This window comes from Halichoeres trimaculatus, unplaced genomic scaffold, assembly GCF_033239565.1.
Source record: "Halichoeres trimaculatus isolate MK-OKI-2021-1 unplaced genomic scaffold, fHalTri1.1 fHalTri1_scaffold_23, whole genome shotgun sequence".
Classification (NCBI taxonomy): domain Eukaryota; kingdom Metazoa; phylum Chordata; class Actinopteri; order Labriformes; family Labridae; genus Halichoeres; species Halichoeres trimaculatus.
The window spans coordinates 2,447,411-2,569,306 of record NW_027437201.1 but is presented as its reverse complement, the minus strand read 5'-3'; the positions used below and the strand labels follow the sequence as shown (position 1 = coordinate 2,569,306).

Here is a 121,896-nt window from a genome sequence, read left to right as displayed (position 1 = left end):
GTATTGTGATGATAAGCCCCCCCTCTCTGTGTGTCCTGTACTGCCCCATCTTCTGGCCCCTCTCCGCAATCTGTGCCTCCGCCACCTTTGGCACGAGCCCGCCCACGTGCACCTGTGCCAACCTGGCATCCCGGACCAAGACGCTCCGCTTGGCTCAGTTCAATTGACTCGTTTAGGCAATTGCACCCTGACTCTGATCTTTATGGCGGGTCTCTTCTTCATCCCGGCCCTTTGTGGCTCGCAGCAGTCTTATCTGCTGTAAGGATCTCCTCTTCTCCAGCACAGTGATACATCTGAAGGGGTTAATTATTCCCCTAATTGTTTATAACAGTCAGTAAATTACTTCCTCTTTGGATTATTTGTAATCATAAGATTTTCCTTATCTTTCAATATCATGATCCTATGCGTAATCCTCTGACAATCCAATATCTCCTGAATGATATCATTCTAAAATTAATCGTTAAAGGATTGTGATAATTATTTCTCGTAAGGGGATTGTTTCCCTAAACCTTCTATATGAGATTAACCCCGTTTCTCCCAGAGATGGAGGCTTACAGAAGCTTTTTTTTCCAATCCAGTGTGCGTTTTTTGTGCCATTCACTCCTTATTCCATTTTCTCTTTCAGCTCGGTGACAGATGGCGAGTCCCTCTCCCCCGGGGCGAAGCCAGTCTCTGTGAATGCGGCCGCATGTCAATCACCGGCTCTCATGTGATGGCTCTTGCCAATGACGTGCCAGCCATATGGGCCTGGCATCAGAGCTGGTATGTAACCCACCCAGTCCTGCCTCTGAGGTGCCACATGCACGGATCCCCTCTGCGCGTTTAGGGGGCTCAGCGTAGCAGCAGAAGAAGAAAAGGAAGAAGGAGAAGAAGAGAGGGAGAGGGAGAGCAGGGTGGTAGGAGGAGAGAGAAAGAGAGGGAGGTGTGTGAGAGCAGATTCAGAGATTGTCTCCTCCTGCAAAAGCATCCGCGCATGCAGGGCGTGTGGATGTGATGCCCACCCGGGGAGAGATGGTGTAAACAAACCCGCTTTGCCCCGTCACTGAGCTCAACCACGGAGGTAGGTTCAACATTTTACCACCAATACTTCATCATCAGATATCGATCAGTGTTTTTTTTTTTAATCTAGATGTTGATGCCTTGGGAATAAAGGCAGAGCCTGATCAAAACCAGGGACGTTTTCTCTCAGATTACGCGTCTTTTTATGTTTGAAGCGCCGCGATCGGACAGAATAAAAACCTTTATTTGGCTGTTTTTTGTCGATCGATTTGTGGAACACACTGGTCGTTTAGTTGATGATATGGTTTGTGATTTAAGGTTTTGTTTGGACAGAGCTGAAACAGACAGAAGGGTTACTCTCTAATTTTTATCATCATGTGCTTTAATATTGATTATTTGTCCAATGAGAGTGTGCTGCACAGTAAATTACTGGGACATTGTATGATAAATAAAGCCAAGAACGTGTGTGTGTGTGTGTGTGTGTGTGTGTGTGTGTGTGTGTGTGTGTGTGTGTGTGTGTGTGTGTGTGTGTGTGTGTGTGTGTGTGTGTGTGTGTGTGTGTGTGTGTGTGTGTGTGTGTGTGTCGGAGCACGGTGGGGGATGAATTCTCCGTAGACACACACAGGCTAATTGACAAGGTATTGGTTGGCATTAATTACATTGTGCTCACAAGATTAGAAAAAAAAAAAAATCACCGTCCTTGGACTCCACCTGCACAGCTGATCTCAGAATGTTCTGGAAAAATCTGAGGGGATGTTACAGATTTTGTTTTATCACATTATTACACTTTAAGCCTTCATGATCAGTCTGTGTGATGCCGTGGATGTAAAAGAAAATACGATTCAACGAGGAAGCTTTGGGTTTAAATAACGTGTTTAACTCGCCCCCTGACTGTTTCGTGGTGTAAAAATGACTTAAAGTGTGTTTTAGGTTAATCAAAGTCCTAAAATGTATTAACATCAGAGATTTTGAAGGTCAGTTTCTAAAGTTAACGCCATGTCCTAATCTCTGACGTACTTTGTTTGTTTGTGTCTAAAGTGACTGAAGCTTAAAAATGTCAGCGTTTACTCAGGGGCCTGCGAGGTCTCTCGAGGTGTCAGAAACAAGCTTAATGAGTCAGCAGAGGCTCTTTCTTTATTTGTTCTCATGTTACTTTAAAAAAAGTAGCAAAACAGGTTAAATCAGCATTTTAAGTTACAGAAAGCTAAATATAGAAAATTCAAAGAACAGCTCTTTAGAAATAAAACATAATTAATAAATTAATAAGGTGTTCTGTAAATACATGTCACAATCAGATCTCCATGTTAAATGTGATCCGGATCCTGATGTCCGGTCTATCTGTCTGGTTGTGCTGGAATTCCTCCAGGTCAGTAATTTATAGGACAGAGGACAGACCCGCAGCCTTAATGCGTCCCTGGAGGACGCGTTCAGCGCCGAGAGACCGAGGCTCACATGAAGGCCGAGGGTTCAACCTGTGGTCTGTTGCGTTATGAAAATAAAAAGAATTTTGTGATTAAAAAAAAAAAAAAACTCTTTTTTTTTTTTTTTTGTAAATCTTTCTTCCAGCAAAGTCAAAATGTGCAACGATATCCACTGACATCATACACATTACACACCCTCTTTAATAGATTTATACGTCTTAAAGGCCTCACGTTCCCATGAGGTTAGACTTCACTTTAAATTCACGTTAGAATTGAAGCACTAGTTGTGGTTTTAAATAAAAACTAAGATGGAAAATGTATTAACCGTATTTCCCATCAACACTTAAGAGCAGTAGCATTTTTGGCTGCTCCCTGCACACTGCTCACACTGAATCCGCTTCATTGCATTGAAGATAAACGAAACCTTGCTCGTGAAAGAAAAGCTAAATTGATCTTTAAAAAAAGGGAAAATTTTAGATAAATATAAGTCCATTAATAATTAAATAACTGAGAATTCCCGACTGTTGCAGTTTTGTTTATTAGGGGGACACTCTCCACTCCACGCTCTAACAGCGCACCTGTGGGAACCTGAACAGCAGCAGCAGGGCGGAAAACAGTCTCTCTAAACCTCCGCCTGTCTCTGTCTCTTGCAGGTTGCTTGCCACAATGTTAAGCCGTCTGTTCAGCGAGGTGCTGCCGGACGTCCAGAGACTCGCAGCAGACTGGGTGGACACTGAGAGCGAGGACTGCAAGGCCAAGGACGACGATCACGAGCGCTGTCACCTCGCGGAGGACGACCTGGACGAGCCGCAGGAAGGCAGCAGCCGCGCCGAGTCTGAGATGGCCGGCGACGACGATGATGACGACGAGGGGGAGGAAGAGGAGTGCGAGGATGAGAACGGCGGGGACAAGCCCAAGAAGCGCGGGCCGAAGAAGCGCAAGATGACGGCGGCGCGCGTGGAGCGCTCCAAGGTGCGCAGGATGAAGGCAAACGCGAGGGAGCGCACGCGCATGCACGACTTGAATTCAGCGCTGGACAACCTGCGCAAAGTGGTGCCGTGCTATTCCAAAACGCAAAAACTCTCCAAGATAGAGACTCTGAGGCTGGCCAAGAATTACATCCTGGCGCTTGGGGAGATTTTACGCAACGGGAAACGTCCAGATGTGGTGGCCTACGTGCAGATGTTGTGTAAAGGCTTGTCTCAGCCCACTACCAACCTGGTGGCAGGGTGTCTGCAGCTCAACACCAGGAACTTCCTGACTGAGCCGTGCTCAGAGGGAGCCCGCTTCCACATGCCCAGCTCCCCCTTCTCCGTCCATCCCTACTCGTACCGCTGCTCCCGCCTCTCCAGCCCGCACTACCAGCCCGGATCCGGTGCGATTAACCTGCGGAGCCATTCCTACGGACCTGGGTACGAGGCCGTGTACCCCACGGGCGGGACGTCTCCTGACTATAGCAGCCCGGACTACGAAGGCCAGCACAGCCCGCCTGTCTGCCTGAATGGCGGACTGTCCGGGAGGCAGCAGGAGTCCTCTGACACGGAAAGGAACTATCATTACTCTATGCATTACTCCGGACTGACCACGTCCCGGCCCGGCCACAGCATCCCGTTTGGGCCCTCGGGCGCGCGCAGCGGAGGTGCGCACTCCGAAAACATTCCACCTTTCCACGACGTGCACTTGCACCACGACAGGGCGCCCCCGTATGAGGACCTTAATGCTTTTTTCCACAACTGAGCCCTTACAATCAGACGTGACAAAGACAATCCTCCCATGTGTTATATTGTTTGGGAAACAGAAGAAGGATGAGGCAGAAAGAGTCCCCTGATCCCTTCTGTATTCTACTGATGTCATCCCTATACTGTTGTACTTCTGTCAACGTGTGTCCAGTTATCTCCTGTATGCAGAATGAGTGCTACTGACATAAACCATGTACAGGCCGAAACATGTTACGACACAAAGAGCAGAAATAAAAAGTGTTTTATAATTGTCTGAAATGATTGGAGAAATTCTTGTGAGCAGCAGAGGGACATTCACTCTGGGACTGTGTGAGACACAGTGGAATAAAAAGACTGATCTGAAAATTAAAGCAAGCTAACATGGATTACTTCAACCTGCATGTAAATTATGATTAGCTACTCCTTTTTCTCATTTATTTGAGTCACATAAAGGGTTTATATCTGGTCTCAATCAGCCTGGACATGTGTGGATTAATTTTGTATCACTTATTTTAAAGATTTCAAAGAATTAAGGAGCTTTGTTTCAATATGAAACACAAAAATTCTATGTGAAATCAAAATTCATGGATGAAACACACAAGAAGTCTTCTCATCTTATTTTTTTGAGGCATAAATTATTGTTTCCACAACCTCTATTCTTGAGACACAGCAAAACACATAGATAACCAACAACTCTTTAAGCTCCAGCCTGTTGTGCAGTTTTGTAAAGTAAAATCTGTCTTAATTTCACCCACACATTGTGTATATCAGCAATAGGATGATGCATCATAATTCCTGTAGAATAAACACAACTTTCAAAATAAAGTGCACACCTTTTTGTTTAAATCTCACACCCCTGCATGGAAATTAATGCAGAATTTAGCATTCATGTGTTTTTTATTGAGGTTAACCTGTGACTAAAAACTGCACCTGATCAAATATGACTTCTAGTGTCAGACAAGTGTGCAAGTGAATAAAACACCTGCATAAAAATAAAAATGGGCACATTTCCAGACCTTGTTAGATATTCTAATTTCTTGTTTTAAAGATTTGTGCACAGGAGTGTGTCAGGAGGGAAATGTGTGTGTGTTCATACACTCAAAAAACAAGTCCTATGAAGTAAAAATCCACCAGCGGAGAAACTAGAATGATTTCTGCAAACAAAGAGACTCTGTTTAAAAGCACTTCAACACTTTTTGATATTTTTACCTCTAGTGTTGTTTTTCCTCTCACTGTGCTCTTTGTCTCAAAGCCTTTAGACACATTGAACCGTGTAATGTCACTGATGAGTTAGTGGAATGAAAAAGGCCTCAAACAATCAGAGAAAACAGTCGACACATTGAACACAGAGTTAGATTTGAAATCAAAGGGCTCTATTTGTGTTCCTGCACAGTGAGTGTAGTCAGGGCCCGATCATAGCTGCACAGTTTGATTCAGACTGAGCTTGTCTGATTTCACAGGGGACTGTGGGTAAAACCTCCTTTACAAGTTAAAACACCTTTTCATACAAGAAATAACAATTCATCAGCACAAATTAAAAATGAACACATAAGGGTTCTAAAAAATATTTATAAAACCATAAAAAATAACTTTAGACAGGGATAGTGCAATACAAAAGGACATGCTTTCATTTTGACGAATATAACCATATTTATGTGAGCTTTTCCAGGCTACATGAGTCCACTGTTAGTTCCTGAAACAGTGGAAGCAGGCTCCATGTTTGGACCTCCGCCCTGGGTCCCATATGTTACTGAGGACGTCCAGGGGAAATCAGCACCGGGCACTGCGGGGTGCAAACCATCACATCCAGCACTGACCTGGGGAGGGCAAAAAAGGACCAGAGGACATGTGAGCAAATTGTGTGGCAAGGTGTCACCTCACACAAATATCAAATTATCTCAGCGCTATGTTGTTACGTGAATTTGATGCTGCCAAAAAATAAAATAAAGGCCCGTGTTACTGAAGAGCTGCAGGTGTTACACAGGTTACTGCTGCCTGTAGGTTTGAAAGGAGGAAATACACACATGATGCAGTGGACACACACATGATAAGTGCATACACTCACACACACACACACACACACACACACACACAAAACCCTATCTCATTTGAGATTAAACAAATGAACCAAATGGTTCCTACTGCATCCAAAAATAAATTAGGAGAGAGCAAAGCAGACAGCCTGCATGGTGTTGTAATTGGATAGGCTGCAAATTTGGTGATCATCAAGGGCAAAAAAGCAAATAGCTGATTTTTAAAAACTAGATTTTTTTTTTTTAACATTTCCACCAAAGCAAGAATCTTTTTTTTATATATATATTTATATATAATTCAAACATGGGGATACATGTCATGTTTTTCTTTTTTTCTTTCTTTCTTTCTTTCTTTCTTTCTTTCTTTCTTTCTTTTTAAATAAGAGCTTTGATTTTCTTTATATTGCCAAGGCAGAAAACCTTCACAAGTTAAATATGCATTGGTTATTGTGTTATCATACAGTTTAGTGTTTTTTAGTCAGTGTGTAAGCAATTACATTTCTTTTTCTATTCACAGAAATAGTTTCCTCGAAATAAAGTTTAAAAAAATATTCAGAAGAAATTAAAATTTATTTAGCACCCAGTTAGTCTCATAAAAAGTGTGTTTTAAATTATGGATAACTGGTATTCATCTTTCCAGCCATGTAGGCTGTCTTACAGCATCAAGATTTAACAACACTTTGTTGTTGTAGATTTTTGTTTGTTTGTATCTTTGTTTAAACCGTTTTAACAAGTGTCAATCGTGTCATATTTTATCGATTGAGTAGTTTCAATAATCAATGAAACGCATTTGATTGGATAAACACAGCGGAGGAATCCCTGTCACGCGGACACTTGTGTGAGTGGATGACCGCGTTAGAGCCCATTCATTTTAAGTATATAAACATTTAATAATTTCAGACAGAACTGGGTGAATAAATATTAATGTCATACTGAATCTGCTGTGGGTTACTGTTTGAGTACCTCCATGCGCTCATGTTGGTCTGTTAAAGTTCCATGTCCCGGTGAAAGACCAGGTCTCCGAGGTGAAGGTGAAAGCCGCATTTCTGATCTGATTTTCGGCTCTAACCTCTCAGAGAGTCGGTGGACTTTTCAAATTTAGGAGGGGCGGCGACTGGCAGAGGGGGTTTCATGGCGCAGCTCGTGCCAAGTCGCTAAATGTCTGAGCACCAGTAAAGCCAGAGACCAGCGAAAGCCCACCACCATCAACCGAGCCCGGTGCCAGCTGCGCCACGTGGCAGCCAGGCGGCCCCTGCCAAAGTGGCCCTTGTGGGAGGGACCCAGTATTTCTTTCCTAATTCACTCAGCATCTGTTCATTATTCTCCACCGTTAAAGGAGGCTGAGTGTCCGCACGCGGCGCCGGACAAAAAGAGACCTCTCTTTTATTTCCGGTCACGCACTTCTGCACGAGACTGCGGAGAGAAACAGGAGTTGGTTTTTGCGGGCTTTATGAAAATCTGAAATAAGCTTTAAATACCTTCAACTTATGAGCTTCCGGTGCTATGATTTATACAAACAAATTTAATTAATTTTATCCTGAGACCCAAATTATTGATGTGAAACTATTGTTTTATTCTGTTCAATTTTATCTTATTTTATTTTACTTAATTTTATTTTATTTAATTGAATATTAATATTGTAACATAAATTAAACGCTGTGAAATAATATTTGAAAAAAAAAGCACTTTTTTTTTGTAACTACAAACCGCCTGAATAAGTAGATAATTTAAAATGCGTCATTTATTCTTCATTTCGAGAGGTTTCGCCTTTAAACCGGTCAGTTCAGAGACTTTGATTAAACACACCTGTCACCTTTCACATGGGCTGATGTCATCATCATGTAATTGTAACGGTCACTCTAATATCTGTGACAAATGAGTTACCACGTGACGTAACTAGCCCATAAAATCGATTAATTGGGATCGTATTCAAGCGTAATTGTTCGACTGAGTGTTTATAAAGTACCATGCAATTACTGTAATGAAATAATCCCGTGCAGGGCTCGGGGTGAGTGCTTTGAAAACCGCCTGACATGATCTGCTTCAGCTGCAGCACGGCACAAAGCAGGCCCAGGCCTACTGTACTCCAATGTCCATCTGGAGAGTTTTTGCTGCCATTTATCAGATTAGGTGCACATTTATGGAATTAATTAATTTGGGATTAATCTCGAAAATATATTTCAGGGGAATAATCTGTCATAGTTATGGTAGAGAGCGGGTTAGTCCAGGGGTGGAGGTTGGAAGAGGTGGGAATTAAAGGCTGTGTGATGGAACATCAGGGCAACATTTTATTATATAAGTACTGAAGCCGTTGCAGTGTGTGAATGTGTACAAAGATGGGGGAAAGTTGGTGTGAGCTCAAAACGGTCTTTTTTTTGTCACACACACCCCTGAAGGCACCACAATAAAAAGCATCACTAGGACCTGCTTCCCCAGCTCTGGGTGTCACTCCTCCTCACTGGGCTTTGGGTGTCACTGCACCATGCCCACCCACCTATATCCTGCCTGCCTGCCTGCATCCTCCCACCGCCACCACCATCACCACCACCCTGAGCGCCACGCCCAGCTCTGTGAACACAGATTCAAAGCTGGGATGAGGTGAAATTCCACTGCATCTGTGGAACAATGGTGGCGTGTGTGTGTGCGTGTGTGTGTGTGTGTGTGTGTGTGTGTGTGTGTGTGTGTGCGTGTTAAAGTGTGTGAATGCATCCTCCCAGAATGCCCTGCGTGCGACAAACAGTCTTTGTGTGTTACAAGTAATAAAAACATGCAGAAGGTGTGAAAGTATCAGACCTCGCTGTGTTTTCGATGATTAAAAAAAAAACAGAGGAAAAAAAAAACTTTGTCGCCTTACAGACTAAATTTGGGGTATAAAAGCCCACATGGACATGAATGAGAATTTGTCATGTTTGATGTGTGTTTGCCCCAAATGTGTGTGTATGTGCTGTGTTCAGCTTGGGCATAGAGGTTGTTGTCACTCTGCACAGATGGTGGGAGTGTTATTTATTTATTTATTTATTTTTAGGGGAAGGGGGTGAGGAGGGGAGGAAGAGGAAAAGGGAAAGAGGAGGAGGAGGGTTGCATCTCTGATGCTGCCATGCCACGGTCACGCGGGCAGCAGTAATTGGCCTCCATATTGAGGGGTTTTGCGGTGCTGCGGGGTGGGCAAACTCCCAGCTGGACCTGTCAGATGGTATTCAATCCAGCTCATTGCCCTCGCTCCTCTGCTCCTCTTTCTCCCCTCTTTCCCTCTGTCTGCTATCCTTCTCTGGCATCCTCACTTCTTTTTGTTCCCCCTTCCTCTTCTTGCCCTTTAATCCCCTCCCACCCCTACCCCACACCTCAATCTTCACCATCTTCATCCCACTCACAAACTTACACCGTGTTCGTTTTTTTCCTGCACAGCACTTTCCAGTCCCAGCCTATCACTTTTTTCTCCCTCTCACCTTTTCTCCTCTTCTCCTCACTTTTTTTCTTCTGCAGTTTTTCTCACTAATGGCACATGGTCACTTCTAGCTAACAACTTCTTAAAGAACATCACACCCTCCTCGCTGAGCTCCTCCATCGCTGGTTACCCACACGCACACACACACACACACACTGAGTCCAGCTCCCACCTATGAATTACTCGCTGTCTGTGCATGTCTATCAATTTACTCCAAGTTTGCCTGACTTCAACAAAAACAATCTGGAAATGTTTAAAAGTTTGAAATAGCACGACCTAAAGCTGACACAGGTCAAAGGTCAAGTGAAACAGCTTTATCACTCTTCTAAATTAACATAATTTAAATTTATGCATAAAGATATAAGACGTCTTCAGGTTGTAATGTGAGAGATGGATTAACATTGAAGGACAGGACAAATGTGAGTAAGTTTTGAGCGTGGACATTTCTGTGTCGCTGCCATCACACAGTTTCTGATGAAACAGTGTGAAATAGTTGCCGCACGCTGTAGGTGTTAGGTTTATATGAACAGTAGCTCCTCCAGGCTTGAAGCCAAGCTTTAAATGTGGCTTTATCAGCGTGTTCTGTATAGATTGTAGAATATGCAGTTTTAATCTCAATGAGCTTTAAAGTGAGTCATTCACGTGAAAGATGCAGATTTGACAGGAGATCTGACGAAGACTATTTCTGTAACTCAAGCAGAGCTGAAGTAGCCACCTTTCCCCCCCTAAGCTCATCATAAACATTTCACAGAGAGGGATATGATTTCTATAAAGCCAAAGGTGTAAATTATAGCAGCGAATGAAGGGAGCGACAGGAATAATCTTGAGCGACGTGACTAATTCTGATGTACACTATACACACTGTAAAAAATAAATCCTAGTTTTATGGTCAAACCTAAAGATTGGCTGTCTGCACTCCATGGCGCAGACCGGATGTCTGCGCACCATAGCACAGACCATGCATCCAGTAATTTTTACAGAGTGTTTTTAATGTTATTAACAAGATGTGTTGATGGGCTATGCCATGTTGGTTGCTTTCAAAAAAAAAAAAAAAAATCAGTCCAATAAAGATTACACAACCGGTCTGTATGGTGCAATGCAACACATCAATGTACAGCAGAGTCTTATATACACTGCTTTCCTCCTCACTAACGATGACAAAACACCTTTGCAACAAAAAGTATTTTTCTGTAAAATAATATTTTTCTGCAGAACTCTTTGCATTGTCAGTACATTGAAGGTGTTTGATCGTAAAGGTTTATGAAAAATCTGTTAAAAGATAGTATTTTTCTGCAGAACTTGCAATGACACTTCCTGTAAATAACATATTTGCACTTTATTTGAATCAGGACAATTTACTTTGGTTTAAAGGTTTTTGTTTGGCAGCCAGTCATTTACACTTTATTTTTTAGTGTAATTCTCTAACATTACATATTACTGTAAATCTGCAGACATTTATCTTAAGCTTTATACACAAAGTTTACACATTATGAATTTGTTATTGGACATGACGGAAAAGTATTTTAACAGGAAATTACTGTAGATTGATTTGAATAATTCATAAAATAAAAAAATTATACCATAAAATCACAGAGATCAACCTGAAAGGAATCTGATTTGATTGTGTTTTGACTGAGTCTATATGTTATTTTACAGTATAATGGACATTTATAAACTATGAAATACTGTATTTTAATTAATTTTGACTGTGAAAACCAGTCCTGTATTTTTACAGTTATTTCACATTGTTCTGTGTTACAGTGTTTGACTGTCATTTTACAGTCTGGGAACTTTGCTGCCAGTTCTTTTGACTTTCTCACAGTGTAGATAAGAACAAAAAACATCCACAATTTTCATCATGTAGCTAATGTTTGTATTCTCTCCCCTGCCTCTAGTGTTGTTTCAGATTTAATGACATATATAGATGTTCCACTGCTGCTGTCACTTAAATATAGATGTTTCAAATGTGGGTGAAAAAAAAGATGTTTGAAAACCGTTTTCTCAAAGGGAACTGACGAAGACAAAATGAGATGAGAGGTAGCGTTAAGTGCTTTAAAGGACAGTTCCTACAAAATTTTGCATTTTTAGAAAATTGTACTTTTAGTACAGAAACAATTTGAAGATATATACTAAAGTGCAACTGTCCCATACCTTAAGGCCTGTACAGTAAATACACAGGGAGACAGGTATCTACCAGGTGTTCAGATGGGATTTAAAGTTCAGTGGAATAGACCCAGGCTGTCCACTGTCCATATGTCTCTTTAATTTCACACTCGCACAATGTAGACAGCCCCAGATGTACACCACGCTGCACAGAAAAAATAAAGTAATAGCAAGTTTAAGTAAAAGAGACAGATGTAAAAAGTAACAAGGAGCACCACCTCCAGAAACCAAAACCGAAAGTAAAACCCCTGTCCAGACCACACATCTGTAGAGCTGTTAGTGATTTAAAAAAAAAGATAAATCTAAATAGCTACATGGCATTTTGTGTGTTTTTTAACAAAATTTAGTGAGAATTTGAAATGAAAGCCAAAAAAATGCTTCCATAGTGTGCGTATCATACATCCCTGCCATCCTGCTGAGGCTCTTTCTGCTGCTTTGAGGAATCAGCAGTGTGGGGTTGTAATGGACTAATGAACAGCTGTCACTGAATTTAAACACTCACTCACACATACACAGACGACCACAGTGTCCCTCACACACACACACACACACACACACACATGTGCAGATGCTCACAACACACACACACACACACACACACACACACACACACACACACACACACACACACACACACACACACACACACACACACACACACGTGTCTTTAGTCGCTGGCCTGGACTTCGCAGCTTCCCACAGGTTTTTGACTTTGTGTGGGTCTGACCTCGAAGTGTGCGTTTGACCGTGTGTATATTTGTGCATATGCTGAGCCTGTTTTCCCAGTTTGTGTCGTCTTTGATCAAACAGGGGCAGCAGAATCAGAGAAAATAGTGCCTTTAGATCCTGCACACGTTTATCATTTTTACACTGACATTACAGGCTGTTTTTTTTCTCTGGCTGGCAGGTTATTTTCTATTTCCATCAGTTTTTATTTCTGAATTCACAAATATTAAAAAATAAAATCTTCAGGCACTCTCTATAATACGGACACATTTTCCACTTATTTTTTTTAAGACTTGGTTACGTGTTTTAAATTCTTGACCACTGCAGCTGGTCTTGTCTCGTATAAATGAGCAGTTTAACAAAAGAGCACAACACAGTGAAAAAGTTGTTTTTTTGTTGTTGTTTTTTTTTTAAATAAAGAACTCATATGACTTATATAATACGTCTGACCCACTCTTCACCCTGCTATGGAGCTTCTATTGTAGCAAAATTATTTGTGTGTGTATAGATGCATTCGCACATGTGTTGTCTGATTTGCAAATATAAATTCTTGAATGGCTGAAAAGTCTTACTTTGTTTTCTACAAGACCTCAAAAATCACACAAAGCATCAGTTACAGCTGAGGCAGGCCTGCCTATTGGCTGTCTGTGTACACCTGAATTTTAAAACTGTCCTGCCATGTGAGTGATCTGCAAATGTGTAGAAAAATCTGTTGGTGAGAGAAGGGTTAGTTTGCCCTGAGCTCAGTCACTTTGCATCCTACACCCTCTTTGGCTCTTTTAGATTATTGTGGCTCGTAGCAATTTTGCTGGTGTGGAGCAGCGAAGAGGAGAGTCCATCACCTGGTGTATGTTAAAAGCTTCTGTTTTTGATTTTGGGTTAACATTGTCTATTTTTGTAGAGAAACAACCATAAAAATGTCTACTTGTGCAAAAAAAACAAAAAAAAACAAACAAACAAAAAAAGACGTGTGAAATGATAACGAAAGTTTAAGCAGCAAGGGTGGCGCAGCATTCCAGAAAAACTCCACTCCAGAGGCCGTTTTCAAAGGTTTGTGATTTAGTTCGGCTAAAAAGCTGTGGAAATGAGATGCTAAGACACAAGGCTTTTGTGTTTCATCCTAAAACTGTTGTTGTGTAAACAGCCCCTTAAAAAGTAAAATGGGAGTGCAGATGGCCAAGTGGTTTAGGTCTCGCCCCTAGACTGTATATAGAGTGGACAGCGTGGCTCCACCATTTATCATTATATGTATGGTTTTGAAGCCAAAATACCCTCGTCACAGGCGCCACCATTGTAGCAGCTTGCATCCAGAGTTTGCGCAGCAGAGACTGTGAGGGATTCTGGGAGAATCTGAGTGGAGCTGGGTGACAAAAATAATATTTTTTTTTCTCTATCGAGAGTCTAATCACTTCCTGACTCTACCTCTCGACATATTTTACAATCCCTGAAAAAAAGTACATGAGAACAGCATCTGGCAATCATTATTAAACGTTATGTAAAACCTTGTTTTTAACCCTGTATAACTACTGAAAACAAAACTTTTCAGAGAAAACAAGGACCTGAATACAAGGCAGCCAAATGATATTTTCAAATCACCACAGCAATCGGACGTGAGAAACTTTTCTACGAGGTGTATTTATTTTTTAAAGTTTGACCACAGCCCATCTGGAATGGCTGAAAAGCCGGATTTTTTAACCTATAATGCAGCCAGTCACCAGGGGGAGCAGTTTTTGTGGAGACCTCACTTCGAGCTGAGCAAGCGGACGTCCATTTTTTTTTTTTACAGTCTATGGTCGCACTCCAAAAGTTTCGTCCTTGTGCAGGTTGCCTGGGTTTGACCCCAGCCTGTGGCTTCTTTCCCGCATGTTGCTCCCTACTCTCGCCCCCTTTCCTACTCTAACCACTGTCCTCTACTATCGCATTAAAGGCATTAAAAAGAGCCGAAATATTATATCTTAAAAAAGGGAAAGAAATGCAGTGGCATCAGTATTTCTCATCATGGTGGAAGCAGAAAATGCTGTGGCAACTTAAATACGGTGTGCCAAAACAGACAAAACACCATGTGACTCTAAAACAACTCATGGGTCTGGATATTAATCACAAAAGAATGAATGTATTAGTGCTAACGGCCCAATGGTATTACTTTTGAACATGTTTAAATGAAGTGTCTAAAATATTATTTGTTATATCATGGTCAGGATTGCGTAACCCTTCGTTTAGATTCAGGGCAAACTATTAAATCATTGATGAACACAGTTTTGTTAAGAACACTTCGTCAGTCAGAGCTTCATGACAGCAGCTCTACATCATGTTTACAGCTAACATTTAACAAGCATGTTCCTGTAATTAGTTTTTGGTTTGTAGCTCAATTATGGCTCACTTGTGTTTGGAAGTGAAGACTGTATCATACCCTTTACTCATCTTCAAACATTCCCCCTGGATAACTCTCCTCTTCCTGTACATCCCCCTCTCTGCCTTCTGCTCACCCTCACTCCTCTCTGATTTCTGTCTCCGGCTCCCTCGACCCCTCTTCTTTGGACGCTAAGAAGAAGTAAACAAAATGGAGAGCGCGTCCCAGTGGCTGCCTTGAGATGAGGCATTGACATATCAGCCTACGCCTGCTTTCTCAGATTAAGAGAGATTATCAGAAGAGGAGTGAAGAGAGGAGCTCTCACTTCACGTCACCACATGGGGTAAAGGAGGGAAGGGGGGGGTCATTGACTGAATTAAAGACAGAGTGGAGGGTCGCAGAGAGACATGTTGGTATGGAACACATGTTCATGCATATGCAAACACGGACGCTTATAGGAACTCAGCTGAAGCTCAGGAATGGTCCCACTTCTGAAAGCAATGTACAAACTTCTGTTGGTTCAAAATACGGTTTATCCAGATGTTCCTCCAAAGATTTCTTTGTGGTTGTTGCTGCCAAAAATGTTCATTTTCAGGGGACGCTTCTGAGGAAATGTGTAATGTTTGAGTAGACATCATCGATTCGTGACTGGACCAGTGAAGAAGAAGCTGATTGGACAAGTGGAAGTGATGACAGAAGAGACATCGCTCAGGCAGTTTCTTTGTTTGAAATACTCATTTTTCACTCTCAGTGTATATCAGAGGTAAAGTATCTCTGCAACCATTCCCAAATAATTTTTCAATAAGTGAAAATTGAAGCGAAGAAAAAAAGGTGCAGGTTTGGTCAAAATTGTGTAAACTGGCAGAATACATTTCTATTTTCTGGATGAAAGGGCCTCATGTTGGATGTTTCACGTGGGGGAAAATTGTCAAAAGTGTTGTATGTCACAAGTATATGTTTATATGAAACAAACAAAAGAAAGAAAGAGAAAAAAGAAAACCAAAGCACAGAGAGGTGTGCTACAGCTTTTTTTTCCAAATCAGAGAAACTCTGATTTCTTTTGAGGGCACATCAGTTATTTTTTTCTTTTTTGGTCAACTTTTTATTTTATTTTATTTTTCCCTGTCAACAGGTACAATAATAAAGATACACTTGTATAATTTAAAGGTGTATGATAATCATGAAAACAAACTATAGAAATAAATAATAAATAATAAATGAGATCAATCATCCAGAGTAGGAAAAGATAAAAAGGGAGTAAAAGAAAAGAAGAAAAAAATAGAAGGTGTGTTTGTATTCTTTTTAAATACACAAAAAATCATGAGACAAACAGGAAAAATTCCATCATCCCATCCAGTGACGATCCAAAATGTGTAAATCAAGACAAAAGACACCATAAGAGTGTTACACGGATACTTCCATGCGAAATAGTTGAAACTCAAGGTAGAAAAGCTTTTGCTGAGGCTCCATAAAAATGTTGAGTAGTAGATAAAGCAGATAGAATAGAATAGAATAGAATAGAATAGAATAGAATAGAATAGAATAGAAATTGCTTTATTAGTCACTGATGGGAAATTCAGTCATAGCAGCAATACAAGAAAGTATAATATTATAATACAATATAATAATAATAATAATAATAATATTATTGTTATTATAAAATAATAAGTGTGAACTTGAAGAAAAATCTCCATCAGAGACGACAGCTTGACCAAATGTTCCACTCCACCTACACAGGCCGACCTTCTTCACCTGTTTCTTATCTGCTCTTAGCAGGTGAAATCCTTCAAATGTGGCGTTTGTGTGATGTTAGCTCCGTTAGCCAAATCTTTAGGAATAGCATGATGCTACTTGGCCCTCCAGTGCTGGGTTAGCACCGCTAGCTTATCCATCTTGTTGAAAATAGATCTTACATTCCACAATAACCATGGATGGAAGGACAGGTCAATGTCATTTCTTTTTAACTCACACAGGAGTACCAGCATGACGTCCTGACCTCCTTCTCCTCAGCTTGTAGGGAACACCAGCCCCAGCACCAGTTAGCAGGGACATGCTACAGGCTGCTAATAGCTGATCTGATATGTTAACAATATGACCATGGTTCCACATAGGATCTCCGGACACACACAGGAACAAAAAGAGTAAAAACATCACAGCAGATGAAGCAAGTTTGGAGTCAATGACCAACAAATGAGCCATACAAAATAATGACAGGCTTCAAATGCAAAGGTGATGAAAAAAGAGAAGAAAAACAATAGAAACAAGGATCAAGGAAGGGGGAGCTGCTGCAACTGGCAGCCACGAGGGCAGCCCCTAGCCTATAAGGGTGATTTAAAAAACAACAACAACAACAACAACAACAACAAATCTAGAAATTATTATAATTTTGACTGAAGCAATGAAGGAGTCAGTCAGTTGTAAATGAGGAGCATAGTCCCCAGAAAGGTTTTTGGCTTTTTTTTTTCTTCATGTGGCTTTTGGAAAGGACAGGACAGTGAATAGAGCAGGTAACAGGGTGAGAGTGAGGAGTGACAAGCAGTGAAGGACTGCAGGGTGGATGCAAACTAAGGCTACCTGCTCCAGAGTGACCCTCATGGGGCCCATGACCTAAATGCTCAACCATTCTGGTGTATGGGAGAATTTAACCAGTTTACACACACACACACACACACACACACACACACACACACACACACACATATATATATATATATATATATATATATATATATATATATATATATATATATATATATATATATATATATATATATATATATATATGTGTATATATATTGTGTATATTGTGTATATGTGTATATATATATATATATATATATATATATATATATATATATATATATATATATATATTTATATAGAATCACAAATACTTTACCAATCCCTGAGGGGAAATTTCTTAAAGCAATTATTAGGGTCCTTGCCCTAAGGTAGAGGACACTATTGTAATGCATTATTCTTCATTATCATTGCTTATTAGCATTTGTCACAATAAAAAAAATCCTATCTGTGTCCTTGGTTTGGCTACACACAGGACACCAACCTCCAAAGTAAAGAGTTTCTATTTGATCCAAAAAGCCATTCCCAACCAAGCTACCTGGACCCTTTCTTCTCTTAGGCCCTGTTTACACGACAGCAACTTCACTACAAAATGCAAAAAACTCACAAAATCTGCATTTACATGGGACTGGAAATACTGTAGTAAACATGCCAGGCCTGTAGTCGGCGCTATAACTATCTTTTGGGAGATCTCCACTGAAGTAGAGTTGAGCCGATCATCTGGTGTGTTGGTGAATGCTAAGAGCAGATTTGGAGCAACTGATGCACATTTTGTTAATGACAGTCAGAAGATTCAGCAGATTCAGCAGCACAAGCACAACACGGTAGTCTATGACAATCGTAACAATGGTACTGTTGGACTGTTGTATGACGATGCATGAAGCTGAGCATAACTGAAAGTTCTGGCTTGGTCTTGAAGCAGCAGTGGTGGCTGCAGCGTATCAGAAAAAATCCACTCTGGGGGCCGTTTCCAAAAGTTTGCATTTTAGGTCGGCTAAAACGCCGTATCCATGTGAACGAGAGGCTTAAACGCAACAATACTTTTGTGTTTCATCCTAAAAACGTTGTTGTGTAGAGGGACCCTCAGAAGTGACATGCACTGCTGACAAATGCAGGCATTGTTATTTCTCATTATGGTGGAGGCAGAAAATGCTGTGGTGACTTGACTCCTAAAAGCGTTGTCGTGCAAACAGCCCCTTTTGTTCCTGTTAAAACTACGGACAACCAGAAGTAAACACTCGTATTACAGTGAAGGTCAGTCTAATGTCTGGAAGAACAACAGATAATACTAGTTGGAATCACGAGCGTACCCACACATAAAAACATATGACAGATTTAACTGTTTCAGTCTTATGACGTGATCATCACAGCACATCCTGGCTCTCAAAAACACCATGGCACCTTGAAAAATCTCCTATGGTGACAAACACTGTTTGTGAAAAAATGCATGGTGGACAAGTGGATGGTTGTCAAGCTAATTATTGCTAGCTGCTACCTCTAATTATCATATGTGCTAGAGGGCACGTACAAACACGTGTTGTGCCAAAAGCCAACAGTTTGGTCTGCCATTTCTGACGTCCTCCTTACTTTATTTCTTTACTGCTTCTTTTACCTCGATGTCTGCTTTTTATGCTTCCATATTCTTTAACTTGATAATCTATTGGCTATTGATTAGTTCCACATGATACCCGCACAAAACAGGATATCTGATGGTAGATACAGAACATGTCCAATATTTAGGATTCCGTGGAAAAATCTGTCAAGGTCGTCTCTCAAAACATCAAAACAGTGGACGGCTTCTGTCAAAAAACCTCCCCAAAATCCACCTGTTTAAGGCAGCTTATAAAGCCTGACTGTCAGATGTTTCTGATGAAGACAAAATGGATATCTTGTGAAACTATTTAGACACCAGTGGCTTTGAGTATCACCACCTTACTATACCTAATCAAATTTTAAGACCTGCCAAAAAATCCACAAATTTACACTTTGCACTGTTGGATCTTAAAAAAGGTTTTAAGTAGTTTCAAAAAGGAAAAATGAGAAATAGCAGTGAGACAAGAACAAATTTGAGTAAGCAATTTATTGCAGATAACAGTTAAAGTGAAATAATCTGTTCATCAGCTGATCAAAAGTTTCAGAGCTCAGTCTTTAAAAGATAAAATCTGCTCTGAAATGTGGATCAGTGTCATTTCCTGTCAGGTCTTCTCACTGTTATGACCTCCTGATGATAAGGGCTAAAAGTCTTTCTCTCTTTGAACGTGGTCTGATTGTTGAGCTGCATCAGCAAGACCTCTCATACCACGCCATCACTGCTGAGGTTGGACGCAGTAAGACAGACATTTTGGATTTCTTCAAAGATCCTGAGGGTTAGGGAACAAAAAATCCAGAGGTAGACCCAAAACCAGTTCACCAGAGCTGAGATGAGATCCAAATGAAGGCGGTTACTGGAGCCGACTACAGCCCAACAACCATCAGACGCCATCTGAGAGAGAAGAGCTTCAAGAAGAAAACACGTCTTCAAAGGCCTCGTCTCCTTCAACACCACAAACTCTCCGTTTGGACTTTTTCAGAGAGCAGCAAACATGGGACACTGAAAGGTGAAGAAAGTTTGATTCTCTGAGGAGAAAAACCTGAACCTTGACGTCCTGATGGCTTCAACGTTATTGACATGACCAGGAGATCCCACTGGAGATGTTTCCACGGCGGCACAGTGGAGGGGCACCATCATGATCTGGGGCTTTTTCCTTCAATGGACCAATGGAGCTTCACGTTGGTCAGGGGCGTCAAACGGCGGCTGGCTCTGTGGAGATGTTGCAGGGGGCCTCCTTCATGACTGAGGGCCCTGGTCTGTGTGGGAATGACTGGGTTTTTCAACAGGACAACGCTGCAGGTCACAATGGGCGCCTGACAAAGGACTTCTTCCAGAGGAATCAGCTCACTCTTTGGACCATCCTGATGTTCCCCTGATCTAAATCACTCTGACAACATTTGGGGATGGATGGAGAGGGACGTTTACAGAAATGGACATCAGGTCCAGACAGAGGATGATCCTCCATGAAGACATCTTCACCACTTGGAGCAACGTTCATACAGCCTCCTGGAAACACTCACAACAAGTACAGTGGAGCTCCTCATTTCTGAGTCTTTTTCTGAAACTTTTATTTCTATTTAAGGGGTTTTAGAGCTGTTTTTTTTTTAATATTTGAACTTTGGTCTTAAACTTTTGATCAGCTGATGAACAGCCTTGTTGTTTATGATAAATTGCTGACTCAAATTTTTATTTCTCTTCCTTTTGCGTTTTGAAACTCTACTTAATGCCTCCCTAAGCTCCAACAACACAAACTGTTTATTTGTTCAAGTATTCAACTGGTCTTAAAATATTACATTTAACCGTGGACGTATGCCATGAACCACTTAAAAAACCTTGAACACAAAAAGGTTGATCCTCCAGGCCAGGACCCGTAATTTCTCCAGAATAATTAAGTGTATTTTGGTGACTTTACCGGATCTTTATCGCTGATGTATTCCTGCGCAGTGTATTATAATTTATTGTGGGTTTGCATGGATAAATGAATGTTGTTCCTGTTTCATGTAGAGGACTCGATGCAGCAGCAGCAGCAGGGCTGTAAATGTTGGATTGACTTAAAATGAAGTACAGCGCCAAATTTTCTTTGTAATGAAGGAAAATGTCATGCAGTGTAATTCTGAGGCTCATTGATGTGTTTTTAATGGTTTTTGGGGAACAATGGATTTTTATGGCACACAAGACAAAGCTATATCAGGCTTTTTACGCTGTACTTATTAGACAAATCAATTTTTAGGCGGTTTTATTGATGAAAAAAGGGACATTTCACTAGTCTTATCCTCAAACTTGGCAAAGACTGAGCTGAACACTAACAGCCGTGTTCCAACAGTGACGTGGTTTGAAAAATGAGAACCAGCCGGCAAATAGGCGTCCGTCACAGCCTCACATCAGAGCGAATGAGGAAGTGCATCAGTATCCACCACCAGGATGAATAAATCAACACTTTCCCCTGAATTAATCTCTCTCAAGTTGGAATTTTATTACAGATGAGCTTGGACATCTCCATGGAAACACGAATTCCACCGCCATTCCCAAGTGGATTCACAACCAGGACTGACAGTGTGACATGCTGTGCATGCTGCGTACACGGTACACCTGCACAGACATATAAAGAGCCACACACACACACACACACACACACACACACACACACTAATTCCCACCTTTCACCAAACCATACATGATGTTCAGTCATTTTTCATGCTTGAAAACAAAACATCTCCTCTCCAGCTCTGTCTAAATAAGAGCCACAATGGCTGACAGAACAAGTTTTGCACATCCTCAGGTACACACACACAAACACACACTTCCAGAAAACACAAAGAAACAGTCCACTTTGAGTCGGCTGTTTTCTTGGTCTTTCCAGTTGGCGGCAGCCAGACGCGGCAGAGTTGGCACAGCCAGAGTCGAAGTGCCAGGGGGAATGGAGCGCCACATGGCACGTTCATGGCAGGGCCAGCTGGGGGGGAGGGAGACAGTGAGGGTTTGTGTGTCTGCATGTGTGTGTGTATTTATAAATGTGTGTGTGTGTGTGTGTGTGTGTGTGTGTGTGTGTGTGTTGGGATGGGGGGGTGTGTGATTCTGCATCTTAAATTCCACAACATCTGTTCAATAGGCAGCACCATATATACCGCTGAAGCTGGTGTGTTTACAGGCAGCCAGTGTAATTGGGGGTTGGTGCGTGCACTTATGTGCATGTGTGTGAGCATGTGTGCCGTCTGTGCTTGCATAGGTGTTGTGGAAGATGAGGTGGTGGGGGGGGCAGGCTAACTGAACAACTGGGTTATGAGTAATTTAAGCATCTCTTGCAGACAGTCTTCTACCAGAGAGTCATGATTGCACGTAGCATGGAGGGCAAAGGCTTCTCACCTCACTTGATGAGAAACTCGAGTCTGACTGCAGCTCTTCCTTCACTTCACACATGCAGGCACACACATGGAGACGCAGGCACACTCGTGCAAACACGCGATCGCACACACTCGTACAGCCAGTTCCCCCTCCTCGTCATCCCTGCTGGCACTTTGGGGAAAAAAGTACCCCCCTCCCACACCCATTTATCTGCCCCCACTCCCACCTCCCCCCCACCCGTGGCAGCCGACGTCCCTCGCAGCGTGGCGTACCATCTGTTGCCCCCCCTACCCATCCACCCCACCCAAACCTCCTCCGCCTTCATGCTCTATCCTTCCCATACGACACCTCTCTAGGCCGGCTCTCGGCACCATCAAACAGGGGTTTAAGGTTCACAAACACACCCAAGACACTTTTATTTTAAATCACACACTTTAAACTTTAGGTTTCACACGCAAACAGTCCACTTATACATCCGTACAGGAGGGGAGATAGCTAACAGCATGCATACTGCATAAGTACTCCATTCAACAACATAAACCTACACAAACGTGACGCTACGCGCTAACTGCAGATGAAGTCGTACAGCAGGAGAGGAGCGCAGAGGGTCGACTGATTGCTCCCATGAATGTTTAATCTGCTCGGCTCTGAAAGGAATGAAGTCTGTAAAAGCTCCTCCAACACCTCCAGGCTAAAAGTGAGGCCTTGCCAAAAGCCTAATTAAATGTTTTTTAAAGCTTCCCCCTTGGAGAGGACACAGAGTAGTTTCAACCCCACGAGTCAGCGAGAGGTCGGTTAATATGGACTCCAAGTATCTAACAGACTTCATCAGGGCAAGGTGAGCTGGTTCTGCTTACCTGTCAGAGCCAAATGGGTTTAGTCCGTCTGGAAGGTCCTTTAGAAAACACTGAAAAAAGATCAGCAGAATAATATTTTTAAAAGAGAGGTACCAAATTAATTATTTCTGTATTTGTTCGCAGAAAGTAAAACACCCCAAATTTTACTCAGACTCGGCAAATGATGCAACCTTCTATAGAACAAGAAAAATTTAAAAAACACAAAAATAGGCAGGGGACCTAATCACATGAGCCCTCTACTATAACTTTTAAAATAGTAGATTAGAAAGAACATAACAAGCAAAAGTGTATTTATACCTTAAAAAAAATACATGGGTTATACCAGTTTATAAATGTGATCTGTTATTTTACAGTTTAACCCCCAAAGTCCATGTCTGAATATTATGTCCTGCTACAGTCATAAAGACATGGACTATAAGCACTAAGTGCCAAAGAAAACTCAAGTTCCCTGGAAAGAGGCTGGCACCATTGTTCAGGGTCATTCCAGTTGATTCAACTGATTAAAGCAACAAATTAAAATTTGAACGCTGCATTTGTCAGATTTAACAGTGAAGTGACTCCTGACCTCAGTGACCAGTCTTCTCTTTTTTTTTCCTGCTTTAAAAGGACAAATGGGAACATGGACTGGAGGAATTTGCTTTCACACAATAGAATGATGGAGCTGAACCTGGGTCTAATCCCATTTCAAAAATAAATAAATAAATAAAATTAAGCAAAACTTATTTTTTTTTAATTTGCACAGATTTAAAACTGTATTAAACCTGTGTAGTCTTGTGGTCAGATAACCTAATCTGTTGACTTGAGGCAGCAAAACAAACATTTATGGTATGAATCAGGTAAATTTCGACGAGAAGAGGAGTTTGAAAAAGGAGATCATTATGATACTGAATGTACCAAACCAGGTAACTAACTTTTATTTCACTGGGTTTGTTGATCACAGTAGATTCTGAGAGTTTTCCAAAGTGTTGGTTGATGGTTGTTGGTGGATTGGCTCTGTTGGTGTGGGGTTCAGATTGATGAACGTATTATTATTTCACTTGATGCAATTTGGGACGGGTTGGATCCGCAAAGCCTGATCCTGTTCATGTTTCCACAGCCAACCGTTCCCCTAGTGGTAGGCGGCATATAAGTCGGATGTCAATAGCCATTTTGGTTAGCATGACACCATAGCAGTGCGACACCTCCTTAATAAATCCAACGAAGAAGAAAAACGTGATATGGTAAACAAAGAGCTACAAGGGAAGACATCCAGCATTTCGTCTTCTTTGTGATTGGCATGTGGCTCTTTGTTACAAAGAACAATCAAGCTTTGTTTCAAAAAAGGCTGTGAGCAGCGAGGTATGGTAAGTGACAAATCTATCCACCCATCAATGGACTGACTGCAGAGTTGTAGCTTCACCTTATGGGATCGAATTGAATTTGCCTGGCACAAGAAGCAGGACGGTTCATCAGCAGAAACGCCACAAAATGTGTGCTGTACCAAGAGCTTGTTGTAGTTCTCAGTCTAAATTGTAGCAGTATGGGGTGTTGGTATGGCCTGGCGGTTTGGTCCTGAGCCCTATAAGGTTAGCCCTTGAGCTAGTCTAGGTTCAATACCAACTCACAGTCCTTTTTTGCATGTCACTACCCACTCTGCGTTTTGTTTACGCAGTGATCGCCTTCATCCATTTCCTGTGTAGATCTTTAGAGTCAGATGGGCTGAACACCCCAGAACACAGCGCTGCAGCACACTGAAAGAAGGGACTTGGACCCAGAAATGTTATTTTGAAAGGGTGACACATCAGGACAAGAATAATAATGACTCAAGATGAGATCTATGACTGGATCTTTTCCCGTTTCCTGGAGTGGAAGTAGCGGATATCCCTACATTTACAGGGTCATGGCTATTTGTACAAATTCTCCCAATTTGAGAGTTGGTAAAAACGTTTCTTTTCTCGAAAAGGGAATTCTTATTTTTAGAGATTTTTTTTTTATCTACAATACAAATCTTTCTTAAATTCATGAGATCTTAAGAAATAAAAGAAACTTTACCAGATTTCTGCATCAATGGTCGAGCAACAAATGTAGCTCGTAGTATGAAATATTGGCCATTAGGTGATTCAGTCTAAAAATAGCAGTTTTAGTCTCATATCAGCGCTCTGTGTGTGTGTGTGTGTGTGTGTGTGTGTGTGTGTGTGTGTGTGTGTGTGTGTGTGTGGGTGGGGGACCAGTGTGGACAGCAGCATGTATCTAAGCAGAGGAAGATGGATACAGAGTAAAAGGACCACTGCTGTTTGTCCATTCATCTCAGGTGTTCATGGAAGAGCTCAACAATGACAGCTCATCCATCAGCCACAGGGGGACTACTGAGCCTCCTGGAACAGAACCAAAAACCAGCTCCATCCATCATCCATCACTCCTCCTCTTTACATATTTTTGGGAAAATATTGGACATAGACTAAGAAGCCAGGAAAAATGCAAAAAAGTAGTCAGGAGACAATAAAATAGCAACTAGAGCGGCTGAGGGTAGAAGTGGAGGGGGAAGTGGAGGGAAATAAAAAGACAGTTTGTGAAGAACATGTGTGCACATGAGGAAGGGAAAAGAGCGAAAGCAAGGTAAGCAGCCACACAGCAGCTGTCGACCTAATTCCTTCTTAACGCTGTGCTTGTGCTCTGATTAAGAAAGCGATCTGCCCTTTAATTTCCTCCTGACACCGGCTAATGCTCTGTATCTCAATCGCCTTCCCTAGCTCTTCCTCTCGCAGCACAGCCTGTGTTGGGCCAACCGGCATCCCCATGGCTGATCTGAGAATTTAAAAGACAACCGTAAGATAAGACCATCAGATGTTCACTTCAGAATTTTGTTCTTGGACAAGAAAGATTGAAAACATTAAAGTGGGAACAATGCGCAAAAAATCAAACTATTGTGCCCACATCTGAGGGCTGTAAGGGTTGTCAAAGGCTGCTTGAATGCAGCCAATCAACATCCTGCTTTTGGAAGCATCAGGTGCATCCTCCTTGGTAGCCCAACATTACCTGTGATTGGTTCTGCGCCAACTCAAATGAATCAGACTCAAGTGGTAAAGTAATAAAGTCTCAAACATTAGTTACTGTCCACTCAATTTGACAGTTGCAAAAAGAAAACTGCTCAAAACAAATAGCACAAGATTTTCCTGACACTTGCGGAAATGATGATGTCATTACAGAAAGGACCGACTAGACTTGATGAGGTGGCCTTAAACACCAAGGGTTGCCCCTGACAGGCCTCCAGATGGAAGGAGTTTGTGAAGTGGGGGACCTTGAAGGTAGGATTTGAAAGAAGTTTGGTTACTTGTTAGTAAACTCAACATTCAAACTGGGCTCCTCCTCCTTGGCTCAGTGCCAGCAGCAGCACACACCCACAGCCTCCAACCGTGACTACATGAACACACTTACTAGCCCAGCAACCACCTGTAGCATCGCGTTTCTATGCTGGGAGAGACTTGAGAGCTGTGCACCTGACTTGGCATGTTAGCACAAGCTAATCACGGGTATTCAACACATACCTGATTAGCAGAAAGCTAACTCACATTGCTCTTCCCTGAGCTGTTCTCCAAGTTCCTGAAAGCAAGTGAAAGTCGAGCCAAGGTTCACCCTCGTTTGGCATTTTTCTCTCTCAGTTTTACGTCCACTCTGATAGCCACTGAGGGTAGCGTCTTCCACTTGCTAATCAACACACAAAGTCGCTTGTGCACTGAGCATGCTGTGATTGGCTGATGTAACCACACTTACTCCCCAGCCAGAAGTGTCCCACCACAACCAAAACACCAACATCCAGGCAGAGGAGAGGGTTGATGCAGACACAGACACTGACACACATGCATATAGCCTGAGAAGTGACGATTGAGCAGGATTATTCCTGTAAAAGTTGACTTTATTTTTTAGGAAAACCCTGCAGACCATTCCTTTAAAGGAGACCGCAGCTTTTTAGAAAGAATCCAAGAGCACTTTGTGTCACAGAAGAAGAATCGAATCATGATCTGGAAAAAAATGTTATGTCAGAGAAAAAAAGGGGAAATTTATGAGGATTAGAAATGTTAATTTCTGTGTCTCTAAGAAAAAAAATGTACAAATGAAAATGAGAAAGCTGTGAGTCTTGTGTAGTACCAGTCAAGAAGAAGCACTTTGTAAAGATGTAGGCCTTCTTTGGGTTTACGCAGAGGCTAAGGGAGAAGCAAATGATTTTATGCTCCTTTAAAAGGTAAGTGCATTTATTACACATCAGTAACATTTCAAGAGGCACAGCAACATTTTCAACATTAGTAAAGACAAACTAAAACCATGCTGAACGCTCCAACATGAAGCGATCGTAGATGAGACAATGAAATGCTCAACATGGGCAATGTGAATTTCTCATGAATGATAACCTAAATAGATTATCATTGACTTGCCCAAAGTTTTTGGGTTCCACTTTTCCAAAGTGGAGCAGACAGAAGTGCTGACAGCATGCAGGGTTATTGCTCGACAATTTCCCTTCATTTTTCATCATCTTCCAAAGTGTCTGAATAAACACTCAGCCTATATGCTGTGGACTGAGGGTTTATGTTGGTACAGACACAAACATGAGATTGGCAGTAAACCTACAGCAAACATGAGGTGTGCGTGTTTGGCGCACACATGCGCACAGCTTTGGGCGGCCATGTGGAGTGTACGCGCGAGAGGTGGCGTTGCTAGGAGCACCAGGTTGTGTGCAGAGAGCGGTAAAAGCGGCGGCAGCAGCAGCGGCGGCAGCAGCAGGCTGGCAGTAAGGAAAGAAGAAAGGAGTGGAGCAATGCCAAGAAGATTCCCCCTGAGAGAGTGTAGGACGGGGAGGAAGAGACAGACAGACACACGGAGAGGGCAGGCTGATATGATTCTGTGTTTCCCATTGAATGTAGAGGCCCAATTTACCAAGGCAAACATCTAATCAGCAACTCTGACTTGGATATAACTCTAAAATGGTCATTAAAAAGTGAGGGGGAAACAGCTTTTAAGAGGGGGAATATTATGGCATGGATGCAGGGAGATGGTGATAGAACAGCAGGAGGGGGGAAGATGGTTTACAAGGTTGACTGGAGGGATGAGGAAGAGAGGCAGAGAGATGGAGTCAATCTGTTGGGGCTCATGTCACCCATCCGTCAGATAAACTGTTACCCTATCCCCAACCGGCCTCCACGTCACTTCCTCACCTCTACACATAACCCCCGCTGTGCCTCACCCTTGTCTTTCTATTTGTTGTCTCTTGCAATTCCTCCCTTCCGTCCTGCTCCTGCGCTATCTTCCTTCCCTTATTTTGTCTTTAAAAACGGGGCGTCGTGTGAACAGGCTATGCAAATGAGATGGTTATTACCCCACTGCTCATCAAGCCGCGCAGAGGAGACATTAATAGGCTGATGAATATGCATGTGAATTTGTTAATTAAGTTAATTATTCTGCAGAAAATGCATTCGTCTTCCAAGGACATCTTCCCCAGGATTTCAACCTGCTCCACTCATTAGTCATGCGATATTTCATACACAGAGCGAAGAAGAAGAGAGGGAGGCAGACAGTGGGAGGGAGAGTGAAGGAAGGGGGGTGGCACTGCCGTTTTTGGAAAGTGGGTGCCATGAACAGTTGGGGTTGTTAAAGTGTGGGGAGAAAACAATGTATTTTAATGTCATCAGTGCACACAATGGGACGCGGAGTAACTACCCATAATAGCAAACCACATCCTGCTCTTCAGATATGGCACATTATTCCCAAAGAGCTGGAGTTTACACTTTCAGAGTTTCTGCATCTTTTTATTTTTTTATTTGCGCTCCCTTCTACCTCACTGGTTACTTCCCCCTAATTGCTTATTAAAACCCTCTTAAATGAACTTTTTGTGCCAACTTTCCAACACATTAATTAATTGTTGTAGCCAATTAAGTGCCGTTGTGCAAATGAGCCTCATCACAAATGGTCCTATAGGGCCGACCCCCTCCTCCCCCCCCTCTCCCTCTCCCTCCACCACCCTCCCAGCTAGTCTTCCCAGCTGCCCTTACACTTCAAGGCACTCGCTGCCAAAGAAGCAGAAACTGTGTCCTGATAATGCTTCACTGTTTTTCTGGACTGCTTCCAGCCTCCAGGCTCACTGATCTCAAACTTGTATGAGAGGTGAAAAGCAAAAGAAAAAAAAAGAAAAAAAAAGAAAAAAAGAAAGAAAGAAAAGGCTCAGTCTTTTCTTTTGTTTGGCACATTTTGTACAGGACTCAGCTTAATAAAACTCCTTGTAAACCAACCGCACAAACCATACAGCAAATCTGTCATTTGTATCGCCTGTTTAATTCGAGCAGTAGCTGTGGATTGCCAAGGAGGCATGTATGCATCAAATAGGCTATCTTGATTCACAGCAGGTAAAATGTGAGTTCAGCTAGAAAGATGGCAAAAAAAGGAGGGGAGTCAACTTCAAAGCGCTCAATAAGGTTGCCAAGCTGTTCACGCACCTACATCCCCCTGTGTTTAAACCGGAAACATGCAGCAGAAATCAAACATGTGTTAATGGATATTTTATACAGTCATATCCTTTTATGCTGGATGGTTCTGGGAATAGAAGCAAAAAAGGAAAAGGATTATAATTCTTTTTTCCGTAAACTTACATTTTTTTGTATTATAAGCATTAAACTGAGTATCATATCTTTTCTGTTCAAGTGTTTTTGCCTGGTAAGTCAAAAAGGTGCATTACGTCAGGTTATGTCACAAAATTATGCATGATAATAACACTGTTTGGATCCTCTAATGCTCATGTGAGAGACAAACGGAAATTCATAATGATGTCTCAACATGATTTAATACAGCAAACAAGGCCATCACACAAAAGACTGAGTCTTAAAGTTAATTTTAATGCTCGTAAAATCTGCAGGGGGTAGGTGCCAAACGAGGCAATTAACATGGCCATGCTAAAGTTCAATGTTTTACTATTTTGTTTGTACAGTGACACATTTCATTTGCATTTTCAGCAGAAAAAAAAACTGTATGTGCTCAAACTCAGCAAAGAGAAAATGTTGTCCACCGGGGGCGCCATAATCAATGCAAACTGAAAGTGCCTCAGAGGAACTTTAATACTTTGTTTGTTCTGTCTGTCTTCTGTAGGGTTGTACATGTTAGCCCTGTTTCTTATAAGGTAAGAGCCCCCCATTTTTTTTTTTTTTTAATCTTATCATGCAGATGCACTCTGGGAACTTGATAGTTTCAAATGAAAACAAAATGCTTGACAAAATTACTGGGGTATATGGAAAAAATGTGTATCTTTTCATGATAAAATTGTAAGAAAGGATGCCCAAGTATTCATCCAATATGTGGCAGAAAAACTGGAAAAATGGACCAAAACTGAAAAAGGAACTAAGCAACTGACATGTGATGTACATACGTTAATCAAAAAGCATTATTCTGAAAGTATGATCTGTATTTGTCAAGAGAAAAAACTGTTCTTGGTACAAAAAGTAAAAAAGAATAAATTGAAAGTTTGCACAATTGGTCCAAAATATAAGTAGAGAAAAGTTTGAAACATCAAACTAAACATTCTACTTTAAGTTGGTGCAAACTGAACATTGGCAGCTTGGGTTTCTTTTATTTTTTTCTGAAGGGGTTAAACAAGTGTTTAGCGTTCATGTGCGGACCGAGGCTGGAGAAAGACAGAAGAATGGCTTTAATCACTTTATTTAGTGGAATACACATAAGTAGGCACTATATTTAATATTGCTGTAGCACTGAGTTACGTAAAAAGTTTAAGTATTTATATCAACGGATGCTCCCACCACTCACACAAGTATACGTCTTTTATTCATTCTGGTATAGTACTCAAATATATATTAAAAAAACAATAACATAACATCAAAAAAGACATGGATTAATCCCTTGAAATGAAATCAAAATGGATTAAAATGGTGAAAAATGGAAAATAAAAAATAATGTGAGTCATTGTACCAAGAATCCATCCATCTATAAATGTGTCTATGGAGCAACTTCAGAAAGAAAAGCTGGGACATGGTCATAAAATGTGTCAAATGAACGTTAACTCTGGGACTGATGTGGCAGCAGGGTGACTAGAATAGGGTTGTAAAGTGTCAAATATGTTTCTCTAAATCGCTGTATTGAGCCATAACTGCAAGTAACATGTTCATTTTTGCATCTGTCTCTGTTAATATGTTTCTCATTTACCATTTTATTTAATTAATTACTGTTTGCTGCTTAGACTAAACACTTTAGCATGTAGTTTGTAAAAATTGTGAATTACCAGATACATTATTGATACAAAAAAGGCAACACATTGTTCCAAATGTTCAGAACAGAAGTATCCAATTTTGTAAAGTTTTTCCTAAAATACTAACCTGTGGCTTTTTCCTGATTTCAGTTGAGTAATATTTTTAAAAGATGTCAACAACGCAGTGACACCACTCTCAAAATGGGAGTTGAACTTTCTTTTCTTTCCCCCGTGTCTGGCTCCGTCCACCCTTCTGCCATTTGAACATGGCACTGATACACCCACCAGGAGGATTAGGGAAGGTTTAGCAAGTGTGCCAGCTTCACTCCCTGTGCCACCCCTTCCCTCGGCACAGAGGGGGGTCCCGCTTGGCATGGCAAGGTGAACTAGCCTCTGATTGATGGGCATGGTTTCAGCCCCGCTACTGTGCTCCCCAAGGCCCGAGCCTCCCTTCCCTTTTCTCCGACTGCTGTCTTGGCAGCGGTGCCCACCTCCTCTGCCTTGCCAGGCAGCCAGCTAAAGCTCCTGGTGGGCACATCAATTACATAGCGGCACCTCCCCTCTTTTCTCATGTCTATCTGTGGGTCTGTCTACTGTCTCAGCCGATGCCAAGCTGGTCCCTCTCCATCTCCACTGCTGTCTATAGCTATCTCCTGTGTGTAAATGGTGTGTGTGGTTTTATGCCCATGTTCTCAAATCTATCATCGCAAATGCACAAATGCACATGTATTCATGCACACACACTCCTGCTCCCTCTCTCAGGCAGGTCATAATGGTTGGTGGGAAAATCCTCCCCAGAGAGCCCTCATTGCCACAGGCTCAGCTGTACAAAAGGCTCAGGTGTGTGTGTGTGTGTGTGTGTGTGTGTGTGTGTGTGTGTGTGTGTGTGTGTGTGTGTGTGTGTGTGTCTGTGTGTGTGTGTGTGTGTGTGTGTGTGTGTGTGTGTGTGTGTGTGTGTGTGTGTGTGTCTGTGTGTGTGTGTGTGTGTGTGTGTGTGTGTGTGTGTCTGTGTGTGTGTGTGTTTGTGTGTGTGTGTGTGTGGTTGGCAGTGCAGACGCGTGACTGCTTACAATGTCTTAATCTACTGCTTTGTTTTCTTTTTTTTCCACCGTGTCACTAAGTCATAAGCTAAGGTGTTGAAGAAAAATAGTGGTAAAAACAATCATGTCAAGACTAAAAATAATTATGCTTCAAATGTCGACAAACATGAATATTTCAACCTTTCTTTGGATTTTGGCTGTTGGCTGTTCTTGGCAGATCATGAATCATTTACTCGCAGTGATTGTACGCCATCTGGAGTCTTCATCAGAAACTGTCTTTTGTTTTAAGCTGTTCAGTCAAAAGGTTTGAGTTACTTTTGAAGAAATGCAAACACTGTCTTGTTTCGGCATGCTTGTAAAAATCCATGGGAAATAGAAGAAACAAGACAGAGTTGAATCAGAATGTTAATTAAACAGTCAATGATCAAACCTCCTAATTCTTTTTTTTAAATATTGTCCACAAAAAAAATACGTAAATATATTTACACAACATATGAATAACTAACTTAGAATACACTCGATTATATCTTCAGAAAAGGTTACTTACTTACTTTCTGCCTCAGTGTGGAGCATAAGCTGTGTGGAACAGTCAGTACGGAAGCCCAGATGGAAGAATCTGGGAAAGCGCAGCGGGGAAACTGAAACAGCAAGCGGGGGACAATGGCGGCGGGGCCTGGTGTTTCCATGCAGAGCGGCAGCCCTGCAAGAGAACTTTCTCTCTCGGTTCAGCAAGGGGGGAATCAAACTCATGGAGATCGACTTAAACCCGAGGAGTCTACAGGTGTGAATGCATCCCAGGGGTTTATTTTTCCTGATCTGCTTATTTTGCTTTTGTTTTGATGTTCTAGCTCCATAAAGCTACCCGCAGCTACTTGCTAACTTAACCGACACAACAGCCTTACAACGCTCTTCTGCTGTGACATAGTACATATTGTCAATGTAAAACATATCTTACTTGAATTTGATTATTTCAGCAATTGCAGTGGTTGGTGCCTTAAGCACTTATCATTGTGTTTTGCTTTATGAGTTAGCCGTTGGCTAATTCCTTGTAGATAGCACATGCTAATGTTAGCATTTCGCTAACTTTGAGGAACATTTATGAACTGTAACTATAGGGGTTACAAATAACTCATTGAATTTAAATTATCGACACAACGGAATATTTCAGTATTCTCAATAAAGGTGTGGAGCAGAGTCAAATACAAAGTTAGGAGCTGTGGCACTTTAGTGCATTGTTATGACAGATACTGATAAACGTTAGCCTGAGTTTCTCTGATATCTTGAACCGAACTCAAACTGGGTATGTTTTATAGTTTCAACAATGGTTCACGCGACTGGATTGTTATTTGAATTTTCATATTGATGGCGAGTCGTCGAAGGTTTTTTTTTTTTTTTTTTTTTACGGTTTTCGGTGATTAGAGTCGATTACGCCAAAAGAAAAGAAACTTATTTTATGCCTCAGACTATAGAGACTCTGGAAAGACGTAGGTGTATATATTGAAGAAACTGTCAAGACTTAAAACAAAATTTCGTGTAATACATATTTTTTCAAAGATTTAACAAGCACTCTCCTCATCCAAATGTACCATAACCAGTTAAAAATATACAAGCATGACATCTATCAACACTTCAAGATCAACTGACATGTCGTCAACTCTATCGTTTTAAATAATAGTGCAGTGTTTGTAATGTAGTTTGTTTTAGATAAGTGCTGTTGTAGTTTTGGGTGTACAAGACTGTATGACAGCTTTCTGCTGCTAGCAACTGAAACAAATCAAAATCCTCAGACTTGTAGCATTAAAATATATCAGTGTGTCATTTAATGATACAGTGTTTCAGTCATATCAAATATTGGTGTTTAGGCTGTGAAAGTCTCTTACCAAAAAAGAAAATACATTGGTACAATGTCATTCTTTTGAACTAATGTTTTGTTTAACATCCATCTTTTCAGAGGCAGAGAAGCAGAGTCGCATGGCTGCCTTGCTGGAGAGGCTTCATGCCAAGCACAACGCATCCCGGCCGTGGCAGGAGACCTCCAAGGTTGTGCGTCAGGCCATGGTAAGAGAGACAAATCTTTATCCGCAAAATGAGACAGAAAGAGCTCTAGAAGTAGTTTATGACAGCATTTAATTGTAAATGTTTCTTTCAGCAAGGACATGTTGCCCTTTGTTTATGCTCTGCTTAGACCTGAGTTGATAATGCAAATGAACAGAAGGCAGGATAGAAATGATATAGTCAGAATGCAAGCAAGCTTTCTTCTTGTGTTCTTTGAGGAATCACTAACATTCACAATAATAGATTCAATAACAAGGTAGAGACAGCCTATATGTCAAAAGATCAGTAAGTTTTAACTCTGCACAAGGGAGAAGTTATGGAATCTTGCAATAAAGGCATTCAGTTAACTGTAAATATGATTATCATATTTCAGTTTTCTTTTTTGTAGGTGAGGAAAAAAAACTACTTGCAACTTGAATAAATCTTTAGCAAAAACAATATCCAAACTGACCCAGCCTTTGAGAAGTGTCTTATGCTGCGGCCACACCAAACGCGAACTCACAAATTTATTTGTGCGAATCGCCTGTAACGCGCCACGTGAATGCCAGAGTCTCGCCGCTGGACTATTTTGACAAGCTGAGGGGCGAACGTGCGTTAGCACGGCACTGCGCATGCGGAGTAGAGAGCTCGTTCATTTAAAGACCGAAAGTCCAAAAGAGCATCTGAAAAACAATGAGCTGTGGTTTCAAAAGCATGACATGAGAGTGTGTAAAAGCTTTGGAGATCACAATCAATGCCTGCTGCCTCTTTTTTTTTTTTTTTTTGTTTCTAGGTGCTGCCCAAGTAGCTGCCTGTTGCAGTAGCTCTCTCTTCTTTGTCTGTTTCTTGTAATTTTTTCAGTCTCTTTTTCGTCATCTTTGTATTTGGAGTGGATCATCACTTTGTATGGCTCATTGTTGGTCATCGTTGTTGGGAACGTAAGATCTATCTCCGGTGGGATGGACGAGCGATCCCCGCGATCTCATCCTCGACCCTCCTAACCCCCAACCACCCGAACCCCCGACCCAGGTCTCCCGGAGGTCTCCCTGGGGATAAGGAAGGGGTCAGGGAAAGAGAGAACCGCAGAGAACTTCCATCTTTTCCCTGGCTCTGCCCCTGTCCCGCTCTTTCCTCCTCTCTATCAGGCTCAAAACTCCACTGAGGAAAACACAGTCGGACTCAGTGATGACCCGTGCAGGCAGATCCAGCTGGGAACGAATGTTTACAGAACTTACCTTCAAAACCTGTCTCCTCAGCAACTTTCACCCAAGCCTGCTCCTTTTTTTTCCGGTCTCTGTAGAGTACACACCTCATATCGTATAACTCTGGATAATGACACACCACACAGATTGTTTTCTCCTCCATCTTCCGGAGGAGTTGGAGCCGGAGCAGGTGGTGGTCCCCCCCCCAACGTCATCAAATCAATGACGTCATGTGGGAATGTCATCACTGATTGGCGGCCGCGGCAAGCCTTCACGCAAATTCGCGTCAAAAGTTCAATATTTTCGACTTGAGTGAATTCGAGTCTGCTGCCCAAACGCACCACGCCAAACGCCCCAAATGCGCCGCCCGGGGCGAATCGGGATCTAAACGCATCTTTGCTTTGACTTTGTATGTAATCTCGCCGCAAATTCACGTTTGGTGTGGCTATACCATTAGACAGTCCCTTATCAATTCATTGCAGCACTTACAGAGGACACCAACTATTTTTAACATATCTAAAGCAATTTATCACTTTATTCCACTTGGAGCTTTTTAGCATTCATACATAACCTAAAAGTATTGTAGTGACCTTTAAGCGTCAAAACTTTTGTGCCAGCTATGGGAGTTTTAAAACAAACAAACATGAAAGTCAAATCTTGTTTGTCGAGCACTTTTTCGACTCCAACCCGTTCCTCACTCCTCTGTTTCTCTTCATGCTGTGACCCAGGAGAAGCGGGGCGTGATGAACGCAGCAGGTCACCAGCTCCTGCTCACCTGCCTGGAGACCCTGCAGAGAGCGCTGAAAGGTGAGGCCGTCAATGCAAAGGACGAGAACACAAGGGACAGCGGAGCAGGGTTTTCCATTTCAGCGTGTCATTTTGCATGATGATGAAAATAACTGTTGAATATTCTAGTTTATGTTAATGAGGGGGCTAGGGCTAACAACTAGCTGGTACAGGGCAAACTTATGGTAATAGGTTCTGTTCATTGTTATGATGGGATTTTAACTTCCTTTATCTCTTTATTTTCTTTTTCAGTCTCATCTTTGCCCTCCATGACAGATCGTCTAGAATCCATCGCACGACAAAACATGTAAGTTATTTTCCTTTTGCCCATGTTTTATCATTTATGTCCCTCAGTGTTAAATGGTTTGGAGGGGAGCTCTGAAATATCTGCTGTTTTCACCACTTATCTGTAAAGGCTTGGCTCACACCTCAGCCCATCAGGAACAGAGTGTTACATCACATCAGACATGTTCTATGTGGAGGTGCAGCTGGACACCATCGGGCAGCTTGTGGACGTAAAAGTTGCTCATCAGGGAGAAAACCCTACGGTCAGTTCATGAGGTCTTGGATAAGGGATGTTGAATTTATGTTTGTTTTTTTTTACTGAAAAAAAAGGTCATTCAGCTGTGGATATTAAATCATCTTTCTTGTTTTGTTTGTCACAGAGTTGCCCTGAGTTGATTCAGCATTTGAGGTAAGTAGAAACCAAACTCTGCACTGTGCAATCTCATATGATGACTGCAGAGTTCTGTTTCTGTTATAGAAGGTCAATGACAGCGTTCACATGCACACCATATTCCTATTGATGTCCATATTCTGGTTAAGGCAGAATCCCAGAAAATTCCTCAAAGTGCCGAGCCACTGGAATATTCTCGTTTACATGTTAATCAGCATATTCTGAAAAAAAATGTAGCAGTCGTAGTAGTAGTGTCTGAGTGTATTCTGAATAACAAATTTACATGACCCAATATTTGGATTGATTCAGACATGCCAGGGGTCTTACGGCTGAAATACACCAGATGTGTCTGCAGTCTGTCTCTGTTACGTCATGGCAAACAGATAGGATAGGTTTTCATTCAAGTCAGTGTGTCAACCCACACTGGATCTGTTCTGTTGCCGTAGGTCTGTGTGGCTGGTCCAACATGTCGCAGATAATTCACAGCCATCCTATTTTTGACTGACGCAAAGCTGTGACTCATAAATTCAGCGTAGCGAAGATTGATCAAACATGCAGCCGGTGTGGGTTAACCATCACAGTCAACACGCAACAGAACAAAGCCGGATTGCTGACGTATCTGGTTTATTTGAGAGGTTGTCCAGGTTTTCAGTAATCAGAAAATGAGCTTAATCAGGTTATGACAGTTGGAATAAGGTGTTTACATGCCTCCTACCCATTATTCTATTTTCATTATTGTAAATAATGGAATATGGTGCACATGTCAATGTAGTCAGTGTCTTCTCTCTCCTCCTTCATATCAGGGAGAAGAACTTTGAAGAGTTTTCCAAACATCTGAAAGGACTTGTTGAACTGTATAAGCTTCCTGGAGACAAGTAAGTAGAAATGCAACTTAGCAGGAAAAGAAAAAGAAAGGACGAGCATCATTTATTTTACTCATTTTCCAAAACTGATGGTTCAGTCAAGTACTTGTTTTGTATTTTTACTGTAATAGGAGTTAGGGATTTCCAAAGAACTCATTTGCTCAACAGTATTTTAACTGAAACTGAATACTTTTTTGGATGTAGTAATATACAGAAGCTGTGTCTAGTTAAGTCACAAAAGATGTGAAACGAACCCAGGCATGTGTTTGTTTCTAAATAAAGTTAGCTCACAACACCACTAAACACCAGTGCATGTAAATGATATCAGCAGGTTTTCTGAGTGTGGCTAACGTTAGCAAACCTAGCAGCCCTGGCATTTTGTCCTCCCCTTTAAGTCAGTGTCCAAATACTTGTGTTTGTGTCACATCATTCTCAGCTCAACCAGGCACAGCGTTCATACAACATCACCTCCATATTCTGTTTTTTTTTTTTAACCAAGATGTGCTACAAGAGGCCATCTGTCATCTTTGCTTGTTTACAACCAGACAGTGGGTGTCACTAACCAGAGATACACACTAAAACACAACACACTTTTTAAATTAAATATGATTAAAAAGGGTTTTACATCCCAAGTATGCATCTCAACAAAATACTCAAATATCACATGGGGAGTGAAAGAGCAAAACACCTACCCCAGATTAAACATGTTTTAACACACAAATGTAGATTTGTCCTTGTAAGTGTTGTAACTATGGTGCCAGTTGTCTCATATTACTTTGTTTTTGGGTTTCAGTAAGCTAAAAACCAAGATGTATATTGCACTGCAGTCCCTGGAGCTTGATCTGACCAAGATGATGCACATGTTTAGGTAAGTTTCTATGCACTCAACCATTGTATCTCAAAGGTAGGGTCTGTGGGAATTTTTGTTATAGTTAGTAAACACAACATTCAAACTGGGATCCTCCTCCTTGTTGGCTCAGTGCCAGCAGCAGCACACACCCACAACCTCCAACCGAAGCTACATGAACACTCTCACTGGCCCAGCATCTTCCTGGAGCATCATGTTACTGTGTGGGAGAGACTTGAGAGCCTTGCACCTGACTTGTCATGTTAGGACAAGCTAATCACAGGTATTTGACACATACCTGGTCAGCAGAAAGCTAACTCACGTCACTCTTTGTCTTGTGCTGCTCTCCTACCGAAAGTGAGCGAAGGTCAAGCCAAGCTTTACCCTCATTTAGGGAAAAGCTTTTGGTTTAAATTTGGTTTTCTTTTTCTTTCGCCAACGCCCACCCAGTCACTTGCACACTGGGGGTGCTGCGATTGGCTCATGTAACCCCCCTTACTCTCCTCCCAGAAACGTCCCGACACAACCAAAACATCATCATACAGGCTGAGGAGGGGGTTGAGGCAGACACAGACACTGACACACATGTATAGAGGCCCGACTGAGCAGAATCCTTCCTGTAAATGTTGACTTTCATTTTTGAGGGAAACTTCTGCAGACCCTACATTTAATGTGAACTGGCAAACAGACAGCACAATTTGAAAAACTTCCCTGTATTTTTTTTTCTAGGTTAGCAACCAATGCTAACACAGTAGAGACTGTCCTTCATGGCAGCGTGGGCTTGCTGACGGCTAGAAGCGGTGGCCATCTTGTTACTCTTCAGTGTTATGTGTCCCCTTATGATGTCTTTGAGGAGGGGATTGGCTCACAGCTCACCCAAACAGACAACAGTAAGATCAAAGAGGAAGTGAATAAATTCTTTAATGTGGAAAAGCATGATGCAGCATTTGGTAATGGATTTTGTTTTTGCTTTTGTAGTTCCACGCTCTCTGGGTGTCAGTGTTTCAGTGACAATTGAAGGAACGTCTGCGGTGTACAAGCTCCCGATTGCTCCACTCATAACTGGATCGCACCCTGTGGACAACAAGGGGTAATGATATTGTAGACTAAATTGCAACTCGGGAGACTTTTTGACAAAAAATAAACAGTTACTCAAAAGATTTCCTGGTCTGAGAAAACAGACATCTGATGATTCTTTTGTGTTGAATTTCAGGACACCGTCTTTCTCCAATGTGACCAACTCTAACTGTGTGGACCTGCCAGCTTGTTTTTTCCTCAAGATGAACAGGCCGATGCCTTTCTCTCTGTCCTTCATCCAGGGACTGGGCAGTGCTACTTGTGAGTTCACCCTGTGTACTCCAGTTACTTCTTCTTAAAGAAAGATGCTTGTTTTATGTGATGATTATGACTGAAATTTCTCTTTTTCTTCCTCAAAGCCATCCCAGTGTTCGACAGTCCCCCCAGCCTCTCACCTCTCTACCAGCTGATAGTTCAGAGTCAGCGGCAGCTCCTTGAAGAGGGCAGCTCTACTCCGCCGCCATCACACAACATGCACTTCTATTCGGTCAGTGAGCCTCAGATCATTGATATGTTGACTTTTCTAATGACATTTTCTTTCCTGCTGTTAAGTTAGCCTTTTCATTTATTGACTTACTGTAACTCAAAAATAAAATCAACTACATTATTATCTTATCACAGAGCTATCAGATTTATTATTTTTCTCCATCATATGTGTATTAGCTACCTAATTCATTCATCTTGTTCAACACTAGCCACGTATACATGGACCCAAATATTCTGCTTGCATTCGGTTTATTTGCTCAAACGGAAAGAATTTAACCTTTGTATACACCTCATTCCAAAAGAAAAGTACCAATCTGAATGGACATTTAATCGGTTTCACAGGGGTGGAATATTCCTTTCCCCAAACCGATTGAGGTATCATGTATCCACTCAAACGGAAAGTTGTCAGGGTACGTTCTTTCAGCGCATGCTCAGATATGACGTAAGACGCACCTAGAGACGTTCCTCAACTTTAAAAATGGTGGCGAGCCGTCAGCACTGGACTGCTGGAAAGTTTGTTTTTGATCCAAACTTTGAAAGAAATGAACATAATTACAAGACTGGACGGACGACAAACTCGCAATACGGAGCATTGCAACACCGTGATAAACAAACTGTCGTCCTCCAGCTTTGATAAATCTAGTGATGTTTATGTTTTTCTGCACATGCCCCATTGACTATTCTGTTTGATTACAGCGGCGCATGTAGACCAGAGATTGGAATATTCCTTTCCATGTATACTACTGATTTCGGAAAAGTCATTCGGAAAACTCCTCATGTAAACGTGGCTACTGTCTTTATGCACCCACAGGTGTTGCCCGATCAGCAGCACTGTTACTTTCTTAACGGTGACGCCCCGGTCCAAGACGGTCATTCTCTCCAAGGAGCACTGGTGTCCAAGATCCCCTTTCGTCACCCAGCACAAGTGCCAACCCTGTTGGACATCATTCGGCACCAGGCAGCTTATAACACTTTGATTGGCAGCTGTGTGAAACGAACTTCCATCAAAGAAGGCAAGTTTCTGGCCTCTGATTGACTGAGTTTGGACAAGATCCTGATTGTACCCATTTTACAAATGTGATATTTTTGGTGATGATCTTTCAGACAGTGCTGGCCTCCTTCAGTTTGAAGTTTGTCCTTTGACCGACTCAAGTTTCAGCGTCTCCTTCCAGCATCCAGTCAATGAGTCTCTAGTTTGTGGTGAGCATCTGCTCTTATAAAATTCAGCTTGTGTAGGAATAAATATTCACAATATTTGTTAATATGAGCCCTCTGTCCTATCCCGCCTCCTTCCTGCAGTGGTGATGGAGGTGATTGACTCCAGACAAGTATCCTGCAAACTGTACAAAGGGCTGTCAGATGCTTTGATCTGCACTGATGAATTCATAACCAAAGTGGTGCAGAGGTGAGACATCCGGTTGTACTCCTTCTTTCGAAATGCACAACTGAAAACATTTTGTTCCTCAACTAATTGTTTCCTCCTCCTCTTCCCAGATGCATGTCAATCCCTGTAACCATGCGGGCCATCCGGAGGAAAGCAGAGACCATCCAGGCAGACACTCCGGCCCTCTCACTGATTGCACAGACGGTGGAAATCATGGTGAAGAATAACCTGCCACCTTCTGGGAGCCCCAACTACAGCATGGCAGCAGGAGAAGGAGGAAACCCCATGGGACTGCCTGGGCTCACAGAGGGAAACACTCCCACTGGAGGTGGACCGCCTGGGGGACCAAATTTTGCGGGACCAATTACTTCCTTGTTTGGGATGTCCCGAGCAGAACGACAAAGCCAAGACGGAGGGTGTCCAACTCAAGGAGGGGTGGCTGGCCAGCAACAGATGCAGCAACAACATCAGCAACAGCAGGTTGGTCAAGGACATACAGATGACTACAACAAAGTGACCCAGAATCCCATTCTGACAAGTCTGTTACAGATAACTGGAAGCGTAGGTTCCAGTCCGAGCTCGCAGAATGCACCACCGCCCCACCAGACGCCACCCCCTACATCCTCTCCAGCCAGCAACACCAAAAATCATCCCATGTTGATGAACTTGTTAAAAGACAACCCCACACAAGATTTTGCTACACTGTACAGCTCAAGTCCTTTGGAGAGGCAGAATTCTTCATCTGGTTCCCCACGCACTGATGGTATGAGTGGAACCTGCCCTGGAACTAACACAAAAGGAAAGAAGAAGCGTCCACGGGGGACAGAGAAAGGTGGCGTGTTGCCTGGAGCAGCCCCTGGTGCTGGTCCGGGTTCTGGTTTAGGAATGAAATCCCAGCAGGGCTCTTCCATGCCGCTGCACCACCAGCACCATCAAGTCACACATGAGGATGACTTCCACCGTGAGCTCCTTTCTATGGATGTGGATGCATCTCAGAATTCCATCTTTGATGTCAACTTAGCCGGTGATGGACTAGACACACCTCATAGCATCACTCCAGCGCCCAGCCAGTGTGGAACTCCACCCTCTGGCCCCAGCCTGCAGTATCCACAGTCCCATGTCCAGTCACAGCAGCAGCATCAACAGGGAGCTGTCCCACCTCGCCTGCGTCTCTCCAGCTCTGACAGCATTGGACCTGATATCACTGAAATCTTGTCTGATTTGCCGGAGCAGACAGGGAAAGGCAGCCATGGGCAGCACCCTATTGGCAGTGGTGGGGAGGATGGGGGTCCACTTGGTACACCAATTCGAGACTCATCCAGCTCGGGCCAGGGCAGTGCCGTGTTTGACTCTGCAGACATATTTAACACCAACAGCAACGAGAATCCTTTCACTGATGCTGCTGACTTAATTGCTGAAGCAGCAACTGCAGCCACTCCCACCAGTGACTCTTCTTCCACAAACTTCTTCCCTGATGCTGCTGATTTCAACCCAGACCTTCTGAACTCAGGTCAGGGCTTCTCTCAGAACTACTTCGACGACAGCTCGCCAAGTGCAGATGGAGACATGGACCTAGTCAAGAGCTTTGGGGTAAGCAGCCAGCAAAATACTCCATCTGGAACTCCTCAGAACCCAACGCCCCATGGACAGAGCACCCCAGAACCCTCGCTAAAGGACCCTTTTGACATGGGTATAGTCTTTGAAAGAAACAGCAGTGGAGGTAAACCTCTTCTTGGGCAAGCTCCAGATTTGGGAGACACACATGGAGGGGGGTCTCAGAGCCCTCTTATCATGGGTCTTGGTGACTTTAAAAGTGCAGAGCCCAAAGTCAAACAGCAACAGGGACTAATGCGGCCAAAGGATGAGAACGGAGGAAGTGGAGGAAGCAGTTCTGGGATGGGGAGCAGCTCATCAGAGGGCAAGCAGGTCAAACGTAGCAGGACTCCATCTAGTGAGGGGAAGTCCAAAGAAAAGCCCCCAAAACGCAAAAAGCTGGACCCTGATGGAAAATCCCCTTCTCACAGCTCAGGGGGGCGACCCTACACGCCACCTAGTGGTGGCTCAGGCTCAGGTGGAAGCATAAGTGGAGGAGGCTCCAAGTCTCCTGGTAGTTCAGGACGTTCACAAACTCCTCCAGGCGGTGCCACACCTCCCATTCCCAAAATCACTATTCAGATTGCAAAAGGGACTATAACCGGGGGTAAATCATCCTCCCACAGTGGGTACACTTCCAGCAGCTCAGCCTCGAGTAGTACAGGAGGAACAGGTGGAACAAGCAGCAGCAAAAGCCACCACTCTCACTCGTCGTCCTCTGGGAAGATTAAGTCAAAGGATGGATCAAGCACACAAGGTGGAAGCTCCAAGCCAGGGAGCGCAGGAATAGGAGGTGGGACTTCCCAGTCTAAAGGTTCTTCCCAAGGAATGGGTGTTGGAAAACCAGGATCCTCCCCAATCACAAAACATGGGCTGTCAGGGCCTGGAGGGAGTGGAGGAGGGCTTGGAAGTAATAAGATTAAAACACAAGGTGGAAAGCCTCCCGGGTCGCTCATGAATCCCAACATCAAGCCAAACATCTCCCCTTCCCACTCCCGCTCCAGCAGCTCTGGAGATAAATTGTCCTCTCCGATGAAAATGCAGCAGTCCCAGGTCCCAGGAACCCCTCCTTCCTCTAAGGCTAAATCACCTATGGGCTCTGGAGGTGGCAGCTCTGGAGGGTCGAAGTCTTCAGGAGGCTCCCAGAAGCAGATGGGCGGGAGCTCCTCTGGTTCCACATCTTCCTCATCCTCCTCTAGCTCCTCCTCGTCTTCTGGCTCCATGACCTTCTCAGGGGGCTCACAGGCTCAGTACGGTGGTGGGGGTGGAGGGGGTGGGGGAAGCGGAGGAGGAAGTGGAGGAGGTGGGGGAAGCGGAGGTGGAAGTGGAGGTGGCGGTCAAAACAATGCGAATAATCCCAACGCCAAAGGGAAGTCTCCCAGTCGGAACAAGAAACCCTCTCTGACAGCTGTGATAGACAAACTGAAGAGCGTTGGTGGAGGAGGTGTGGGGGAGGATGGTTGTGAGGGAGGACCACCTGTAGGTGGATCTGGTTCTGGTTCTGCTCCTGGGAGTGGTGGTCCCGGTAATGTCCCAGGCAGTGGGCCTTCAAATATGGGTCCGTCTAAGCATTCCTCTTCCTCCCAAAGCGGAGAGTATAAGCGAGAGAAGTCAGACAAAGAGGCAAAAGCGAAAGTTTCTGTGTCAGGGGGGAGCAGTGGGGATAAGAAGATGATGGACTCTAAATCAGGAGGGGTGGGCTCAACTGGTCTGGCTAAAATTATAATTAGCAAACCTGATGGTGGCTCGCCAAGCATCAAGGCCAAAGTGACTCTTCAGAAAGGCGAAGGATCAGGTGACTCAATGCGCCCTCAGATCTCCAGCCTCAAAGCGTCCCCTCTCTTCAGCGGTTCTACTCCTAAGCATGACCGCTCCTCCCCGAGCCACAGCCGCTCCCCAGGATACACCCCGCTCAACCACGACAGCGAGAGCGAGTCTGGGAGCAGCTCTGTGGCCGAGAAGTCCCATCAGAACAGCCCGAGCTCTGACGACGACCAGGCTGTCCGCCCACTCCCTCCGCAGGACTACATGAGCTCCATTCCCCTCAGCTCAGGGGAGAAGCACAAGAAACACAAGAAGGAGAAGAAGAAGCAGAAAGAAAGGGAGCGGGAGAGGGACAGAGACAGAGAACGGGACAGAGACAAGGAGAAGAAGAAGTCCTCCATGTCCATGGGGCAGTCCTCACACTCGATAAAAGCAGACAGTTGGTCTCGGTCGCCGATATCTGCCTCGGATTCGTCTATGTCCATGCTGAGCTCAGAGCGTCCATCCCGGCCCAGTCCGATGTACATGAGGAACGAAGACGATGACCTCATGGACTCTGCGCTGACTGGCAACCTGTGATTTTAACTCAACTCTGCCTTTGGTTTGTCCCCACCCCGAACATTTTAACATGCCTTTAACATAAATAAGAAATGTGTATTTATTGATCCCTAGTGGGAACTGGATAAAAGAAACGTCTGGGTGTCTTGATCCATGACCTGTTTTTATGTATTTAAGTAAGTTTTACTGTCATGTCACAGTATTGCTGGGATGGGAAAGGATTTGATTTGCAGGAATAGAAGTTGCTTCTCTGTCTTTCAATCACTCCAAGTTGTGTTTCCTTAAAAAGTTCTGATCAAAGTGTATTTTTAGAGCCATTGACATTGATCCTGTCATAGAACTACACATTAATCACTTTTCATTTAGCAATCAAGCTGCTGTTCATATGGCTTGAATAACCGTTGTCACCATTTTATCATCTGTTATAAGAACAGAGTATTGTAAAGCAAGGAGAGTACAGTGTTAAGTTGCCTCTTTCAGATCCAAATGGGAAGTTTTAGATTTTGATACTTTTTTTAAAAGTGTGTATAATAGTGTAGTGAAAGAAGACTGCAGCCAGCGATGATGAGTGATGAAAAAAGGGGGTAATGTGAAAGCTTGTAATTTTATAACTGTTAAACTTTTGAAAGCTTCAAGTAAACATTTCACTCCTGGAAAGAAATATTTTGTCATTTTGTTTTTTCTATCAAAAATAACAAAGAATGTGGTGTTGAAAGATTTTGTTGGTAGTTTGTAAATTTTTAATGAAATAGTTTAAGTTACTTTAGTTTGTGTCACTTCTCTACACTCTGAGGAGTAAGTAAACATGTCTTATACCTCCCATAACCTTCTTAAAATACTGATCTTTAACATATTTTGAGCAAAAAATAGTTTTTTTTAATTGATTTTTTTACCAAAATCATCTTACAGCTGCTTCGACAAGAAATAAAATCTTCCTACCCAAAGCAGTTATTTCCACAATTCAAGCCTTGCCCCCTATTGGTATGTGACAAGGTTTACATTAGGTTTTACATACACTGTAAAAAGGATCACCTCTCTGTTCACTGTAATATCACAACAAATGAAGTAGAAAAACTTCCAGGTTAAAAAAAGCAATCCATTGTATTTCATCAAGACCCATTTTTTTTTTCCACACACATGAGGAAATTAAGAAAGATCCAAACAGGATTGTGATATTAAACTTGTAGATTTTGTGTTTAACAAAAAACATACAAAGTTAGTGTTTTTTATTTATTTATTTATTTATTTATTTTTATTCAATTTATTTCGAACATGAGGTCAAAGTGAAATTTCTGTCAAAGACAGAAACAAATACAAACAGACATTTTCTAATCACATATTCGAAAAGGAGTGGGATGAAGAATAAACTTATTAATTCCCACCCCTTTACCAAACAATTATTTATAAACCGATGCAGATGTTATGCACTCAAACAAAGTCAACTATGTCCACGCACCCTTGTTTAATGCTTGGACATTGCAACAGAAAACTTCTATCCAATTAATTAATTTAATCAAATTAAGTAATTATAATTTCAAACAGATATATATAATTCTCTCACCATCATTATATTTTAATAATAACCATATAATATTTTCAGACTCCTTAATTCTCTTCATTATGGTATCTTGCAAATATCATTTTGTACATTTTTTTAAACTTGTTTTTACTCGAACATTTCTTTAATTCCTCACTGTTCCATATGCTCACCCCGATAACAGACACACAGAAACTTTTAATGTTTGTGCGTCTACTTATTATTTTAAAGTTGTCTTCACCTCTCAGTGGCTAATGAAGAAAATCTCAACAGGACATGGTGTTATCATGACATCAACCGATAATGTTTATAGGCCACCTGTTGTCTGGAGGCAGCTTGTGCACATCACTCTGGATACCTGATGTGCAGCTTCTTACATGTGATCACAACGTTGCCTGTGTTGCAGAAAAAATATGCAGCCAGTCGTTATTTGTCGCCATTTGCATGATGTTCAAGTGGCGTGTGTTCGAGAGTTTGAAAGCAGTACAAGAAGAATATTTGCATTAACCTCATAAGCTATCCAAGAAATGAACATCTTGAGGTAATCGGAAAGCATTCAGGCTAATCGATGCATTACATCTGCAGCCTGTCTCCTTTTCTCCCTCTGTACATGAAGAAATCCTCCAGGTACACCCATGACCACGGCCACTTATCGAGTGTAAACTTAAGTATCAACTGTGTTGAGTTTGTATTTCACCTTCAGACACTGTACTTGCGGTGGTGGAGTTTTCCTTCCCTTACATCATTCATGTATTAGTGATCAGACAGCCTTTAACAATATGCAGATTGAAGGTTTGAATATTGATTCAGATGGTGGCCGTACTCAGTGGTGACTTGTGATTTTAAAAGTAATGAAGTAGATTACATGGCGTACATTGTTCTCACGAGTACTAAAAAAATCAGCTTAATTATAGTAACTTGAGTGTTTGTAATTAATTATTTCCGCCCCTGCTTTTTGGTAGGAGAAGCCCTCAACAATTCTGACACTGATCAGGCCTCATCCACTGAAATTGATAATGTTACTGTCATTGAAGAGATGAAACAGCATGTCCAGACAAAGACTCAGTTTTAGATCAAACACCTTAAACGCTGCTCAGAAAGTAATGTTCACAAACTTATCAAGTCATTTATTCCCCATATGTTTCTGTTACAGTCTCCTTAACACAAATATTTTAACCTAATGTTTAATATAAAAGTTAAAAAAGGCTCAAGGAAGGAGACCATAACATAAAAAATAAAGGACACCACAAAATAATGAAAATTTAACCCACAGCTTTATTTAATCCCAAAAGACCAAAAAACAAACAGGCAAACCAAAACAAGCTGGAAACCGCAGCCAAAAAAAAAGAAAAGAAAAGGGAAAGGTGTTGACCCAGCCACACAATGGGCTGCCGTGCCAGCTCCTCTCCCCAAACTAAAATATCAAAAAACTAAGATAAAGAAAAAAAGGGAAAACTGAACCAGAAGTCTCAAGCCCAAACTAAAACATTTTTATAAGTTTGTGAAAAGTCACCTAATGTCAAAACTCTTTTGAGAGAAATAATTAATGAAAAGATCAATAAAAAATGAAATTCTGTTTGATAATAAAATATTAAAATTGATAATTATTTTGAGAGACTGTCTGTAAACCTGTACTTTATTTTTCTGTATGAGTCAAAAAATTCCACTAGGTGGCAGCAGTGGATCAGGCTGTAATACTGATGGCAACGTGGGTTTTTGTTTTGTTATGTTCCATTTTGCTTTTTTCAGAGGTGATGTGCTGAGGTTAAATGAAATTTGACACCTTTTTAAAACAAAGTTTTCACAAAAGCTGAACTGTGAAATCCTGGTGACACCAACAGGGGGGAGGGAAGAGCAGTCAGCAAAATGTGATTGAAATAATACAGGACAGTACAGACACCAGAGAAAATAAAAAGAACACAAAAAGTGTTGTTGTTATTATCATTATTATTATTATTATTATTATTATTATTATTATTATTATTATTATTATTATTATTATTATTACATTATTTATATATATTATCTTTATAAGCAATACTTTTTTTTTATTCAGTGATTTTTTTTTTTTACATACTGTGAAACTCGAGGGAAAAGTCCCACAGGTATATATTTTTCTCTCTGTCTTCTGTTGATTATTTCGTGACCTTTCATCTTGCGATTTTTTTGTGGCACAAAGGCTGAGCATTGGAGAAAAATTGCAGAGCAGCGAGCAGTTTTTGTGAAAATCAATAGTGTGTGTGTTATTGGAAAAATGTAACAAAGGAAACACACACTAACCTTTGTCACCCTTCTTGTCCCAAATGACTGCATTCTCCAGTGAACCCAGTCAGCTGGTCCTCTGACCCATCATCACCTTTGTTGTCAGCTGTGCTCACTCTTCTCAGGAGCCCTGCTGAACTGCTTAGCTCACACAAAGAAAAGGAGTCCCTGTTTATCCAAACAATGCCTCATTATGAAGTGAGAAACATGACACTCAGCTTTTACCGAGCAGGCTAATCATCTACTGTTTGTACTTTAACAGGCAGAGGGTTCCTCAGGGGGGCTGTTAGGCTGTGTTTTTGGGGAGGTCATCACATCCACTGTAGCGTGGATGAGGAAATTTACCTTTAAGATTTAAAGATCACAAGGAAACTGCTTGGACGTCTGCAAAGCCACGAATCAGTCTGTTCATCAGCTGTCCTGGCTCTAAGGTCCTGGGGGCTAAAAGGGAAACTCATTGTTTCATTGAAATATATATGTTTTGATATTTTAGCAATAAACTGAACTTTTGGTTCACTGCTGTTTACTGTTATGCTGGAAGAACGGCTGTATTTTACTTTTTCAAACACTTTTGTGTCTTTTGCTGGTGAATAACCAAAACCTAAAGTCTAAGTAAGAACTTAAAAACTGAAATTTACTCTGACTTCCAAACCACATCAATAATTGACATGAACATGTTAATTTTTCAGCATAACTCAGTGGCAGAAGTAAAATTATGTGAGCTTAAATGACCATGGGGGCAAACAGACAGACAGATATGATTTGATTTAGCCATGAAAGTATGACAGAAGGCTCTTTAATGTTTCATTTTTAATGTCACAGGAGTTTTCCTGACTGCAAGCTCACACTGAGATACCTCTAACCTCTTCATAACTTCACTTTCCCAAACCCCTCGACGTCTTCCCAACCAATTTGTCAAATTCCAAGAAAATATGTGAAACCCAGATACTGCAAGCTCATGTCCCCAAAGCATCCTGGCTCCTTTTCCTTGTCAACCTTTTCAAAGTGCTGACCCACGCTTTTCCCCAGCACAGCTAATTTCTCTATTGTCAATCCTGCCACTCAAATGCTCTGGCTGACTTCACACTGAGCCTGATACTGCATGATAAATATCCCCCCAGGCCTCTTTCCTCATCCTTTCACTCTGCACATTCTGTTGTTGTTACCCCTTTGCAACACTAAGGTCAGGTGCTGCTGACATACAGTATGTCATTGCTGGTAATAATAATTCACTCCCAGCACCAAACCTTTAATGCTAACAATATTAGCACTTTTATTAGCTTTCTTTGTGCTGGCTGCGACATTCATTATGTGCATATCACCTCAATAAGCTATTGACCTAACATGTTCATAATCTGTGTGATACGGTGGCTGGTAGGTGTCAGACGATTTGCAGAAGCTACAACATGAATGCAAGAGCAAAAACACAAATGCAAACACAACACTGTGGAAGTACAGCCACAGTGGAAGTTAAAAGAGGTTAGATATCCCAACAGACACAGAAAAGTTATCAAAGGAAGTAATGATACCCTTCATCTACTATAACTATAGCTTCATAGGGGTGTCCCCTTGTGATATCCTTCAAAGTACTTATATTTTTTTTATTTAGAATAGAATGAATCTTTATTGTCATTGTAACAAGTACAACGAAATGAAAGTCATAGCAGCAAAACAAAAGTAAGAAAGTGTATAGAAAGTGCAAAAAGATCCATAAGAAAATAGATGCTGACAGCTTGTCCATTATTCTCCATCAGTCTCCACCTCCACAGGGTCCAGGACTGAGCTTCTTCAGCAGTCTGTTCAGTCTCTGTCTCCTGGATCCTGTCTGCTCACAGCAGGTGAAGCTCTTCCAATGTGGCGTTGGTGTCTGATGTTAGCTCCGTTAGCCATGTCTGTGAATAGCATGATGCTACTCTGCCCTCTGATATTCTCTCTGTTGCGGGGTTAGCATGGCTAGCTCGTCCATCTTATTGGAGATAGATCTTATGTTCCCAATAACGATGGATGGAAGGACAGGTCCATGTCATCACTTCTTAGCTCTCACCTGAGAACCAGCACGTCGTCCTCACCTTCTGCTCCTCACCTTGTGGGAAGACATCAGGCCTTACAGCGGTTAGCATTGACATGCTACAGGTCGCTAACAGCTGAGTTCACATGTAAACAATGCAGCCATGGTTACATGTAGGATCTCCAGACAAACACAGGAGAAAAAGCAATGAAAATATCGCTGAAGACACAAAAAGTTTGGTGTCCATGACCAACAAATGAGTCATACAATGATCCACTACAAATACAAAGATGAGGAAAAAGAGACGAAAAAATTACAAGAAACGGACAAAGAAGAGAGAGCTACTGCAAAAGGCAGCCATAGCTAACAGGGCGGCTCCTAGCAACCGTAAGCATTAAAGTTAGCATTAAAGCTATATTTAGCATGACATAAGTTATAAAAGTAAACAATCAATTACTACCACAACTGTCCTCTTAACTTCTGTTTGTTACTTCCATTGTGTTGTGGCTTTTGCATTTATGTTGTGGTGTTTGCATCCTTGTTGTTGCTTTGCAAATCAGCTGACACCTATCAGCCACCATAGTGTAATGCCTGTATAGGTAAATCTCATAGAATAGCATGTTCTCTGCACCTTAATTCAGTGGTTCTCAAACTTTGTGGTCTGTCTTCCCCCTTTCAAATGAAATTTCAGCCAACTACTCCCTCATATGGCCAGAGAAAATGTTCTGAAAAATAATAATACATGAAAACAACATGAATAAAAAGAATATATTCTTCCAGATTCTGACAATGTTGACAATTGAACATCTGAAAAACTCTTAGAGCAACAGTTAAACTGAGATGAGTTTTGGGTGAGAGTTACTCAAATGATGTGACAGATCCACCTTGAAGAAAACCGTGGCCTAGCTGTTCGCTAAGCTAAGCTGAGCAGTATCTGTTGTTGATAGTACATTTACTAGTCATGAAACTGATCCAACCCCACTTTAAAAAAAAAAAAAAAAGGAATATTCCTTTAATATCAGCCAGTGACTCAGCTGCACCCTGCTCAAATTTAGTACAGCAGCCTCCTTCTCATTCCCTTTTTATCAATCCTGGTCCCATCTCTTCTGTTAATTCTCAGCTCCTTCTCATCAGGTCCCTCTGATGGTTTCATCCCCATTATTTAATTCCAACTCCTCCCGTCCCCCGCCTTCTCTCTTCCTCCCCTTCTTCTGTGGTCTCAGATATATTTTTACTCCATTGGCAGCTCCAATTTTACACCACAGGTTATTTTTGAACTCTATCTGTCCTCATGAGATAAAAAGGTACAAGTTGGTGATAACAGGAGGCAGCCAGGCCCATCTGTTCTCAGAGATAGTGTTTGTTAGATTACCATCATTTCCCGAGTCATTGAGTTATTTCGCTCCACAGTTTAATGTCAACCTAAAGAAGACGCTGAGTTGAGTTCTGCAAATTGCTGCTTCCCTCACAGCTCACAAGGAAGGGCTGCGGTTCATGACTGTTGATGAGCCGTACAGCATGGAAATAACCTCCCAGCTTATCCTGTTGATAAGCAAGCAGGAGGAGGCAGTCGTTTGCCAGTTAGTTAAGCTTTATAGCTGCACACAGTTGGCTTTGGGAGGCAAAGGAGGGAGAGATGGGGAGAGAAAGATGGGGAGGCAAGAATAAAAGCAAAAGAGGGAGAGAGAAGAAGAGAGTTCAGATGTATTTTCAGAGTGAGCGCGCTACATCCTGAACTAAGGATATTATTATCATCGCATGAGAGTCGCAGACAAACTCCAGCTCTGCTCTCAGGAGGAAGGTAGCAGCTTCCAGCTTGAAGAGAGCAACATTTCATCTTTCCTCGAAGGCGGCTGTCTGAGCAAATTGAGCTTTTCCAGGTTTAACTCTTCAGCCAGAGAAATGAAATAATGTAACCGCGTCAGGAATGTGTTGTTTGTATTTGTGGGTGCGTGTAGACCTGCATCAGATCATGATTAATATTTGTTCCTGGAAGAAATGGTAATGTAAGCCGAATGGGCTGAGATGGAAATTTAATTCAACACAATCTTTCATTACAAGTTCCAGGAACTGAACCGTGAGAGTCATGAATTAATTTGTTGGTGTTAGTCAGCGGTTTCACTTTCATTCTGATGTTTACTCAGTTAAATTCGCTCAGTTTAAACTGAAGGAAACTCTTTTCCTCCCTGCTCTCACACAAGTTTTGGGGATTGATTTATTGCTTTCGGGATTTTAAAAGTCTGCCCTGAGACAAACTTTCCATGACTATTCTAAGCTTGAGACTAATGCTTAGGCAAACTGAACTCAGTGTAAAATTTTGTGGCGTGCAGAACATCAGCAGAGCTAATGGGAGTGAAGAGGTGAGTCAGATGAACTTATCAAGTTTTCCTTTTTCTTTCAAAACTGGTGTGTTTTGCTCTAAATGAAGCTGAAAAGTGATAAAAACATTGATGCATTGCTACTGAAAAGACATCTACTTAAAGAATAATGCTGTTTCCTGTTTTGCAGGATCACACAATGTTTCAGCACCATGAACAGCTCCAAAGCTGTAATTCACTGTGAACTACAGAGATGATGGAGCGCTCTTTTGATCTGGCAGATAAACAGTAAAGGTGGAGTTGGTATAACATTCTTATTTATATGCACTGTTGTTATACTGGTTGAAATTGTGTTTGGAAAAGGGATAAAGAGGACCTTCCTTTTACACCAGCTGTGAGCCTTAACCAGTCGCTGCCAGGAGGTCTGGATGGAAAGGACCAATCAATTATCTCCTCGCTTCCACGTGTACTTGCAGATCAGCAACTTAAAGACCATTGTTGTTTCAAACAGCTACTTCTAGAGTATTAGAGTTCCAAGGATCGCAGAATGATACAAAAAAAAAAAATACCCCAGTGAGGAGAAACAGCAATGTTTATTTATTTATCTTTTTTTAGTGCTGTCAGGCGATTAAAAAAAATAATCTAATTAATTACAGGATTTGTAATTAATTAACCTAATTAATTGCATTTTAATCTCATATCTGCTTAAGGTCCCAAAATAAAGAATTTGGATTCCAGGACATTAAAATTACATTAAAAGACATTAAAAAACATTTAAAAATAAGGTGGGAATACATACAACACATTTTTTGGTACCCTGAGGCATAAGGAACAAATGAAAAAAGTTTTATGGTTATATCTTTACAAAATCTACACAGTCCTGCACCTAAGATAAGCTGATTTGATTTTTAGGACGTTTTTTGCTTCTGTTGACATTTTTACTCGATGTGGACTCAATTTTCACTGCAATATGAACTTCTATACTTCTATGAGGTCAGGAGAACCAGGGCTAAAGGCTAAAAACTGTGAGGAACTACGTACAAAACACTTAATTCAAGTCTTGGATCAAAGAAAAGTGAAGTATTTTCAGTTTAACATGCTCTGAACACACAAACTGTTGCTCATTGGTGCAGAGCAGCCCCAAGCTGAAACATGACACCAGGAAGATGGAAGCAAATTTTCAAAGAATTCTTTAGATTTAAATACAAGACCTTTTTCGATCATTCAGGGCTTGTTTGATGCAGTAGAGAGTGTAAAATTACCTGTTTTTTACAGAATTGAGCTAGAGCAAACGGTTGATTTTCTGTAGATTTTCGAAAAGGACGTGTGAATAAACGAGATGTCGACGGCAGTCCCCTTAACAGCGCTCTCTCTTCCCCCGGTTCAAAGCATGTTGCTAGGTGTGATACATTCAGGGACCGTCGGAAATTTGAAAATCTGACGAAAACACCACTTTTTTCATGTAGGACAAACGGTTTGTAAATGCTAGACATTTGAAAATAAGTGCGTCTTTGAACGCCTCGCGGGTTTGGGATCCAGATTTATCTGCGTTAATTTTTAGGACGCGTTAATTTGCGGTGTAATTAATTAATCTAATTAACGTGTTAAGATGACAGCCCTACTTTTTTTCAAATCCAGTGAAACAAATGCCTTGTTTAAACTTTCCACTGAAAGCTCTTTGAGAGCCACATTTTCCAAGCTTAAAATAAAATCAGAAGACCTTTCTCCTGCCGGTGTTCTCCACACCCTTCAACACAGCATCTGGCAGTGATGTGGTGATGGATAGCTGGTCTCACAAATATGAAACCCAAAATATTGCAACTGCCCCCAGGTGGCTCTCTGCAGTACAAGTAGTAAGAAAAAGCAACATAAATTTGTAATAAAGACTACAGGTAGGGCCTGCAGGTATTCGGATACTTGTTAATAAGCACAACATTCAAAGTGGGCTCCTCCTCCTTGGCTCAGTGCCAGCAGCAGCACACACCCACAGTCTCCAACTGTGACTACATGAACACACTCGACCACCTGTTGCATCATGTTCCTACGTGGGAGACTCGGGAGCCATGCACCTGACTTGGCATGTTAGCACAAGCTAATCACAGGTATTTGACACATACCTTGTTAGCAGAAAGCTAACTCATGTCGTTCTTTGTCCCATGCTGCTCTCCAAGTTCCTGAAAGTTGATCCAAGCTTCACCCTCATTTAGGAGACAGCTTTATCTGTTTGGTCTTTTGTTTCACTTTTGTTGTGTTTTTCCTTCTCCGTGTTACATCCACTATCCTAGCTGCTCTGATTAGCTTCTTCTACTCATGGTCTTTAACACACAAAGTCACTTGTGCACTGGGCGCACTGTGATTGGCTGAGGTAACCACGCTTACTCCATGCCCAGAAATGCTCCTTAACCAGAAGATCAACATCCAGGCAGAGGAGGAGGTTGAGGCAGACACAGACGCTGACACACATGTTCAGAGGCCCAGAAGTGATAAAAGAGCAGGATTGTTCATTTAAAAGTTGACTTTTATTTCTTCAGGAAAATCCTGCAGATCCTACCTTAAACAGATCAAATAATGATATATTACATAGGATGCAAAATTTAATTTTATTTATTTCACAAAAGCATCTGGCCCTCTGTGATGATAGATTTAAAGTAGGTGAGAAAAGAAAGATTCAGTGATCGTGCCGCCTCCTCGACAAGTAAAGGAAGTCTGAGGCTTGAAACGTGACAGCATGGTTGCTGACATTCTACTGGACTGGTACATTTTTGAAATATATGTCTTCATGTAATAAACTTAGCACAAAAAGTAAGGCAGTTTGTGTATGGTGGTGTATTTCTTTGTTATAACGATTCTTATCAGCAATGTCTCCTACACTGCTTTTTCAGGCATTTTAAGCCTTCAAGTAATTAATAGGCCACAAAAAAATGAATCGATTTAAAAATCATTCTCTTGCTTTTTTAATAATCTATCAGCAACATTGTTTTTTCTTCGTCAACCGAAAAGTTAGTCACGCCTGATAAAGGTGGGTAAACTCCATTAACTCCAATCTACAACAGGCCAAGAGACAATCACTGGGTCTATTTATCATGGCACTAAAAAGTAAGCGGTGCCTCCATTCTTCATTTTAAGTCTCACTGGTTTGAAAACTCTCCTCTGATTTATCCACCAGATATTATTTTTCTTTTCATCACCTCTGGGAAAAACCAAGGAGCAGAACTTATACTGCAGTAACTTTATGCCAAAATGATACAGCATGTCATGACAAATCATGCGACATATATTTCATCAGTGGAGGTAATGAGGTTTTTCTCTATTTCATGCACCGCCTTCACCAAAAGTTGAAGTATCCAGTAGTATGGGATAAGTGAAGGGCTGGAGCATCTATCGTAGGAGTTGTCATTCTGCCCTTATCTTCTGAGCGTCTCTGCGGTCAGTAGCTGTATTTCTGCATGGTGATTTGTCTGTCGGCTATCTGAGGCACTCATTAAAAAGAAATGAAAGTCCATTGTCCCTTTAATCTCATGGGGCCGCAGTGTGACTCAGCAAATGGTCTTGCCAACCCTTTTTGACATGTCCGAACCCCAATGTCATTCTGGCCAGCTGCCCTCCCCTCTCTCTGTTTATCTGCTCCTCTCTTTCTTTCACAGTAATCACAGCTCATCAGCCTTTTTCTCCAAACATATCTCACTGAAAATAGTTCTGGACAGGTTGCCGTGACATTGATGACAACATGATGTCTTAACATGCATGGAAGAGTTTGTTTTTAGCTTAAAGAACTGTTTCATTCCTGCAAAAACCTGATGAGCTCTATTAGGAAGAAGAATTTTTAAAGCCTGGTGCAAAATGATGAACTTGAATAGAAATTTTCAGTTTAAAGTCCCTGTGAGGAGTTTCTAAGTGATGTTGAAAAAGTCTCCCTTCTAGATATATGCCTGATAGTAATCCACACTTAAAAATGAGAGATCTGTTATTTTTCTCCGCTGTAAATGATTTCTGTGATTAATTTTGTAGTGATGGTGGACACTGGTGCCTATATGTCGGACAGAAAAAGGACAGAAGAGCAGAAGAAAGATAAACCGGAGAGAGACAGAGCATGAACTAAAGGCAAAAACATAAGCTGGATTCTAAAACACTGGTTAAAGGCTAAAACACATGTAATGACAAAGACGCAGGCTAAAGGCTACAACATTACCTAATGGATAAAACATGGGTCAAAGACTGAAATACATGTAAAGGCTAAAACACAAGCTAGACACTAAAACATGCACTACGGGCTAAAACATGGGTTAAAGGCTGTAATACATCTAAAGGCTAAAATACATCCAGAGGCTAAAACAAAAGCTAAATGCTGAAACACTGGTTAATGGCTTAAACATATCTAAAGCCTTAAGGCTAGAACATTATTTTATTGATAAAACATGGGTAAAGGACTGAAATACATCCAAAGGCTAAAACACACGCTAGATGCTAAAACATGCGCCATGGGCTAAAACATGGGTTAAAGACTGTAATACATCTAAAGGCTAAAACACATCCAAAGGCTAAATGGTAAATGGACTTGAGCTTATATAGCGCTTTTCTATTCATGGACTACTCAAAGCTGCTTTACACCACAGGTCACACTTACCCATCCACATTCACATTCACTCACTGATGGATCCAATTTTTGCTATGATAGCTATCCATCAGTATCTCTAATACAGTCACGCCCTTTCATACCCATTCACACACCACTGACACAGCAGTGGGAGCAATTAGGGGTTAAGTGTCTTGCCCAAGGACACATCGCCATGTGTCGCCCAGAGCTGGGCTTGAACCTGCAACCTGCCAATCACCGACCAAGCGCATTCTTCAACTGCGCCACCAACGCCCCTAAAACAAAAGCTAAATGCTAAAACACTGGTTAATGGCTTAATCATATCTAAAGCCTTAGGGCTAAAACATTAGCTTATTGATAAAACATGGGTCAAAGAATGAGATAAATCCAAAGGCCAAAACACAAGCTAGACGCTAAAACATGCACTACAGGCTAAAACGTGGGTTAAAGACTGTAATACATCTAAAGGCTTAAATACATCCAAAAGCTAAAACATGCGCTACAGGCTAAAACATGGGTTAAAGACTGTAATACATCTAAAGGCTAGAACACAAGCTAGACGCTAAAACATCAGCTAATGGCTAAAACATGGGTCAAAGACTATAATACCTCTAAAGGCTAAAAAATATTTTAATGGCTTAAACACAAGCTAAAGGCTAAAAAACAAGCTAAAGGCTGAACCTTGAGCCAAAGGATAAAACATGGGTTTAAGGCATAACACTTCTCAATGGCTAAAACACAATGACAAGTTAGAGGCTTTAACATGTATAAAAGGCAAAAAAAAAAAAAAAAAAAAAAAGAACTAAAGGCCAAAACACAGATTAATCAGTGCTAATGTTGATTCCAACCCACAGTCAGCAGTTATTCTGCAGTGGTCTGTTCAAACTTGAGAGTCTATCAATAAAATGAAGAGTGGGGTTACGTTAGCTCTGATTGGTAGATGACTGGCAGGACAGAACCAGGATTCCCTAACGTTGCACATTACAGACATGTCATAGAGCACAGGGCTGTGAGTAGCGCTACATATAGCCCACTACTGACATACAGTACAACCATAGCTCTACCTAACTGTAAAAATTTGTCTTGAATGAAGAAAATTTGTTTTGGTTTGATCTCCATTTAATCCCAGAACAAACACATGTGACATTGAAAGTCACGTCTTCATGACAGTGTATGTGTGACCCCGGGCCAGAAGGTGGCAGGGCAGTCCAACTAAAACAGATCCTCCTCACAGCCTCTTTAAGTTTTCTTCATTTCATGTTTTTTTTCCCCACATTGGTTACAGATCTCCTCATCCTTCTGCACTCGTCTCTTTGCTTTGTATGGCTTATAATTAACAGTTAACTCTTCAGAAAGGAATCAAAGTCAGCCCTGTATGGGAACTTATTTCTCACATTGTTATGGGCTTCTGACAAAGCCTCATTTACTTTTTTTCTTGTCCTGCCCTGAAACATTCATAAAAATCCAGATGAAGAAAACAACATGGCTCCAGCACACATGTGCAAAACAAATCCACACCAAAGTGGGTCATGTATTCCTTGAGGAGCGGGCTTATGGTGAAAAACCCTTTAAAGTGATAAATAAAAAACAAGGCTGTCTTGCACACAAGCAAACGTTTCCTTGTTACATCATGAAAGAGATTTGTCTCCCATTAGGAAATAGTGGGTTAATGTTTGACCCAGATACAGGAGGAACCCATGGACGTTCATTTCATCAAAGAGTTTAAATGAAGCTTTCTCATTCAAATAGAAAAGGATCTTTAAGAAAACAAGTTTTCACAATATAAGCTTTTATTATCATCTGAAGAAACAAGGATAAAGAGCGTGTTTAGTGGTGTTCAGCTTCTTCTTTAGATTCATGTTTCCCAAACACACTCTGAGCCTCAGTATATCTAACCATATCATATTCAGATATTGTAAAGATGTGGTACCCGGAACTTTTCTTTCAGGCTGTGACGACTGTTCAACTTTTGTTGGTTTTTCTGTTGTAAAGCAGCAGCAGTGACGGATTTGGTTCAGACAAAGTTCACGTCATGATTGCTCTGTCTGAGCCTGTGATGTGAGAGATTCTCCATCCTTAATCTGAGTGCACACAATAAGATGACATGAGAGCCTCCTCTGTGGTCTGTATTAGTACAGCAGAGTGCAACCCAAGCATCTAATCATTATCTAAACTCTCAATTTGTTTTCAGACTGTTGTGTCTAAAGTCAAGTGTATGTGCCCAGAGGAAAATATTAACTGACTGGAATGTGAATCACGAGCCTGGTTTTGATGAATGAAAGTCTACTGAGCTAGCTTTGCACTCTGATGATATGGTCATCACTACATTACCCAGGGTTCAATTCATAAGCTACAGTTTGGTTTGAGATCCTGGTATGTCAGGATCATAGCTCAATAAAACATGTGTCAGGGATGTTAGCCAAAGCTCTCTGGAGCGGAGTTTAACGCCAAACAATGGTGCTTGTTATACAGGAGAAGTAGGCTCAACTTTGGGATGCTCTAGCCAGGAGAGGCAGACTGAAGGCAGGCCTTCAGCTTCCTGGCAAACAGCAACATTATGGGCAGAGTGCTGAGCTATTCAGACCAGACTGTAAACGCTCTAAATTCTGCTGTAAGAAGGGGCTTTTGGAGCCAGCCTCAAGTGGACACTGGAGGAACTGCAGCTTCTCATCGGTTATGTTTGCACCTTTTTACTTAAGTCTAACCTAAGGCCCCATTTACACAGCATCTCACACCAAAACGCAAAAAAAAGCAGGAAAAACTTCTGCATTTACACCGAAATGGGGCTGATCATCTGGCTTATTGGGGAATGTTAGGAGCAGAAGTGGAGCAACAGATGCACATTTTGTTGAAACCCTAACGAAAGAAAAATATATTGCAGCATATTGGAAAATATCATGTCATATATTAGGTAATATATTCCCATATATGAGATTTAGTATTTATATTTTCCAATATATTGCAATATATGGAAAGCAGCAATCATTTGTATATTTTGCAATATACTGCAATACATTTCATGAATATATAATATATTGTATATGTGCCCTCAATGTATTATTCAATATATATCATTATATATCAATAATATATCACAATACATTTCAAGAAATATATAAGTACATATATTTTTCTTTGGTAAGGGAAGCCAGTCAGCAGATTCAGCAGCACAAGCACAACATGGTAGTTGTAACAATGGTACTGTTGTATGGTTGTTACAAGCTGCTGGACCTTACGTCAACTTCTTCTTACCTTGCTGTATCCACTAATATCTGCTAATACCTACTCTTCACTTTGTAACAGTTCCACATATTCATCTTTTCATTTGCTCAAGTAATACATTTTTAAATTGTGGAGAGACTTTATAGACACCCTGAGGTATTATGTTTCATGGGGCTTGAGAAAGTTTCTGAAAGCCAAAACTGGACGCTTTTTCTGGTGTTAATGAGAATACTGATGACTTGGGGCCAGTCCCAATTGTCACTCTTACCTCTTCTCCTTCGTCTTCGTCTCCCCCTTCCCCTTCTTCTTACCCTCTGTTTCAAGGGCCAAGGGGAAGGGGTAAAAAAAAAACGTCTCTTAAAAACAAGATGCCACTCGATCCCTGATACTTAATCACCCCTAGCCTTTCTCTGGCTGTTGTACACAGGACGACTGATTCTTCTCTTCCAAGCAAGGTTATAATAGTTAACTAAAACAAAACTAAAAACGAAAACTAAAATTTAAAATACATTGCAGTTAAGTCAAACTAATAAAAACTATAAAAGAAAACAAAAATGATAAGTAAACTAAAACTGTATCTCGTGTTCACAAAACTAACTGAAACTAACTAAAATTAAAGACAAAATGTCCTTAGTTTTAGCTTTTGACAATATTAATAGCCTTTAGGATTTAGATTAATCTGACACATTTTCCCAACCAATTTTACAGCAGTTTTCAGCAGTTGTCAGCGCCGTACAGCAGCATCATAGCAACGTACTGGGATGTGCTTGTTTACTGCACTGACTGGCTGTGCGCGGTGCTGCGACAAACGTAGTGGAGCAATGAATCAGAGCATCTGTAATAGTTTAATTTCATGTGAGTCTGACTTAATTGTTACAGAGTCCAAGTTTCTAATTATTCAAGCTCATATTATTTTATATAATTTATGTTCTTATTATGTTTATGTAATTTATGTTAACATTATTTTTATATCATTTATGTTTATATTATTTTTTTGTGATGCATGTTTATATTAATTGTAATGTAATTAATGTAATTAATATTTCTATTTTTCATACTAAGTTTATATTATTTTCATGTGTTTAAGGCAGCAGCCAACAGTTCAGTATCAGAATTAACTGAGCAGTGAGCACTATGTTGGACTTGAAAATAAACAGTATGACAAAATATTTACTCTGACCTTTCTGAATCCTGCCCCTGGTTAATAAGGTATGAAAAAAACTAAAACTAAACTGAAACTGAACTAAAACTAAACCTTGTTGCAAAAATAAAAACTAAATAAAAACTAGAATGCCCGCTCCAAAACTAATTAAAACTAAACTGTAATGGGAAAAAAAATGTCAAAACTAACTTTAACTAAACTATTATGACAAATCCAAGACTAGTATAACCTTGCTTCCAAGCGAACACATTTTTACAAAGTGATGATAAACTGATGTCAGATTAGGGCGACACATTCACAGCAAACACACCTCACTACTATGTGCTGCATTACAGGAGTGATGAGATGGCAAAGCTATGAAAAGCTAAAGTTAAGCTAATGTTACAGTATTCAGAAGCTATATCATGCACCTTCTGAATACTGTAACGTTAGCCTATGTAGATAATGTAACTCTTGAATGCAGCTTATCTGTCTAATCATTCATGGAATGCAGTTCATTGTAGGGAAGTCTGTTTGCTGTGAATGCGTCACCCTGCTCTGACATTGGTTTAGCTATTTTTAGCTTTAGCTGTCACTGTAGCAACATTAGCTAAATTATTATACCAAGCTTCTAAGACTCAAAATACAACCATTACTACAAATTACTACAACAAAGTTATTTATTGGATATCTGATAAAATTGGTTTCAAGTGAGGTCTTGATTTGTCTTTGTTTCAAGGGCTGCTTAGCTCCTCCCCTTCACCTTACAGAGAACTGGGACACCACTTCACTGGTTGTGCAAAACTAATGGCTAAGGGTTAGAATTAGGATTGATCTATAGCTTAATTTCAGTGTTTTGTTTACAGCAGCTGTTTTGTTATGGGAAACTTTCTTTGAAATAGTTATTTCCATTGACAGAAAAGCACAAATTCAGCTGACAGAAACATCATTTAAAGTGTATTCTGTCTCAGAATGAGTATGAAGATGTTTGCTGTTATAACCTTTGTTTCCAGTGTCCTTACTGGATGTTACACATTATTGCTTCCCCCTCCTGGCCTGGATGTATTGTTTTCCTTATGGGACCATTAACACCAATGGGTTGAAAGGGTCAGCACCTGACTAATGCACAGTCTGACTTAATACTTCCCTTATGAATTCTCTTCTATAACTGAGCTTAATGAAATCTATTGGTGCAGTACAGACAGAGGTAGAAATATAAAAATCCTCCCTACACTTCAGTTTGAAGGTGGGGATAAGGTGACAAAGATAATATTTGATTTAGCAAGGTCATTTCCTGGTTTAATATTCTACTTATGGCTGAGATGACCCTTTGAGAGTAGTGTTAATGCATGTAATGAGGAAGACTACGGCATGGTGCTGGGGCAAAGCACCAATGTTGATCAAGATCTGGTTCGTTTTTATTGTCAGCAGCGAATCATTAAGGTGAAATTAGCAATTTTTGCAAGTTCTTTTTAATTGAGATAATGATTAGGGTTGTTAATTTTATAGCCACAGATTAGTTTTAATGAAACACCACAAGAATAGGACCAAATGGGAACTTGTCAAAGTTCATATAAACCTCAAACCAAGCCGAGACCTCCCACTGCAACAGCTAAACCCTCTCACCACCCTGCGCCGAGAAACAGCTGACGTCAGCTGTCCCACTGGACTTCCTGCTGCGAGATGGCTCCTTCTCTGCTGGAAACAGATGAGAGCTAAAGTTGGCACGAGCAAGGAGTGATAACAAGCAAACAAGAGGGGGGATAGTGTAAAGCAAAAGATTTTCAAATGGTGGAGGAGAAAAGGGTTTAGACAGAGAGGAGGAGTGGAGGGAGCGGGGTTCTGGGGAGATTAAACAGAGTCATATCAGGCCATGTGCCTTCCAGAGACGGGACCCTAATCCTGCTCGCTCCTTGCAGCAGTTTTTGCTAATGCCTCTTTAACAAGTCATGCATGGAAATATGTTCCTATTTATTTGGAAATGAAGCCATTTTTTCTAACACTTCCTCAAACCCTGTTTCATGTAAACTCAAATGAACAAGTTGTGCAAGTTTTGATATGTGTGTGTGTGTGTGAGGCTGGATGTGTGTAACAGTCAGTGTGAGTAGATGGAGACTAGAGTAACGTAAGTAGAGCAAAAACAAGGTTCCCTCGAGCACTTAATAAAAGATGATGCTGCAAAATGGACACCAGTGACTACTCTGACATGACATGAGAGAAAAAGATACCCCATGCTTTCTCTCTCTCATTTTTTTTTCTTGAGTGTATTTTGCTGTGAAAGACTGATGCTGCTTTATTGTACTTTCAGTCTTGGACAGATGTGAAGCCTGTGTATTTAAATGAAGATATAATATGACCATACAGTGAGGTCATATCTTGATACTAGATGTGAAACTGATGCCAGCCCTGTCTCTGATATACATAATTACACCGAGCAGCCCTTGAGAAGCCCTTATAAGCTTTTTCAAGCATTTACGCAAAAAGAACACGTCTTTGATTTGCATAATTACCTGCTGCACCATAACACAATGTTGTTGTAGTGAAAGAGAAGGGCAGGAGCTTTCAAGTGCACAGTCAGGCTGCTTAAAGCTGGTGATTGTTGCAGTCAACTGATGCTAAAAAACTGGGACATGGTGTACAGATCTACTTCTGAGAGAGGATCTGTCTCGGCTTCAAGATAAATAGACAGACAGATAAAAAGAAAGAAAGAGCGCTTTTTACATTTTTATTCCGATGCATAAAACCTGAATTTTAATGAATTTCAGCCCAGAGGCAGAATTTTTATGGACCCTCATTTATTCAGCATCTGGCTTGTTAACTACTGAGACACAATTGTCCTAACTCCACAAATCTGCCTGAGCCAGAAGCAGAAACTATTAGCCGTCAGTGTCATTCCTTTGTTCTGAATTGTTTCTATTCTTAGCTCGGGCTGGAGAAAAAAAAGAAAAACACCTCTTGCTGTACACAGGCTGTTAATTCATGAGAGAAATTCTTTCAGTGTCAGGATTAGAAATAGACGGTTATTTTGGGAGTACGATTCCACACCGTTTTCACGCAGGGAAGGCAGTTAATTGGTGGCACACTCGTGGAAGCAGGCAGGAGCTGTCCTTGGTGCTGAATCAGCCACCCATGCTTGGCTGCTGGCGCTCTCTGAGGACTGCTGGGTCTGTCTGGTGGCCTGTGGCTCTCAACCATTGTGTCACACTACAGCGCTGTAAGCTTGTAGTGGTTTACACTACACATTCCTCTAATTTCATGTTTATTTCAGCACCATTGCTGAAGGTATTGTGTGATGTTTAATTTGCTCTGGATCACAGAGGGAGGCAGGTACAAGGCCAGCAGGTAGGAGCTGTGACTTTTTGTTCCTAATTGCTTTCTAAAGATGAGTGAACCACAAGAAAATACTGAAACCCACTTAATTTTAACCACTTACTGTGCACAATATTGGTCCCTGTCTGTGTTTGTGTACAAAATTGACACTAAAGGAGTTTTTATTTCCCTGCCACATGATTAAATGTTGTGAGTGTTTTGCAATCTCTAACAGTTTATCATTTTATCTTCTTCTCGAAGATTGTTATGTTTGATGGGCAAATGTTTTGTTGTTGTTGTTGTTGTTTTTGGGTTGTTTGTTTCTTTCCTTCTGTCTCTTTTTTTCTTTTTGTTCATTTCAGAGACCTAGGCGTCATATTGTATGAATTAAAAAAATATAATTTCTCCCTGGAAAATTTGGAAGGAGTCAAGTATTATTCACACAACTTCACTTGCTCCACAGTTTGTTATGTTACAGCCTCATTCAAAAATGAAATAAATTCATTTTTTTACACACAGCACCCCATAATAATAATGTGGATTTTTTAAAAACTTATGATAAATGTATTTATTTATTTATTTATTTATTTATTTATTTATTTATCAGAAATAAAAAACTAAGAAATCACAAGTACAAAAGTGTTTTTAGCCCTTGCCATGAAGCTCAAACTCAGGTTCATCCTATTTCCTCTGATCCTCCTTGAGATGTTACAGCTTCACTGGCATCCACCTGTGGTAATTTTACTTTATTGGCCCTGTTTCGTAAAGACACACACCTGTCTATATAAGGTCCCACAGGTGGCAGAGTATGTCAGAGCACAAACCAAGCAAGAAGTCAAAGGAACTGTCTGTAGACCTCAGAGACAGGATTGTCGTCAGGCAGAAGATAGGCTCCACAAAAAGTTCAGAACCACCAGGACTCTTCCTGGGACCTGTCTAAGCTGAGCCATCCAGGGCCAGATGACCAAGAACCCAAAAGTCCCCCTGTCAGAGCTCTAGTGGTCTTCTGTGGAGAGAGGAGAACCTTCCAGAAGGACAACCAGCCAGATCAATCAGGTCTGTACGGTAGAAGCACTTAAGCACTCCATAGTAAGGGGCTCACGGCAGCCCACTTGGAGTCTGCCTAAAGGCCCCTGAAGGACTCAGACCATGAGAAAGAAAACTCTGCTCTGATGAGACAAAGATTGAACTCTTTGGCTTGTATGCCAGATGTCATGTTTGGAAGAAACCAGGCACCGCTCAACACCTAGACCATACCATCCCTACAGTGAAGCATGGTAGTGTCAGCATCATGCTGTGGGGATGTCTTTCAGCGAGGTCTAAAAATAGCTTAAGAATTTACGTACAGTAGTGTGTTTTAGTTGAAACTGACTTCACAATGACATGTACACACTCAAACAAAGCTGTAAGTATTTTTATCCTTAAAGAAAGAATTATTTCATGTCTTTCATGTACTGAATACACCATTTTATCTTATTATTTACAGTAAATACGCAGACAATGGCTTTCAATGCGCTGTACCACCACAGCTCCAACCAATCTGTTAACTTCCCCTCCCATTAATAAAACGTCACCATTCTCCAGCCAATCACAGCGCGCGTCATACATCCCTTTGGCGTATTTTGGAAGACTGGACCAATCAATGCGAGCGGAGCACTTTGCCTCGGAGAAATCAAAGTTGTTGTAAGAGCGCGCGCGTGTGTGCGCGAGGGGAGAGGACCTGTCCGGTGGAAGAGGGAGAGAACGGCGAGGAAGACCACGGAGAGAAGTGGACAAACAAGCCCACGACAGCGGCTTCCAGACTATTTCTTCCACAGAGTATCTTTTATCAGGTGTTTTCTGCTCTACTTTGGAAGAGAAGAGAACAGAAGAAGCGCGTTTTCGGCGGAGTACCGCGTTTGAAGCAAATTCCCTGATGGATACTTCAGTTGAAAGATGACTTGACAGTTAAAACCACCTCTACCTCTCGGGACAAGACACTGTAGCGATGTTTAAACCTCTTTCAGCTTAGCTTTCTGCATTCTTCAGTCACCGTGGACTCAAACCTTTGTGTCGGTTTCTCCGCTGCAGGAAGATTTAACCAGCCGAGATGACGGAAATCAGCGAGAAGGAGAATGAACCACAAAACCTGCACCGACCACAGGCTACAGTGCAGTCTGAATCAAAGGTAACCAAATGAATGAAGTTGGCTGTGCTTTTGTTAAAACATGCAGGGTTTAACCAATTGCATGGTCAGTCAGAGGTGAGGGGGGTTAACCGTCTTTGGATTGTGTATGAGTTGTTTGTATGGAGGCTAATTATGTAGTGGCAGCAGGTCTTGCATAACAAGTGTAAGCAGCTTTAACTCTAACTATCCCTCCCTGTGGGATAAAGTGCAGAGTTAACATGAAGGTTTGCGTGTCTCTGTGCTTCTATGGCGCCTGAAGCATGGCAATAAGGAGGGATACTCTCCATTCATTCATTAGATAGATAGATAGATAGATAGATAGATAGATAGATAGATAGATAGATAGATAGATAGATACTTTATTTATCCTGAGGAAAATTCAAGGCATCCAGTAGCGGTTACAAGACAAACTTGACATGACATTAAATATAGTTTCTCCCTGTTGTTTTCCTCAAAGCGTGCCTTTGTTATATTGTTTTCATGCAACAACTACTGAGAGTCTTGAGTTCTTTGGAGTCCCTGTGATACTTTTCAGAAAGTAAACCAAATGCATTACTCCCAGACACAGAAGAGACAAGCTTGTCCTGGGTCGAAAGGAGAGCACATAACTGTCTTCATGTAACAGGACCTTTTTTTTAATTACAAGGTGAAATTTTCGTTTATCCGCTGCTTTTTTTTCACCCATTATTCAGCACAGGGGTTACGCAAAATGATGCGTCTCAAGTTCTTGCAATCATTACATCAGATCACAAGTCAAACATCTAACGTGCCATCCCTATCGTCTGTTCCTGAAGTGTGTGCAAATGCAATTTATGAGCAAGAAGCAAGGCAAGTTTATTGGTACAATTCATACACAAGGCAATTCAAAGTAGGTAACAGCTAAAATGAAATAAAATTACAATACGCATAATAAAATCATACCATAAAACATTAAAATGATTAATTGAATTAAATAGGAGAGGAGTGCAGTTAAATACTTTCAGGTGTTGTATGATAAGTTAAACAGAACTGTTTTCAGCTGTGAGTTGAACAGTGTCAGAGTTGAGAAAATCTGGGAGACTGTTCCAGATTTCAGGAGCATAAAACCGGGATGCAGCCTCACCGAGTTTAGTCCTGACTCTGGGCACCAGCAGATGACCCATCCCTAAGGTTCTCAGACAAGTTGGTTCATATGTTTTCTAGCATGTCAGAGATGTACTTTGGTGCTTAACCATGAAGACTGTACTGCAGCTGCATTACAGCTGGTTTTGAGAGTCCAGTGATCAGGCTGTTACAGTAATCTAACCTGCTGCAGACAAACACATGGATCAGTCTCTCTAAGTCAGGTTTAGAGAGTATTCCTTTAATTCTGGCAGTGTTTTTAATAGGGATGGGCGAGTACTGGTATCGGTATCAGGTATCAGGCTGATACCAGCCTTTTAACCGTACTCACCAAGGCTACCGGTACCAGCAGCCAATACTCAGGCAAAAAAATCTTTAATCAAGCAAGTCCTCCTCGCCAGTAGTTTCTGCTACATTGCTGTGGACATCACAGCAAGTTTAATTTTGTTTTAGTTTTATTTTGCACTTTTGATAATATATTTTCAAAAAATGGTAAACTCCGAGAACTGTTTTTGTTTCATTTTGGACTTAAAGTGATACTCCAGGATGGAACAAGTTGGGTCTTATCACAAGGTTTAGGGCAGAAATTACCCCTACAGCAGTGTTTTTGTGCAGCAGAAGCCCAGAGCGCTCGCACCAAACACCCCCTCCCTGCTCCTCTGCCGGTTTCCTCTGCACTCAGACGGGGCCATATTTTACTTGACCAAAAACACAAATAAACGGACTCCCACCAAAAAAATCTGATATTGGTCTGCATTCAGGCTTTATTTAGAGAATTTTCAGTGTGTTACTTTCACTCAAAAACACGCTAAATAAGGCTCTAGTTCTCATCGTGTCGTAAAACGGAGCTACCTCCACTGGAGAGCTGCTTAGTGTATCAGTCCACGTGTGGCGTGCCACATATAAACAAACGCAGGTAGTCTGCCAGGACGAAGAGACCCGATGAGAACTAGAGCCTTATTTAGCGGTGTTTTTGTGTGAAAGTAACGCGCTGAAAATTCTCTAAATAAAGCATGAATGCAGACTGATATCAGATTTTTTCAGTGGGAGTCCATTCATTTGTGTTTTTGGTCAAGTAAAATATGGCCCCGTCTGAGTGCAGAGGAAACCAGCAGAGGAGCAGGGAGGGGGTGTTTGGTGCGTGCGCTCTGGGCTTCTGCTGCACAAAAACACTGCTGTAGGGGTAATTTCTGCCCTAAACCTTGTGATAAGACCCAACTTTTTCCATCCCGGAGTATCACTTTAAAGTGTTTTTGATCCTAATCGGGCTAAATCAACGGCAAAAAATGAGATTTTGACCCTCCTACAGGAGAGTAAGATATATAACATGTCCCATTTTAGCGTGCTGAAGGTGCCAGTGGTGTCGAACACATTTTTCATCAGTAGCAGTTTTCCTGAATCTCTCTGGAGTCCTTGGGCCCTGGGACAGTCGCCTGATTCATTGTGAGTTGTATTATGATGCAGTTTTTTCCACTAAGGAGGAATTTGTTGCTGCTGATGGATCTATCTCGACTGCTCTTATCATTTCGTACGTCTGCTCTTGGCCTAAATCTCCGTTTTAGGATTGCTCTTAATTGAACAGGATTTCACAACATATCACTTTGGTTTTGTCATAACGGCGCTGACCTGGAACCAGCGTGGCAGGACGGGTCTCTTTGTTGTTTCTGTTTGACCACAGACAACACAATGGATGGTGGGCGCTGAGGTGCTGTGTGAATTTATGAGCCAATCAGCCAGCAGATGTTTGCTGTGTCCTGCAAGAGGCTGGGACATAATTCACACAAACGGCCATCCAGACAAAACAGAAGCAGGAGGAAACAATGCTCTGAGCTGCGTCAGCCGTGGAGCTCTGTGTTTGCCAAGCTTCTGCTGGCAGCGCCGGCCACTCCACATCCTGCAGAAGACGAGAATGGAGGGGGAGGAGGAGGGGAAGATTAAATATGTGTTACAACCAGGGTGTCCTTTAGTGTAGTATGAATGAGGGTGTCTCTTCAGCGTCACTTTTATCTGTTTCGTCACCCTAAATCTTCCCACTCCGGTCTATTGCTCTTTCCATTCCATAACTTTACCCACCGTTTCCCTGGTGTGCCATCACGTCTTTCTCTGCCTCACTTTTTTTCTATCCCCTCTGCGTCTGCAGCTCTTCTCATTCCTCATCAGCTCCCTCTCCTCCATCCCTCACTCCTTATTTCCCTCCTCTGTCCCTCAGCTCTGAGAGTATTTATTGCAGTGCTAAGTGGGCCCACCAGCTTTCAAGAGTGCTTCTAACAGAGGCTGTGACAGAGAATGAGTAGTTCTTCCACCTCCACCACCTACAGGCAAGGTAATAGCTCAAATATTATTCCTCTTTAATCACCTTGAGCACACGCCGTTCCAGTGTGGTAGGTGAGATGAAGTGGATGGTGATGAAAGCTGAGTGTGTGTAAGGAAACAGTGATTGTTGATCAACTGGAAAACAGGCTTTTATGTGTTGACTCCTAAAGTTAAAAGTGGAGACTGATGTCATCATTTGGTTGTAACGTCCAGATAAAAGCAGAGCATATTCTGTATCCAAGGATGGGTACTGGTAAGACTTTGTCGACACCAATGCCGTTATCGATTCCACTTATCAATTAGATTCTTGATCCATTCCTTTATCAATTCCTCTTGTGAATTTTCTGTATACAAAAAGTAGCTTTACAGGTTTTATGTGTCAAAAACATTTTATAAAAACATTTTAAAAATAAATATGGCATGACACTCTTTGTATTTGACCCCTTATGTTGCCACCCTTACATGATTTCACAGAGTTGCACAAACTTTTCTGGCTTGAATCTTGATATGCCTCTGTCATCTCACATCTTCTCCTCATGTCCATGCTGATTTCTCATCCAAAGAGCACCCCGCTTTCACCCACAGTAGTTTACGAGCAGGATTTTGATTGACGAGCTCCGCCAGACCTGCCCACTGAGAAACATAGTTAACTTCTATAGACGCATTTAACGGTTGCACAACGTCAATGGCAGCGAACTCATACATTTTAATATTGGCCAGTTTGTAAAAATGTGGATTTATGAATCTTCTCTTATTCATTTGATTAGTCATGCACTACAGTTTTGTAATGTCCTAGAATTCAAAGTCTTTATGTGGGGACTTTGAGCAAATTTGAGATTAAAATGGGATAAATTTATTACTTAATCACAAATAAATGAATATATATATATAAATATATATACTTTTTTAAATTGAAACAGCTTAATGTGTAGTAAAATGTCAGATTTGTTTGTAGGGTGTGCTTAAGCTAGCAGAGCTAGCACCATCAGCGTTCTCACGGGTTAATATCCACATCTATGCAGTCATCAAAGCTTCTTTATACTCTAGTCATCAACAGTACATTCCTCTTATGTCATATCCAGCCTATCTGCCTCTTTGTCTGACAGGGAAAACCTCCCGTTTTGGGATATGTTTGAACGGACAACTCTACCGCAATTTTCATAGACAAGCTGTCCAAAAAATTTCTAGAAGTTTTCAGAAGTATATGTGCAAAAAGGGCTACACTCTTGTTGTCACCTATAGCTCCAGAGGGAGCTGTGTTAAAGGATGTGCTTGCTAACTGTGCTAAAAGCTAAAACAGTTTTTCTTATCATGTCTGAAGGTTTTAATACCCCCTGCTGCTGGAATGTGAGTATAGGATGACATGAAGCTAAATAAAAGTGGAAAATATGTCCAGCTTTGTCCATTAGTCATAACATCTGTCTTCTTTACCCTCCTTTTTTCACATTTTATTATTTGTGTCATCCATAGCTTGAGTTTTAAAACGCAATTTGCAGATTCTTGGTGCTTATTTGTGCCAGACTAATTCTTGGCTTGGGGCTGATGCCAAGCAAGCAGCAGAGACTTCAGGAAAGCAGAGGAATAATCCGTCACATAGTCCCCATTGGACAGTTTTCACATATTAATACTTCCATGTTCATACATACTAGATGAATGGCACACACCCATTGAGGTTTAGAGGTTGTTGTTTGTGGATTTTGTCACCTCTGACTAAGCCAGGGCTGGCAGCTCCCCCCTGTTTACACTTTGAAGGCTAAGCTGTGCTAACTTGCTGATGGCTGTAGTTCCTTGTTTACCTTACTTACCTGAAAGTGGTATTGATCTCCTTGTCTACCTCTTGGCATGAAAACAAACAAGGATATTGCGTAAACTGTCAGACTATAACTTTAAACTCTACAGTGTTCATTAGTGGAGGAAATGAAAGTGTGCCCATCAGCGACACAAAGTTTATATTAACAAAAGACAGTGGGTGTAAATGCTGATAATGCAAAGGGCTCCAGGGCTCCAGGGCCCCCGCATGGCCCATTGCCCTCTCAGCAAACACAAAGACGTTTTTATTAGGTGAAATGATGGTAACTGTTCCTCCCTGACTTTGCCCTTCAGAATCACTTTCTCAGCTATCGCCAACTTTCTTATCAGCCTCTAAACCTAATGAATTCCTCTTTCACACAAGATGTATTTCCTTTTTCTTATTAACTCTGGCACATTGAAACGAAAACCCAAACCTCTCGTCCCTCCTGCTTTCTGTTTTTCTTTCCATTCCCACTGTTTTCTTTCTATCCATATCTCTGTGCGGCTTACTGATGACCAAGGTCTAAGAGTATGAAAGGAAAAGAGCAGAACACTTTATAGAATGAAAAAACAGGGAAAGGGTGGAAACGTTGAGTACAAGATGAGAAAGGAAACTATAAATAAAAAAAACAGCCAACCCTATCAGCTGGCAGCTTTGGGGTCTTTGTTGCTGCTCTTCCTGCCTCAAATTCTTACATATGTTGCTGACAAAAGAGAGGAAGGTGTGCTCTCCCTACCTCAGGCCTCTGCACCCCCAGAGCTTTTTTCTGCTGCTGCTGCTCTTCCTGCCTTGGCTTTTATAGCACACAAATTAGAGGGCAGGGGTGCTCCCTCCACCTCAGGCTTTGGCCCTCTGCTCTGTTTTGAGACCCATGGGGTTATAACTGCTGTTCTACCTGCCTAGAACTTTTATGTTAACACACAAAACAGAAGGGAAGTGTGCTCTCCTTACTTTTATATTGAAGAGGATTTGTTTTTTTCAGTGGAGTGCAGTCTATTCACAAATAAATACAAATAAAATAGATTAAAAAAACAAAAACAATAAAATCAGGAGAACAATAAACTTAATACTATAAAGACGTTTTAGACGACATCTGACCTCTTTGAGTTTGGACTCCCACCTCAGGGGCTAAAAAGTCTTTTTTTAAAGTGTTATTCTGCAAACTGTGTCACCTCTACATGGGTATGATGAGTCTTTATGGATGACATTTCTGAAACAGAGTATGTTCTGTCTCCCTGCTTTTCTTTCATCGTTAGCAGGACAATACATCACTCAGGCGTCTCCCAGCTGACAGGCTGTGATAAGTTTGTGCTTCTGCTGTCACAGTGATTGACAGGTGCTGCTGACCTCTGAAATAAAACTATAGTCTGCACAGAAAACAGATGACAGTGTCAGAGAGAGGCAGAGATGCAAAAGCAGAGACAGGAAGACATCAAACTTCAGGAATGAGTTCAAAGTGTTGGGCTGGTGTGTTCAGTGTTGACCCAGCTCTGTTATTATTAATGACGAGGTCCTTGAGTTACTGTCCTTATTGAGATCTAAAATGCTGCTGACTCAGCAGAGTCCCATGTGCGGTGTCAGGGTGAGAGAAGAGGGACTTTGTTTAGTCCTCTGGTCTGTGCCGACCTTAGGCTTCTTTTACAGACGGTTTACTTCTGAGGCTGTTTGTCACTTAAGGGCAGGACTGCTGATGTAATGGAGCGGAGGGGGGATGAAGTTTTATGAATAATAGATAGCTCTGTTCTGTGAATGGCAGAGTCTCTGAAGAATAAAAGTCCTGATAAAACTCTTTCATCAACTCCTCGAAAGCAGACAGAGCTTTGAAGAAACAATAACTTTTAAACAATATTTATCATATTCATTTCCCAAGATTAACCACAGAGAATACTTCAATTTTTCATCCCTAATCTTTACACACATTCATTTAAAAAAGGGAAGTTGCACTTTAAACACAAGTAAGATGATTTTTCACTTTACATTTCATTTCAAAGCATCACAAAGACTTAGAAATGATGAGAACATTCACAGCCAAACAGTTTTACTAGGGCTGGGGGTAAATGATTATTTTTAAAACGATTAATCGGGGGATTATTTTATCGATTAGTCGACTAATCTAACAATTAATTCGACGATTAGTCTAACGATTATTTTTCTGTTGTTCGATTATTTCAAAACCATAATGTATCCCAAATAAATGCCAAAACGATCTCTCTCATAACAGAGTTTATTAATCAACACTGTTTTGCACAGCAAAATGCAAAATATAGAATAAAATTATAAAAAATAAAAAGCCCATTCTGTTTAGTCTTACAGTTTTACCCAGTCAGGTTTCAAATAATTTCTATTCATGGGTGCAAACTTGTCAGCTTTAAGCGAAATTTGCTGTTTTGGATTCAAAATAGTTCTTTTTTTTTGTTTTTGTTTTTAATGATGTGCCTGTGTCTCTTGGTTAAACAACGCTGGACATGCTACTGTTGCATGATGGTGTCATGCCCGCTCTTATAACCATTTAAATCCTTCTTTTGTTAACTTCATGACGGCATCAGTTTGTTTTGAAAAGCAGGGGGACCATAACTTTTACCACGGTAACTTTTGAAAAGTGCTTGGGATGATGAATTGGTTTCACTTTAGGTCAGACCAGGGACGGAGCCAGGATTTCAGTATAAGGTAGGCCAGACCAATTTTGGGTGGGCCTTAAATTACAAAAGTTGATAGATAACTATTACTATATAGGTATATATGTACTACTGTTACTACCACTACTACTTGTATGTTTTAAAGCAGTTTTGGATGATATTTGCTCCTTTAATATTCGATTGCATTTTATAATGTTTTAGTGCAGTGTAGTGTATCAGGAGAGCCTACCTTCAATGGCTCCCCATGGTGTTGGCCAAAAAGTAGCGCTTTAACCCACCAGTAGGCTGCACTGCCTCAACTTTTCTTTCCTACAGGCTGTAAGGGTAGCAACAATTACCACAATTAAATAAAAGACAAAAGTTTACAGTCTTTCCCCAAATCATCCTCTAGTCTTACTGGCTTAACTTAAAGCTGAAAGTTTCAAAACTCTGTTTACTTTTCCCCCCATCAGGCTAAAAGATTGCCACACTCAGCAAGATCAGCATCTATTAATAGCAAAATGATCATAAGGCTTTACAAAATTCCTTTTATCCAGTTTTTGTCTGTTTTAATTTTTTTTTTTTTTTTAAGAAAAGTTTAGGGTGGGCCTGGGACCGTTAAGCCCACCCATGAAGCCGCCCCTGGGTAAGAATCATATAAAATGCACCTGTGATGGAGGCTTATTTCATGTTGTATCAGAAGGAAAGGCACCGGGTCAGACTTCTTTTGACACATAGTACAGAAGCGAATCACCAGCAGCAGCAGCAAGTCTATTTTTTTATGTGTGGTTAAGCAATAAAGAACATATAACTTGGGCCAAGGCAGCTTTGTTTGTATAGCACATTTCATACATAAGTGCAATTTAATGTGATCTATAGAGAGAGTAAGAATAAATATAAAACACAAGACAGCAGAACAGAGTTAAAAATGAATAAAAGATAATACAAGGAAGAAAATTTCTAACAGATTAAGGAGGAAATTAATTTATGTATATGACGAGTTTGTGCCCCTATATGCTTAAAAACAGAGTAGTGTGATAACAAGGTGCTTGTCTTCGTGTGTGGTAGTTATTTTAAGGCTTGTGTGTTTATTAAAACTCACACTGCAGCCAGCACATTACACTTCTCCTGTGTTTAAGCCTAAAGAGTGTGTTCAGTCTGTTTGGAGTGAAGTTAAGATCATTAAGCCCTATTGGGCCAATCAAAGGATAACCAACTTTTAATGAGCACCCCATTGAGTGTTGTTGCTCAACCATTGCCTGAAAATCAAAGGGCTCATGCGGCAGTCACCTAATGCTAGCTGCTAAAGCTCCTTGTGGAGTTAAGCCTTTTAAATGTCTGGATTTGGAAATACAAGCTGCTTTCTCTGCACACCCAGGCTGGCAGTGGAGAGCTGGCAAAGCATCAGCTCGTGAGAAGCTTGAGGAGAAATGAGCACTCAAAACAGTAGCTTGATGCTGGAGAGCCACACACAGAGCAGTGACTGTGACAATGAGAGGAAGGTGGAGTAGTTTGCCTGGATTCATCATCATCCCATGTACAAACAGATGATTCACTCACTGCATAGACCGCTAAAACACCAACGGCTTTTCAGTCTCCAGTAAACATCTCATGTCTCAGGACGGATGTTTGTTTTTCTAAAGATGCCTCTGAAGACACATTTCATTTGTCATGATGGATAATGAAACTACCGTCAGCTTTGCACCGCTCCGTCAGCAGCGGGACGGCCTGTGCAGTGAGGCATTACGACCATCCACTCGCACAAAAGGTCGTTTCAGTAGGTGCGTTTTTACCGAACAGGGTCCAGCTGGAGCGGTGCCTAATGAGGTCATCTTTAATTCAAGGCTCGGGTCCTGGCGAGAAGAATGCCAAACGTAATCAGGATCCTGTGTGCAATACTTTAAATATCACAAGCAGGCAGAGACGTCCAGAGAGGAGCTCTGCAGTCCATGTGTGAGAGTTGACTCTGCTAAACCGTGTCCTGACTGCAGATAAGCATTAAACAAGTAAAAGTACTTTACTACATTTTGACAAACGGGCACTTTAACTGCTCACAAGATATTTCAGGAGCTAACGTTCAGCCAGGACTGTGATAACTCATGGAAAACTCTCCACATACCAAATGATTAATACAGGAAAAAGATTTTTAAATTCGATCATTTCATGTTTCTTTAATCAATTTATTGTTGAAGTTTTAATGACAGCTGTACCCATAAATATAATGAAATGGATTTACCTGTTCCTGTAGCTTTGGCTCCATTTGAGGACATTACTGGTCCCACTCTCAGTGCTTCTCATCCAAACCAACCTATAAAACTACTGTAGTAAGTGCTTATGTGGGCTATTTTTTTATGACTTAAAGCATAGAGTTTTATGTCTCTGCGCCTAGCTTACCCAGGACTGATTCCTTAATGGGACCAGATGAGACGTGCCAAGCTCACAGCAGCTAAAACTATAGGAGGATGAGTCATGACAGCTTGTTGTCGTTTAACGTCTTTACCTCTTTAATTTGATTTATTCAAATTTGATTTCCAGTTTATTGCAGGTCTCCTGTTTGACAATTAAACCTTTCTCCATGTAATCAGCTTACATCACACCAAGTGAGCCGTTTTTGTTCAGCTAATGTGTATTGACACTTTAGATTGTACATTTATAGATACAGCACAGAGAAAAAAAAACAAGGACGAAAACATGACTCTTCATGAATTAACAGTGATTAAAACACATCTGTTTCATTGTTTCCAAAAAGAATCGTTTTTTTCAGTATTCTTTTATAAATGCTATGAAGAGGATCTGTTTTAATGTGACTGCCTCACCACTTTGAGGCCAAGAGTCTCACACACACTGTCATAAAGATGTGATTTTTAACCAGGCACGCATTTGTTTTGGAGCAAATTTTCTTTGTTCAAGACAACTTTTTACCAGATACATCAAGGTGAGGTATTTATCAGTGCAGTTACTAGGGGTGGGATCTTAAATCCTGATTTTTTGTTAAAACATTTTTTTTTTCCTTGAATTTAATTCCTTGATGTTAGTCTTTGTTTATACACTGGGTTGAAAAAAAAGTTGAGATGTCAGATCCCCTGAATAAATCCTAAAAACTGACTCACATGTGATGTGCATTTTTGGGGAAAATATGGCTCCTGATATAGTCTTTAGACATCATCATCATCATCATCATCATCAATATTCAACTTTTTCACATGGTTTGGTGTTAAAAAAAAAAAAACTAAAATAGCAAGACTTGTGGATATATAATTTAAACCGAATTGGCACTCCAAAAATTGTAAAAGAATCAAATCTGGAGAAAATCATATCGTCTCAGTCCTAACAGTTGTGTAGCGCTGTTGTTTAAAACATGTCATCAAGAAAACATTGCTACTTTGTACTGTATGTCAGTAGCCGGCTATATGTAGCATTTCTAGCAGCCTGGTGCTACGACGTATCCGTAGGCTTGTGTGACAACAAGAAAACTTAGTCAGTTTGTACCTTAGTTTAGTTTATGCCTATGATGTGTAACATTAGTGAATCCTGGTCCTGTCCTGCCAGTCATCTACCAATCAGAGCTAATGTAACCTCACTCTTCATTTTGTTGATAGACTCTCAAGTTTGAACAGACCACTGCAGAATAACTGCTGACTGTGGGTTGGAGTGGACATTAGCACAAACAGTTTAGCACTTTTAGCCTTTAGCTCGTGTTTTAGCCTTAAGCTCCTGCTCTATCTCTCTCTTGTTTCTCTTTCTTCTGCTCTTCTGTCCTTTTTCTGTCTGACAGTTAGGCTCCAGTGTCAACCATCACTACAAAATTAATCACAGAAATCATTTCCAGCAGAGAAAAACTCGGCTCTCGTCTCACTACTAAACTTCATGAGTCAGCATGTGTTGTTGTGGAGATTTGGACATGCCGTAAATCAATCCCGCCCTGCTCGACCTGATCTGGAAGCAAGGAAGAAGCTACAAAGTAGTGTTTAGGAATAACCTAAATTATTGCTGATAATCTCATTTTGTGGATTAGGAACAGGCATATATCTAGAGTAGATCTTGCTCTGACACTCACAGTAGTCTCATTTAAGTTAACTTTAACTGCAGGCAAACTAGCACAAAGCACATGGCCACAAGCCTAACTAAATAACTTAAAAATAACAATTTGGATGGACATAGAAACTTGATAGAAATAAAATCTACACAGTAAACACTTTAAACACATCATAAGTGAAAAGGAGATATAAAATAAAAATAAATAGATGGAAAAAGAGATCAAATTAAACAACAGACACCTACCTTTCCCCAGGAATGACATATAAAGAGGAGGGGGCAGGGGGCAAACCAAATAACCAACGAAGAAGAAACTGGGCAAGAAATGTGGCTTCAAAATAAAATTCACAAAGACACTTTAGAACATACACATGTGTAAACAGGTTTAATTTTTGTAGTTATATAAAAACAAATATAATTTTTTAAACCCTGTTACATGTATAATTTTTATCAGACTGTATGTGTCAGTGTGAGTTAGTGACTGGGAGGTTTTTTTATTCATGATGGCAGCATTGTTGCATTTCCTTGTCAACAGCTGCACAGGAAAAAATGGCAGATGCAGCAGGCATCTCTCGTGTTAACCCCTCCGTCTTATCTTCTACCCCCATCTTCTTAATCATTAATTTATCCAAGCGTACCTCACAACAGTCTATTTTTAGAAACTTCCACCAAACGTCTCTGTTGCTCATTTTAAATAGTCAAAGACAGCAAAGCCTGCTTTCTCTCCTCATTGTACCTTTTTTTCTGTCAAGGTGTGACAGCAGATGCATCCTGGTGTGGTTCACCTCTCCATCTTCTGTTTTTCCTCACTTCCTTTTCCACTGCCTTCCTTACTTTACTCTTATTCTTCACTCTCTCCTCTTCCTCAAACCGCAGTCTGTTCTCACACACTACAGTACCAGCACCGCCATGAGCTAATTGCTGTCAGTAGTTCACAGTGTGATGGGCCCCCAGTTCTGTGATCTATAAATAGACTTTTCAAAATGTAACGCAGAGACACAAGAGTGGTGAGGAGGGACAGAGATGTGCGCTCACTCACACTATGCTGCTCATTTCTGCTGTTTTAGAGGAGTGTGAAAGGGTTTATGAGAAAACAAAAAACTGTGGTGGGAAAACTGCTTTCCCATGTTAATACCTGCACTGTGCAAAGCTAATACAAAAGACTGGAAGAGCTCCAATTATTAACAGATCCCCTCAGTAATGATGCTACAATGTGAACAAAATCCTTGTTTTGTGGTTGAAACCCATTCATGAAGCATTTAGCAGGCTTTTTATAATTATGATAATGATAATAATAAAAATTTGCAATTTCATTGCACTTGTTGCAAGGACAAATAAAGTTGTACTGTATAATGATAATAATAATAATAATAATAATATATTATTATTATTATCATTATATAAACTTTATTCATATAGAACCTTTCTAAAAAGAGTTACAAAGTGCTTTACAGGCAGCTAAAACAACAAATCAATTAATATTCTGGTCAAATCAGGCAGCAAAGAAGATCAGATTAAAAGAAAGAAATGCAAAAAGAATGTTAAGATGACAAGGTGAAACAAAATTTAAAATACTATAAAATAAAAACTTAAGTATAAACTTTAGTAAAATACTATAAAATAAAAACTTCAGTAAAATTGGGGGAAGGCTCTCTAATAAAAGCATGTTTTAAGATTTGACTTAAAAGAGGTTACTGACTCAGCAGACTGGATTTCATCAAGCAGACTGACCTCTGCTCAAGGACCTCAGTGCGCACAAAGGCACATATTGGGTTAAAAAGTCTAACATGTAGGAAGGTGTGAGGCTGTGTAGTAATTAAACTTTGTAAGCTCCAGCAGAGGATAAGTGAGGAATTAAACAACTCCTGATGAAACTGGTGAAACAAGAGTGAAAAACCTCCAAACTACTGAGCCACTGAACCACTGCACCACATTGCAGCCCTTGTAGTAAAATTGTATTTAGATCAAGTTCCTCAATTGCACGCGATGTTTGTTGTTCTTTGTAATACCTCCATGCATCCTCTTTGTACAGTCATTGTATCACAATGTCTGGCATTGGAGACAGAGAGGAAAACTAATGAAGGCCTTACCAATATTTAGAATAGAACTTTATTGTCATCGTAACAAGTACAAAGAAAGGGAAGTCACAGCAGCAATCAAGCAAGCAAAAGTAAGAAAGTGTATAGAAAGTGCAAAAAGGTCCATAAGAAAATGGATGATGACAGCTTGTCCATCATTGTCCAGTTCAGCCAGCCTCCACCTCCACAGGGTCCAGGACTGAGCTTCTTCAGCAGTCTGTTCAGTCTCTGTCTCCTGGATCCTGTCTGCCCACAGCAGGTGAAGCTCCTCCAACATGGCGTTGGTGTCTGATGTTAGCTCCATTAGCTATATCTGTGAATAGCATGATGCTACTCTGCCCTCTGGTCTTCTCTTTGTTGTTGGGTTAGCACGGCTAGCTTGTCCATCTTATCAGACATAGACCTAACGTTCCCAATAACGATGGATGGAAGAACAGGCCCATGTCGTCACTTCTTAGCTCACACCTGAGAACCAGCACGTTGTCCTCACCCCCTTCTCCTCACCTTGTGGGAAGACATCAGGCCTTGTACCAGTTAGCATTGACATGCTACAGGCTGCTAACGGCTGAGTTCACATGTAAACAATACAGCCAAGTGGGATCTCCAGACAAACACAGGAGAAAAAGTAGTAAAAATATCACTGAAGCCACAAAAAGTTTGGTGTCCATGACCAACAAATGAACCATACAAAGTAATGATCCACTCCAAATACAAAGATTACAAAAAAGAGACGAAGAAATCACAAGAAACGGACAAAGAAGAGAGAGCTGCTACAAAAGGCAGCCATAGCCAACAGGGTGGCGCCTAGCAGCCTCGTTGTATCACAAATCAAGTCATTGTATCAAAATGTCTGGCATTAGAGAAAGAGAGGAAAACTAATGAAAGCCTTACCAGTATGTGACACCAAATAACTTAAAACAGCACCTCCAGAGGAAATGTCTGCCGACAGTTTCTGTCTGTTCAGTGGATGTGAGCCCGGTGTTATGATGGGCTGTTAAAGGGTCTGGTGCCAGCTGTAAAACCACACTGCATCTTTTTAAGGAACAGTCATAAAGCACTTAGTCTGGATTTTACAAATGAGGTGGTGTAAATACAGAAACTGCTGAATAATAGATCGGCCCATGAGTAGTGTAAAACCACCCACTTAAATTTAATTTGTTCAACAAATATTTATTGCTTTCATTAGCGCAGGTCTGTTGGTGATTAAGGGGTTTAATTAAAGTAAAACTGAGTGAATGCAGAAGCCAAAACTCATGAAAGTCAAATTTTCATTCAACTCTGATGAACAGCTTTAAAAGACATTAATCAAGAAACACTCCTGTACCCTCAGGAAGCTTTGTTTTGTTTCCTTGTGGCTCTGTTAAAGCTCAGGGAGGTATTTTAAAGCCATTGATTTTCAGTCCTGTGGTACCTGCTTTGTACCTTCAAGAAATTGCTCCTTTTCCCCTGGAACCTGTGCAAAGACTAGCCTTCAACACAGAGAAGATTAACAAAGTCAGACAAGTTAAAAATCTAATAGAGAGGAACATCCATTACTGAATGGACCACCGGTCGAGCCAAGAAGAGGCCATTAAGGAAAGCATGGACTCAGCTCCCTGTAGAAAACATTTACGAGAGGCGCTCACTAATGAGTCAACGGAGAGGACTCTTTTCATCACTCAAACTAATTGGCATCTGTGAATCTGTTGCTTTAAGAAAGAAAAGAGGAACCTGCTCGATGGTATTGATTGAGTTTTCTGCAAAGGGGTGAGATGGGTGATGTGGTGAGTTACGGGAATCAGAAGTGCAGCGACACATGAAAGCATAAAGAAAAACCTTCATATGTGATGTACATAACATTTCTTTCTGTAATCACAAACTGAAATCACTTTGAACCAAATCACCAACAAGGACAGCTAATGAGCTCAGAGTGGACTGAAGAGGTACTCCTCAGAAACAGACCTATTAGCGTCCCTGCCCCTGTCCCACAGGCCATTTTTTTGATGTATGAGTCCTCAGCTGATTTTATTTCCATACACTGTATCCTACCGCCCCTAACTCCCTGTAATTGATTTCATTATCAGTCCCCTCTGTCGTAACCAAAAGTGTCGGATCGTAAGCGTGGGGGAAATGGAGGCAAGCGGAATGAAGAGATAAACACAGAGTTTGCTGCGCATCACTGACTGCATGAATTGCAGAGATGCAGGCCGCTCAATAAAACTAATCAAACGTGAATTTTAAGGGGTATTGACGGGCAGGGATTAGCGAGGGATGGCAAATTTGTGAACTCAGGAAAAGGGTGGGAAAAAAAGCGAAAGACGGAACATCAGAAGCCAGGCTGACAGGGCAAGGGCAGTCAGAGGGTAGAGCTAATAGACTGTTGTTGGACACACTGATTTTTCAAACAACGCGGATCTCCTCAGGCTGAACTCCCTTTTTTTGCCGTTTTAAAGGCCACTTCTTTAGTTCCTGCTTCAAAGAGCAGTAAGAGCTGTGTTTAATGTCTGAATGAAAGGAAAGTGTTGGTCTATCAGGTTCTCAGGAGTCATCTCTTACCTTTAAAAGTAGTTTTCTGACATTTAATATTCATAACTGGAAACATCCTAATGGGTCATTTTTGTTAATGCAGCACAAGTTTTAAAAGGGATCTTAGCAAATAAGCCCCTCAGGACTTTGTGAGTAAGGATCTGATTTTAGAGGGGTTGGACTTGTGCTGGGTATGTTGGTTCAAGTCCGACTTCACAGGCAGATCTTTTAGAGTGTCATGGTGAAGAGTCTAACTCACATGGTTCACCAACAGGAGTACCCCAGAGGTCATTGCTTGGTCCCCTACTCTTCTCCCTCTACACCACCTCACTTGGTGCAGTGATCCACTCTCATGGCTTCTACTACTACTTTTATGCTGATGACACTCAGCTTTTCGTGTCTTCCTCCTGATGACACAACTGTCTCAGCTCGGATATCAGTGTGTCTGGCTGTTATCTCCACATGAATGAAGGAATGCCACCTACACTTAAATCTGTTCAAAACTGAGCTCATTGTCCTTCCTGCTTGTCCCTTGGTTCAACCACAGATCAGTAACCTGCTTGTTTCCAATCAACTTGTGCCACAAACTCTGTCAGAAATCTGGGTGTCATGAATGATGACCAGCTGACCTTTAAGGTTCATGAGGCCTTGGTTGCTTGATCGTGTGGAAATGCCCTCTATAACATCAGGAGGATCCGACCTTACCTGACACAACAGGCCACACAGCTTCTGGTAAAGGCCATTGTGATATCATCGACTACTGCAATTCCCTCCTAACAGGCCTGTCTATATGTACATTTAAACCTCTACAGATTACCCAGAATGCAGCAGCACATCTGGTCTTTAACCAGCCCAAAACAGCACGTCACCCCACTGTTAGTCTCTCTTCACTGGCTTCCAGTAGCAGCTCGAATCAAATTCAAAGCTCTTCTTCTAGCCTACACATGACAAGAACTGCTCTTGGTACCTGGGGTCTCTCATCTAGGTCTACACTCCTTCCGCCCACGATGCTCTGCTTGTGAAAGACGCCTGGTGCTCCCAGCCCAGCATGGCTCCAAATCTCTAGCCAGACTCTTCTCCTCTGTTGTTCCCAAATGGTGAATGAATTACCTAACTCTATACGAGCCACAGAGTCCATTTCTACTTTTAAGAGATGTCTGAAGACTCATCTGTTCAAGGAACACTTAGAACCATAAAGGGCAACTCCCTTTTTTTGACACCTGGACCTTATTTATAGGTGTGTGCATGCTCATATACTCACTGAGACAAACATCGTCCAGCTCGGAGTCCTTCAGAAGTTATTTAGATCCAGCTGATTTTAGCCGCACTTAACGGGGGCCACAGCAAGGGAGCTTCAGCGCGGGACATAATCTCTGCAAAATCGCTCATTTCGGCTATATTTTTTCATCCTTCGCCAGTGTTATCATAAAGTCATAAAGTCTTCAGACTACGACTCCGAGTTTGACGGTTGTCCTTACCGGTTTGAGCCTGAGTACACGGACGAGGAGCTCTATGAAAGAAGGATGCAGAGGGAGAGAGACGAAGAGCTGGCTCGAGAACAACAAACAGGAGCGAGTCCATGATTCAATGCGAACTGGTGGTGCGCTTGTTTACAGTGTTCACCTATGGCAACAGAAGAGGAGCGTGTTTGTGATAACGATGGATAGCGATAGATGAAGAAATATAGCCGAAATGAGCGATTTTGCAGAGATTATGTCCCGCGCTGAAGCTCCCTTGCCGTGGCCCCCGCTAGGTGCGGCTAAAATCAGCTGGATCTAAATAACTTCTGAAGGACTCCGAGCTGCACGATGTTTGTCTCAGTGAGTATATGAGCATGCACACACCTATAAATAAGGTCCAGGTGTCAAAAAAACGGAGTTGCCCTTTAATCTGAGCCTTCTCCTCTTTGTCCTCAGGGGTAGAATGAGTCAGGAGGGCTCAGACCCAGCTCTCAGTCAATATTTAGTGCTGATCACTCAATATTGTTGAAAGTTGAAGTATTTGTTGCGGTAACTTTTGATTGTGGTTAAGTGTGGCTACATTAGTATGGTTACACCTTTTCTTGCACTTAATAGCAGCACCTGCAGCCAAATAACTTGAAGCACTTTTTCGCACCAATTAAGGTTTTCTTTTCTGTCTAAATTGTTCCTTGTGTTGTACGTGGCTTTGGACAGAAAGTGGACATAAGGGTCTGCTAAATAAAATTTTAGAATGCAGGATCTTTGAAACTTAGTGTTAACTGACACTTCTTCTCTTTGTTTTTCTGTCTTCCAGTTGCAGCGGTTGAAGCGTTCCCTGTCCTTTAAATCTGTCATGCGCAGCAAAAGCATGGACAACTTTTTCCAGCGCAGTAACGGTGATTCCCGCCTTCCCACAGCCCTCATCACCGTCCCTCCACCCCCACTATCTCCTCCCCCCTTTTCTGAATCCCCCCTAGCCTACGAGCGCTCCCCTCCACACTCGCCTTCCATCAGTCCAAATGCCTCACTGTCATCGCGCTCCCCGTCCATCAGTCCCTCGCTGTCCGTAACCTCAAAAGGCCAGCCAAAGTCTCAGGGGCAGCAAGTCAAGACTCACTGTTTCCAGGAGCACGTCTTCCGGAGGGCGACCAGCTGCCAGAGATGCAAACACATGATCCAAGGTCAGTCACACGAAAAAAACACATCCAGAGGAGATCTGTAGTCATAAAGGACGGGAATGTTTCAAGTTTGGTTATTCAATAAGCCGCCTGTAGCTGTCACAGAATCCTTGGTGCCTTGTTCATTGTTTTAATGAACTGTGCAAAGATATCATTAAAAAAATCACAGATCAAAAAACAAATCTAAAGGTTTAGTTCACCCAAACCTCGAACAGCTTGTTCTCTTCTACATCATGTATAGGTAGACTGTGGTTTGTGGTTCTCGTGGGGGTAAAAGATCCATGAGAAAAACCCACAAATCTCAGTGTGGACATCCTACAGGGTCTGTTCCTTTAACAGGAAACAGTCTTAATTCAAACTATTGACAGCTAGTCCTATGGACTTATCTTGTGAACATGCCTCCTCTGGGAGTTGGACAGACACGGTGACGTTTCTCAGCTATGGTCTGTTTTGGTCGAGCATCTAGCCAAAGCAAAAAAGGCTAGAAAAGAAGATTTCATTGGGTTACCTTACATCTCATTCAGAATGTGCTGAAGAAAAACCTGTATATAGGATTCAGCTCAGTCCTCTGGCTGCCCTCAAATCAGGATCAATTCAGGATTGTGATGATTGAGTACAGGGGAGCCACTTGTGCTGTCTGGAAGCTTGATTGCCTGCCAAACTGTAATGTGGCCTTCTGACCAGTATTAAGAGCACATTGATCTGTCCAGTTCAAGGCCGGGCTGATTGTGTTTACTCTGTTCTTACACTGTATGAAACCCTCACCATTGAAGTCAGGATGATTACTGCTTACGTGAACTGACCTCGTTTAAACAGATAGGTCATTTCTAGTAGGTGATGTGTTACAGGTGTTGATGGGTGAAGTACCTCTCTCTGCACTTTTTGACATTTTCTCGGGAAAAGAGCTAAACAGACACTATAGTTTAACTGGTGACATGCAGTAGAGTCTGCAAAAAACATTTCACATCACACCATGAAGCTGCTGTGTGTGGAAAACGATCAACTTGTTTGAGCTGAGGGTTTGGGATCCCACCTGGTGCGTATCTGGGACAACAATGCTTTTTTAGCATTTAACACAAGAAAAACTCTTAGAAAACATTCCTAGAGAGAAGAATGGGTGCAATTTAAAGAACCTGTGATTTCAGACTGTAAGTTAGTTTTTTTTTTTTTTTTTTTAAATAATGCCAATAATTAACAACTAACAGGACTGTGCTCAGCTCTGCCTTTACTTTATCTTATCTGTCTAACTATGCTGGTCTTTGGCAATAATCGGCACAAAAGACCCAAACACAAACTCAAGTTAAAAACAAAAATACTTTTGAGGTCTTTAAGACTTTTTACTTTTTAAGGACCTTTACCCAATAAAGTAAAGTTTAAAAAAATCAGCCACACAGGAAGAACTGAAGAAAAGGGTAAACTCAAAATCACAGCAAATCTTGGCAAAACTTGATGAAATCAGAAGCAACTAATAATCACAGAATCTACTGGAGTCTTGAAATCAACAAAAAAAAAGATAAAAACTAAAAACAGGACACATGGATTATGGAAGACTGGCATAAAGACATGTCAATCTGGCCCAAGACAAAAGGATGCACAGAGTTTTATACAAAGGGTAATAGGACACAGGTGGACAGAATAAGAGGCGGGAATCACAACTCCAAGACAGGAAAACATGAGGGCAGGATGTGAAATTGTCTGAAACGAGACAAAAATGAGAGACACAACATCATGAAAGACAAGACTGAAGTTAAAAGTGCAAATTTAACTTTACTGAGACATGACAGTCTCAAACTGCTTCTGAAAACAGAGTCAGGAATTGATCTTTGCCTCTTGCTAACTAGCATAGCTTCTTGTTAAATTATGTTATTTTTTCCGTACAGGGAACTCAAAGCAGGGCCTGCGCTGCAAGGCGTGTAAGCTGGCGGCCCATCTCTGGTGCTCCTCTGAGCTTTCCCAGCAGCCCTGTATTGGCAAGGTAAGAACTCCTCATTGCAGGTCTCACCTCAAAGAACTTGGCACCTTTTTGACACCAACAGTCAGACTATTAATTCAACATAAAAAACAATTAAAAACAGAGTGTCTGGCACTCGCCTTTAAGGGATGTAACTTTGACAGATTAGAGGTGATCAGGTGTGGACTGAGCTGTGAAACCCACAAAAGCAGCTGGAATTAGTCAGAGAAATCTCTTATCAACCACAGAATTATAGTTTTATAAGTTCTTTCCAGATCATCATAACCCAAGATTCCAAAGATCTGACTCACCTGGTCACAAAAAGCTCAAAACTTTATCCTCTAATTTTCATCATAGTTTTTTTTTTTTTTTGTGATTCCTTGTCACAAGTCTGAATGTGGGTGGAGAAGACACCTCACACCAGGTCTGAGTTCATGTTCCCAAGTTTCATGTCAGAGGGAAGGGCAGTGCAGCGAGGAGAACCCGTCTGTGGTGGAGAATTATAAGATCATATGAGTGCAGTGTAGACAGGCAGGTTTAAAAAGTAATATTAAGATAGCTGCATCCTCACTTTAAGCGCTGTCCTTGGTGCTGAAGATGAAGAAACAGTCAGGTGGGTCCCTACTCCAAAACTCTCTACCTCTGACATGACAGGAAGTGAAGATAGATAAAAAAAACATCAGTAGATGAACACAAGTCCAATAAACCAACAGCAAGAGGGTATCACAATGGCCAAACCTCTGCATTTCTGACATAAAAACAAGGTAACACTCACGATAAGGGTACCTCAATTAACGTTAGTTAATGCATTGTTAAGCATTAATTCTAAGTTTAATGAGCATTATAATGTGTTACCTTACATAATTTAACATAGTAGTTAAGCATTAATAAGCAGTTAATTAATGTCTACTTTGTAGAGTTAATTAATACATTATTAAGCATTAATAAAAGTTATATTATGTAGTTATTATCCTTTAACATTAGAAACTTGACATAAACCGCAATTCATTTATAAGAGAGTCCTACAAGCATCATTTACCTATAGTTAACCATTACAGGATGCTTTTTGGACCCTTATTGTAAATTTAACACGTATATCCCTTGACACCCATGCGGGTCACACTTTTGTTAACAACATACTATTTAGCATTAAAGCTATGGTCTACGATCTGAAACCCAGTTTGGTTGATGAGACACATTCGAAAAAACGCAGCCTCACTCACCCCTCCCCTCCGTGTTCCAAGATCACCTCCTAACAACAAGCCCCCTCCGACAGAGCAAGAAGACAGCCGTCAGATAATGTAACAAACAAGACAGACATCCTCCTTGTAACACACAGTGGTAGCTTTTTCAATTGGACCAGTACGATCAAAACCACGAATTATCCGACGAAGCAGGTCTGGCATTGCCACTGCCAGCTGATCAGAGCAGAGCCGACTGTGGGCGAGGCTTTACCTTTCTCAGCGTGTCTTCACCAGCTCAGTTTACAATGCTAAAGATGTGTGGCTAACTTATGCTAAAATCTATTGACAGAGCCGACCCGTTCCGACCAGCAGCGTTCAGTCATTAGCCAGTGCAGGCACAGACTAACCAGGGTTATTCAGCTGACATCTCCCACTGTGGTAAACAAAGTCATTACCTGTTCAACAGAAAATCAGCTGTCTCGGCGTCAGTCTCCAGTCCCAAATCCCTCTGCAGCTTTTTCCACCGGTCGTACATTTCTCCAATAGTCAGTCTCTGTTGGCACCTGTATCGCTCATAGTTCTTCCTTGCTTCAGCCTTTTCCTTGAAACTTTTTCGTTTTCTTCATTTCCCTGTAGAGGGTAACAGTAACAGCTTCCTGGTGTCGGTCTTCTCTGGCTCCATGACGCTAGCTGACATGAGAGGGGTTGTGGGGAAGGATGAGGTGGGACCATGGGCATGACGGTGCCAAGCGAGGGGGATTGGATGGGGATTGGTCAACTAGCATGCAGCTTTGCAGCGAATATACTGAATGGATTTTTTTGCACTTTTTGGTCTTTATATTGTGTTGATTTGACCATAAGACCATAACAGCCCTATAAACAGTGTTATTAAGATGTACAAAGCTTCCAAATTGTACACCATAGCTTTAATTAAGCATTAGTTGGGACCCCCCCGAAAACGAGATGCTGCATCTCAAGGGGCTATCCTAAATAAATTCAATTTAATTAGTTAAGTATTGGTTAGTACTTATGTCATCATCTGTAAAGCATGAGTTACAAAAGCAGTTAATACAATTTAAGACCAGCAGCACCTGAAGACACAGAGTTCAGATATCTATTCAACAGAATAAAGAAACTGACACAATACAACTTCAAACTGAATGTGTAATTTGTTGAATTTTTCACAAGTGACATTCTTTGTAAAAACTCATGTTAAACAAAACAAGTCTTGAGTCAGACTGACAATCACTCAGTAATCAAACAAAACCCCTCAAACTTAAGTCCCTCAGAGCTCGTGGCAAAACCCAAATGCATTGCTAAATATCAATCATTTAAAAATGTACAGTAACATTTACAAAATAAAGAGAACTAAAAAAGAAAAAAAATGGCTGCATGTTGTTATTTATCAGCACCCCCATTCCAGCGTTAGTGCCCTGCTACGCAGGTTTCCTAAATCACACGTGAAAGTTACCAGAAGCTGTACAAGTTCCCACACGAGATTGATAAATGAGAGCCAGTATCTTTTTTCCTCTTCCATGTGAATAAATCTAATGGGTATTCTTGCTTAATCATGGCTCAGGCTGGAATTTCATCAGCTCCACTCATTGTTGCTGAGTCGCCTGGCTAACCACTGGCAGCAACATTTCTACATAGCTAATTACATTTTTACAGTTTACAGTGGATTTGTTTGTAAATGGAAATGCATGAGCTCTCCACAGACCAGAGACTAACCCAGAATGCATTGTGTCAGCAGAATTAGACAGCATCTGGATGCTGTAATTGTGTCCCTCAGTCAGTTGGCACAGCCTTTAGCCCTGGTAATATGCTTAGCCTCAGAGCTCTCGCCTTGTTTTAAGAGGATAAAGCCGTTTCCAAACCAGCAGAGACAAAAAGGTGGAGGTTATAAATGGAAAGAGGAGTGGATGGAGGTTTGGGGAAGTCGACAAAGTCAGTCTGAAACGTGAGACAGGGTATCAGCAGGATAATATTATCTCCTCCAGCTCTAAATGCCGCCACAGGAACCAGAGCTGGCTGGGATGGCACTAATGATGTTACAGCAGCCAGGTTCCAACACTTTTCCAATGCGTCCTCCCCTCATGTGCGGCTCTTCTCCTCTCCTCCTCTTGTCTGGATGCTACATTTCTTTCCCCCCTCTCGACTCTGTTGGAAAATCAATATCTCCCTGTACCAGCTGGTCTGGCTAATTCACTGTGAAATTCAGTGTTTTTGAGGCACACACAATCCCTTGAGGATATGACATGGCAGGCTTTGCTGCGCCTTCAGCAGTGTCCTTTTCGATCACTGCACACTCATCAGAGCGAGTATTGGGCGTTTTACTGTAACATCTACATAACTCAGCCTACGTGTGTCGTTGAAGTCTTTGCAGACAAACAGGTTGCTTGAATGATGTGATAAAAAGTATACTGATCAGATTTTAGATATAAATGTCAGAATTAGATGGACAAAATATTTCCAGTGATGTGGGGGGTGTTGATTTGCAGAGTGGCTCACTCTTGGGAGGACGCTGTATGGTAAATGCTACAGGGACTGTAAAGCACACAGTCTGTTAGCAGCAGGAGGATAAACCCACCAAGGGTGACGAATAATGAGTTTACTGCACATCAACCAAATGAGCCATGGAGCCGACACACTCACAGAGATGATGGGTAAACACGTCAAGTCAAGAACTGTACTGTACTGTATTCTGTCTCATCTTATCTTATACTTGTGTGACATCAAATTGATTTAGCTGAAGCTTTAGCCAAAGGAACCATTGATCATTCATCCATAAAGACTAGGGCTGCATGATTCTGGCCAAAAATGTCAATCACAATTTTTCGCTTAGAATTAAGATCACAATTCTCTGGCATGATTTTTTTTTCACACAATGTTTACTGCACTGATGAACTTTAAGAAAATAACAAATTAAATATAAATCGTCATTCATAGGGATGGGTAGTGTAACAATATTTTGATAGCACTGCCCTTTTTGATTCTGCTTATCAATCTGATTCTTCATCGATTCCCTTATCAGTTCCTCCTGTGAATTTTCTCTGTAAGAAAAGTAGCTTTACCGGTTTTCTGTGTCAACATTTTATTGATTATTTAGGTAAAAAAAATTTAAATTGGTCAATTTATCTTGATATTTCAGGATGTAAATAAACAAAAATAAGTAAAAATCTGCACATTGATCCTAGATCTCTGGACATGAATGAGTAAAAAGTAAAATCACATGTGATGTGACATCAGCGTATTGTTTTGTTGTGTTATTGGCCTGAGTAGGCTAACTAGTGTCTTTCTGTGATGAAAGTTGAAATTCTGCTTTAAAACCCAAGTCTAACAACGTATGCTAAATGCTAGCATATCAATGCAATGTCTCATATACATTAGCATCAAGCTAGCACCAAGTTTTCTCTGTTTTTTGGTACAATAGGAGACAAAGAAAGTGTTAAATGTTGCAATTCTTCTCAGGTAGAACTTAAAGCGTAAATCCTGAATCAGAGTTTTCTTTGAAAACTGTATCTGCTAAGCTACGCTAGCTGGGGAAGAATAGACGACGTTAGGTCCGGCTGCTCCCAAGTCATATTGTGAGCAGCAGCAGCAGGCCCACTTGTTGTAAATATGCTTTCCCATTGGTTGAAGGAGAATGCAACAGCGGTGCTCCAGGGGACATTTTTACAGTGGTCTGTTCAAACTTGAGAGTCTATCATTAAAATGAAGAGTGAGGTTACGTTAGCTCTGCTTGGTAGATGACTGGCAGGAAATAACCAGGATTCACTAACGTTACACATTACAGACATGTCTTAGAACACTGCGCTGTCAGCGCTACGTATGGACGGTTACTAAACTACTGTATGAACTGACAGTTTGCTTGTTGTCACGTTTGCCTACGGATACGTCGTAGCACCAGGCTGCTAGTAGGGGAGGATATCTTACCTCGTGGTGCTTTATCCAGTAAAAAGTCCACTTGAACTAAGAAAATGTATTCAATTAACCATGTAGCCCTAATGAGATTAGATTAAAATAACCTGGAAGAATCACTGCAGGTGTTTTCACTTTGAGTATAGGATTCATACACCTTTTATCACTGCTCATTCTTTACAGTTTATCTAACACTGATTTGCACACATTAAATAATCTAGTGTTTAGGTGTTGTAATGATAATTAATTCAGGTGCTCTCTCTCTGTCCATTTCTCAGACTCTCATGTGTCCAAACTTCCAATGATCCCCTACATTAAAGCAGCTTTAAGCGACTGGAGTCATTGGAGACTCTCTGGAAACATTGTGCTGATCAGTGTTCGTTAAACTTAGAGATGTATTGCAGTTTGATTAAAGAATTAGGCCTGCTGAGGTCTGCACTAAATAAATGACTGTGCAGTAAAGCTTTACACACACAAACACACACTTGCACACACCAACCATCTCCACTAAGTGTCCTCTGAGTCCTCAGAATGTAAATTTTCAGCCTGTCCACTCTCTTAAACTTCAATAAGTCCCAGAGTGTCCAGTCATGCTGCACTGTCACTGTCCTTTAAGTCCTGACGTGTTACTGTGTTTGGAAATTGGATATGAAAGACAGGGATCCAAATATGGAAACACAATCCATTACATCCAGTTCAGGGCAAGTCTTGTTTGTTTCAATTTGAGAAACTGATGGTAGATTTTGCAAACTTCAACTCATTAAACAATATTTACATACAGCTCACTGTAGCATCCAGTTGAAATAAGTCAGCCTTACTGATGGTTCACCTTCCTTTATTTTCCTTTGTGTGGTAAAGCCAACGCAAGAGCTGGGCAGAAACAAATAAAAGACATTCACATTTGACATAATTTGAGATGTAAGACTTACTACACAATACAAAACACATAAACTTCCTCGTATTAAACACAACGCAAATAGTACAAAACACATAAACTTCCTCGTATTAAACACAACGCAAATAGTACAAAACACATAAACTTCCTCGTATTAAATTTCATATTGAACATACCCTGTACCTACTATCAGCCTGTGCTAAATAAATACACACTTTTTCTCCTTCTTTAGCTTTGTAATCCATAATGTACTCTTTTTACATTCTCCTCGTGTAGATTGTTAAGTGATGTTATGATGTCTATGTTAACGTGAATCCTGTTTTCTCCCGTAAAGACGCTCCTTCAAAATAAAATACTGCCAAGATGTTCGTTTAAAAGAAAATACAAAGGAAGTTGAATCAAACATTCGACATACATAGACCACATAGAAAAATTACACTTCTGCCTTTACACTCACATTGTTGGGTCTTGTGGGTGTTTTTCTCAGTGTATTGTTAGAATTAATACAGTGCATAGTAAGATAGTGGTTTTATCAAGGGGTGACTTCCAGTTTAGAGAAATGAAGCCCATGCTGCAGTGCTAAAAGTTGCTGTTCATCGAGAATCCACTCAAGGTTGGCTGCAAAAAGACCAGAAACCACACTCACACCAAACCAAAAAAAAGAAAAAAAGACTTAACGGCATTAAGAAAATATTTACAGCCTGGTTCAGAAAACAGCTTGGGTCTGAAATGCTAATTTTGCTGTCAGTGCACACTGTACGGGGATGGATTTTTTTCTAACTCAGGGGTATAGATGATGTTTATGGTGGCTGGTGGGTGTCAGACGATTTGCAAGGGTCACAACACAAATGTAAAATCTACAAGATGAATGAAAAAGCCACAACAGTAATGCAAAAGCTACAACACAACAGAAGTGCAGTCACAGTTATCACAGTTAAGTGCAGTTATCCCAAAGGAAACAGAAAAGTTGTGAAAGTAGGTAAATGATTTCTTTTTTGACTTCATCTGTGATTAATACATCTTCATAGAGGTGTAGTGATATCCTTCATAGTACTTGTTCTTCTTTGTTTACTAGAAAAATGTGTCATCTTATATTTAGCTTCTTGAATCAGTCATGCTGTAACGTTTGCATTAGAGCTATATTTATCATAGCTGAAGTTATAAAAGAAAACAATCATTTTCTTACTTCCACAACTTCTCTGTGTCCATTAGGAAACTGTCCTCCTAACTTCTGTTGTGTTGTGGCTTTTGCAAATCGTCTGACACCTACTGGCCAACATTGATATAAGGATAGTTTGATTGTCCATTCAGAGACACAGCCCAGCTCACGTGACCAATGGGTGCCCAATAGCTGTTAGAAAGAAAGCTCAAAGCTGGCGTCACATCCAATGCGGCTTCATCTCACTGTTCAGGAACGGACGTTGTGGAGACTTTGTTCATGTTTCATACAGTCTTTGGTTTATATAAAGCTAAAGTTACCCAATGTCTTCTTCACATTTTTGGGATATATATTTGACGCCATGTTGGGGATCATAAGTGACATCATGACCAAACAGGAAATACAGAAATCTTGATATCACAGTCTCTTTCAATGGGAAGCATTTTTTCACTCTGAATTTCACTGAATGAACAACATACATTATTAAAAATCATTGCCTTTCTTTAGTCGTTCAGACGATCATGAAGCATGTTCCATTTTAAACTTCTATTAGAGAGTTATTCTTCAAAGACAGTGAATATCATTGGTGTGCAATGAAATAGAGACTGGCATACAGCTTGAAAACACAGTGTTTGTCAGTGCACCTTCCTGCTGCTATTTTAGTGCAGAGGTGACTTTGTTTTCTGTAAACAGACATTAGAAAAACAGGTTTTGGGCAAATTCCTGGTTGTCAGCCCTGAAAGCAGTCGTCAAAATCGCTCCAACCTTACAGCGATGTCTCACTTTCAGATGACCTTTGTACTTTTCAGAGGCTCAACACTGAGGATCTGTCAAAATGTCAATGTAGTCACTTTGATAATTCAACCTCTTATATGAATAAAATCCTCAGGCTTTAACTCCAGCACACATTCATTCCAATCTTTGATAATTCTATGTCATACATTGACATTTATGTCATTTTTCAGGCTTGTGCAAACATTTCAGTTATGAGTTTAGCATGTTCAGTTGTTTGGAGGCAAAGTCCCAAAGTGACTTAAGGACATTTCTCTGACAGCATATTTTAGAATACATGTCACTTTCTGTGAAACAGATGAAAAGAGATGCAGGGTTTGAAGACTTCTATATTTAAAATCTGTTTCTAGTTGAAAAACAGCACATCACAGCCTCAGTCAGAGGCAGGCCTTTGTAATCGTATCCCTTCGACTGATGAGTCACAAACTGTATTCTAACATATTCCAATGTCTAAATTAAGAAGCACAATCAGATATCAGAGGTTTACAGTAGCAGATCTGCACTTTCTGATCACTATGACAGAGACAGACCTCTATAGAGCACTTCTTCAGGTTTCACTGCATGTACTGTAGGTTTACCTTCCCCTCATGAAACCACTCAAGGATTGTCTTACAGCAAATATCACATATGCCCTTCGTCCTTTTTCATCCCAAAGTAACCTTTCTCCTTCCTCTCCTGTTTTCTCATCTCTCCCCTGACCTGTCCTGACCAGACTGGCGCTTTCAAGAGAAACTTCAGCTCTCCTCTGCTCACCACCGATCAGCTGGGTGTGGTCCGAGAAGCTCCGGCTGCTCAGGGTGAGTGACGGGAACACAGGGCTGCTTTCTGACCGCGTCAAACAACTGTGACCCGAGGATGACAAATGACCACGTCTGTGGCCTTCAGTCCTTGATACCTGACAGGCCACTTTATATATGTGTGTTTGTGTGTGTGTGTGTATCAGCTATAAAACTGCATGTGTGTTGCTTTCATGTCTGTGTGTGTGCAGAGGCAGATAATAGCGTTGTGGACCCGGTGTATGAGGCGCTGCGCTATGGGACGTCACTGGCTCAATTGAGTCGCTCCAGCTTCAGCAGTATCTCAGAGTCGCCGTGTCATGAGGTACAAAGATACACACAAGACAAACACACAACCTTTGTCACTCATATGAATGTATGTATGCTGACTTTGTTTTCTATAACGATTGTTTGTCATAGGAAGAACATCAGGACAAGCTCGAAAATCAGCCAATAGCTGAAGAGGAGCAAATACCAGGAAGTATGTCTTTGTATCTTTCTTTCTTTGTGACAAATTGTTTGAGAATATCAGAAGATTAATACTACAGTGATGAGTGGAGATATGAAGCTGTAAACGAAGCCTGTTAGCTCAGTTTGAAGTGAAGAGTAAAACAGGAAGTTGTAGGGGTCGTTTCTATGTTCACACATTTCTAGGACATCTTCAAAATTAGGTCTTGTTTTCCTTCATTTCCCTTCAGTTTGATCCCGAAACTCCAACAAATTCTTTGCAAGCATTTAATAATGAATAAAAAAATTAATAAGTAATGTTATTTTGATCAGCAGCAGTAATCGTCACAATCACAGCACAAGAGAAATAAAATATGCTGATGGACAAAGGGTTTCAACTGAGTGCAACATTTTGAACTTTGGGCTTTGGAAACAGGGATTTGGGAACAAATGGCTCTGGGAACATAGGACTTTGGAAACATAAGGATTTGGGAGCACAGGGGTTTTGGAAGCAAAGGGCTTTGGGAACATATGGCTTTTGAAACAAAGGGATTTGGAAACATGGGCTCTGGGGACATAGTGCTCTGGGAACATAGGGCCTTTTAAACGTAGGGCTCTGGGAATATAGGACTTTGGAAACATAGGGATTTGAGAGCATGGGGCTTTCAGTACATAGGGCTCTGGGATCAAAGGGTTTGGGAACATAGGGCTTTGGAAACATAGGAATCTGAGAGCATAGGGTTTTTTGGAGCAAAGGGCTTTGGGGACATAGAGATTTGATAGCACTGGGATTTGGGAACATGGGGCTCTGGGAACATGGGGCTTTGGGAACACAGGTCTTCAGGGACATAGGGCTCTGGGGTCAAAGGGCTTTGGGAACAGAGGGCTTTGGAAATACAGGGCTTTGGGAACAAAGGGCTCTGGGAACATAGGACTTTTGAAACATAAGGATTTGGGAGCACAGGGCTTTTGGGAGCAAAGGGCTTTGGGAACATAGGGCTTTTAGAACATTGGGTTCTGGAAATATAGGGCTTTGGAAACACAGGACTTTGGGAACTCAGGGCTGTGGTTACATTTGGTTGTTGATACATTGTTTGTGGACCAAGGGTTCTGGGAACATAGGCCCAGTTGTAGCTTGCATGGCTTTATAAGCCTCACAATCCATCACATAGCCCCTTCTAAGATCTTTTTAATTAAGACAGAATGCAAAACCATTCTGTGCAGAACATTGGGAAGTTGCCTTGCACGGTCTGTAGCTGCAATGTTTGTTGGTTAATGTGAGGTGTTTTTGTATGACAGGTCTGCAGCTTCATAAACAAGGAAGCGAGTCTCACAGGGACTGACTGCTAGGGCGGGGAAACTCAAGGGGGCGGGTCATATTTGTGACTGCAACATCACAACTTTATGGAGGGACTGATAAATGGTCCACGCTGATCATTAATGCATAATCATTTCTGAATCGGTATGAAGGGGAATCTTGAGATTGTTCAAACCACCTAAAACACATGGGGCAAAGAAAAATTGAGCTGACTTAGAAAACATACAGTTCATTAACATGAGACAGTATCCTTTAGGTGTGTGTGTGTGTGTGTGTGTGTGTGTGTGTGTGTGTGTGTGTGTGTGTGTGTGTGTGTGTGTGTGTGTGTGTGTGTGTGTGTGTGTGTGTGTGTGTGTGTTCTTCCTGCACTTGTTTAAGCTCTCTGTCTTTGGTCCCAGGAGAAGGGATCATCTCTGTGCTGCTGCCACTTTAAACTAAATGACCTTGGCTTTTCCCTTCGCCTGTTTGGTGCAAAGAGCCAAGACCTCTCTGTCTCTATCCCTCCCCTTTTCTCCTTTTCACCCTAACTTTAGTTCACCTTACACATCTCACACATATTCTCCTCTTCACTCCCCGCCTCTCTATGTTTCTGCGTCTGTCTCTCCAGTGCTCACTCCTCCTGAAAGCGAGAAGGCTGATTCAGAAGACAGGGTCAGCCTGAAGGTGTGTAGTCAGCGTTCCTCTCCTCTGTCCGTACTCTTGGGGAAAATTCACTCTGTCAGCTCCTTTCAAATTTCATATCCTTTTCTCTCACTTTGGGAAATTCACATGAGCATCACTGAGATCACTTCCTCATTCGTTTTTTTGTTCAGACTCCAAAGAGGGTCGAGGTTCACTCCATCCACACCTACGTGGCTCTCTACAAGTTTCTGCCTCAGGAGAAGGATGACTTGGAGCTACGGTCAGTCACTTTTCTTTATGTACTCAGCGTGTGTGTAAGTGAATGACGGGGTGACTGAGGAGGAGGACTGTACCTGGACAAAACATGAATAACATTCACTCACCATCTGTCTGCTCAGCAGGATGATAGTAGGGGGTATGATGGGGAGAGGGGCATGCTGGGACTGGAATTTAAAAAATATGAGTAGTTGCAAGAAACTTCCACAATGAAAGAATTCATTTGAAAAGAAGGAAAGCAAGTTAGGACGATGGAGCGTCCATGTCATTGTCCTCAAAACCCAAATCCTGAAGCTGTTCCTGTGAGCAGCACCCTGCTAGCTGCCACCACCGTGTGCATTAATGGTTGAATGAGCCACGTAAACCTTTCAAAGCACTTAAGGTAAAAGCTTTTTTTCTCCTTCCAGGCCTGGCGACAGAATTCAAGTCACAGACGACTCCAACGAGGACTGGTGGAAGGTGAGATGTGCAGATCTGCTGAGGGACCGTTACACAATCCAAACCATCCCTCTTCTCTCAGTCTTTCTATTGAACCAGTGCTCAGGGAAACAAGACTTCATTATGACAATTCTCCAGATTGTTTTTGAGCAATACTACAGTAACACACACACACACATTCAAAGCAGACAGTGGGACTTAAGAGCTGAAGGATGGGCAGCACGGCAGATGTGGGTGTTAGAGGTTTGGAAGCATGAAGAGAGAAGAGGAAGAAGACAGATTGCAGCGTGTGTTTAATGAGGCAGCTGAAGATCTTAACCTTCACCTGCTGAAGGACAGATAGGCTGCACATAATGAAACACTGAGGGGAAGTACAGATATCAGCTTTTATAGAAAGACTGCAGTTACTATATTTAAAGAGCTCAGAGAGTCAGAGTGTCAGTAGCAGTGTTCCAGTCTGAGTCCCCTTAGCTCGAACCCTGGTTGAGTCTTTAGTCCAAGTCACAAAAAAGAATGTCTGAGTTGAGTCAGATTCAAGTCCTCTTCACCTAAACTGAGTTCAGGTTGAGTCCCCAGTACCTTAGCCCAAGTCTTAGAAATGTCCCCAAAGCAGAACACAGGAAACTCAACTGGTGGAATTTAAAAGCCCTGTTTACTCGACAACGTTCCGCCGGCAAAATGCAAAAAATGCAGTGAAAAATATTATACATGGAAACACTGAGGGACTGAAAGCACTGTAGTAAGCATGCCAGGTCTGTAGGTGGCGCTATAGCTGTCTTGTCCAGAAGCTTTAAGAGTGCACGTTTGTGAAGTAAAAAAAATCACATCTCAACCAAACATCGTGAAGCCAAGGTTTCAGTAACTTTAGAGGCTAACGTTGCTGTTATTTTAGCAGCCAGCTTGTGACAGTGTTATCAACAGCCAAAGTAATATCAGCATCACCATCCTCTCACTTCTGTGTGAGCATCCTGGACACATGTCTGTTAGGGTCTTCTCTTCACTGGTTTTTGGCATGTTAAACATGTTGCTCAGCATTTTCCAGCGTTAGCTGGAAAGTTTTTAAAAGCAACCTGTGCAGAGGTGGGCCATTGTATTAAGCAAACCAGGCAATTGCCTGGAACCTCAGACCCCATACAAGTTCCCTTGGGGCCTCAAAATGCCCTCTTTATATTCTGTTCCCATATTTATGGTTTTTATAAAAAAAACTCTTCACAGTGGTGGCACCAAGATGTCTAATTTGTCCAGTTACTCATGGTCTGCAGGGTTTCAGACTTAGCCTAAATGGTCACATTTTCCCCCATCTATTTGAGACAGTGTGAGTAAATTTTCCATCTACCTGCCCATGTGCGACCTGTAACTATGCAGATTTTTATTATCATTTTTATTATTAAATATTTTTTGTGGCTGACAAACTTCTGCTCCACACTCCAGCCCACTTGTTGACATTAACACACAAATGAGCTGGTTTACCAACCAACTGCAAAACTCCAAAAGAAGAAAAAAGGAGACCAGGCTTGAAGATCCTAAAACTGGTCTTGGTTTTAAGTGCTCTTGGTCTTGACACTACCTCGACAATCTTTGGCATGGGCTTGTCTTGGTCTTGCTTCTCTCAGTCAGGATGGGTCTTGGACTGACATAGAGGTCTCGAAGGGATCTGTTGCCCACAATATCCAGGCACGCTGCTGGCTATATGAATCACAGCATTCCATAATGAAACATCATTATTATTACTCACCCTTCAGGTGTAACCACTGACATGTCTGCATGAATCCTGTAACACAAACAGTGGGGGACACTGACTGCAGATAGGGAGATGAGTCGTCAAACAGGGGTGTGTCTAAACTTTTTACACTGGGGTGCCCTGACCAGAGCACTGATTTATGAAGGGGGGCATGAGTCGTGTGAGTCCACACTCCAATAAACAGCTTTTATTTTTGTTTGTCTTTATGTATTAAAAACGCAGCATTAACAGTTACAGATATAAGGTACGTTAGACCAGTAGATGCAGGGGCCCTGAAACAACTGAATACAAATGACAAATGGCAAAATATAAAGAGGGCATTTTGGGGGCCCAAAAGAGCTTTGGGGCCCGGGGCTCCAGGCAAATGCCTGGTTTGCCTAGTAGTCCGCCGCCTGTGCCTACATACCTGAACTGGAGTCCCATCCTGGACCCGAGCACTACAACACTGGTCAATAGCTCATTTAAAAGAAACATAGGGCAGCTTAGACTACAGATTCAGAGAGTCCTCATCACAGTGGTTTTAAGTGTAAAGTCTCCTTTGAGCAGAACGGTCAGGCAGGTATCCGCGGTTTGGCTCATGCCAAGAGTCTGTGTGGAGAATAATGTGTATTTGTTTCATCACCGAGGTATTTGATTGGAAAACAAAAATAGTTTTATACCCATTTATTTGCTCATTGTAACAGTTTTAGCTCTCACTTAGTTTTGATGCCAGTTTGGGCAGCTGGTCAAGCAAATAACAGAGACAACACAAAGAATCTAATTGGATCTGCTCAGCCAAGGACTGTCAAGGGCTGTAGTGGAGGCTGACTGTGTTGGATTTGCTTTCTGCATTGAAGTGTCAGCAGTGCAATGATGGAAATGTGGTTGTGGCTTTTCCTGGCAGTAAGGCAGCAAATTGTGGCTGCATTGAGGAGAAATGTAACTCCAAACAAGAGGAGTCAGCATCATAGATTTTTCTACTACAAGCAATCCAGGCTGCCTCAGAACAGGACATGAAATATCTATTTATAGCTCTCAAAGACTAACAGACTGTTTGTGTGTGTGTGTGTGTGTGTGTGTGTGTGTGTGTGTGTGTGTGTGTGTGTGTGTGTGTGTGTGTGTGTGTGTGTGTGTGTGTGTGTGTGTGTGTTCACCAGGGGAAAAGCAGAGACAAGGTGGGATTGTTCCCGGCCAACTTTGTGCAGCGGGTCCGTCCTGGTGAGCGGGTGTGGAAGGTCACGGCTGGTTTCCACGGTAACCGAGACAAAGGCCAGATGACTGTGAAAGAGGCCCAGGTGAGCATCGTTTAAACACACATCATTTAGACACATTTTCTCTCACACACACACACACACACACACACACACACGATGGATGAATATATGTAAATTCATGCAGAAAAGTGCTGAGATTACTGAGGACAGCATGTTACGCTCTGTTTTTCTGCCTCAGTCCACAAACTCTGTCACATTTCTGAATGTCACCGGCTCCTCCTCTCCCTCCCTTCCTACCTTCCTCCCTTGCCGCCCCTTGCCTGCAGATCTGCGTGGGTAAGAACGAGGAGAGTGACGGTTTTCTTCGACTGAGCAGCGGGAAGAAGAGGGGCTTGGTCCCGCTGATGTGTCTCCTAGAAATCTGACAGGCCGTCTCCGTCTCCTTGACCCCCTCAGCTTGGATCAGAATTTTACAACGATGGAGGATAACTCAGGAGTGTTTACCTGACACCTCACAGACCGCCAACCGTCCACCTCCACCCTCCAAAACACGGCAGTGAATTAGCAGAAAACCCTCAAATTTGCTTTTCACCGCGGAAGATTGGAAAGGTTAAAGGGAGGTTCAGGAGGGGCTTTGTCAAACTTTTTTAGAGCTACTTTTGTTGTAGCACACCCTGACTTTGTGAGCTTTTAAACACTCTCACTCTAACTATGTAGCAGCATCTTCAAGAGGACAGCGTGCAGGAAGCCTGGCTACCTCACTAGCCATTTTCAAATGGGGACTACTTTACTATGATGTCAAGGCCTGTAAAGGGACTTCATGAGCAAAATGTTCTCATTTCATTGTTTGTGTAGCAAAAACAAGACTCAAAGGATTGTGAAAGATTGTAGCTGTTTATCATAGTAGCCTATCCAAATACCTTTGGCTTGGATGTTTCTAACCCAGTCCTCAGATCTGCACTGCAAAAACTCAAAACCAAGCAAGATTTTTGTTTTATCCATAGTGACAAAAAAATGTTATTAGACGATAAAAAACAGGCACACATTGGACGACTTTGAGATCTCAAGTGATTTGAAGAATGAGGAAAACTTATAAAGATAGGTCAGACTCATGTGCGACGTGGCAATCCTTGGATCACACACGATGAGTGATTCAATTAGACTTCCAATTTTTCAGATTGCACACCCTAAAAATACTGGTACTGGAGACCAGCAGCCTCCTCCTGTAGGAGTCCAAAAACAGACAAAAATGAACCACCTTACCGCACATATTACTGCCTAAACCTTGCTTTCCAAACAAATGGTTTCATAAAAGATTCAACCTCTATTACTCTTTATATTTGAACTGTTTTGAATGAAATGAAAGTATTTCAGGACACCAGATCACAACCCTTAGTCTGGGAACCACTGTGCTACACCAAACATTATAGGTGACAAAACCATAGACATAAAGGGCCTGCACTATGATGCAGGACTAACACACCCAGGATCTCTCACCATTACTTGAGTTGACTCAACCAGATATTCGCTATGTCTATGAAGCAGCAGTTGTTAGGTTTAGTTTTGCACCCCAACAGAAGGGTCCCAAAGTGGGACAGCTTGTTTCAGTTGTTTGGGGATCTGACCCGGGATTAGTCAGTGGAAACGCCACAAAATGTGAGCTTTGCTGAGACGAACTGAACTTAACCACTTGGTGAAAACAGGGCTTAAGTGAGCCCAGGGTTTGCCGCTCTTGATAAGTGCGCACTCACATTAAAGAGGTGGAGTTTCCAGCGTCTGACCAATCACAAAGATGGAGAAACCCTGCAGTGCTGCCTCCTTTACCGTGGAGACAGTTATTCTTCAGAAATTCAGAGCACTCAAACACATCATCCAGAACAAAAACAACACTTCTGCAGAAAAATCCAGGAAGCAATACTGGCATAAGATTCTTGATTGTGTTAATGCCTAGATTCGTAAGATTATACAAAATAAATTGATCAGTTTGTATAAACGAACAGCTCTCTGATCACTCAGTTTGACTTTATTACTGCACATTTGGGGCAGAGCTCTTCCTTAGTGCGCATCCTTTGGTTTATATTTTCCTTTCAGTTCTTTGAGGCTCAGCAAACCCTCCTCTGTGTGAGTGACTTTTGTGTTGGATATTATTCATGTTTCTACAGTTCTACCATGTGTGACCATTATTATCAACTTCATTAATTCAGATTAACCTGGCTGTGAGGTGTAACATTTGTAAGAGGAAAAGTTCTTCGCACATCTATTTTTAAGACAGGTGCATTGGAGGTTCAGGTATCCTGTAGAGCAATCTCAAAGAAAACACCTGCACACCGTTTGACTTGCGAAAAATAAATACTGTTTAATTCTGCAGCGTTTCAGACCTGGACCTTCATCAGGCAAATAAGGTGTAACATTTGTAACATATGGCTCCATCAGTCAACAAATGTAGATCAGTCTATCGGTTGAAAAACTGTATCTTTTTTACTGGATGTCATCAGGGGCATAAGAAAATCCAGGTTTTAAGCCTGAAGTTACCTTGATAGGTGAAAATCCAGCTTCATAGTACACACCTGAGATCTCACAGTGATCAAACTTATTGAGTGATACACACACCCTGATCACTCTGAGTGTCAAACTGGACCCTGAATCTGTCAAGATCATTGAGTGTGTCGCCAGCCTGAGCAACATTCACCTGACAAGTCCAGAAAGGTGTCTTGTTTTATGCTTGAAATGATGAGTGGAATAACTTAAGGGATCCCAAGCTCCCAAGGTAGATGACGCCCTCATTCTGGAGCCTGAGACTGCAAAAAGCCATCCTTCAAAAACAAGACAAAAATATACAAAACTTGGAAGTGTTTTACTTAAACCAAGCAAAACTATCCACCAAGAGAACAAGAAAATTTGGCTAGTCAAGATTCTCACTACTAACAAGTGTATGTTTTAAAGAAAAGATTAAGTATTTCTCAATCTGTTAAAAAATATTAATGAAATGCTTGTGTAATTATCTTGACATAATAATACACTGGAAAAACACCACTCCAAAAATAAGTGAAAAAAAAATGAAACAAGATATTCTTGATTGTAATAAGTAAAAAATATCTGTCAGAAGTGAAAGCTCTCTTAGTAAGCTATCTTACAATAAGACATTAGATGTATCTTAACTAGATAAGAGAAACCTTGAAAATAGCTGGGAAAACTCCTTTTAGCCATGTTTTCTTGTATTGAGAAGTTCGTTTCAGCTGAGTAATGACTTAAATCAAGATATTTTTAAGACTGTTTCCTTTAGCAAGATATTCAAGATGATCCATCTAGGAACAAGTTCTAATATCTGACTGAAATGTTTCCTTTAGGTAACTATGTCTGAAGTGGGATGAGATATTTTAACTAGAAATTAGAAGAGTATACCTAGTATGACTTAGAGTTTTTTTAGTGTATGTATAGAAAGAAAGAGAACTAGGAAGGAAGGGAAGGAGGGAGGGGTGGACGGCTTGAGAATAATGAGAAAAGAAGAGAGAAAGGCACAGTTGAGGTGCCGTCCTGCTCCTGGATCTCTGAATATAATAAATATGATTAAACACCACAAAAGAAACAATCTGCCAAAGGGTTTTTTTGAATTAAGACCTTCTTTTTTTAAGGAACTCAATGCTTCCTTACCTCGTTGGCGGACTTTTAAAATCTGGACCTGTCAGGTGAAGGTGATGTTTATTGAGTCTAATAAGAACTTTCCATTGTAATAAGACAAAAGCAGCAGCTTGGTTTTGAGTTTTTTCAGTATTAATGTCATAAACACTGAAGATCCTCCTCACAATGAGCACTTTAATCCAGATTAACTACGAGCATACATGTCTCTCCTGTCCTGATCACAGAAGACATCAGGTACAGCGTTGCGTGTTTCCCAAAAAGTTGAGAACAAGAGTTGTCTCTTCCACATTTTGGTCAAATGAATAACACAACTTCAGCACACACCAACACACAGACACACTCCCTGGGTGTTACAGTGCATTTGTGCTCTTCACAGCTCTGATGTGACAAATGCTTTGTGTGCACCTGAGGGAGCGTCTCTCTCAGTCCGCCCTTCAATCACACCCCTTTTACACGCACTCACACATTGATTTCATATTTATAGTCCACTTAGTTTCATGTATCTCTAAAATCAGCCTCTGGAAGCCTGTCATCCTCCTCAGAGATCTTCATGGTGTGTTGATATGTGCTGTAATCCTCACTGTCGTATCACAAACATGTCTTGCCTTTGCTGACGTATTTGCTTTTTTGCATGGAAGAGCAGAGCAAAGAAAATAAGGATGATGGGTAAAAATCCAACCTTGGTGTTTATGTCAGAAACGTTGTGATGGTTGTCAAACTTTGAGTCTCTCAGAGGGTCCTGTTCCAAACTTCACCTGTCAGAAGTGGGATGATTCTTTGATGAATGGTTATGTTTCTTGGAGCACATGTGATTTGCTTTGAAGCCGCTCTGAGACATGGTTTATGTTGCTGTTATTTAAGGGATAAATATGGTGGCCGAAAAGGGCCAAACGCACTGCAACAGCTGCAACAGCAGCAACAGCAGAATAATAATAAACACGCATCATAATCAGAAACACTGCACATTTAAAAGCAAATGCAAGAAGCAAAACAACTTCATTGAAGGGGCTGTCAGGAGTTTTTAAGTGATCTGAAAAATCTCCCTTCTAGATACAGCATATGCCTGATCATAATCCACACTTTAAAATGAGATTATCAGCACCAATATAGGTTATTTCAAAATGCTACTTTGTAACTTCCTGATCAGGACCTGACTGATTCAGGTCTAAGTCTCTGTGACAACACCACTCCGGCTGATGAAGATAAACAGGAGAGATAGAGTACGAGCTAAAGGCTAAAATATGAGCTAAGAGCTTAAACCCAGTTTAATCTGTTTGTGCTAATGTTGATTCCAACCCACAGTCAGCAGTTATTCTGCAGTGGTCTGTTCAAACTTGAGAGTCTATCAATAAAATGAAGAGTGAGGTTACGTTAGCTCTGATTGGTAGATGACTGGCAGGACATGACCAGGATTCACTAACGTTACACATTACAGACATGTCTCAGAGCATGGGCTGTCAGTAGAGCTACGTAAGGACTACTACTATACTAGTGTTTGAACTGACAGTAAGCTCATTGTGACGTTAGCTTATGGACATGTCTTAGCACCGGGCTGCTAGAAGTGCTACTCTACCTTATAAAGTTAGCTTGTTGTCAAGATTCAAACAAAAGCACTATGTAACTGTACTGATAAATACCTTGCATCATCAAGTTGTATTCGGTAAAAAGTTGACTTGAACAAAACAAACACGCCTTGCTCAAAGTCACATCTTCACAACAGTGTGTGTGAGACTCCAGACCAGAGGGTGGCAATGCAGTCCGATTAAAACAGATCTTCCTCACAGCATCTTTAACATTAAACAGGCTGCAGGAAGAGAAACAAAACTAAAGTCAAAAACACAACCAGAAACCAACTGGAAACCCAGAAACGCTGCAATTTGTGACTCTGAATTGTGCACATACTCAAGAACAATTATATGCTAATGGCTTATTATGCAAATGAGTCAGAGACGCTGTTGGACAGTTGTCATTAATGCAGTTGCTTTGCTTTTTGCAGTGCGTCTGTTTCTTCTGCAGCATGTTTCTGCCATTGCGTTCGCTATGGACGTTTTGCATTTGTTTTTAAATGTGCAGCATTTCAGAATATGGTGCACGTTTATCAGCATGCACATTTCAGCTGTTGCAGCGCATCTAGCCCTTGTCACCCACCGTAGATCAAAAGCAAATCTACAGCTTGATTTATTGCTCTGTCACCATTAACCACAGCACAGTGACAAACTGCATTTGTTACGGCAATAAATGTAAATAAAAACATGCTAACTTTGTAAATAGCCTTATAAACATACTGTATATACTGGCTCTGAGGTTTGCAGCTGTCCAAGAGCCAACTAAGGGCATTAAGTTTACAGCTATAAATTACAGAGGATTATTATTTATTATCCCACTTACTGATGTATGCATCCTAATGCTCTATTAACACTTCGCTCTGTCAGCACAAATCTCTTCAAGTACTATGCACAACAGTTCCAGTCACTTCATATTATTTTGTACTCAGCTTTTTTCAGCATAGCCACTCACACACACACACACACACACACACACACACACACACACACACACACACACACACACACACACACACACACACACACACACACACACACACACAAATGTCAGTGCTATATTTGAATTTGAACTCTAGAAGTGTCCATCTTGGATGAGTCTGCACCGTACAAAACATCATCTCCATCACTAACAACAACCAAGACTGGCTCAGGATCAGTATTATCCAGGTGACTCTCCTTTCCTTCCCACCTCGATGCACACCAACAGGCTAGTTTTTTTGCATGGCTAGCTGCCCTTTGATCGTCACATCTCTCAATAAAATCAGATGAACTGAAGAATGAAGATGTTTGTCTTGTGTTCTGTGATTTTTATGTTATTACAGCTGAAAGGCAGTGATACAGATCTAACGTGAATTTATTTACACTCAGCAGCCAAGGTGCTGGAAACATGCCTCATAGATTTTGCTCCATATTGACATGATAGCATCACGCAGTAGCTGCAAGTTTCTCAACCTAACATCTATGATGAGAATGGCTGCTGTGGGTTTTGTCAGCATTTGTATTGCAGTGCACTGTAATACACAACACTTTCTACAATAAAAAATGTTAAGTGAACCCAACACACTTTTCATCAAAATGTTATTAGCACTCAATTTAAACAAGTAATGATGACTAGAAGGTGAAAAAGTTGGGAAACTTAGTTTATTTTAAATACATTAATATTTTTTTCTTTCTCATATTTTATTTGCATTTTGTCCTTTTCTTTTCCCAATCTTTCTTTTTTCTTTTCTTTTCCTTTTTTATTATTATTTTTTTTACTCATTTATTTTTTATTATTATTTATTAATACATTTTTTTTGTTTTTGTTTTTTTATATATTTATTTTATTTCATTTATTTATTTATTTTGGGGGGAGGGGCATAATGTGGGTTCACAAAGGAAAACTGTACAAGTCATCTCTTCACTTATATTGTATCAGGATAGACATTTCTGTTGTCTTGTATTTCATTTTATAGGAAATAAAAATGTTTTCCCCACAGAAAAAAAAAAATGTCATCAGCACTCATTTTAAACAAGTAACGATGACCAGAAGGTGAAAAAATTGGGAAACTTAGTTTTTTTGAGCTGGGTCAATAAAAGTTATAAAACTCGAGCTGGTTTTTGTTGTGATGGCGTTTTGTAATCATACGAGACCCAGGTGTAGTATAAAACGTTATCTAATTTAGTTGTTAGGAATTGCTTCAATTTTTTTAATTACATTTACTTAATTCACAAGGCAAACATATTGATTTCACAGCTTTCAGATTTACTCAGTATGTGTGTAAAATGTTACACAGATTTCAGTGAGGAAAGTGTATACTTTTTAGAGTGCAAAAAAAGAAAAATGAGCTTACACAAAACATGGCCTAAGTTGCATAAACTTTAAAAAAATGTTAGGAAGGTGTTGCGTACTCAGACAAATAAAGATGTATTTACTTGTTATATTCAAGTCAACATAACTTAATTTGTTTGGATATAATCTGGCACCGTAGTGTTATCAAATATGTGCTGATAAAGGGGTTAACCCCAAAGCACATTCACATGACATGGTTGCTACATTAGGGGTTGATGCTCCAGCTTTATCAATGGTGAAACAGTGAGCAGCTGATTTCAAGGGAGAGTCTTGAAGATGACCTAAGGTCCACACGTCCTGCCACAGCAACAACCAAAGAAAACCTCAACAGAGTAGAAAATAAACCACACCGCAAGTATCAGAGGATGCTGAATTTAATGCATGCTTAGTTTCATCACCATGGCAGAACTCCTTCCTAGTCAGGCTACGAACTTTTCAACCATCCCTCATACCTTAACTCATCAGGTTGTCTGGAATAAAGAAAAGGAGTGTTCCTTTGCTTTATAACAAAAGTATGCCTTGGTAAGAGTCACGACAGTGGGTGCAAGCACTCATGGGAAACAGAGTCTTTATTATGGGAAAAAAAAAACACTGGCTGTTCCAGATAATCTTCACTGCCCCTTTATGGGGGAAACATTTCTAAAAAGCCGGTCATTTGTTCTTGTTTATTCTTAGGCTGTATTCAGACCAGAAAAGTCCTTTGGTCCACTTGTTTGGTCCGGACCAAAAGCGGACTTTATTTTTTTCGTTTGGTGCGGTTCGTATTCAGATTGTACTTTTTGCAAGTGGACTATATTCTGTGAACACATCCACGTGTGTGACGATCAGTGCTCTCATTGGACAGCACTGACAAAGGGCGGCACACAGAATACAGACCAGGAAATGGAGGTAAACATGTGTGTTTGTGCTCTTATTAGAGCTGCAAAATTATTTTCAGTTTCAAGAGCAGCTCCTTCAAAGAAGGCTTAACAACACATTTCAGATTTTTGAACAGCGAAGACGAATGAGCGCAGCAAGGAGACGCTATGCTCTGCGTGTCCTGACCCACAACATGCTAGCAACAGCGTGGCTAAACAGAAGACGGAGGATCAGGTATGAACCAAAGATGGTTAGCTTATGGTGGCTTTATAGGTCCAAAGGGCACATGTATCCTGTAGTTAGTTCGGATGGACCTTGGTTTGTATTCAGACCTGCACCAGAGAACCACGAACCACCAGAGTTTGTTTGGATCGAGATTGGAAGTGTATCGAGACCAGCTCAAAAAGTGGGTCTCAGTCTGGTTGTTTGGTCTGCACCAGGGTTCGTTTGTGTCTATTCACACCTACATGAAAAGTCCGCACCAGCATGGAAAACCAACCTTGGTCCGTTTAAAGTGGACCAAACAGTCCAGGTCTGAATACGCCCTTAGTCTTTGCAGTTTAAAGTTTAAGACACACTAAATAGTACAGTGAGTCTGACTTGTAGAAAAAAGCAACATAACTGAAACATAAATATGACAACCTGAAGTCCATATTCCCCAGAGTCTATGTCCTGAGTAACTTTCCATGACTGTGTTAAACAGTTTCAACACTCAGTCTGACTCATGCTGGGAGACTGGAAACAGTGGAACTGGAGAAGCTTTTTCACCTCCACTCCCTCGTACTGTCATGTTATGTTCTGCCCAGTCACCAGCCGGCTCTACTTTGACATCAATCAAACACTGACCCTGACATTAATTAGTGTCGCTGTCTCCCACACTTCTTCAGGAGCTGATGTGACTAATGACAAGAGGATTGGGTAACATATTTCAGTTTGCCGAGGCATGAAACCCAGACAGTGACCTCAGAGTGAAGGCCTCATTTTTAATGGTATTACCACGCAGAGCAACAGGCAGGGAACAAACAGCAGCACTGTACAGCAGCTGTGAGGAATACAATAACAAAACAACATAAACAAACACATTTCCAAATGAAGAGTCCCCTGATTAGAAAAGAATCTGTTGTCTCTGACACTCAAAGTGTGTTTGTGTATCTGCTCTTAGACAGCATTTGGTAATGTTGTCAGCGGTTTGTGAAACAGCCACTGAATCCAACAAAATGTCTGTCTACTCTGCCACAGAGTTACACCGAGATCTTACATTCCAGTCGACAGTGAAGAGACTGAGAGGACTTCTTGTTCTTAATGACCGTAAATAATGTGATTAACTCCAAATCAAATTAATTGGCATCGGTGGAGCTGCTGGCAGCCTCGGACTAAGCTGGCAAAGACAGTTTCTACGTGTGTGTGCGTGTGTGTGTATATGTGTGTGTGTCCCTGCTGTGGTGTGAGGAACATTTCTCAAATCATGACCCAGTTCTGTTATCAAATTGGATCAAATGTGATTTTCCACTCTGCAGAGAGACAGACAGAAATGTGTGCAACTGGCAGTACATCAAGCTACTTGTACATTTTATAAAAGTGCTGACTTTGCTGCTCAAGAGCCTCCGTTTACTGTAGTAACTGAGCGCTTTACGTCTCTCTTTGGTGAAACTGAGCAGAGGAAGCCAAATCCTCTGAATCCTCTCTTTCCGAGGCTCATACGTCGGTGATAAGCAGAGAATGAAAAGCTGAGCACTCCTCTCTTTCTTAGCAAATCACTTTCACTCTTCCTTTACGCCCCATCCATCAACATCAGGTCCAGACGCTGAAGTGTTCAGTTTGGGGCAACAAATCCTGGCAGAGAGCATCAAAGAGACTGCTCCATGAGCGTATCATGCCCGCTGCAGGAAAGGAAATAATACGGCTCATTAAATGTGTGATTTGTTGCACTATCAGCTCCTGTCTTATAATGTTCACACTCACTTCTCTGCATCTTCTGGAGCTGAGCCACTGCTGCTAGATAGGGCTTAAGGCAAGGGTGATAATGGCAGCAAAAGGGCGCTAACAGGGAGCAGAATGCAGCAAAACTGCTAATTCTGGAAGAAAATCCAGGCTTAGAATAGAAGTTGATTACATGAACTGGCGAAAGGAGAAGGAGAAAGTATCGTCAGGGGAAATAAAGCTTTGTGCTGCTTGGCATACAAGAGGAAAGCATCTTATAGGCCTCTTTATAAAAACATGCACATAATAATTCATCCTTCTCTGCTAACCTCAGTGTTGGGGTGAGGATGTTGCTATAAAAGGTGTAAAAGTGTCACAGCTTCATTATTGTTAGAATATATAGCTTATATATGTGTGCTTTGCTAATAATATTATGAAAAAAAGTGCTCATTGTGGTTATATATATTGAGGTACAACTAATGGAAGGTCAAAAGCTCATGGAAAGCTGTAGATCACCCAGTATAAGGATGAGAGGTGACCACAATTGAAGGTAATGCTTCTGCCAAATAATAAAAAGAATAAATTGTGTCTAATTCGAAAAGCTTAGCTCAGAAATTTTCTTTTTTTGAAGTTTGGGTATATGTTTCCCCTTCTATATATTTGAAGGATTAGGGATTAATGAATAGAGGACCGGAGATATGTGGTTTTGACAAATCTCTGGAGACAGTGATGATGGTGGTGGAGGCTGGATAAACGGACTAGGAATGCGGGTCTTAGATTTTCCAGAGGCAGAGAAGGATGCTAACAACCAATGATGAAGAGCAGACACCCAAAGAGACTCATCCCATCCTTAGACAACCATTGTCAGCCTTTATAAGGGTTAAAGGGAGAGATGGATGTGGTTCAGACTTTGTGAACTAACCCAGCACATGTTGTTGCCAGGGACACGTATCTGAACCCAGAGACCAGGAAGGGAGCCAGGATTTCAATTTCAGGTGGGCCAAACCAATTTTAGGAGGGCCTTAAATGATAAAAGTTAATTATTAATGATAACTATATAGATATAGATATATTGTTGTTACTAGGTTTGTTTTAAAGTAGATTTGTTCGCTTTGATCTTTTAATGGGCTGTATGGTGGCACAACGGTTAGCGCTGCAGCCTCACAGCAAGAAGGTCACTGGTTAAATTCCCAGCTTGGCCGGTGGGCCTCTCTGTGTGGAGTTTGCATGTTCTCTCCGTGCATGCTTGGGTTCTCTCCGGCTTCCTCACACAGTCCAAAAACATGCTCATCAGGTTAACTGGTCACTCTAAATTGTCCGTAGGTGTGAGCGTGTGAGTGAATGGTTGTCTGTCTCTGTTTCAGCCCTGTGATTGGCTCGAGACCAGTCCAGGGTGTACCCCGCCTCTCGCCCAATGACAGCTGGGACAGGGTCCAGCCACTCGCGACCCTGAACAGGATAAGTGGTTCAGAAAATGAATGAATAAATGATCCTTTAATATTTGATTTTTAAAAAATTATAACATTTTAGTGCAAAGGATGGAAATAGCTCTTAATGGTATCGTCCAAAGAGTATTGCTCCAATGCACCAATGGGCTGTGCCACCTCAACTTTCCATGTGGTATAGGCTGTAAGAGCTTCAACATTAACCACAGTTAAATAAAAGAAAAAAATCTAGTCTTTTCCAAAATCATTCTCTAGTCCTAACATTATAACATGAGCCTGAATGAGTCATAACTTTTTCCCCAACAGACTAAAGATGGCCAAACTTAGCTCATTTGATAAAGACAGGGCATGTAACAATAAAAAAACAAGTGTTAAGTGACTAAATTGTATAATATTCCTCCTTAAAACCCAGTTTAAAAAAAAAGAAAAAAAAGAAAAAGAAAAAATATCTATATATTTTTTTAAGTTTTGGGTGGGCCTGACAGAAAGTGGGTGGGCCTGGGACCGTTGGGTCCACCAATGGTGCCGCCCCTGCCCCAGAGACTCTGTAACTGCACATTCTTAAATTGAGAATAAATTTATTTCATCTGGAAACCAGGACGCCTCCTGCTCATCCTTCCCCATCAAACGATCAGCGCCAAAAGAGGTGAGAGAAGTATGGAGTCAGATTCATACATTAAAAGGTATTTTGGTGAGACAGATCACCAGTGTTGGGCAATTTACTGTAAAATAGTAATTAGTTATAGTTACTTGTTACTTTGCCAATAGAGTAATTGAGTAACTGAAATACTCCTTCATAAATGTAATTACTTACCAGGGAAAGTAATTCTTGCTACTTTTTTGAAAAACCTTCAATTTTGCTACATAATTCAGTTCATGAGCAGGTTTTTCTCTGTGACATAATGTTCACATGTCTGTTTTTGCCTTTTCCATCTATGACATTGAAGCGGTGTCTGTTTCCTTCCATCCTGAAAATGATGTTAATGCAGAGCCTGTAAGCCGACTCCCATCCTGAAAATGCAGCTCCTCTCTGTGCCTGGCTGAGCGAGCCAGGTCAAATACAAAGTAAAGTGTCTCATTTCACTGTTGGCATGGTTTTTTAACTAGATCTTGTTTTATCCCTACTTTTATATTGTGTCTCATATATATTTTTAAGTTTCAAATTTTTTGTATTTTAGTGCTGTCTGTCTCTTGTGCTGCTGAGCCAAAGTCAATTTTCCACTTTAGTCGACAATAAAGAAATAATTTATTCTATTCTATTCTATTATAACTGCGCTATAATGATTGAAATAGTAATTAATTAGATTACCTGTTACTAGAAAAAAAAATGCACTTAACCATTGTACGGTTTTGAAGCCCCGTCAAAGGCCCAGCTGTTGGCAGCAGTTGTGCAGCCAGAGTCTGTGCAGTAGAGACTGAGAGAACCTGGGAGAATCTGAGTGGAGCCAGGTGACAGAAATACTAATTATTTTTTCTTTTGACAGTCTAATCACTTCTTGACTCTACCTCCTGACATATTTTACAGTCTCAGAAAAAAATACACAAGAATGGCAGCTGTCGATCATCATTAAATGTGACGTAAAGCCTTGTTATCAGCCGCTTATAACTAATGAAAACAAAACTTTTCAGAAAAAAAAGAGGACTTGAATACAAGACAGCACAATAATATCTTCAAATCACCACAACAGCCCATCAGGAATGACTGGGGAGATCAATTTTTTTTACCTATACTGCAGCCAGCCACCAGGGGGAGCAGTTTTCGTGGCAACTTCACTTCAAGCGGAGCATGATGACATCCATTGTTTTTACAGTCTGTAGTAGTGACAGAAGACTAATGCTCTGTAGATAGTTAGTGACCGTGCTAAATTTGTTACATATTGTTTACTTGAGGCCTAGGGTTATAATCCTGATTTCCAGAATGGGTTAAGTGACATGTTCTGTAAGCAGCAGCTCTTTCTGCAGACCATTAGTGCTGCAGCTGCATATAAAAAAAGAGGGAGAGAGCCTAAGAATTGGTGTCACCTCAGTTCTCCCAATCCTGTGTTGACTTCAGTTTTAAAATGCGGTTTGAATGGTAAAATCTTCTCAGCCAGTGTGGAGATAAAAATGTCTCATGTCAGAAAACCAACCCCAGCTTAAAGCTTTGTGAGAAGGGGAAGTTTTGAGCCGACTCTGAGAAGTAGAAAGGATGTCTCCTCTAAGCACTCGATTCCAGCAGAGAAGGCCCGATAATTGAAGGTTCTGCCTGCCATACTACTTTTGAAAACTTTATCAAATGAGCGCCTGTCAGATCAAAACAAGACTCTTTTTGAACCCAGAGCTGATGAGAACCTCTGAGTTAAGAGTTGTTTGTCTGAAGTTATCGGAGCTTAAAAAGTTTGTTAAACACCTTCTGGCCAATTCAAAATAGCAAGTCAGCCCAGATGAAGCATAAATATTCATTCATCAAAGAAACATCATCACCTCATGCTCTAGCTACAATCTCTGATGAGTTTGGATCTTTTCCCCCTCCCTGTCTTATGTTGTCGCCATCCTCAGATTCCAGGTGTGTTTATCATTTTTCAGACCCATAGCCAACTTCACCATTAAAAATGAAGAAGGTACACTGAGATGGCATGTTTAATGCATGGTCTCATCTTCTGACGCCTCGGCTACCTCCGCTGGCTCAGGCTGCTTCCTCCAAAACCACACTGAGTGTAAGCATGGAGGCTGGAGGTAGGAGATGGTACACACTGATCCAGGGCTTCCAGCACACATCCTATGGCTGATGTTAGAGGACAGAGAAAACGGGCCCTGAGGTTGACCCTGGCTGTCTTTGAAGCACTCTACACTGGGAATGATAGATTTGAGGAGCTGTGTATGTCTCTTTGTCTCTGCAGAATCAGCATTTCAGGGCAGGCCCACGGTGTTTCTCCTCACAGAACAATAAGAGATCAAGAGAGTTTTATTTATGAGGGAAGAAACAGCCTCAAAGCATTATCATCTGGACACTTTCCATAAACAACCATCATAAAAGTATTGTCAAGTGGATAAGGTTAATTTAAATGTATGTGATGCTCAAATTAGAAACAGAATAAACTCAGAGTTACAGTTGAAAAATTGTTTTATTCTTCTTGACATTTAGCGATAAGTAAAGTTTAAATAGTGATTATAATTAAACTGTAGACTCTGGGGGTGGAATAAGGAAGACAGCCCAACTGCCAAAAGCTGTAGTTTCCAAAATAGCCACTAGAGGTAGGTCCCAAAACTGAGTCAACCATGTTAAAATGCCTGTTAAAGATGATAACGAAGAAAAAACAGAACCAAAGAGCTCACTTCACTTATTGTGAAAACCTAACAGCAAAAATAAAAATGTATCTCCAGTCAGACCCCACTCCACCAAGACAACAGAAAAAAACAAATGGTGTCAAAACCAGATGGTATTTAACATGACAACAACAACAAACAGACACAATGAGTGCAGTCAAGCCAGAAGTCAACAAGTTTGAGGTTTTACAGCCCAACATGAATGAGGAGTGCGAGTTAACAGGTGAGAGAGAGAGAGAGCACCCAGTCAACATGCAGTGGAATAGAGCTGGACTGGAGACACCACGCCGGCTGATGACGTTTAGTAGTGAGAAGAGAGATCTGTGTTTTCCTCTGCTAAAAACTATTTCTGTGATTAATTTTGTCGTGATGGTGGACACTGGAGCCTAACTGTCAGACAGAAAAAGGACAGAAGAACAGAAGAAAGATAAACAGGAGAGAGATAGAGCACGAGCTAAAGGGTAAAACACGAGCTAAAGGCTAAAACATGAGCCTGAGGCTAAAACAAGGGCTAAAGCATAAACCAAAGGCTAAAACATGAGCTAAAGGCTAAACTATGGGCTAAAGGTTAACATACAAGCTAGAGGCTAAAACACAAACTTAAAGCTAAAACATGGGCTAAAGGCTAAACACAAGCTAAAAGCTAGAGCACGCGCTGAAGGCTTAAGTACAGACAAAAGGCTAAAAGGGCTAAACTGTGCTTATGTTGATTCCAACCCACAGTTAGCAGTTATTCTGCAGTGGTCTGTTCAAACTTGAGAGTCTATCAATAAAATGAAGAGTGAGGTTACGTTAGCTCTGATTGGTAGATGACTGGCAGGACATAACCAGGATTCACTAACGTTACATATTATAGACATGTCTTAGAGCACCAGGCTGCCAGTAGAGGTAAATATAACCGGCTGCTAAACTGACAAAGTTTGCTTGTTGTCGCGTTATAAAGCATAGCTTCAAATCAAATACACAGTGTATTGGTTGTAATATGACACAACCCAGAATCTTGTCCATACAAACTCAGCAAAGTGTCGACACAGAAAGATGTCCAGATGGTTGCTCACAGGTAAACACAGATGTTTCTTCAGATTAAGCCCATTACATCCTGTGAAAACATTACACCAGGTTCAAGTCTTGCAGACTGACCCCACCTCCACACCTGCTCCCAGTCTGTGATGAATTTATCTCCACAGCACTTCACCTAACACAGCCTTCTATCAGTAATCACCACTTACATGTTTCTCCTCTTCTTCTTTAACCTTTCTCCATTATGAAGCTGTGATGTTTTTATTGAGGGCCTCTTGACTCAGCCTCAGAGGGAAAATCAAGTAAGGTCGAGCAGCACAATGGAGACACAAGGTCATGAGGACGTGGCTCTTGGGTGGAGAGGAGAGTGTTCTTAATGTGTGTCCCAGATGGCTTTTATCCATCGCTTTTGTCAGGGTTTAGAGAGGTGAGTTTGTGTTCGTGTTCATGATTCTTAATGACTGAAGTGCTGCTGCTGATTTGTCTCCAGGCTAAGCTAAATTACAGAGCTTCCATCTTCTTAATTATTGAGTAAACACACTTTCCTTCATGCTGGCACTGTTTCCTAGATACTAAATGCTAGATACAAAGACCTTTTTGGCAGTGTACAGCCAACATTACCTTGATGGGTAAGATTAGCTTTGCTGGTTCTTAGGACCAGGAAGTCTGAGAAGAAAAGGTTTGGGATCTTGTGACTTGTGTTTACCAATCTTTACAAAAAACTCATCAGTTCTTAAAGTAAAGACAGATTAAGGACAAAATATTGCTTGTGGTGTCAGTAGTAATATTGCAGGTGATCTACTAAGACTGCGTGCACGGTTGATAAGAGGAACAAAGTGCCCTCTTTAAATGAGGATTTAGCTAGAGTTAGCAGCTGTCACCATGGAGAGCTTGGGAGAGCAAAGTGTCCCTAAAGGAAAAATGAAGTTTGAAATCATGGAGAAATCAGACGCCGTGACACTCGGGCCATCGCTGTGCACACGAAGCAGCTGGTCAGTGCTGTGTCTGGGCTGACGTTGATCGTGAATGCCCTGGAAACAGTACGGAGGTCATTCAGTGGCAGTGGTTCTTCAGTTGAGCCACTGACCAATACCCAGCAAAGGGTTCTCATGGGTTCTCCAGAGAGCCCAGGGGATGAACATCCATTACCCATGAGTGGAGACCAGCGTAGATGATAGCTCAAAATATGTAAAATGTAACCTTTTATTTGGGACAACAGTTAGTGCTCCAGCCTCACAGCAAGAAGGTCACTGTTTTCGATTCCCAGCTTGGCTGGTGGGCCTTTCTGTGTGGAGTTTGCATGTTCTCCCTGTGCATGGGTTCTCTCCGGGTCCTCCAGCTTCCTCCCACAGTCCAAAAACACGCTCACCAGGTTAATTGAGCACTCTAAATTGGTGTGAGTGTGCGTGTGAATGATTGTCTATGCATCAGCCCTGTGATTGGCTTGCGACCAGCTCAGGGTGTACCCCGCCTCTCGCCCAATGACAGTTGTGATAGGCTCCAGCCACCCGCGACCCTGAACAGGATGAGCGATTCGGAAATTGACTTAATGAATGAAACCTTTCACTACCATGTACTGCATTAAATGACTGATGAGACAGCTAATCAATGAAAATCTAACGACAAGTTAACATTACAGTATTCAGAAGCTATATTATGTAGCTACTGAATACAGTAACGTTAGCTTATCATAGCTTATGTAGCTAATGCA

The 121,896-nt window shown here is 41.3% G+C and overlaps 3 protein-coding genes across 3 annotated transcripts; all 3 read left to right on the top strand.

Moving 5' to 3' along the window:
- Positions 1-777: 777 nt before the first annotated feature.
- LOC141784884 (neurogenic differentiation factor 2-like) lies at positions 778-4,417 on the top strand. Its single transcript, XM_074662829.1, has 2 exons — positions 778-1,060; positions 3,074-4,417. The coding sequence occupies exon 2, from the start codon at positions 3,087-3,089 to the stop codon at positions 4,155-4,157; it is 1,071 nt and encodes a 356-aa protein (XP_074518930.1). The 5' UTR covers positions 778-1,060; positions 3,074-3,086; the 3' UTR covers positions 4,158-4,417.
- Positions 4,418-33,069: 28,652 nt separating this feature from the next.
- med1 (mediator complex subunit 1) lies at positions 33,070-46,368 on the top strand. The gene is made up of 16 exons (XM_074662828.1): positions 33,070-33,264; positions 34,435-34,541; positions 36,448-36,526; positions 36,758-36,812; positions 36,921-37,053; positions 37,171-37,199; positions 37,985-38,056; positions 38,838-38,912; positions 39,621-39,781; positions 39,870-39,981; positions 40,105-40,229; positions 40,328-40,455; positions 41,266-41,467; positions 41,559-41,654; positions 41,754-41,859; positions 41,949-46,368. The coding sequence occupies exons 1-16, from the start codon at positions 33,144-33,146 to the stop codon at positions 45,772-45,774; spliced, it is 5,427 nt and encodes a 1,808-aa protein (XP_074518929.1). The 5' UTR covers positions 33,070-33,143; the 3' UTR covers positions 45,775-46,368.
- Positions 46,369-67,839: 21,471 nt separating this feature from the next.
- On the top strand, positions 67,840-110,704 carry LOC141785291 (SH3 and cysteine-rich domain-containing protein 2-like). Its single transcript, XM_074663496.1, has 12 exons — positions 67,840-68,125; positions 68,215-68,311; positions 87,025-87,391; positions 89,269-89,363; positions 98,003-98,087; positions 98,279-98,391; positions 98,487-98,547; positions 100,439-100,494; positions 100,644-100,732; positions 101,136-101,187; positions 104,044-104,181; positions 104,427-110,704. The coding sequence occupies exons 2-12, from the start codon at positions 68,234-68,236 to the stop codon at positions 104,523-104,525; spliced, it is 1,233 nt and encodes a 410-aa protein (XP_074519597.1). The 5' UTR covers positions 67,840-68,125; positions 68,215-68,233; the 3' UTR covers positions 104,526-110,704.
- The last annotated feature ends 11,192 nt before the right edge of the window (positions 110,705-121,896 follow it).

Coding starts and splice junctions, on each gene's coding strand:
- med1 (XM_074662828.1), top strand. CDS start 33,144: ATGGCGGCGGGGCCTGGTGTTTCCATGCAGAGCGGCAGCCCTGCAAGA. Junction 34,542..36,447: donor AGGTTGTGCGTCAGGCCATG/GTAAGAGAGACA, acceptor GCTGTGACCCAG/GAGAAGCGGGGCGTGATGAA. Junction 40,456..41,265: donor ACAACATGCACTTCTATTCG/GTCAGTGAGCCT, acceptor ATGCACCCACAG/GTGTTGCCCGATCAGCAGCA.
- LOC141784884 (XM_074662829.1), top strand. CDS start 3,087: ATGTTAAGCCGTCTGTTCAGCGAGGTGCTGCCGGACGTCCAGAGACTC.
- LOC141785291 (XM_074663496.1), top strand. CDS start 68,234: ATGACGGAAATCAGCGAGAAGGAGAATGAACCACAAAACCTGCACCGA. Junction 89,364..98,002: donor AGCAGCCCTGTATTGGCAAG/GTAAGAACTCCT, acceptor TGTCCTGACCAG/ACTGGCGCTTTCAAGAGAAA. Junction 100,495..100,643: donor AAGACAGGGTCAGCCTGAAG/GTGTGTAGTCAG, acceptor TTTTTTGTTCAG/ACTCCAAAGAGGGTCGAGGT.